At 37.2% G+C, this 144,179-nt stretch overlaps 2 protein-coding genes across 3 annotated transcripts; both read right to left on the bottom strand.

Moving 5' to 3' along the window:
- Positions 1-12,259: 12,259 nt before the first annotated feature.
- SNAPC1 (small nuclear RNA activating complex polypeptide 1) lies at positions 12,260-39,926 on the bottom strand. 2 transcript variants are annotated; one of them, XM_057732783.1, is made up of 10 exons: positions 39,761-39,926; positions 35,188-35,347; positions 34,896-35,036; positions 34,368-34,472; positions 29,491-29,649; positions 27,858-27,926; positions 26,029-26,091; positions 23,209-23,359; positions 15,638-15,736; positions 12,260-12,689 (listed from the first exon to the last, which is right to left on the bottom strand). In XM_057732783.1, exons 1-10 carry the CDS (start codon positions 39,886-39,888, stop codon positions 12,637-12,639), a joined length of 1,128 nt encoding a protein of 375 aa, XP_057588766.1. In that variant the 5' UTR covers positions 39,889-39,926; the 3' UTR covers positions 12,260-12,636. The 2 variants fall into 2 exon arrangements, with proteins under 2 accessions (XP_057588766.1, XP_057588767.1); XM_057732784.1 differs by lacking the exon at positions 34,896-35,036.
- Positions 39,927-50,871: 10,945 nt separating this feature from the next.
- On the bottom strand, positions 50,872-102,262 carry HIF1A (hypoxia inducible factor 1 subunit alpha). Its single transcript, XM_057730897.1, has 15 exons — positions 101,921-102,262; positions 78,344-78,534; positions 72,124-72,269; positions 71,956-72,040; positions 69,065-69,177; positions 68,287-68,489; positions 63,377-63,483; positions 60,809-60,956; positions 58,810-59,030; positions 57,920-58,206; positions 56,350-56,472; positions 55,789-56,213; positions 53,401-53,509; positions 52,710-52,836; positions 50,872-52,190 (listed from the first exon to the last, which is right to left on the bottom strand). Exons 1-15 carry the CDS (start codon positions 101,953-101,955, stop codon positions 52,039-52,041), a joined length of 2,472 nt encoding a protein of 823 aa, XP_057586880.1. The 5' UTR covers positions 101,956-102,262; the 3' UTR covers positions 50,872-52,038.
- Between the last annotated feature and the right edge of the window lie 41,917 nt (positions 102,263-144,179).

Raw genomic sequence — 144,179 nt, 5'->3', positions numbered from 1 at the left:
AACTGGACACAGGGCTCAGCAGGTTGGAAGGATAAATGAAGCTGCAGCAGGAGTGAGGAGGGACTGGGAGAATACAGAGGCCTGGAGCTCCTGAAGACCTAAGTAGGAGGACAGGCTGGGATGGCCTGGGAGAACGTTTGCTCTTGGGGTTGTGTATATATAAGGGGGGTCGGGACAGGGAAAAGACTGGACCAAGTGTTTGTTCATAAAATGCTTTAGCTAAGGTAATTACTAAAGTATGATTACTGCAGGGCTTTTCTGACTTTGCCATAATTGTGACTCATATGTCACCCTCCATGTTACTTGAGTTCATTTCCAGAATAAGAAAGGACAAATACCTCTTATACATATGGCATGGAAATCACCATATAGGCCCTCTGACCCTTGACCTGTGACCACATCCTGTTGAGTTTATCAGCACGCTAGCTATAAACAAGCCTGAGAGCAGGGAGTGAGGAGCGGCTGCAGCCACTTGCTGTGGGTCTGTGTCACAGCAGAGACTATTTTTGGTTGAAATAGCTATTGCTTTGTCTCTTTGTTAGAGTAGGTGAAAATAGAAAAATTATTTGAACTATGATTTGTGCATATCGTCTGTGAGCTTCTGAGCAATTTATCTGACAAGAGAAGAGTTTTTGTTTGTTTTACGTAGAACTTGCCTTTGATTTTCATTTGGACTCTATATCTGTCCTAAGCATCTGAACTCAAATACTTCAGAACATTCAATATAATGTGGATGATGGTAATAGACAGAGACAGCTTTTTCAAAATAGACATTAGGTAATAAATAGATCATGCTGTGACTTAACCCTTGCAAAATCACACAGGGAATGGGCAGATGTAGGACAGGGCTAATCAGGTATAAGTCCGGTGCAGAAAGTAGAGGGAAGGCTTGGGTCCAGGCCCTACAGTTTGGTAATTAAGTTCCCAGCAGTCACTGCAGAGAATCAACGGCTTAAAATTAGAAAATCACAGCATTTATGGTTACCTGTCTCCCCACTGCAGCTGCCTCTTAGCTGGTCCATACATGATGCCAAGTAAATGTTTAAGAAATCGAAGGTGGAATTTAGAAGAGCTGAGGGAGAACAGCCAGTCTCAGGAAAAAGTAAGTGAGAGTGGGGAACCAGGCAGACAAATAGGACAAAGGGATGACTTTGCTGTTCAAAGCTCTTTCTGAATGCAAGATTAATTTCTTTTTCTTGATAGTGACGGAGGACAGCTTTTTTGTTTAAAGTACATTTTAGCAGTCATTTTTTTTGAGTCGAAAATGCACAGTTACAGAAATAATACTAAAAAGCTCCAGCATTGTATATGCATCCTGGGATGCTGTACGCTTGGAGGAGGGGGAGTGCAGGGGCCAGGGAATGCATCCCAATAGTTCCCGATTTTTGCCAAAGGCAAGAGTAAGCCAACCTTCATCAAGTATGGGCCTCAGCACACCTGGCTTAGAATCACCCTGAGAACTTGCTAAAAATGCATATTCTCAGATTCCAACCAGCACTTACTGGATCAGAAACTATAGCAGTGGGACCCTAGAATCTGCATAGTAAATGAGCTCCCCAGGTGTTTCCAACACAACCTAAAATTGGAGAACTTTTGACCCAAATAAGAGTGTTCCTCACAGGGCAATAAAACAGCCCGGAGACTTGGAACTTCAGAGCTGGGAGTTTCTGCTTTGGTCTCCTCTGTCTGACAGTGGAGAGTGGAGGTATTGATAAGCTACTAAATGCTGAGAGATCAGCCGCAAGGAAACAAAGGCAGTGCTGACAAAGGCAGCAGTTGTCCAGTAATTGGCTCTTACTTGGATCTAATTAAAGACCTCCATTTAAAAATGAAAGTCCATTCCTTCTTATCCTTCATGAAGATAAGAACTGGTCACAATTCTCAATAATTAATTCCTCATATCATAATAAAAAGCTCCAAGAGTTATGGGGCCACATAGTTGCTTTCTTTCCTCCAAACTAAGTAACTTTGATTCTTTGTCAAAATACTTGTTTGTTTTAGCTAAAATAACAAGATACAATTTTTCGGAGCTGTATTTTATTTAAGGAATGAGTCTTGGACAAGGAGGGAATTATGGCTGTCAGGAAATAAAATGCTCACTTCACTTTATCTCTGAGTATTTAATATTTTTTTCCATTTGATATGAGAACTGTAAGAGGAAATGTAACAGTTTTAAAACGCTGATCTGCAATAATAATATATCTCAAAGTAGAATAAAATTTATGGTTTTAGTAACTCATTTTTATGTCATTCTCCTTAGTTCTACTTTCTAAACCTTTAAACATCTTGACCTCTTGATCTTATGCTTCCCTTTCACCACACCATCCAGTTTCTCTCCTTCTCATGCAAACTGCTAAAAAGAATGATCCACCCATAGTGCATCACTTTCAGTTTAATCCTCAACCCACTATTTGCCTTCTGTCTTAATGCATTCAGACTGCCATAAACTTGGTGCCTTAAAACACAAGCATTTATTTCTCACAGTTCTGGAGGCTGGGGATTCCAAAATCAAGGCAGTGGCACATTCAGTGTTCAATGAGAACTTGCTTCCTGGCTCACAGAGGGCCATCTTCTCACATGTGTCCTCACATGGAGGAAGGGGCAAGAGAACTCACTGGGGCCTTTTTTATAAGGGCACTAATCTTATTTATGAGAGCTCCACCCTCTTGACCTAATCACCTCCCAAAGGCCCTGCCCACCTCCAAATACCATCATGTTAGGGACTAAGTTTCAACATGTGAATTCTGTGGGGACAGAAACATTCAACATTCAGCCTATAGCACCCCCAATAAAGGAATTGACTTTCTAATTGCCAATTTCAAAGAATAACTTGATCTTTATAGTATTGTGCTGCTGCATATGACGACTAACTTACCACTCCCTCCTTGAAATTCTGTTCCCTCGACTTGTGTGACACTATTTTCCTACACTTCCTCCTCCATTTCATATCATCATCAAAGATTCTTCTCCAAGTTCCTCTTCCAGTCGAATTTTCCTTATATTGGTGCTTCACCCTCAGTTCATTTCTCCATCCTCCTCACTACCTTGGTATCCTATCATCTCTCTAGGTCTCAGCAACCAATTCTTTGTAATATGTGTGCAATCTCCCCTGAGATTCAGGCCCGTGTGTGGTGATTAAAGCGTAGGTTCTGGAGCCAGACCACATGGGTTCCAGTAATGGCTTTATCACTCACCAGCTCTGTGATCTTGGGCAAGTTACTTAACATCTTTGTGCCTTTGTTCCCTCTTCTCTAAAACGATGATAAATTAATAACTCCTGGGACTCCCACTTCCGGCAGTATGACAGATCAGATACTTTCAAAGGCTATTCTAACTCTTCCTGTATAAATTACTCTAAAAATAATTATTCATGCATTCCTGTGCTCACTAGAAAGTAAGGAAAATTTCCAAGGGGAAAATGAAAACGAGGGGCTAAAATCAGAGCAGAGGCAGTAAGTTGTAAACAAGTGGGATGGAGACCAGTGAAGCAGAGTTGACTCCATGACTCTTGCAATCAAGGGCCCAAACTCTGAGCCCAAACTTGAGACTCCAAGGATTTTAGAGGTACCAGAACATTAGTATTCCTGGCTCACGGTAGTGTTCCTGACTTTTTTAAAAAGTATAAAACTTAAACCATTTATTGATCATTCACTTTTCTAAAAAACACAAACATGAAAATAAACATACCTAAGACTCGCCAGCCCTTGCAGAGTAGGAAGAAGCACTGGACAGAGAGCCTACAGATGTTTTTCCTTGTACCTAATGTCTGCACTTCCTCACATGTTCTAGGGTCCCATGTTTTGTCACCTCTTGCAGAAGGAAGGAAACTGAAACTACAAGAATCACGTAGAAGAGAGTCACAACAACTTGAAAGTTTTTGATGCTAATGGCTGGTGCATTCTAGCTTGCAACTCTGCTTCACAATATTAAGAATTGTCAAATATCTACTCCCAGCTAACCTTTAATGTCATTCTTTGAAATTGCATCTCTGGGACTGGTTATGTTCCTTTATTGTAACTGTTGTTTCTCCCCAAGCACAAACCCTAAGAGCCACCAAAAAAACAGCAAACATAAATCCTCTCTAAAGGGAAGCATCCCAAATTAGGCCCACCAGCTTCCATGTGTTAGATTCAAAAAAAATAGAAGCTCCAAATGAAAACTGCCAAATACAGCAAGGATAGAACCACCATGAGTAAGAGTGAGCAGAAACAGCAAATAATAGACTGATCTGTTGAATTTCAGATTTCGAAATTATCAAGTACAGAAGGTAAAATAATTATGTTTAAAATATTTCATGAAATAAAAGATGAACTTAAAACACTGATCAAAGAATGAAAACATATCAAAAACATCTAGACAGATATGAATCTCTCAGAAATGAAAAAACAAAGTGAAAATTTAAAACTCTGGCTAGGACTTAGCTCCCCTTCGTGCCAAGAATCCCGGCCTAAAGAATGCCACGCCTGCCTGGTTTTATTTCATAGTCACCCAGACTGTACAAATCACTAGAGATAACTCTCCTCATTTTATCAAAACTTGATATCAGAAAGTGTGTAAATCCACCAAAGGACAAAGAGATATCTGACAGTACAGCCCCAAGAAGACATTCTACAATTTTCATGTTCTTCTCTGAAGCATTAAGTCCCAATTACGTGGAATGCAGTTTTGTGAATGAATTATACTTGTAAATAGAAGGAATTTTCAGAAAGAAGGCTAATAATTTACTGGTACAATATGTATATGGGTAATTTTGTTGGTAATTCAATATTTTGTCAGGTGTCAATGGTAACACTAAAGAAAACAAGCTGTATCTTTGGTTGATTAATCTTTAATTATACAACAGAATGACTTTCTAGACATATGGTCTCTAAATAAAGGACAGGATATTTCATTTTTAAATGCAATACCATCAGTTTCTGCTGAGAAAATTTATAGGCAACTAGTTGAAGTTTACAGAGAGAATATCTTCAGTTAACCAAGTATAAAATTTGGACAATGTATCAATTATGCTGCAAGATACTAAGAAACTGAGATAATCAGCCATTTAAAACACTTAACAAAGGCAGAAGAGTTAACAAATTTGAGACTTTAGCAAAATAAATTTCATTTAAATCATTTACACTATATGAAGTTCAACAAATTCTGTGGGTTAATAAAAATAGTTAACTGCAGCTAACATAGCCCAATTCATTAAGTACTATGGTGATAAGGTATCTGAAATCAACCTGTAGATAATGTAATTATGTGAAAGTTTTTTGTTGTTATTTATCTTAAATAAGACTTTTTAAAGCCTCATTAAAGTGCTTGTAAGAAAAGACTGGTAGATATAAAAAAATTTTCCTCATAGCATAATCTGTAATTGGCCTGATGATCAAGTTTTGTATCTTGCAACAAAATTAATAAGATAATTTGATTATTCTGTAGAGCTGAGTTAACATTTGGGGAAGATTAATCTCCTTGAAACATTGGGGATTTTTAACATATTTTCAGAAGTGCAACAACTTCTTCCAAGCCATTAGGTTAGTATATCATTAAATTATGATCAAATAGCACTCCGGGGACCTAAATGAGTTAATTAACTCCCAAAGAATGCTAAGTGGAATCTTGGTAACCTAGGAGATGCTTGGCACAAATCCAGTGAAGAAGGTCCAGGAACTTTCAGGTACGTAGGAGGCTATCAGCAGGTTCTTTTCTATGGTAAAAACAGTAGGTGATGCCACCCTTGAAAGGAGAGATCCATGTTTATACAACTTCACCCCTGAGTATACGCTCTTGTCCAGTGGACAAGACAGGTAGGACTCAGGCAGGAAACCCTGAGTCTTACCTGAGGAGTCAGAGATTGGAGGAAGGGCCGTCAGGTTAGAAGTCAAGATGGAAAGTCCCTGAAAGGAGCAGTTACAGGGAGGACAGCCCCAAAATGTGAGTGTAAAATCACTTCAGATCTTAGGCTGCAAGCAGGGCAAGAACTCCACTGATTCCAGGGCAAATAAACCACAGGAGAGCTGAAAGTGCTGACCAGATATTTCAGCAGCTGTCAGCTCAAACTGTTGCTGAGTCCAAGCTCACTCTGCTCGCCGCACGACAGGCCAATGAATCAGAGACGAGGTGTTGAGGCAAGGAATACGACTTTATTCGGAAAGCTGGCAGACCGAGAGGATAGCAGACTAGTGTCTCCAGAAAACCATCTTAACGGGGTCTGGATGCCAGTTTGTTTTACAGAATCAGAAAGGGAGAGGCTGTGAGGAAGTAAAGTGAAAGGGCCATCAGTCTTGCAAAACATCTACAGGACCAGCCTCAGTGAGGGGATATGTTAATTTCTTCTTTTCTGCAACCATTCACACAGGTGGGCAGGGCAGACACTCTGCCTGTGAGCTGAACACAGTCACTTTAGTTTAACATTCAGGCAGAGGGGTAGTGTTCCCTGAGGCAGGCCATCCTGTATGATTATAATAACAAAAGCAGCAAAAAGCAAAGGTTAAAGTCACAGAAATAGATCAAACATGGAGTCCGGTTTATCTCTTCCCTGTTACAAAGGGTCTCATGAGTTCAAAGTTCAAGCCCTGATGGGATAGAGTGATGTGGAGAATACTTTTGGCTTTCCACTGAAACATAAGGGCCACACCTGAGAAATAAGGGCACATACCAGGACTAAGTTATCTGCCCTAAAACTAAGGAAAAAGCCAAAATAGATCCAGCCTAACAAAGCCTACACTCAAACCTCTGCAAGTTCTAGATGCTCTGGCAGTAATTTAACTGCCTCCTAGAACAAAACTCAATACTCTTTAAAGAGAGTTAATAGAATCCCGAGTCTCTACCATGTATCATGATACAATAAAAAAAAATTACTAGACAGGGAAAGGAACAGGGAAGTGTAACCCACAGTCAACAGGAAAAAAAAAATCAGCCAATAGAAACACACACATTGATGACCCCACTGTTGGACCTAGCAAAGATGTCAAAATAACTACCTAAATATATTAAATAATCTGTAGTAAAAGATGGATATAATGGGTAAAATTAAATGGAGGATACTAGGGGAGATATGAAAACCATAAAAAAAGAACCGAGGGGACCCCTAAAATTGATGAGATGCCTACAGAATGAGATTAATAGCAGATTGAATAATGAAAGAAAGGATTTGTGACAAGTCAAAAGGAATCACTCAGTTTGAACCATGGACGGAAAAATTATTGGGGGGTGGGGGAAGACCCAGTGACCTGTGGGACAGTGTCAAGCAGTCTACACGCATGTAACTGGAGTCCTAGAAAGAGAAGAGACCTCTGCAGAGAAACACAGATAATAAAAATCTTAAAAGCAGCCAGAGAAAAAGGGCACATCATATACAAGGGAACAACAGTATGAATGAATGAAAGCTAACCTCATCAGAGAGTGAAGGCTGAAGACAAAAGCACTGGATGGAAAAAAAAAAAAAGCTGTACCACCTAGAATGCTAAACCCAGCAAAAGTATCTTTCAAAAATGAAGGTGAAATAAACATATTTTCAGACAAACCTGAAAGAACTTGTCTCCAACAGTGCTGATGCTACAAGAAATGAATATTAAAAGAAGTTCTTCAGACTGAAGGCAAATGATTCCAAAGGAAAGTATTTGCATGAAGGAAAAGCAGCACACTGGAAAAGTTCCTATATGGGTAACTGTAATACACTTCTTTCTTATTTTTTCCTTTGTTTAAATCAAGAATAAAAATGTATAATGAGGTTTATAACACATAGAAGTAAAATACATAACAATATTACAAAGGATGAAAGGGAGCTTTAAATGGAATTACACGGAGTGAAGGATCCACATCCCCAACTTATGACAGGTAGATTCTCCTAATTCACAGATGCACTGTAATCCCAGAGCAAACCCAGGCAGTCTGGCCCCACAGCGATTTCTCTTAAGCACTGTGCAATGCTGCTGTTTGTCAAGTGAATATGTTGCCACTACTTTGTGCTGCTTCCTGAAATTACAGTATTGACAATGATGTAGGTAGAGCATCAGTATCATTTTCAACAAATCATGATTGCACTAAGGAATCCATGGGGTTCTACAGGCCTGTCTGCCCTGCTCACAGCCTCTTTTAAGGAAAGCTGTCAGAATTGGGTCCTTCCACATAATTTGCTGTGCCCCGTGGCTTGTGACCTATTACACTGGCCACAGTTGATTGTACCAGGGGTCTCTGCCCTAGTTAAGGGCAGTCATCCTTTGGCTGTACATAAGGGAGGCCAGAATGACCTAGAAGGATAATCTCTGCCCAATCAGGGGGCTCTGGTTTGGATTACAACCAACGGAATCAATCCACACCTCTTTCAGGAACAATAAAAGTCACAGAGGGAGAAATGTGCAGGAAGAAGCTAGGAAACACAAGTGAGAGTAGGCACATGACAACCACAGAGCAGTGGACATCCACAGCTCTCAGAGCCGCTGTGCCCACTACAAGACAGAGCCATTTGCCCAGCCATGCCTCTGATGAGGCAGTTGCTCTCCTGTCCTCTGTATTCTTAAAATAAGCCTCCAGCATTTACGATAACGTGACTGTGTCTTTGTTCCTTGCAACCTGAAGGAGCCTGTCCAAATTGTTCTTAAAAAATCCAGACCTGCAGTATACAGCATATGAAACCAAATAATTCAAGCATAAAAAATACCACATAAAAGGGGGTTATGCAGCCTGAGACTTTGGCATTTACTTTCATACAGGAAATTTTTTTAATGTGCAATGAAAATTACTACAGAGTTGTTCAAAAGATAAATGAAAAAGTGAACAGTTAAGCACCCACAGAGACTTCTCGATGCCATTTAAAAAGCAAGCATTCTTCAAACCATAATTTAGTTCGAGTCAAGGGTAGGCTGAGAAGGCATTATGCTTATTTTCCTAGGTTCTTTATGTCAAAGCAAGAGTAATTTTCAACCCATAGAGTTCATTTTTAAAGATAACTCAAATACATTTTCTCTATATATACGTGTGAATCTTTTTGTCGTAACAAACAGGTTACTAGGAGAGGCTATATAGTGTACCTAATTCAACTTGATAAAACCAGATGTTCCTTGTCAGTTGAACCATGAGAGCTTTTTCTCACATCAATCTGAGGGCCTGTGTAAACACAAGCTTTCAGTTGTTACTCCTTAAAAAAAAATCACCTCAAAAATCACATTAACCACTAATAATCACTTTCATTTCCTTGACATTCAAGCACTTTTCAAAAGCTTACACTTTCCAGCTGCAATTATTTTGAAGCTTAGCATTCATATCTTTGCATTTTTAAAGTGATATGCAGTTCTTAATATTTTTGAAAAGTCAGTAAATTCAGCATTATCTTGAAATTACACCTGAGAAAAGGAGTTAAAAAAAAAGGAATAAATTTCTTAAGGATACACAATGCATCCGTGGCAGAATTAGGGTAGAAATTTTTTTACTTTCTAGCTTCTAGGTCAGAAAGTTCCAAGTATTGAAACCATTTGGATAACGTTTTTAAATGCATTTCCCTATCACATCACTGTTCTGGAAATCCCTGTGGAAGACAAATCTTTGCCTAAAAGTTGGCTCAGTCTCTCTCCTCTGGCAGCACAAAATAACTTGCAGATGGTACAACTGTATCTGTTTCAGGGAACAAGCACTTTAACTGGGTGTTAAGGAGATTGGGAATGTTTCCTCACCTTAAATATATCCATTCACAGTTAGGAAACCTTTGAGGCATTAAGAGAAAGGGGTTATAAACCCTGATGGCATCTTAGATGTGCTTATAACCACATAAACTCATAACAGTACCAGGAAATAAAGACAACGTGCTATGATTTCTTATAGAGAACTGTACATTTCCAGGGTAGTTTCCTTCTGAAGAAATAAACTATAATAAATTATTTTATTTTCGAAGTAAAAAATATTCTAATACACATCCATACGAGCTCCATTTTCTTTATGGTTCCACTTCTTTTATTCACTGTTTGGTTTTAGATACCCCAAGTAAACCTGGTATCTAACATTAAAACTACTATAATGACAATTTTCTACTTTGAACAATAATTTCATATGTTAACATTTCTGAAAGTGACAAGGTTTTAAAATGTAGCTTGTTTATGAACACTGCCACAACCCCTTCCCCCCACAAAACATTAATTATTTAATATTAAAATCATGTATTTACAACTTGGTGCTATTCTTTTATTATAATGAAGTTGACAATACAAATAGCTTACTTTAATAGGTAACCAGTATTTGGACACCACATTTTAATTCTGAAAACCCATTGTTAAACACAAATATTTTCCACTTGAACTCTGCCCAGTAAGCTTCAATTTCACATCTAAAGCAAATCTATCAAGTGCTGCACACCCTATCTTCAAAATATATTCATGAAAAACTTGCTATCAGCTAAAGCACTACACTGTCAGATGTAACCATATAGCAACTCACATCGGCTTAGTCCAAATTTGTTACTTTTTATCTATCTTTCTACATTTTCTGCTCTTAAGGTTCCACTGTATTCAACTGACAACAATTATAAAGACTGATACAGTTGAATCTTTCTGCTTTTAAGATTCTGGCTGTATTCCACTGACAACAGTTAAAAGATTGGTAACCAATGTAACCCAGGGTCCCTTGCAAATACTGTTACTAGGAACGTAAACTGGCAGGCTTTTTGGAGTTCATTTTGGCAATAGTTAACAACGTTTTATATATACACAGTATTTGACAAATTCATGTGTAGATTAGGTTTATCCAACAGAAATACCAATGTAAGTGAGCCACGATATACACACAAAGATCAATGCAGCATTGTCTGAAGCAGTGAAAAATGAAGCGAACGTGTGCAGAAGAGGTAATAGAGCACGCCTGAGACTGCTGTCCTAAAAAGGCTTGCTTTGCAAGGTTGGCCCTCAGTTGGAGACTGGGAACTTGGCAGGTAAACAGCTCCCTGCACTGATATAAAGCTTTCCCTGAAGACCCACACCTGGGTCTTCTAAGCCATCTAAGCCATCATCTAAGCCATGAACTGATGTACTACATAACCCAGAGTCGCCCTGCACCTGAGGCTCAAATGGTTTCAAATAAACTTTCCTTACTGTTTAAGCCATTTTGAAGTGGGGTTTTATTGCTTGCAGTCCGTCTGGATTTCCATCTCCGTTGCCTTATATAAAATGACTCTGAAACTACAGGCCAGAGCCCTGTCTCTGTACTGCAGATGCATCACTAACTTTGTGAATGTGGGCAAGGCACTTACCATCCGGAGGTAGTTTCTTCACTGTACAAGTGAAATGATACCTTTTAAAAGTACTGTTGTGAAAAAGGAAGAGGGCAACTCATTGTGCCAGTTGTACAATCTTTATAAATTTTAATGATCATACAAATCCTAGCAAAAAACCTGGTCTACAAGTGGCCAATAACGGATCCATGCCTCCAAGTGCCCCAATGCTGGAATATTTAAACCCCAGAAGCTCTGACCAGTATCCGCATCATGAAAACTGCCTATCTGCTACAAGAACCATCTCAAGTCAGTCAAGGGAAACAATTTTGTTTCACAGCTAATGTGATAGCACAGATTCTGATAAGTGAAAGCTTCATTTAGGCTAGCATTAGTATTTTGATTTTAAAAGATTACACACATTTTCACTCACAGGGCATTTGCAGAATTCCTGAATATACGACACTGGAAAACAACATGGAGTTTAACCAACTTTAAGACAGGCTTAGCCAGCCACATGATGTGGAGACGGTCTGCTACTGGCAGCAATTCAAACACCACAGCTGAGGCAATCTCCATTAAAATCTCTCAAATGAGAAATTAACAGACAGGCATGTTCATGAAGCTACAGAATTTTTTTCTGTGAGTACCAACTTTCTGTACCAGACACATTCTGAAACTTATGTTACCACTCTTACAGGTTTTATGAGAGATAAGTGGTATAAATGTTGTACCTGAACAATGTATTGACTAATCATAGTATATGTATAAATGGACACATACATATATATATCTATACCTACACAAACATACATGTATACATACAGACATGTTAGGCCAAAGGGAGCTTTAAAAAAAAAAGCACAAAAGAATACTTAATTGGTTACAGAAGTAGAAACTGAGCTTCCTAAGTTATCAATCACATAAGTTACTGACCATACAAGTTTCAAATATTAAAAAAATAAAGCAAACAAGGCAAAAACTTTATTGCACTTAACATAATATATAATAGTTAATAAACATCATAAACAAATCCACTACCAAACTATAGATATAAAATAATTAGCCATTTACATATAATACACATTAATATTTCAAGAAAAAATATTTTAAATAGAATAATTAATATTTCCAGAAGTGTACTAAGATAGAATACCACAAAAAGTTGTGGGAAATAGCAATAATTGGCAAATGACAGAATTATTTCTATTACATTCTAAATCCAAATTTTACCTTCATTTATGTGTATTTCACAAAAGAAAATGTTAAAATTAAATTTTAAATACTTCTAATTTTTTTTAACTTTTATTCTAGAACTATATTAAAGTATTGCCATTTCAAAGAAATACCTACAGCTTCCCAGAAGAATGATTTTTAATACTGGCAGTCTTCCTTTTCAATACACAAAATATGAATTTTTTTTTCTTCTGTCAGAACGCTCAAAATTAAGTACTCTACCCCAGACTCTTTGTTCTCTGTTTTCTTCTCTTCTTGGGTGCAGTGAACTCTAAAGACAAAAAATTGAGAAGCCTGTCAGGCCTAAACAGGTGCTAAGTGATTGATAAACACGTACTTAAACTATACAGGCGGGCATAACAACGAGAACTCCCTCACGACAAAGACACAGGGAATCTTAAAGCTGACACACACATGATCTTTCTCCTTCAACGTGATACTGCAGTTGTAAACACTAATGTGGATCCTAATCTCTAAATGCTACTTGATGAGAAGCTGCTCTGAGCTTGTTTCATATAGTGTGCCTTCCCTATAGTTAGCATGGGCCCAGCGTGCCAGCTCTGAAAGGTATCTGCGCCAGCGCTAAGAGAAACTAAGATTAATTAAACCTGAAAATATAACCCAAAACACTAGCACCATACATCACTTTGGCCACCATGGCAGACACCATGACCAACACTCAAGTAAGTATCCATCTAGAAACAGTTGTGTAGGAACTTCCCTGGTGGTGCAGTGGTTAAGAATCCGCCTGCCAATGCAGGGGACATGGGTTCGATCCCTGGTCCGGGAAGATCCTATAAGCCACGGAGCAACTAAGCCCATGTGCCACAACTACTGAGCCTGCGCTCTAGAGCCCACGAGCCATAACTACTGAGCCCACGTGCTGCAGCTGCTGAAGCCTGCACACCTAAAGCCTGTGCTCCACAACAAGAAAGCCACCACAATGAGAAGCCCATGCACTGCAATGAAGAGTAGCCCCTGCTTGCTGCCAACTAGAGAAAGCCTGCACAGCAATGAAGACACAATGCAGCCAAAAAAACAATAAATTTTAGAAGTTCTAAAAAACAACAAAAACAACAACAAAAAGAGTTGTGAACCTAAAAGTTACTGATCATTAAAAACAAAGCAAATAATAGAAGACACAAAAACATGAAAATTATGGAAGATGTAAAAGAAAGGAATATTCCCCACCAATGAAAACTGAACAGAGAGTGACAGGAAAAGGAATGAGAAAAGACAAAGAAAAAATTAAGAAAAAAAAGAAAACAGATTCCTGGAAAGAAGCAGCAGCAGGCCAAGAGAATGATGTCCAGAGTAAAGCAGGTCAGAGGCCTGGAGGAGACTTCTTTAAAAAGGTGACATTGATAAAATGCGTAACATGCCCGAGTGTTTTGAGGGGAGATTTATACATTGAAGAAGAGTCTGGGGATAAATGAGTGATAAGTACATAAAGAAATAAATTAATAAGGCAAAAAATTATTATTAACTCTCTAAGGCAAACAATAAATGTTCAGGTTAAGGGAGAATCATAGTATATATCACATGGCCCTGCTACTAAAAATGTTTTCTAAACCCTGAATACTGACATAACTAAAAAAATAACTATATTGAGAGGATGGGTGATAGGCAGTATTATGTGTTTGGGTTGGGAGGTGAAGAATATATAAAATTATTATATTGTAACATCTTTGTATATTGGCAGATGTAACTAGACATATCATGGTTATCAGTTTGTAATGTACAGAAATATCAAACCACTGTGTTGTGCACCTGGAACTAACATAGTGATGGAGATGAACCACACTTCAAATAAGAAAAGAAAGAACATACTAAGGAGAACTAAACCCTTGCCCTCCTCAACAGATCATTCACAGAACTGAAATAAGAATAAGTGACAATATAAACATGTGACTGGGAAACATGGAGGTCCATACCAAAATAATTATGAAAGAGTTGTCTCCAGGGAATAAGAAATGGGAGTCAGGGTCAGAAGTCCGTGGTTGCTTATAACGAGTATTATAAAATTGTTAATTGTTAAATTATGTGCTTATGTAACTCTGATTTAATAAAAACCAAATTTTTAAAACTCACAAGCTGAAAGACTTTAGAATGGGACTGCCCAGGCAGCCATAAAGGTGTACATGTGTTGTTTACTCGCAATAAGAGCTACCAGACAAAACTAGGAAGCAACCACAGTCTGAAACTCGATAAGATTATACAGGACTGTTTTATGCTGACATAAGCAAATCACAGAAGCACTCAGATTTCTGAAGGAACAAATACTCTCTTTTAATTGTCTTCCTCTTCTATATACTTCCATAGCACGCTGTTTCTCTTTAAGGTACTGGGTTGTTTTTCTCCACACTAAATTGTAAGGTCCTCTGAGGCACAGGCTGATCTGATTCGTTAAAAAAGTTACTTAGGTCCACTATGAAGTCACTCACTGTGCTCAGATCTACACTCACTGTGATCAAAATAGAGTGGTTCTTGTACTATATGTCTATTTATATTCCCATACCTGGCTAAGCACCTGAAACAGAACAGGCACTCAATAAATGTATGCTGAATGAACACAGCGCCAGAATGAAAAACAAAGTCATTAGGCAGATTCTTAACATACCGTATATTCACTGTCATTGGTGGATTACCAATTATCAAGCCTTGCCTGCTACATATAACTTATTCTGTACATTACTGTAATTATTGCTAGAGATAATAGTTATTTAAACTATTGTTTGACAAATACTACAAACAAATTAAGACCGCAGCAACACAAAAAGATATAGTTATTTTAATTCATGCTGTGCAATTTACCATTTAGTTACAATCATCATCTCATAGGTGAAAATTTTACATTTACTAGAATTTGAAATTAAATATTTTTTAACAAAATCTTTTTTTTAAAGTTATATCTAGAAATTCATATTTTGTGAACTTAGCCCTTTGTTAGGAATACATTTCAGACACCCTCACGATCATAGATATTCACTTACTAATAACAGTGTTTTGCCACCCTTCACCTCTGACCTGGCCTGACCCCTGCCTCTCCGTACCCATTCATTTACTGTATTATCATTTGCTTTTAACGGTATGATTAATGCTAAAATTCTCCGAAGTACCAAAGATAAAAGCATCACAGGAACACACGGCCAAGCGTCATGCTCTTCAAGGGTTCTAAACCTTGATGCTCTACAAAAAAATGATAAATTTCAACTGTACCTGTTTCACTAAAACTTTCATTCTCCTCTTCCTCTTCTGTAATTACAGGCATACTCAAACTTAAAGACTTATCTTCCTTATGTACATTCTGCATGTCACCTGGAAATAGTTGAAAAAAATATTTTATATGAAAACAAAGAATGTTAATCTTTGAGAAAAAACTTTACACAAATGACATTATTATAATAACATAAAATTAGATATTTAAAGTAAAAGCTAAAATTGTAGTGGTAAACAGAAACATGCATATTAAAATACCTATCTTTTTAAAAAGTTTTAACAAATTTATAATATATTTATACCTATGTTTTGAAAACAGTCTCTAATTCTTCCTTTAAAGAAAACAGAGGAAAAGGGAAGAAACAAAATTAGCCAAACATAGATATACTGTTCAATCTTTATCTCACACAGCATAGGTTATATCTGCAGGAATCAGGGAATAATCATGTGTTTCTTCAACTTTATTAATTAATCATAAATGTAATTCTAGTTAATAGCCTTTAAAAAAAACACAAAACTGATGTGGATTTAATGACAAATATTCCATATTGGTTGCAGAACACCAGAATGCTGTCCAAGGAACCATCATTAAATAAAACAACCTAAAAATAAGGCATTTCTCACATATACAAGCACAAAACACACACAAAAATTTTACTTTTAAATTATTTACTATTTTAACAAACAGCTGTAAAATCACATTACAGTGAAGGAAAATGTTTACAAACTATGGCAATACAGTTCAGATTGTCTATGAACACAGGTTCTTTTGGGTTTTCTTTTTGGCCACACCACGTGGCATGTGGGATCTTAGTTCCCCAACCAGGGACTGAACCCATCTCCCCAATGTTGGAAGCATAGAATCTTAACCACTGGACCACCAGGGAAGTCCTGAACACAGGTTCTTAACTTGCACTTTTTCACATACGTACAGCCTCCTGATCTTGAAGAGGCCATGTGATAGCCTTCTTTTTGAACGCAGACACACTTTCTTGTATCACCACGTATGCTCTACAAGATGTATTTCTCTTAGTCATAATTTGCCAGTAACTTTCCATTTTCTAAAACATTGGAGGTTTTCTACATCAACTTTCTGTTGCCTGAAGAAATATCCTAATCAAATAATCAAATACCATTGTGATATTAGGTCTCATTGAGCACATAACTTCCTTGTCCTGGTAGCATCCCCCACACCCAGTCACTCTTTAATCCTAATGCCGCCTTATTCTTCTCCATAACACATACCACCTGATATCCTAATATACAGTATACAGTCTGCCTCTTCCCACCAGAAGGTAAGCTTTACAAGGATAGATTCTGGTTTGTTTAGGTTGATGTAACCCCAGAACTTAGAAAAGTGCCTGCCATACAGCATGGCCTCAATAAACTGTAAATAATCAAATATGGATTCAACTATTTTATAACACAGTATTTCACATATGTTAATAAGTACCTGCCAGCACAGGAGGCAAGAAAGCAAATGAGTTTAAGCTTTCTGCTCTGAACATATGTATGCTGGGATCTTAATGAGATGCAGATTTTATGGAATGAACAGATTACTCTAGATGAAGCTGAATAAACTACAGAGTAAGCTTCCATTTTTAACACAATTCAAATTTTAAAAATAATACCAATTTCCCATTAAGTTATTAAAATAGAATTTTACCTTTACTTGGAAGTCCTAAGTATTAAATACAATAATTTTTTACATGATTTTTAAGATGATAATCTTTTAAGAAATCTATTTCCATATCTAATCACAATTTTGGTGGCAGGGGGGCTAGATTTTGAACCTATAAAATTTTGTTGTTCACAAGATTATAATCAGTACTATCTACCAAAAATTACAAATGTTGTTCTTCACAATCTTGTACCATGTCCATCCGTATCGACCACTCAAGACTTTTTAAGATCCACATTTACAACCTAACAGAATGTACTCAACAATGTCAAGGGAAGGATTTCTGAGTTAAAAACTGTCAGCTGTAAAAAAAAAAACTTCATTTAGTCACATGATGATTAACTACATTTTAGACCTATTTCTACATTAAATAAGTAAGTTTAAAAAAGAAAAGCAATATTCTCTAAAAGCACTTAAAAACAAAATACAATGCTTCACCCACTTATCACGCAGCCAGGAACCAAGAAGTGAACACACAAAACTTCAGGATGTGTCCACATATTAAATAAATAAAAGCTTAAGAACTTCAGTCACAGATATGCTCCTCAGGGCCCTTACCCAGAACCTAATTACATTTATTTTACATAAAACTGAAATGAATGGCTAACTCGTTTCTTAAAACCAGTACAGTTAAGAAGCAGCAAAAAGGCAAAAAAATTGCTAGAAGCCTGCACACTGAGAAGAGAGAGATACCCACCACAACAAATGTGACAGAACGACATAACGGACGAAGTTCTGCAGCACAAAGTCGTAAGTACAAAGATCAACTGCCCCACACGCTTAAGATATTTGATAGGATCATTATATTACAAAACCCAGAAAAGTAATATGTTCATGATGATAACCCTGAATCAGAAAGAGAAAACTAAATTATGTTGAGGATACACCATACTAGAAAATAGGAAAACATGAGATACATGTATAAAAATAAATGCACATTGTAGAAGACAACAGAGAAGAATGTAGTATGTTTTAGAAGGATATCAACCAGAATAATTAAACTTTTAAAAAGTAAATTTTGACATTTAAATCATTAACCTCAGTTATCCACAAAACTAATTCCCCAGAGGGTGTCTGGTTGATACTTTTACTCTGTTCAAAGCTAATCACGTGGGATGCAGTTACAAGTAATAAACTGCTGCCCAATCGCAACACACATGATTACAGGACACACAGCTAGAATACAACAATTACGTAACTGCGTGTCTAATTTGAGCTCCAGATCCACACTTCCAACTACCTGAGAGACAGCAAATATGGCAGTTAAAGATTCAAGCTTGGATTCAAACTGACTGCCATTCAAGTCTCAGCTCTATTTATTAGTTAGGTGACCCTGGACGTGTGAAAACAGTTTGGGAGCCCAAGCATTATATAAATAATAGCCGTCATCATCTTCACCATCATGTATCACCATCCCTGTTACTGACGTTCCTCCAGAAGCACACAGGTTATGTTCTAGGAATGGTGTGCAGGTATAGCTGAAGCTTAAGTAATACAAACTTAGGTAAATCCTATCAATATACTTGAGCACCTATTTATGTGCCAGATGGCTATTTGGGGCAGATTCTCCCCTCAAATGAAATCTTCATCCTGTGATCCTTATTCTGTTAAAGTCACCAACTTCCCCCAATTGCTTAGGCATGAAGCGTCCCTGTCTCATCCATCTCCACCAGCCTCTATATTTGGTTATCTGTAGATATCCACTGGCTCCCCTGTTAGTCTGCTTGTCTAATTTCTACTACCACCTGGCCAGATTCTCATTACTCCTAAACAGCCTTTTACTTAGTGTTCCTGTTTTCAGTTTTTTCCTACCTACCTACCATACTACTCCCAGGCTGATTTTCTTCAAAGAAAACTGGTCGCACCACTTGCTTGCTCAGAAGTCTCAGATGACTCCCCTCTGCCTACTAAATGAAGCACGAACTTCTCGGTTCCACATTGAAGGCCTGGTCACAATACAGTCCTCAACATATCTTGCTATGTGAACAGTACCTCTTCCACACATCCTTTACACTCCAGGCAAACATGGACCCCCCACACCTCATACTTCCAACCACCTTGCCTTTTTTCATGCCAATCCCTCTACTTGCCTCAGTCTAAGGAATTACTGTTACATTCGTTTGTTTTCTAATCTTTGGATTTTTCCTGATTACTAAACATATGGTTATCCCATACAATTCAAACATGATAGAAATTTATGGACTTAGAACTTTCTCATGATCCCATCCCTGAGAATTAACCACTGTTATATGTTTCTAGGTTTGTTCAGTGATATACATTGTACTTCTGTCTACATATGTTTTTTGAAGTATAGTTGATTACAATGTTTTGTTAGTTTCTGGTATGTAGCAAAGTGATTCACTGTATATACTGGGTTGCCCAAAACCCCCAAATGAACTTCTTGGCCAACCCTATATGTACATGCACACATATATATACATATATATGTATACATATAATTCTTTCTCATATTCTTTTCCATTACAGTTTACTACAAGATATTGAATATAATTCCCTGTGCTATATTATACAGTAGAACCTTGATGTTTATCTATTTTATATTACTGTATTGTGTCTACACATATATTTATTAACAAATGAATCATACTCTTCTTTAAAAAAACATTTTCACTAGTGTATCAGTATATTTTGGACATATTTTCATATCAGTATATATAGAATGTTCTCCAGCTTTTTAATAACTGCAAAATATTCCTTTATATGGATAATAATTTTATGTACCCAATTTTTCAATGTTATACATTTGAGTTAATAGTCTTTGCCATTTTAAATAATCCTGGAATGAATATCCTGTGTGTTTTTGTCACTTGTAAAGGATAAATTCCTAGCAAATGAATTGCTAAGTTAGAAGGCATGTACATTTAAAATTGATTAAGGGACTCCCGAGGTGGCGCAGTGGTTAAGAATCTGTCTGCCAATGCAGGGGACACAGGTTCAATCCCTGCTCCAGGAAGATCCCACATGCCACAGAGCAACTAAGCCCGTGTGCCACAACTATTGAGCCTGTGTGCCGCAACTACTGAAGCCCACGTGCCTAGAGTGCATGCTCCACAACAAGACAAGCCACCGCAATGAGAAGCCCACGCACCAGGATGAAGAGTAGCCCACGCTTGCCACAGCTAGAGAAAGCCCATGCGCAGCAACGAAGATGCAACACAGCCAATAAATGAATAAATAAATAATTTAAATAAATAAATAAAATTGATTAACATCAACTGACAGATTATTTCAAATTGCTCTCTGAAAAGGACGTGCCAACTTATTCTCCCACTTCAATTCAGATTTTATCTCCTCACACTTTCATCATCAATGGATATTTAGTTATCTTTAATGTTGCCAATACAATAAATTATATAAAAATCATGTTTTAATTTACATTTCTTTCATTATTAATGAAATTAAATATCTCTTTAAATGTATGGTGACTGTATTTTGTTCATGAATTGCCTGTTCATGTCCTAAGACCATTTTCTGAAGGGTGGTGGTTGTCTTCTTGCTAATTTATAATGGCTCTCCTAAAATTAAAAATTTTAGCATTACCTTACATGCTGCAAAAGGTTTCGGCAAGACCTTTTGCATTTTATGGAATATAAGACACCTCTTGGGGCTTCCCTGGTGGCACAGTGCTCAAGAATCTTCCTGCCAATGCAGGGGACATGGGTTCAATCCCTGCTCCAGGAAGATCCCACATGCCGTGGTGCAACTAAGCCCGTGCACCACAACTATTGAGCCTACACTCTAGAGCCTCTGAGCCACAACTATTGAGCCCATGTGCCACAATTACTGAAGCCCACGCACCTAGAGCCAGTGCTCCACAACAAGAGAAGTCACTGCAATGAGAAATCCACGCACTGCAGCCAAGAGTAGCCCCCACTCGCCGCAACTAGAGAAAGCCCATGCACAGAAACAAAGACCCAACTCAGCCAATAAATTAATTAATTAATTAAAAATGTGCAGGTTTCTAAACCTAAGTATCTGTGCTACTTTAGAAAAAACATTCTATTCTACCAGAAGTGAATTTTTTAAGTATAATCAAATGAATCAACCTTTTCCTTATGTCTTCTGTTTTGGTTTGGTTTTGGCTGAATTAACATACAGCTACATTTTTAATGTAGTACAAACCTAGGAGTTTGGATAAATGCATAGTTATGCAAGTACCAGTATAATAAAATATTGAACACAGAACAATTCCATCACGCCAAAAATTTCCCTTGTGCCATTTTGCAGCCAATACCTCCCTGCACCTCCATTTCCTAGCAACCAATGATCTTTTCCATGTCTCTGTGGATTCACCTTTTCCCGAGTGTCTTGTAAATAGAATCATATCATATATAGCCTTTTTTGTGTCTCCCATCTTTCCCTCAGCACAGTGCACTGAGATTCATCCATGCTGTTACATGCATCAGTAGTTCCTATAGTCCTGAGCAGTACTCCACTGTATGGTTATACCACGGTTTGTTACACAATGACAAGCTGAAGATATTTAGGCTGATTGCAATTTTTCACGATTATGAATAAAACTGCTATAAACTTTTGCATAGAAATTTTTGTGTGAATATAAGTTTTCATTTCTCATGGGTAAATACCAAGGAGTAGGACTGCTATGTTATATGGTAGGTATATGTTTACCTTCATTAGAAACTGCCAGTTTTTCAGAGTGACTATACCATTCTGGATTCGCACCAGAAATGTATGAAGGTTCCACTTGGACCTAAAATATTTACTATCTGGCCCTTTACAGAAAGTTTGCTGACTCTCTAGATCTAGAGGATATTTTTTTAAATCAAGACTGGATGCTGGATTTTATCAAATGTCTTCTTTGGTAATCATTAAAATGAATTCACATTTTCCCCTTTAACCTAGTTATATGGCAAATTATATTGATAGATACCTAACTGCACCATCCCTATATCTTAGAATGAATGTATGCAGTCAAGTTGTTCTGTATCTGAGATTCTTTTGATATGTAAAACTTAGAATTTTTTCATTAATACTTTAAGTGAGATTAGTCTAACAGTTCTCTTCACAATATCTGCTAGCTCTGTAAAGAAAACTAAAACAAACTCTTTTTCTAAAGTATTTTTTGATTATCCTTAACAAATGTGGCATCGCCTCCTCTCAATTCTCCATGCACTTCAAGCATTAAGTTATGGAACATATCTGGACTATATTAAAGGTATTTAACTTCAATTTTCCCTCTGCTGTCTCAATATAGGAAAAACACATGTTAAAAGGCTATAACGTACCTTCATACACTGCTACAGTGGCTCTGTGTTTCTTATGTCAGACACTAAATATTTACTGTGTTTCTAATGCTCCTTTTTTGCCCCTTGAGCCTGCTAATCAGATTCCAACTTTATGTATGGTGCTTAAAAATTAAACTTTTTGAATATATAGTCATTTTTTAAAAAAACAAACAAAAAAAAACCCAAATACCAAAGGTAATTTTATAAATTACCTGTTTCAAGAGAAAAACAGGCACAGCTTAGTTAGTGAAACTAATGGAAAATATGGTTTATAGAATGTATTACTTATACTTTATTCTACATGTGTGATTCACACACAAAAATTACTAATAAAGTATGCTCTGGATAATTCTAGATTGATTCTATAACTATCTAACTACATCACTTTTGGACAAGGTATTTAATCTGTGTGGGCCTAAATTCCATCATCTATGAAATGATGAATTTGATGAGTTCCAGGGCCCCTTGCAGTAGTACGATTCCAAGAATCTAAGATAATTTGTGTTTAATATTAATCTCACAAGGTTTTTAAACAAGTATCTAATCCTTTTTAATAAAGAAAACATGGTGAGAGGAAGTTGTAACTAAGACCTGTTTTCCCTTTTTAAGTCTTAAAAAGTTACCTCTGTTTCTGGAAGACATCTTCCTTCCTGCTGGTTTCAATGTTTCTTTGTTTCTTCTTTTCCTAGTTGCTTTGTTTTGTCCTTGACCAGATGCAGAATCAGAGTCAGAAGAGTCAAGTTTGACCTGACGATGCCTTCTTGACTTGGATGCCTAAATAGTTGGAAATCCAATTAACTACAATGAATCACAAAATGAATCCAACTGATAGGTGATTTAAAATAGACAATCAAAGAAGAGGAAAGATTTACAGAAATACTTGTCATAAAGTACTTTACCATGATACTCGCTTGCTTAATACTTGCCATATACTTTTATCTTTACAACAGGAAGAGTTCCCTGCAGCTGTCATCATCATCTACTTAAACTGGGTTAAAATTTCCTTGTTGGGTTAAACTGTTGTAGTTGCATGGCTCTGAAGTAGAGGTATAAAGGACAAGTACATTTTTACCACCTGATAACCAACCTATTCTCCTTTCCTTCTAATAAAATTTTATTTTCCTTAGTTAGCACCATGTATTTCAAGTGGAAATACTTTATGCCTGGCTCTACATATGGCCATGTAGCCTTAATCTAGTCAAAATGAGTTTCACATCCCCAGGGCCACTGTGATTTGTTCAGGGGTGGGCGAGTGATCTGTGTCATAGCTGATACACAACTCAATTTTAGAATTTTGTTTAACTATTAGAAAGGAAAATTCTCCCTTTCCACTGAACTTAAAGCTGGAAACACACAAGGCTGGAGTTGTCATGAATAGCACTTGAAGACAGTGAAAGCAATATCAGAGGTGAGAAACAGAGGGAAACTCCAGGGACTTTTTTAGTTACATCAGTCAATAAATTCCCTTATTTGCTTAAGCAGAGCCCTGACTAACACAGGAGTTTTCAGTTAATGTCAAATATGTGGTGCAGGTATTAACAACAGGTTGAAAGCTACCATGCATTGTATGTTAATTATACCTCAACAATTAAAAAACCCACAACTATGCAATGACACATGCTTATAACAATTTATGGAGATTATAATTTAATTGTTTAAATTAATTGTTTTAATTAAAAAATAAATTTTAAAAGTATTTCATAATGTCTTAAGAAATGCATTAAACAACAATTAGCCTATATAATATGGAAACAGTTCTGGTTTAAAAGAATTTGGAATAATTAATTTATTGTCCTTAATGCTTTCTTTTGACAATATTTTATACTCAATAACACTTAACTAATCTATAGTCACTGTTAATTTTTTCATTTATTCCTTTTTATTTCTACAACCAGAGAATGACAGTAGTTTCCCATAGAATGAAGATTTTTAGAGTCATGAAAAAAAAAAAAAAAAAAAAAAATATGAGATTAAGCACATAAGCTTATCGGTGCTCCTTCCTGAAACCCCACTAAAATGAGAGGAAAGGAATCAAAATGAATAAACTCACAAAATGGAGATAATAAGAAACAACGCAGCTGTGAACGGAGCAACAAAATTTTGGAAGTGGAAAAGTGATGGCTGAGTTAGAATGAAGAAAGCTGACACCTGTATTGAGGAAGTTACTACAAGGAAAGCTGGTCCGGGTGGATCAGGAATTGAGGGTCATCAGAAGTGGGTCTAAAAAAATGAGTAGATATGTGAAAAGTCTACACAGGGGACAGTATCCCATTTCCCAGCCTCAAAGCTAAACAACTGACCTCTTCTTGTAGAAAACAGGTGTGCTCTCGGGAGAGACTAAACCCGAGAAGCTGAAGGCTTGAGGAAACCAGTACAGCTAAGGAAAGGGATAAAGCCTCTCAGTGGAAATGGTGGGGGATGAGGGAAGCCTCCACAAGGAATGGTAAGCCTGTTGGCGGATTCTCTGTGGGCACCCAAAATATTGGCAGCTGGGCTTATTTACCACCTTCCTCCTCCAGACAATGGAATGGAAACCTGCTCTCTGGTAAAAACGACTAGATCCAAGAAAAACATGGAGGCTGAAAAGCTGTATCTCCACATGACCACTCTTAAATACAATCTGAACATCTTCAAATGTTTGAAGAAAGCCACCAAAATGAAAGACAGAGAACAGAATAAACAAAAATAAAAACCCTGGAGAAAAAGGAGAAAACTTCAAAAAACTGTAATCAACATCCTAAAACGGATAAACATTGCATCCAGAAAAAATAAAAAAGGAATACATTTTTTAAGTAAGAAAAGATTTAGAGAATAACAACAAAAATCTTAGTAACGAAAAAATGTCAGCAGAAATAATAAAAAAAATCAATATAATGGTTCAGAAGATAAAGTTTAAAAAATCTCTCTGAAAATAGATAAAAACAGAAAAGATAGGAAAATAAAAGTTCAAGAAAATAAAAAGCGCAAAAATGCAGCAAAGAATTTAATCAAAGAAACAATACAAAAAATCCCTCAGAACTGAAGGCTATCAGATCAAAAGGATGTCCACCATGAGAGCCAAAGACAATGACAGAAAAGAGACCTACACCCAGGTACATCATCATGAAACTCCAGAGTGCCAGGGATAAGAGAAAATCCTAAAACCTTCCACCATCAGGAATACTAGAAGCTGGAAGACAATAAAGAACAATGGCATCAAAATTCCAGGTAAATACCAGAAGAAATAACTAAAAAAAAAAAAAAGGTGAAGATGGTTGCCTCTTGAGATCAGGAGTATAGGGGCAGGAAGTGGTAGAGCAGGAGACTGCTGGATTATATAAGCCATACAGTATTATTAGATTTTTTTTTACTATGCACAGGTGTTACTTTGATGAAAAAATAAAAATATGACTAAAAAAGCATCAAGTAAATTTCTAAATTACCTCATTAAAGAAATAACTTACCTGAACAACAACTGAAAAGGCCTTTGATTTTATTTTTGCTAATGATTCTGCTCTTTCACATCTCTGGAAATAAAAATAAACAAGAAGGGAAAAAATTAGAACATACAAACTTCACTCTGTATGAGACTCTAGGTCCATTAACCTCACTACAAGTAACTCAATTTCCTTTTTATGGCTGAGTAATATTCCATTGTATATATGTGCCACATCTTCTTTAACCATTCATCTGTTGATGGACATTTAGGTTGCTTCCATGTCCTGGCTATTGTAAATAGTGCTGCAATGAACATCATGGTACATATTTCTTTTTGGATTATGGTTTTCGCAGGGTATATGCCCAGCAGTGGGACTGCCAGGTCATATGGTAGTTCTATTGTTAGTTTTTTAAGGAACCTCCATACTGTTCTCCATAGTGGCTGTACCAATTTACATTCCCACCAACAGTGTAGGAGGGCTCCCTTTTCTCCACACCCTCTCCAGCATTTACTGTTTGTAGATTTTGTAATGATGGCCATTCTGATCAGTGTGAAGTGATACCTCATTGTGGTTTTGATTTATATTTCCCTAATAATTAGTGATGTTGAGCATTTTTTCATGTGCTTCTTGGCCATCTGTATGTCTTCTTTGGAGAAATGTTTATTTAGGTCTTCTGCCCATTTTTTGATTGGGTTGTTTGCTTTTTTGATATTGAGCTGCATGAGCTGCTAGAGTCTATCATACAGAGTGAAGTAAGTCAGAAGGAGAAAAACAAATACCGTATGCTAACACACACATATATAAAATCTAGAAAAGTGGTACTGATGAACCTAGTGACAGGGCAGGAATAAAGATGCAGATGTAGAGAACAGACTTGGGGGGGGTGGGGGAAGGATGGGATGTAGTGAGAGTAGCATTGACATATATACACTACCAAATGTAAAATAGATAGCTAGTGGGAAGCTGCTGCATAGCACAGGGAGATTAGCTTCGTGTTTTGAGATGAACTGGAGGGGTGGGATGGGGAGGGTAGGAAGGAGGCTCAAGAGGGAGAGGATATGGGGATATATGTATAAATATAGCTGATCCGCTATGTTGTACAACAGGAACTAACACAACATTTTAAAGCAATCATATTCTAATAAAGATGTATAAAAAAATTAAAAAATAAAAATGAAACACAAACATTAAGCAAAATTATGAACTCCCAGGTATTTATCAGCATTAGATTTGAGATAGAAGGTAGGGTAAAAGAAACTAACATTTATTGGACATATATTAAGTAAAGGCACATAAATACGTACCATTTTCTAATAGATGCCATGATAACATCCCCATGGCTACTGATTGTTTTGATTCAGGATTTAAGGAGGATATGAACGAAAGCCCTGGTGACCAGGCCATTCCCTCCTCATCTGCCTAAGCCTAAAGATGGCTCCCTGCCTCATCCACTAAGATGGATGAAAACTCTGGAGGCAGAAAGCAGTAAATAGTAGCTTGAGCTCCACACTGGCTAAAAGGCTGACAGGAAGGGAGAAAAGACACAGTATTACAAAACTCTTACTCTGCCCCTGTAAGGACTGAGGGCACCTTCCACTACCATCCTTCCCTTTCCCTGCTGAAAACTGTGAACATCCTCACTCCCAATCTATAATTGATGTGGTCTTTTACAAGGTTTCCAGTAAAAACAGGCTAGCCCTTCATAGAACCCATGTTATAGAATTTTCTGAGACATGTATTATAATACTGAACGTGGGACATTATGGTTAATATACAGAACCACAGCCACACATAAAATGAAAAGCAAACCAAACTACTGCCCCAAAAGCAATCATATACTGAATTTTTCTGACCTCTGATTGTTGTGAATTTCCTTCACTCTTTTCTTCTCCATCTTTAACTTTCGATTTTAAGGATGGATTCTGAAAGATCAAAAAAGTTACATTTACACATTTACAATTCAAACCAACTAAAAACTAACTGAAAATCAATTTCAAAACAATGAAAATCATTTACTTTACTGAAAAACTAAAAGAATATTTCACAGTATCAAAACATGGTTCACCACCTGACATTAAGATCATTGTTAGGTTTCAAAAGAGTTACAAAATTCATCAATAAAATACCAAAATCCTCCTAACTAATGAGAGGTAACATGCACTTTATGTGGTAGTGAGAAAACTGGTTTATTCTCCTTACCTTCAGGTTTTCAGCGGTGTTAGTAATGCTCATTAAAGAGAGTTACTAAAAGAGAGTACTATGATAGATGTTCACATTAGGTACCTAGGTCATTTGTGCGACCCATCTGTAGCACTTCAAGTATTCAAACATTCTAAAATGTGCTCTCGTGTGGTTTCCGTAGTGTAGTGGTTATCACGTTCATCTAAAATGTGCTCTCATTAAAATAAATGTCTGCAGAGGAAGCAAATTATTTCCTTTTCCCCAAGGCTATTATTTCCTCATCACTTTCCTTGTTTATCCTCTCTAAAACTGAGTTCTGAGCCATCTTCCTTTATATAATCCAAAAAGTAGCAACAAATCTCTCTGAAAAATAATATATAATGCCTATCTAGCATTTGTGAAAACACTAACACATTATAAAACACAGAGTAAGTAGTCAGAAATTACTTACTTTTTCCTAGAAGTATTTAGTGAAATTAGATGGAGTAGTGGTTTCAAAGGTAAATTTAGCAGGCTGGCCTTCAGGTTTCCAGAATAAAAATCTTCTCTACTGAAAAGGCTAATGTGACATCTGGGCAGTTCTAGCATCAGTATTTGGATCAGAAAACTAAATGGAAGACGTGTTGATGAGATTTGTAAACGGATAAACCAAGGCAGGTAGAGCACGAGGTAAACAGAAAGCACATGCTCTGTCACAGTGGGAGAAGCCACCACTCAAGTGTAGCTGTCCATTGCCACGCAGCAAAGTAGGACCAGTGTTACTGAACCTCTCACTTTTAAGAGAGTTGGATGTCTGGAATTTTAAGTTAAGTCCACAAATATTTAAATGTTGGTAATTAATTCAAATTTTTAAAACATTAGGAGCAATGATATGCAAATTAAAAAAAGAAGTATTTGGCTCAAAGACTGCTAATTGAAACCTCTGGAAAATGCTAAATTATAAAGATTGTAGTACATCCATAGTACACCCAGATTATTTATTCCTCTATAATTATGTATAGTGCACAGTGTGTGTGTCTGTATGTGTGTAATGGATATTATTTAACTATATATTATATAATTACATTTATTAATTATAAGTATTTAATAATATACTATATAATTACATATAAAATCCACTTGTAAGGTTAAATAACATCACATGGCTAATAACTGGCAAAGCCGACACTAGAAAAGTAAAGCACTCCAGAGCTTAGCTTCACAGGAGGTAGCCACTAAGCAAGGCTGCCTCTCAATGTCCTCACCCGTGTCTAGCCAGTCACGTATGATGCAAATGCAAAGGTGACATATCAAACAGTTACAAACCTTTCTGTCTTTCTGCCATTGCTGGTGCTCCAAAACTATGTTCTTGATATTGTCAAAAAAATCATCCTTTATCAAGCTGAGAGCTTTGTCTGGATTGGATTTATCAGCTGAAATTGTATGTTTCATTCTCTGATAATGGTCATGAACATTCAGCATTTCCTAAAAGTGAAAAAATGAGTCCTTTAATTCAGTTTTCGAGGAGAAACTTAAAGGGAAAACCAGAACAAAATAAAATCACCTTCCAAAGTGACAGAGCTGAGAAGGAATAACATACTACAATATATTGAAAATAATATAATTATGCAAACTAGTACAACACTATTAAGAGTCTGCTTTCCAGAAGTATGGAATCACTGAGTTCAACTCAACAAACAATAATTAATACACACTGTATGTAGAAACGATGCGGAAATACTAGTTAACATAGAATTGCATTCCTGGATGTAATAAAAATTATTCGTAGTACCACATACCTTTAAATATTACTCCTGATAACTAAGATCGCCTTTTTATTTCATATTGTCACATGAAGGATACTTACGCAGTTCTTCATGCTCAGCTGGAAATTCCTATCTAATGACTCTCAACCCAATCCTCCAGAGATGTGCTGACGTTCACAAATCTCAAAGCTCTGAGCCTGTCCCCATAAGCTTCCTCATTACTTCAGTGATAAGATTCAAGATTAAATGAAATAGACAGTGATTTATGACACCATTTGTGGCATCATTTATTATTTAGACCTTCCTCCCCCAGAAACCTGGGGCAAGTGGGCAGGTATACAGGGTAAAGAGGAAGATACCACATAGCAGGCAGACTTAAGAATCACGTAAAACCAGCACTGGGACTTGGTTCAAAGAGGAGCAGAGAACGATCCATCACCAATGGTCACTGCAACCTCTGAGTCATCCCCAAGATAGGCTACCCAATGCATTTCTAGGAGATTCTGATGGACTCGATCGACATCTGAGTGGTGAGTGCTCACATATGCAGCATCTTCAATTGGGGAACAGTGTCCAGACATGGGGAGCCCCTAACTTTTTACACGATACAATGTGCTATATTCCCATTATTTTATATGTACCACAATACAGGACAAAGACCACTAGCTGGACCTGGTTTTGAGCCTGAATTCTGTCACTTGCTAGATTGTGACCTTGGGCAAATCCCTCAGTCTGGGAATCACATTTCACATTTGCACAAAATGAAGTAATGACACCTAACACACTATAAAAGTATTAAGTGAGCTCATACCAGTGGAAGTACTCTGTATGATATAAAATACTATAGGGACTTCCCTGGTGACGCAGTGGTTAAGACTCCGCATTCCCAATGTAGGGGGCCCAGGTTCGATCCTTGGTCAGGGAACTAGATTCCACATGCATGCCACAATCAAGAGTTCACATGCCACAACTAAGGAGCCTGCCTGCTGCAACTAAGACCCAGCATAACCAAATACATACATACATACATACATACATAAATATTTTAAAGAACAAAACAAAACAAAAAAATAAAACACTATACAAAATCAACGGACTAAGAAATAGAAGACGGTGTATGAGCTTTGGAGCTTTACACACCTGGGCATTCAAATCCAGTGTCTGCATCTTACTTTATGCAAATTACTCAACCTCTCTGATCCTCAGTTGTCTTGTTTTTATTTTTATTATTTATTTATTTGGCTGTGCCACACAACATGTGTGATCCTAGTTCCTTGACCAGGGTCTGAACTCCCACCCACTGCAGTGGAAGTTCAGAGTCTTAACCACTGCACTGCCAGGGAAGTCCCTCAGTTTCCTTGTTTTTAAAACTGGGGAAATACTAACTCCTCTGCAGGGTTATTACAATGATTAGTGAGATAAAATACAAAAAACATTCGGTATAGTTCCTGGCATATGGTGAATACTCAACATGTAATGCCATTATTATAACTGTAAATATAAATGAAGAAACAGCTTCAAAAGTGAAATGATTTGCTAAAGGTTTTATTTAACTAGCAGAGTTGGAATTAGAAATCAGAGGCCTTAAAAAATTGTAATTATGTACGGTGATGGATATTAAGTAGATTTACTGTGGTGATCACTTGGCAATATATACAAATATCAAATCATTATGTTACATATCTGAAATGAATATAATGCTATATATCAATTATACCTCAATTTTTTAAAAAAATCAGATATTCTGTTTCAATATCCTATTCTCGTTTTATTATACCTTCTTAACTACAAAAGACAACTAATGAGTGGCAGAATCATGACCATAATTCAAGTATGCTGACATGAAGACTTAATAGCATTTGCAGGCAGTAGAAGGAAAATAGAAAAGTATTAAATTTAGGGATTATCCATGAAAATGGGTCATGGGCTATGCCAGCACAGGAGGAATAGAGCCAACACAGGTATTCAAGGAAAAGGCTTCCAAAGCAGATTTGTAGCAAGCTAAAGATGCTAGATAAAGTCAGGATGCCTTCACAGAGACTTCGCCATTCCTAGAAGCTTCCAGGAATAGGCATCTCATAGCCTGGCCTTTCTGACCCTCCAATCACCCTAAAAGAATATGGCTTTGTGCATCACCCAGCTCCGTTCTCTAAAATGTCCCGTACCTGCTTGTGGACATATACAATTTATTTAATTCAACACAATAGTAAAAGAGCTTCAAATGAAAAAAAAAATGTTTAACAAGATATGTTGAAAAAAAATTAACATTTTACCACGAAGTTAGTCGACAATCAAAAATTACAACCAACTGGGTTCAAATATCTTTTTTTTTTCATTTGGAAAGTACTGATAAGAACAATATCTTGCTATTATAAAACATTCTCTGCCTCTCTCTTTATAATTCACATCAGTACTTCTTGGCAAATCCTTTCTGGTATCCCAACATCTTTCATTCTCCACAATGGTTATTCCAAACAGGAGGCCTTCTCTTAAAGTTCAGGCTATCAGGTCTGTCTGCCTTCTGCTTCTCTTCTTCACAACCAATTACCTGAATCCATTTTCACCTCCTTCCCTCAGGTTTCAAAGGAAGAAGTGCCTTCTCCTGCTCAAGGCCAATCTCTTCACCAGGCTCTTGGTCACAGACCCACCACCTCCTCCACAGCAGGGACCGTGCCGCTTCTCTTCTAACACAAGCCCTCCTTCTAACTGCCTCCTTACCCCAAACCTAAATATATACTTGAAGTCTCTCCAAACTCTAAAACTTTTAAATAATTCCCTTCTGCCATAAAGACAAAACACAAATTCCCTCTATTACCCAAAGTTCTTTTTTCACAATTTATTTTCCTACATGATCTTCTCCCACCTCTTTCTTGCTCAGCTGCAAGAGGGCAAAGATCCTAATTCTTTTTATACTTCACTAGATGTCTGCAAATGATATATTTCCAACCTCAGACCCAACTCAGACAAGGCCTTTGCTATCCAACAAACAGGCCTTGCGGCAATATAGAACTTGGCTCCATCACTTCCTAACTTAATGTCTCTGTGCCTCCGTTTTCTCAACTTTAAATCAGGGACAAAAACACCTACTTTAAAAAAAATTAACAAAAAATTAAAAATTGTTTAAAACACCTATTTTGCAGGAATGTTGTTAAGAAGTAAAATAACATACACAAAACATGCACTTTACCATGTCCTTAGATATTTAGTAAACAATTTCCTTCTAACTGAGTAATTCTTAACATTTTGGGGGACATGAATACCTTTGCAAATCTGAGGATAGAGTACCTCACCCTAACCAAGCGTCCATACATATGACACATGGACCTTCTCTAGGCCATCCATGGACCCCAGATTAACAATTCTCCCTCAAAAATAAAGTCAGTATACAGAGCAGACCCAGAGCACTTTCAAAAAATCAATCTGCTACCTGAATTAGAAAATCATAGATATGACCTAACAGCTAAAGCTATTAGAACATGGCAGCATCTAGAACACAAAGAAACATTTGAGCAAATCAAAGATCTGATCCCTCTTTCACTCTTGATATAGGAAAAGACTGAATAGGGTTGGGGGGAAAACTAGTAACATTTACTAAGAGTCTACTATGTGCCATAGGCCACACCCAGCACTCTTCAGGCATAATTTGGTCTCTATTCTTACAGCTGGATGAAATAAGGGTTGCAATCCTAATACTAAAGAGGGGCAAACTAAGGCTGAAAGAAATGAAAAAACATGACCAAGGCCCCCCAGCTGCTCTGGGCATTCTCTATGTACATATGAATCCATTCTTTTGAAAAGGGAATGGATCATTGATTAGAAGGCTACAGCCCTTTAGTGGGGTTTTGTTTTAACCTCAGGATGACTTTTCTACTCAGATAAAACTCTGTATCAGTACTTACCAATGCAAAAGAAGATTTTCTCAATACTGCGTAACTCAAATAATATACCAAAATATATTAGATGGAAAAGCTGTTTTAAGACTGTACCTCTTATCCATTATTCTTGACTTCAAATTTTTGTTTCATCAAAATAGCCTCGCTGTTTTTAATGGTGAGTTTTTACACTAGCATTGTAAAAAGGAACTTAGAAAATGAACACATATTGTTAAAAAGATAATAAAGTCACTAAATTCTTGTTTTATGACCTATCTAAAGCCAAATACAAATGGTGGTTTCAGTATTTGAATCTAAATATCCTTAGTCCAAGATAAGTCTTCGACATCTTTCTGTTTCTCACTGTTTCAACATTTATTCTAGAAATTCTGATATATTTAGGGTGTCGTATTGCTGACATTTTAGAGAAGGTAATAGCATTCTATGATTGGTTAAAAGCCCTAGAAAAATTTTCAGTATCCAGTAGATGAAGGTATAACCTCAGTATATAGTTAACAATAAAACAGTATTTTAAAAATATTCAAGAACATAAAAACAAATTTACCTCTAATACATCAGAAGTGATAAGTTTCATTACACGATCATTTGGATCCTTAAATTCTTCGGTAACTTCAGCTCGCTGAATTTTTTTCTTCATTCTGTATGACAGCTAAATAATAATGAATGTCTTTAAAATAAATGTCTTTTAAAAGATATATATTTTAAGTACTGAAATAAGTAAGCCAGGAATAAAAAAACTGTCTATCAGAAACCTGGATTAAAAAAAGCAGCTCTAAGTATTTATTTATTAAATAATCCATTTCACAAAGGCTGTTAGACTTTTGAAATAATGCGGCTTGCGGGATTTTAGTTCCCTGACCAGGGACTGAACCTGAGCCCTCAGCAGTGAGAGCACGGGGTCCTAACCACTGAACTGCCAGGGAATTTCCAACATTTTTCCTACTTTAAGAAGCCTTTCTTTGAGTATTGGAAACTATATAATAGTCTCTCCACTTTCTGGAGACTTAGGTACTTTATGGACAACGAAGCATAATTTCTCATTTTGAGAAACAATCTATTTTAGATAACATACCAATTTAGGCATTGCCGTAAAGTGAAAGGCTCTGTCTAGTCGTAGCTGCCTAAAAATATAAGCTGCATCAAAATGTTGTGCATTTATCAAATCTTGCTGAAATTTTAAAATTTCATCCCAATCCTTCAGGGCAACTCTGATCTGCAAATAAGAGGAATAAGAAAGTTGTTAGTAAATCTTTTTTCATGAATGTATTATAATTTTGAAACACTGCCATTTCGATTTGTGGGTTGTGAAAATATTGTACCTGTTTCATATTTCTGCTGGAAGAAAACAACTCACCGAATATTACCTTTTGTTTTGGTTGACACAGTTGGGTGTTATACAATCCATACAGCAGATACAAAGCACCAACTCTGATCTGGAAGGTGTATGGAGGCAGAAAATATCGCCACGCCAAAGCCAAAGCTTCTTTTGTAAACGTGTTCTTTTCTAAATTTCTCATTCTACCACTAGAAAACAAAGAGAAAATATATTATGACTGTGAAAAAAATAACAGAAGAGGTATATACTTGTTTAAATAGCAGCTGCTAGAAAGTGGATGGGCATTCCACATCTGATCCTTTCATGATTCATGCACAAAGACCTAATTTTCTGCTGTGCTTCTTACACTGAGGCACTAGGTAAACATGATGCATCTTTCTAAAGCATCAAATTTATTGCTGAATTGGGAGCAAAAGGGGTGGGGTTACAAATTATTACTGGTTAAGAACTTAAAATATTTAATATATTAAAATAACCATGGTAATGTTACAGAATAAAATACAAAAATTATGTGCATTTTGACAACATGGATTGACCTAGAGGCTATTATGCTAAGTGAAATAAGTCAGACAAAGACAAGTTCTGCATGATCTCACATACATGTGGGATCTAAAAAACAAAATAAATGAACAAACAAAACAGAAACAGACATAAATACAGAGAGCAAAGTGGTGGATGCCAGAGGGGAGAAGGGTAGATGGGTGGGAAAAATAGGTGAAGGGGATTAAGAGATACAAACTTCCAGTTATAAAACAAACAAGCCATGGGATATAATGTACAGCATAAGGAATAAAGTCCATAATACTTCAGTAATTTTGTGTGGTGACAGATAGTTACTGGACTTATGCTTGATCATTTGTAATGTATCTGATTGCTGAATCACTGCATTGTACATCTGAAACTAACATAATACAGTAAGTTAACTAAACTTCAATTAAAAAATATATGTACATTTTAAAATATAATAGAGATTTTCCCCAATGCCCTCAGGGAGTCATACTAATCCTAATTTGCCCTTGAGGCACTTAGGTGAAAAAGTCAGAGAACCACAGTACATTGTGACGCACCCCCTCCTCCCAATTCTGCAGGGCAAAGTTCACCAATTTAAAGAGCTGGGATAGGGAGATCAACTCGATGACGGGTGATGACTTAGAGCGCTGCGATAGGAAGGGTGGGAGAGAGTCGGGAGGGAGGGGATATGGGGATATATGTATAAATACAGCTGATTCACTTTGGTGTACCTCAAAAACTGGTACAACAGTGTAAAGCAAATATATTCCAATAAAGAGCTTAAAAAAAAATAAAAAGCAGGGTAAGAAAGCAGACTCCAGCATACTTCCAAAGCCTGAGCTCTTTAAGTAATAAATATACTAAAACAATACAAAATACCTACTACCATACTGGCAGCCAGAGGAATTCCTTAAGAATATCCCCCACTCAAGTGGTCTCCACTTGTTTTCTCATTTTAGCTTCTTCCTCATTAAAATAAGAATTGGAGTAACCCCAGAAAAGTTTTTCTAAACTACCACTTTTCCCAAGAGGATTACAGTGAAAGATCAGGGGTTTCGGAAACAGTAAGACATAGTGGTTTCAATATCTGCTCTACAGATTATGGCATTAAAACCGTATGACTTGAGGAGGCGATTATATGTAATATTTAGAGGAGAAGAAGGACTTGATTACGGTGGTCTGGCAAGAGAATGGTTTTTCCTGCTTTCACATGAAGTTTTGAACCCCATGTATTGCTTATTTGAGTATGCTGGCAAGAACAACTATTGTCTACAGATAAACCCAGCATCAACCATTAATCCAGACCATCTTTCATACTTCTGTTTCATTGGTCGTTTTATTGCTATGGCACTTTTTCATGGAAAGTTTATTGATACTGGTTTCTCTTTACCCTTCTACAAGCGTATGCTAAGTAAAAAACTGACTATTAAGGATTTGGAATCTATTGATACTGAATTTTATAACTCCCTTATCTGGATCAGAGACAACAACATTGAAGAATGTGGCTTAGAAATGTACTTTTCTGTTGACATGGAGATTTTGGGAAAAGTTACTTCACATGACCTGAAGTTGGGAGGTTCCAATATCCTGGTGACAGAGGAGAACAAAGATGAATATATTGGTTTAATGACAGAGTGGCGTTTTTCTTGAGGAGTGCAAGAGCAGACCAAAGCTTTTCTTGATGGTTTTAATGAGGTTGTTCCCCTTCAGTGGCTGCAGTACTTTGATGAAAAAGAATTGGAGGTCATGTTGTGTGGCATGCAGGAGGTTGACTTGGCAGATTGGCAGAGAAACACTGTGTATCGACATTATACCAGAAACAGCAAGCAGATCATTTGGTTTTGGCAGTTTGTGAAAGAGACAGACAATGAAGTAAGGATGCGACTACTGCAGTTTGTCACTGGAACCTGCCGTTTACCTCTGGGAGGATTTGCTGAGCTCATGGGAAGTAATGGGCCTCAAAAATTTTGCATTGAAAAAGTTGGCAAAGACACCTGGTTACCAAGAAGCCACACATGTTTTAATCGCTTGGATCTACCACCATATAAGAGTTATGAACAACTAAAGGAAAAACTTCTTTTTGCAATAGAAGAGACAGAGGGATTTGGACAAGAATGAATGTGGCTCTTGTCTTGGAGGAGTTCTTGCATTTAAATACCCCAGCCAAGAAAAGTTGCACAGATAGTGTATATAAGCTGTTCCTTCTGTACAGTGAATTTTCTGAACCTCTCAAAGTATAAATGTTTTCTGTTCTTCCACAGAAATATGCAAAACAATTCATCCTTTTCTACTTTATTTATTGTCCTCTTGAAGTGACTGACCAGGAAAAAAATCATCCTTAAATTTTGAAGCAAGAGACTTTATTAAAAATAAGTATATATCTATATAAGCATATATGATAGTGGCTCTAGTTTTATAGAGCTCAGAGTGTGTTAAACATGACAGCCATTCATTCAAAAATAATCTGGATTTGCTTTTACCTTGTTTCTATTATCCAAGGGAAGAAGTACAAATTTCTCAAAGTTTTATTCCCCTTATGTAACATCTCTTGAGGGTGTTTAGTTGCATGGCTGTTCAGGAAGGTATTAAGGGCTTAGGCCAAAATCTTACTTTGAATATGTTTAAAAATGCTGCTGGCTTTTCTTCAGATGGGTGCTTGAACCTGTCAGTTTGTTTTAAATAAATACAGTAGTTGAAAAATAAAAAAAAAAAAAAAAATATCTGCTCTACCACCTACTAGTTGCGTGATCATGGAGAAATTACTTAACCTTCTTAAACCTCAATTTCCTCATCTATAAAACAAGGATAATTACTGGCCTCAGAGTTGTTCTATGGATTAAATACAGCTATGAATGCATTACATTTAGTACCATTAAAAAAATCAGTTCCTCTCCTTTCATTAACTGTACAACAAACAGTTCTCCATTCTCCAGCTCCTGCAATGTACAAACTACACAAGCAATTATTTTACATCAAATAAGAGAAAAAAAGAGGACGTTGACATTTTATTCGGCAAAACAGTTTTAATCACAAGAGCTCATTCAGTCAGTCAATTATTTAGGCTTTTCAGTGTTGTTAGTATTAGCTAATGGAATACCAGATTCATCCAGCCACTGTCCTCAGTCTAGTGGAAGCTGAATTTTAAAAAATATAATCATCATAATGAATATTTATTGAGCGCTTCGTGTGCACTTAACATAATCACCGTTAGTGGACTCTGATCAAATTCAGGCAGTTGGGGTCCATCATCTACGCTCTTAACCACTACACCATACCGCCTTCTGAACTACACACAGTAAAATGTGGTTAAGTCAAGAGATAAAATAAGCACAAAGCGCTACAGGAAAAAGAGAGCATGAACACCTTATTTAGTCTAGAAGGGCTAAGGAAGACTTCCCTGAGGAACTGCCACGTGAGCTTAAACCTGAATGAAGAATAAGGCAAAGGGAGCTGCGGGAAAGCTCCTGGCTGAGGAGACGCCTCGAGAGGGCCACGCGCAGACGCGGCAAGAAAGCGAGTGCCTGGAGCGGCCTGGTGGATGAAGCTGCAGCGATGTGCAGAGGCCAGTCACGAAGGGTCTTGCCAGCCACGTTAGGGAATTTGAGCTGTACCCCAAAGGCAACGGAAACCACCGAAGGGTGGGAAACAAGGGTGTGACATGATCAAACTTGCACTTTAGAACTTCGGCGGTTGCGCGAACAATGAATTTAACCATGCAGGATTTTGTCTTTGCTTGTATGTTTGTTTTGCTTTTAAACATGGAGTTCTAAGAAAGCAAGACTAGAGGAGGGCAAATGATGGTGACCTAGGTCCGGGTGAGGCAGTGGAGGTAGAAGGGTTTAGAAGGGCGCCCAGATAGAGATACGTATTCGGGAGGAGGCCGCAAAAGGATGGAACCCAAGCCAACGAACTCCCCCAGGGAAAGCGCGCAGCCAAGCACGAGTGAAGGCCCAGGAGAGATGGAGGCAGTGTTCAGAGGCTGCCACTTTTCTCAGCCCTTCCCAGGTTCGGGGAAGCGAAGGGGAAGGAAGAAACTCGGTCCGCCGCCTCCGAGCGGGAAGACAGGCAGGCAGTGAACAAGAAATACCCACCAGAAGATGGTCCCGAACTTCATATTCCTCCAGAGCTCAGTGAAGTCCTCGAAGCGCACACTGTCCATCTCCTGGAAGCGGCTGAGCAGCGCCTCGCAGTCGGTCTGCAAACCTGCCGGAGCCCCCATGGCTGCAAAGCAGGCAAGCCGCGCGCGGTCCTGCTGCCGGCAGTAGCCGAGGAAACCAGGCCTCGAGCCCCGCCCCCTACGACTTGACGCACACACCGCCCGTGACGTAACATCCGGTCCCTTTAGCTCCGCCTCCAGCCGGGTCCGCCCAAGAGAGCGTGATGTTATTGCGCCTGCGTTGTCGCATTTGCTTTAGCAGCGCATGTCTTAGAGGAGTAAGGTAGACACTTTCAGTTTCAGTAAAGAAGTTTGCATCTCAAGTGGCCCGTGAGCCCAAGAAGGATTTCAGGTCTGCATTAGGCTAGCTTATACAAATCGATATTACCCTTACTGTCCCTCTCCTTTAAAATGATCCTAGAGTGACAGAAGTCAGTTTTTACATGTAAGGAGAAACAGTCTCCAACCTCAGCCCACCCCCATGGGGAAAGAGGACCTAAAGAGGGTTTACTGAGAAGTAGACTGGACTCATTCTTTTATAGCCTGTACCCACATAATATGGTGCTTAATATGTGGCTCTCTCGTTGTAGCCCTAACAGTCTACTGCAACCATTCTTGAGAAGTTCTTGTGAACATCTCCCCACCACCACCACCACCCAGCGCAGTACTTAGCAGAAAGTACTGTATCTGCTTTATATATACTTAATTGATTATTTGGTTGAATTGGTCTTGTGTGTATGCTCCATCTCCTAGCTTCTCTCAGGAGCTAGCTATCAAGTAGTATTTTGTACGTTTCACTATCCCTCTGATTGCAAGTCGTGCTATTTTTATTCTTTAGGACAGATACCCTAAAAGCATAAGGGCTTTCTGTCTGTAGATGAGGTCCAACTCACTTAACTTTCCTGATACTGATCTTTTAAGAAAAAAATTTATGTATTGTGCATTACAGGAAAACTTATGTAACATATCTGAGTAAGAAGCATAGCAGGAATGTGAACACCTGTGAACCTTCTACCTGTATAGGAACCAGAACATGACCAACACTGGTCACATCAATCTCTGAATTCCTCCTCTAACCCATTCCTGCCTCTGTCATTAGTTTGGTAACAACTACAACTACCTTGTTTGGTTCTCATTCTCTTGTAAATATTTTATCACATGTGTATGGATCTCTAAACAGTATCTTTGTTTAGTCGTGGTTGATGTTGAGCTTTATTAAAATGGTACTGCAATTTCTAACATATAGTCTTTGAATTGCTTTTTAAGTTTAATAATGTTTCTAATATTCATTTATGTTATTTCTCACAGCTATAATTCATTTATTTTCACTGCTGCCTAATAGTCCATTGTGTGAATATAGTTTATCCATTATTTCCTCAATGCAAATTTACCTGGGTTCTAGATATTGCTGTTATAAAGTGTTACCATGAACAATTTGTACCTGTCTCCTCTTATTTGTAGGATTGCCAGAAAAAATAAATAAGACCAAATTAAATTTGAATTTCAAACCGTTTCTTGGGTTACTATTTACTTCCAAAAGTCAATTTAGATTTTGATATACTAATACTGTATTCTAGTTACTACAGCTTTTTTCTTTTCTTTTCCAAAATCTTATCTAGGAAGGAAAGCCCTTTCATCTTATTCTTCTTCAGGAGTATCTTGACTGTTCTTAGACCTTTGCTTTTTCATATAAATTTCAAATTCAGCTTGTCAAATTGCTCAAATAGTACCATTGGGATTTTGACTGAATTGCATTACATCCATGTCAGTTTGAGAAGGATAACATTTTCATTATATTAAGTGTCCCTATCCTATAAATGTTTAAGTAATCTTTAGCATCATCAATAAAATTTTATAATTTTTCCTATGTGTGAATCGATTCCCTGTGGACACAGCCACAGTGGGATGAGAGTGGTTTTAGCAGGGCTCTCTTTGACGTCTCTTTCCCTGATCTCTCTGTTAAGCTGTCTGCCTCTTTTGGTATCACACCCAGCTATTAGACTCCACTAATTGCCAGCTGGTTGCCCTACTGCTTTTGACAGTGTCCTGGGGTTAGGGTGGGTTACATTTAGGTTCCTTTGCAGAGACAGCCTTTGAGTCCAGTCTTGAGGTTTGTTCTGATCCCAGAGGGCTCTTCTTAGTTGCCTCCTTCTTGGGCTGAGCTCTGGTAAACAAGCTGGTCTGCACCTTAGCTTCTTGCAGCGTGGAGCTACCAGCCTCCTCTTAATTACTTTCCACCAAAATATTCATTGTTTTCAAGAGCACCTTTAAGTTTGAATTTTCTCACAGTCTTCCAAATAAAGTCAGTTCCTCTGGGGAGAACTTCAGAGTTCTCTGTTCTAGTGGACTTTTCTCTCCCCCTTGGGAAAATCTCTGAGCCACTGCTCAAGCTGGGGTTGGGGACTGTGTCCCATTTTTTCAGAGTGATACTCCTGCTCTATAAGCAGGGCTCTGGAAGGGGGTGGTAGATTCTGCCTCTCAAGCTCCCTCTCCTGGCATGGAAGTCATACGTGAGCTGTGTGAGCTGAGGTGAGGGTGACTGGGGTCCCAGAACTCATGGCCTCTGGAATCTGGGATAGAGCCTCTGTCCTATGAATAGTACCTGAAAAGGAGTTCCTAATCTCTACAATCTCTAGGACATACTTATCTGGAATTTAGCCTTTGGAACATGAAGCTAAGGAGGATGAGAAATGCTGGCAGCCTGGCTCTCCCAGGGAGATCCATAGCCCTTTACTGAGATCTGGGAGAAGAGTGAGCCCCAGCTTCTTGGCCATGCCTGCCCAGAGTGGAGCTTTTGTCATATTGAGCCCGGGGGCGGAGGGCAGTAGATCATGGCTCAAGTGCCACTGACTCTTGCTGTTCTTACCAGAATTTAATAGACTTTCTTGAATAAATGTTTCTTCATCTGCTGTATTCCCTTCAAACAATTTCAAGAAACTTTAAATAGTTGTCTAAAATTTTCACCAGTTATAATTGTTTCACCGGGGAGTAAGTCCATAGGGCTCCTCATACTGCCATTTTCCTGGGGATGCATTTAAAGGCAGAACTCTGGTTTTCAACCATCTAATCTAGAAAAACTCGCCTCAAGAAGATAAAATTTTAGTGTGATAAATATGAAAGAGGTGAGCACAGCGCAACATAGGAACACCTAGGAGACACTGCTAACAAGCCCCTGAGAGGATAAGCTTTCTAAAGTAGAACCGAATTGTGAGAAATGAGGGAAAGAATTTAGGGGCTGAAGGTGAAAATAGGAAGAGTGCTGCTGATGCAGAAAGAAGCAAGTGAAAATGCGCAGAGAGGTAAGAGGCAGGTCAGCAGGTTTTATCACTGCCACACAGGACACAGAGGAAAGCAGCTGTAATATTTGGAAAGATAAGCAGGCGATCCCAAGCTTGGGAACACTTTGTGCCGGGAGGTTCCCACTGTCCCGCCTACCCCCCCCCCCACCCCAACCCCCTGGAATTCTCAGTGTTCCTGTACATTCTGAGCCTTCTGAGTGAAGATGCTTGAATATAAGTCCTAAACATAGAAAACTCTGAAGAGGTTTAGAGATTCATCTCCCCTGGAGCTGTTTGCTTGCATTCCAAGGCAGTAAAGGAAAGACAGAGACCCTCCCTTCCCCCCACCTCACAGAGAAAATTCGTTTACATTCCTTAGATGGGCAAATGTGCCAGCTGCTGTATATAAGCTCCAAGTCTCATAATTTGAGGGTTCCTCTCTTGTAGTACAAACCCTCCTGTACATATGGGTGAATATCTGGCTCTCATTGTGTACCCCACGGGGAATTGGGGCACCAGGGAACCAGCATTAATATGCTCTATGAATAATAAATGGTCTGTTGTCTGGTCTAGAGGTCTGGTGTTTCTGTGTGTGTGTGTGTGTGTGTGTGTGTGTGTGTGTATCAGATACTCACAGTTTTGGACTTAACACCAAATATAAAAGCATTTGAATTATCATCTGAAGACAACAGCTAATAATTTTTTTTAATGTTTTTTGTTAATGAAAGTAATCATATTTCCTATATGGTATTATAAAGATACAGAAATGTAAAAGTTTTATGATACTCCATCTCCCAAGGACGATTACTATTTTACATTCAAAATTTTTAAGTATGGAAATAACACAACCATAGTTTTGTTTTATGAAGATTGGTTTAGCAGCAGTGCAGTGCAGCAGGGATGGGGCAGATAACAGGGGAGGGATAGGAAACCCTGGCAAGAACAGATGAGGCTGTATTAGTGGACATGTAGAGAATGGTGTAAATTAAATACCTAGAAAGAAAAAAAGACTGTGTGTCACTGACTTTGATGATTTGATAACACCAAAGCATTACTGTTAAAATTTTAGGTGTAATAATAGTATTGTGGGTATGTAAAAAAAAAAAGAATATAATTTCTAGAGATACTGAATTATTTACAAATGAAATTATATAATGTTTAGAATTTGCTTCAAAATAATGGAGGTGGGGAGGGGAGGGATGCATGAAGGTATTGATGAAAAAAGCCCTGAGTTGATGATTTCTGAAGCTGGTACTGTGGCTGATGCTTGATGAGGCATCAGATGTCTCAGGAATGACTTACTCTTCTGGCTGCTGGGAGTGCAGCAGCAGGCGGTCCTCAGCTGTCAGTCCTGCTTGGGGATTGTCTCAATGGAAGAAAACCGGCTCATTAAAGGTCATCTCTTCTGGGGGCAGCCCACATTTGGTGACTGATCACTGTAGGGGCCCCGGCCTTCTCTATAACTTGGGACAACTCTCAAGGGTTATCCCAGGTTCATAGCTCCCATGTGGCTGCTGACAGTTTTGTTGGGACTGCATCTCAGCTCAGTTTCTCCCTCTGCCCACTTCTGCTTTTTCCTGTCCGCGTGTCTTCCCTTAGAACACTCCTTGATAAACGTCTTGCAATCTCCATCTCGGAGTCTACTTCCCCAAGAATCCAAAACTGCAAAGACACTTTGGCATCATTATACGATTCTCTTTTGTACATGTTCAAAAGTTTCCATAACAAACATTTAAGAAAAGGACAGCATCAGACTGGATGTGGTGGATAAGGGTAGAGGTGACAAGTTTTATCTAGGGCTCTGATTTTGCAGACCGGGCAGTGCCATTCACCAAGCAGACGATGCAGGAGGAGGAGCCACTTGGAGGGCACATGAGGAGTTAATTTTTCAGAGGCCAAACTTGAGGCGCCTGTGGGGAGCAGACTGGCCTGGACACAGATTATCAAGCTAGAGATAACTCTGAAAGGAAAGCTAATGATGAATTAGAGCATCTTAAATGACCAATACAAACTTCAATTGTGTTTACCCAATTATAGCTGAACATGTGAGAACCTCACAGAATGGGAATTAACCCATAAGGCACCACATTCTAGAATATTTCCATCGCCTACAGGTCTTAGAATAACATTGTCTTAGTCTGTTCGTTCAAGCTGCTAAAACAAAATACCATAAACTGGGTAGTCTATTCCTTATGGTTCTAGCATCTAGAAGTCCAAGACCAGAACATTAGCACGGTCAGCGCTAGTGGTGAGAGCCCTATTCCTGGTTCCAGATTCCTAACTTCTCGTTGTATCCTCACTTGGCCAAAGGGGCGATAGAGCTCTCTGGAGCCTCTTCTACAAGGGCACAAATCCCATTCATGAAGGCTCCACCCTCATGACCTAATCACCTCCCAAAGTCCCCACCTCCTGATACTATCACCTTGGAGGTTAGGTTTCAACATATAAACCTTGAGCAGCTACAAACATTCAAAACATAGCGAACATCTTGGACCACTCAACCCTCAGCAATTGTTCTTTGAATAAATGGATTTCACCAGAAGAGCTAGAAAACGATCCTGTTTTCCCCATTCCATTCCTCTGATCGGTCCTTCTCTGGTCTCTATTAGACAAGATCCTCCCTAACCTTCAATCACGTGTGAGTTGTCTCTGTGCAAGTGGAGTGAAAGGTTTTAGGAACAATCAAAGATGAATCAGATGGGAACCATGCTCTGAAGGAACTAAGAGGTTAGCAGGGGAGATAAGAAATGCATAAATGATCACATAAGGTCGAAAAAAATGAGTAGAAAGTGAAATTCGAAATTGGGGCTAGAGGTGAAGTTCACAGAGATGGCAAATATTTGCAGCTGAATTTCCCTAGAAAGAGGCAAAGCACCTACCTAGGCTGTGGCTGGCTCCCCTCTAATTTATGCTGTTAGTAGCTTACTTCATTTAGGTTTTTTCTATCAGCACGCTGGGGAGTCAGGCAACAGTTTACAACGGCTTACCCCAGAGCTTGTCCAGTACTCCTATCAGAGTACGTCATAAGCAGTTGTGTGTGGAACCATTTAAAAAAAAAACAAACAACAACAACAAAGAACCAGTAATATTATCCAGAAATATATGGAAAGGATCTCTACATAAAACAGTGTTTCTTAATGTTTTAAAATTTCAAAGATCTCTAAAAGATATTTGATTTAACAGCCTCCTCGTCTACTTGTCAGGCTATATATAATATTCCTCAATTTTAAAAAATGCTTCTGTGATAAACATCAAAGCACCCCACTTCCCCAAGCCCCGGGTCTGCTCTCCTCCGTGAAGAATCACCAGTTTACAATGACTTATTAAGCATCAGTAAGACCAAAAGAGTCGTAGCACTCTCCCTAAACAGCATCTCTCTAATTAAACACAAACACAGTGACCGAGGCTACAGTTCAGTTTTTATTAGGAAAAAAATATTTATAACACTTCGGCCACTATTTTTTAATGTTAAAATTAAAAGACAATTTTTAAAGCCTCACTTTTTAGGAAATTTTATTTGAAAAATCATAAACAATGAATTTTCCTGAAGAAAACAATTTAAAATAAAATATAAAATGTAGTCAGCTGTGGATACACAGAGGCGAGATTATTTATTCTAAACAATACCTGGCTCCACACTCTACAACGGACTGCACAATCATAACCTGATTACAGGAGATGAAATTTAAGGCCCCAAGCTTATCCGTTTTCTGTATACTCACCTCCCTTCTCTCTGTCCAACAAGATTATCTTCTCCCGAAGGATTCTCAAGATGCAGGCACACAACAAATTCAAAAAACACGACAAGCGAAAAAACAAACTCAAAACAATAAAAACCCACCTGGGGCAGCCAAAGTTCCATGTACATAATCAGGCATCTCTCAAAGTGCTTTATTTAAAATGAAGCCTTTGAGTGCCTTAAGGGGAATATGTTGAGACGAACACACAACTCCTCTGTTCTTGACAAGGTTAGCAGATGAGGACTAATTTTTTTAAACGGTTACCTAGTTACCCAATCTGCTAGGCGACCCCTCACAGAGCACAGCTCACACTCCGAAGCATCTGCTTGGGAGTTCGGAAGACAGCTCTTCCTACAGCAACAAATTCACGTCTCCTTCCCTCAAATCTCCCCGCACCCCCATTCCCCCAAACCCCAACATCCCAAACGACTAAGTTTCAGGAAGGCGAGCAGCAGAAGCGGACACGTCACGGAAGACAAAAGGCAGCGCAGGACGCCCGCCAGTCCTTCCGCCCGTCCGTCTGTCCGCGAGCACGCGCATCCAGAGGCCGCGCCGGGCGGTGCCTCCACATGCGCTCCCACACGTAGGCGGGGGCCGAGAGCTGCCGCCCCACGCGCGGCTCCTGCCGCCTCGCGCCGGCCCCCCGGCCCCGGCCGCGGGCGGGGCTGGGGCTGCGGTGCTGCGCCCCAGCACGTACTGGGGCGTGGCCTGCAGCGCGGCGGGCGGGGTTTGGGGAAGTTTCTTCAGGCGGCTCACGTTTCACATCCTTATCATGTAGGCACCAGGAAGCCGGGTACAGAAGGGTAGCAGGTCCCTTCCGCATCCGTGCTATTTTCCCTGCTGAGGGTCTGATCACTGCCGCTCTCAGGCACCTGTCTTTCCTCTCCGTCCCGGAATGCAGCCAAGACAAGGGAATAAAAGAAATTAAGTAGTACAAGGAGATCGGGTGTCTGAGCAGCGTCTTGGATAAACCGTCCACTACAGGTAAGAATAAAAATTATGTCCAAACCTGTGAAAGGTGTGAACACAACAGAGCTCCAGAAGGCGTTCACAGGAGGGTAGTGGTAAGGCGTAGCTTTTGTCTTACAGGGAGACTATTTCATTTCAGATCCTACAGATTGAATTAATTCTCGTAAAATGATCTGGGACAACAGGTTCAGCGCTGTTTAAAGGGATGAAATATGAGCAAAGTGGTTAGTAGCAGACTTTAAGAAACACCCGAGTAAAAATTTTTTTCTTTACATTTTTGTTGGTTCCAGCTGGCAACATGTTTGCAAAGGTTTCGTTTAACCAAACCCCGTTGTTTAAAAAAAAAATTGTATTCTTTGCAACTTGTTTTTGACGTTGCTACATTAGAAATTTGAACTTTTAGTAAGTTTGTTTCTGCAAAGCCAGTAACTTTAAGTTCATCTTTTTTGTATTTTAGAGGTTGTTGGGGGAAATCAAAATTTTGGATGGTAGTTGTGAGGTTAATACAAACTTAAAAGGTGTCTAGCATGCCATTAAATGCAACAGCGCTGACAGAACCATACCATATATTCATCTGGCCTTTTATAGTTTATCAGCGTGCTTTTCATATACCACCTCATTTACATGTGAGTTAATGTCTCCATAACCAGACACCCAAATCTCTACTTCCAAGTCAAAACCCACTACATAGCACCAGAACGCCGCTTTTATTCATGTCCATTTATGTCTTGCCATTCATCTCACTGAACATCCCCCTCAGTGTCTTCTATGATTTCATTACCGTCAAGGGACACCCACCCTCAATCGCCATCACCCCCATTACTTTCTGTTTGCCATTTAAACAGTTAATGGGAAAAGGGGTAAGGTTCTGCTGGACTGGCTAGCACCCCACCAGCTTAGACGCTCTAAATCTTAGACCACCACTCCAAGACTGGAATGGAATGGAATAAAATGCAATACAGGTACTAATTCATAGGGTTTTTTTTTTTTTTTGAAGAATGTGAGAGCACACGCAAAATGCTTAGCATGAAGTCTAGCATATAGTACTTAATAGTACTTAAGAGATTCATTTTAACTCCTAACCTAAAAGAAGTTGTACCTAGCAGTGGTTGGCTCTCTGAGGAACTCTTTTCAGTTCCAAAATTAATAGTGAGGCTTAGAACAAATGAACAAAATACACTAAACTCCTTTGGCATACTTTTTTCAGATGTGAAAATAATACTATGATCAGTCACTCACAGCAGCACCAGAGGAGAAAGTACAGGCATGCATAAGCAAGACGTTATAGGACTATAGTTGCTGGGGTAGGGCTATACTTGGATAAAGGCATTGTAAAGACATTTCTGATGGTCTCAAAGAAGCTGGCACGATGCTGGGAAGAAGGGCTGATTCTGCTATTTAAAACAGCTTCAAGCACTCCAGGAGGTCTGTTTGCTGAATGGCCAAGGGGTGGATACTTGTTTTCTTCGTCTTACTGTCCTTTAACATGGCTTTCGCATCTAAATCATTGCTCTCACAAGTCATTTTCCTACTCTCGCTCATTACAGATCTGACCATTATTAACATTTGAAAACGATAAACTTCTAGATTTCAGCTTAAATTAATTTGCTACCAAAATGAGCAGACTTTTTTTTATTTTGACCTGGTAATATTAAGCAACTACTGTATTCTAACATACCACTTCTTCTACGAAATAAGCCAGAAAGAGAAAAGCAAATACCGTATGCTAACTCATATATATGGAATCTAAAAAAATGGTACGGATGAACCCAGACAGGGCAAGAAAAAGGATGCAGATGCCGAGAATGGACTGGAGGACACAGAGTTGGGAGTGGGGAGCAATGGGGAAGCTGGGACAAAGTGAGAGAGTAGCATAGACAGATATACACTACCAACTGTAAAACAGATAGGGGGAAGTTGCTGCATAACAAAGGGAGATCAACTGGATGATGGGTGATGACTTAGAGGGCCAGGACAGGGAAGGTGGGAGGAAGTTGCGGGAAGGAGGAGATATGGCGATATATGTATAAATACAGCTGATTTACTTTGGTGTACCTCAAAAACTGGTACAAGAGTGTAAAGCATTTATATTCCAATAAAGAGCTTAAAAAAAAAAAAGATACCACCTCTAGTACTCTGTAATTAAATGCAGAAGCACTGTGGATCATAGTATTTGCAATGTAATATACAATCTTAGTATTGTAAACTTTTGTTCCCAAATTTTCATGTAATCACATTTTCTTTATTCTAAGATAAAAACAGCCTCCTAAGATCTGTGGCTTAATTTTGTTCAGGATATTTTGTTCTTGTAAATTCAGGATACAGGGCCTAAGGCTCTGGCACTGCCTATTTAATTTGTCCATAAAAATAATTTGCTGTTACTTTTAGGAGCAGGGATTCATTGTTTATCTTTTTGTGCTGTCAGATTTAAATTTTAAGTGAGAATGTACTGATATTACTTTTACAATCATAAAAGAAATACCTCTTTCATTTTAAAAATATAGGGAAAAAATGAATAAAACCATTTAAAAAATTTAAAATACACAGTATCATTAAGACAAAAACAAAGCAAGGTTCTTCTAGTTTCATATGAGTCAAGACCTAAGTTTAAATCTTTGGTCTGCCATTTATTACCTTTAAGGCTTGGACAAATCCTTTATCATGTGAGGTCTATCATCTGTGAGTGACAACAGATTGGAAATCTTCAGAGGAACTTCTAGCCCTTACAACAATTATACAACTATAATGTTCAGGACTTGCTTCGTTCATCCCATTCATATTAAAATATTAAAATTTTGTTTTACTTTAGTAAAGGTTCATAAATTCATAAATGACAAGTTTCTTTTTCTAGAAGTATACTTTTTACAATGGAACATTATGGTTTGTTATTTAACATTGCATTTAGGGACAGAGTATAAATTAAGGTGATGGCAATAAGATAAATGTAGAAATAAGCAAGAGTAATGTAATATTCTTAAAATAAACTGTTCGTAAACAATTTTATGAGTTGGAGGTATTGAAGCAAATATTATTTTAACATAAAAGCTGATCAAAGGGGGCCTGGTCCACAGAAGATGTTTATTTGATGTAACAAAACAATACAGTTAGTGTTAGATCCAACCACAAAAAGCAAAAGGAATGAAAAATTTGTACAATGCACATAGAAAAACAAGATGTTTACTGTGACAACTATATATTTCTAAAATAATGCTTCTAAAATTACTCAATTATTGAAATCTATATGAAAACAGAAGGATGTTAATAGCGACAAAGTGCATAAAACCAAACATCAAATTTTGAGCAAATTAACATACTAGGCAATTTTGCTAACAAAGCATGATTTTTTTCTTGTTCACAATCTGTTCAAAATACCTTTATACCAACAGGGTGGGCAGAACATTTAGGTTTAATATCAATTACACAATATTAGCATAAACTTCCACAACTACAGATAGGGTATTGTTTTCTTTTGAGCTGGCAAAGTGACTACAGAAACATCAGATCATTTCTCTGAATTGAGAATTTTATCCAAATAAATGCCACATACCTTCCAGATATATGCATATCTTTCTATATCATGTAAATGGCTTTACCCATTTAAATAATAAACCATACAAGCATTTAAGAATCATTATTATATGATTAACAATGTCATGTTCCAGGTTTAATAATTTCATAGGCCAAAAAAAATTTCTTCTTAAAAACTAGTTTTATAAATGCAGAATATATTGCATGAGTAACTGCTGGTTTTTTTTTTAAGAAAATATATTGTGCAATTGTGGCTACCATGTACTGCTGGCAAATCATTATTATGTAAAATGTGAAAAAACTGAGTAAAAATTTTTCAAACTCATCACGATGAAAGGTTACTGCCTTCTTAAAAAAAATTACATTGGCATCTTATTAAAAATAATTCAATAAGGGACAAACTCCCTAGCCCGAAATAAATAAATAAAAAGGTGCATTTTAAAAATGAAGCTACTGCAAATGCAATGGCTTAAATACCAAAGAACTGTGAAAATGTGCTGTGTGTGATCTGGCATTAAAGAATATACTAAAAAAGAGCATTAATGTAAATTAAGTAGAAAGGGGATCAAAATTGAACTAACCGAGTTTGTGCAGTATTTGTAGCCAGGCTTCTAAAATTAGATATAGAAAATATAAATAGACTGCTTTAGGTAATGAGCCACCAGTGTCCAAAAAAAGGAATGAGATTATGAAAAAGCTCAGTTAACTTGATCCAAAGCTCTGAGTAATTCTTCACCCTGCAGTAGGTTTCTGCTGCCTTGTATAGGAGCATTAACTTCACAATCATAACTGGTCAGCTGTGGTAATCCACTCTCATCCATTGATTGCCCCAGCAGTCTACATGCTAAATCTGAAAAACAAAGAGATAACTAAGTATTCATTCATCTAATCAATGAAATTATTAAACAGTAACTATGCACTAGGTATTGGGGAAAATAAGGCAAATAAACTCTGGAAGCGTTTTTAGTGTATTAGGTAAAACCACAATCATGTAAACAAGAAAGTACAAACAGGTGTTACTGGTACTATGTCACAGATGTTTAAAGAATACCTTGAAGGCACAAAGGAGTGATAAACCAATTTAGAAAAAGGCATTAAAATGTACAAGTTTCAGCTTCTATTCAATACTGATAGCACATAGACAGATCGAAGATAATTACTAAAAATTCAAAGTTCCATCTTGAAATAGCTATTACTGATCAAATAAAATGCAACCTTACTTTTTAATCCTGCTAAGGAATGAAAATCACTCTGACTTGAAGTAAAGCTCCTAAATGAAAGTTTCATATATATATATATTTTTTTTTTTTAAGTTTCATATATTTTAATTCTCTTTGTGATGTTCAAGGGCAGAAAAAAATAAACTAACCAGATGGTATTAAAATAATTGTCTTTTGCTCCATTCCATTCTGTTCACTAGATTTGCATCCTTTTACGCGTTTCCAAGAAAGTGATGTAGTAGTTGCACGATCATCTGGTTGCTGTAATAATGTTCCCTAAAAACAGTAAAGTAATTTCAATTTTACTCAGTTGAATTTTTTTTAAATCAAAAACTTTTGAAATCAGTGTAAGTTTGCTAACAATATGTAGGCAAGATTCTTAAATACTGTCCTAAGTTATTTTAAATTCTTTTTCTTAATACTACTCTGATGAATTCATTTGCCACTCATTATGACAACTGTGTGTGTAAATGCTTTCCAGTTAATTTGGTCTGAAAATATCGTTATGCATTACACCAGCACTGAGTGTTTTGTGGATATGAAGGGAAAGTAACCTAAAGGGAAGAGAAAGAGACCTGGTGGTAATACGGGGTGTGGAATGAAAGGAGAACTAGACTTACTCAAAACACATCTCTAGTGTTTGGAATTTTTACACCAAGACTATATTCATTAAATGTTTGTATTTTTAAGAAAGAGTGTGTACAAAGTGAAAAAGAAACCAATGTATAACTTCTGAGAATGTAACATTAGTATTTGGAAGATACAAGGAGTTACATATATATCTAACTCAGAAATAGCACATTAGCTAGAATAGAAAAGCAAACATACTGTCATACTTACAATTCCTACTGCTTGAAAAAGTGAACCATCATGTTCTATTTTTCGCTTTCTCTGAGCATTCTGCAAAGCTAGTATCTTTGGATTTAGTTCTTCCTCAGGAACGGTAGTTCTGAAAAAAATTCAATAAAAAATATGGATGTTTTATTTATTTAAAAAATATCCAGTTCGCTTTTTAAAACAAAATATATAATGCCTATCTTCCAATATTAAGGAATATAATGTTACACATAGGAGAACTTTCCTGATTACTAAGGTTTATTACCTTAAAAGCCAAAGCTCATTCGTTAAAACAAAATTTCCTAAAATATGCATTTCCCTACTTATAAAATAGAACTGAACTAAATTGATGTTAGTTAAATACTGGCCTTTCATTCCACCTAATACACAGATATACTTAGGCCTACTGTAATAGATTAATTTCACATTTGTGTAATGCTTTCAGTTTATAGAACATTGCATGTTCATTAGTTCATTTTAGCCTCACTCCAATCCCCACTATAATACAGGTATATAATACACACTTCATATATGAGAAACCTGAGGCCTGTTAGGTAACTTGCTCCGTTGCTAATTAGCTGCATATACGGAAGTCCACTGTAGGTCTCCTGATACCTACTCTCCTTCCCAGTGATCTTCCCACTAAGCCATTTTGCCTTCAGTATTGATCTGGTTATCAGATTTGAACTATCTGCATCTAAAATTAATATTAAATAGTGAAGAACTATTTTATGTGTCAAGTATATCAATTTTGTCATATCTGTTTTGTCTTTTCAAGAAACACCCCCCCCCCCCCAATTAATTACATAATCGCTCCTTGCTCTGTTCCATCCAGTTGAGAATGACATATCGGTAAGTGATGAACTACTCTGCTTTAAAAAATTCTGTAAAGCCTTCAATATATAGACAGACAGGTTTTTTAATTTTTATATAAATCTTATCTTTATTAAGTGTAACTCAGTCTATCATGTAAATATCATCTTAGTAGTAGTATTTTTAATGGTTTATTTTTAATCTTTGCTCTAAAGCTGCAAGTTGTCTGGTTTAACATAGCACTTTGATTTTGCAAATTACCTAGAGAGGTAGTAAAGAAAAAGCCTCCATATAGCTCTGAAAGGTAAATTCATTTCTTAAAGTGTTTAGTGCATACTATATTGGAACTAATATAAAAAAAAAGTTACTAAATTGTCTAGATGTTTGTTGGACTTTGGTTTTGACAAGTACATAGTTATTCAGAAAACTGAATATCCCCTGGTTCTCTGTGGCTGTAACTGTAAATTACAGATCATTGCCAATTCTATTGCTATGTTCATTCTTCTCTCTAACCATTTACTGAAGCAAGTACTGCATGGTAGGTACTGAGTTAAGCATTAGCAACACAGAAATGTCCAAGACACTGTCACTGCCCACAGGAGCTCTAAAGTTGGATGCTGATATAGTAAAAAAGTAATGTTAAATGCTTCTTTGTTGATCTAAAGCCCCAAGATCTTTTCCTGGCTCTGGGAAAAGGCCTTTCCTAGCATTCTACGTCAAAGTAGTGATCCAGGGAAGGAGAAAAAAAGCCGTAAGCTCGGATATGGCAGTGCTTTTTCCTATTGCTATCGATATCTGGCTCAGTCTAGGCACTGTAGAGAAGGAACTCATTTCTCTCCTCTACACACTGCCCCACCGACTTGTTTCCTCTGACTATAGCCTCAAGTTTAAAATATGTCAAATCCTATTACAAATTACATACAAAAATTTTAACTTAAAATTTGGGTGGTGTCCATATGTTTGCGCAAACTGGCTCCATAGAAGCAAAGTCATAAAACATGCTTAGATTCCTGCTGTAGCTCTTAAAAACCTATTTAACTTATGATATAGCTAGTGTTCTATAAATAAAAGGGGGGAAAAAAGCAATAATAATATAACTATACCTAAAAAATGCTTATAAACGCCCATACTGAATACTGAGGACTGAAGACAATCAAGTTCAAGTTGGAATGGAGAAGTGGAAATACCGTTAAGTTGGAAAGGCTTTTTTTTGTGGGTACGCTTAAAAAAGAGCTCCAAGATACGGAGGCAGTAAGGATTGTTAACTAGTCTGATTTAAGCAATTACAAGAAACTGGGCCAATTTTTGTACATTTACAGAACTTAATGGCTGGATTTTATTTTTAGAGGTATTAGAAGACCCTCCTACTCCTACATTTAGATAAGTGATGTGACTATAAAGTAATACACAAGCTAATTTAGAAATGGTTTTCTGAGTGCTTGTTTTAAGTTCAGAATTTGTATGTCAATTTTATGTTCCTTAAAGCATATATATTAGAAAGTTTGCTAGAAATAAATTACCATCATACACATCACCTCAAAAATAATAAACTATAACTTTAATGTTACATATAAATACCTTTGACTCAAAGCGACAGAAAACACATTAGGGCTTCTTGGATGAGATTTTTCTGTCTGTTCTATGACTCCTTTTCCTGCTCTGTTTGGTGAGGCTGTCCGACTTCCAGTATCACTATATGGTGATGTTGTGGCACATGTAGTTTCTTTAGGTACGTGGGGAGGAGATGGAAATGCAATCAATATTTTAATGTCTTCCATACCATCTTTTGTCACTGTTTTTAATTCATCAGTGGTGGCTGTAGTAGTGGTGGTGGTTATAGGAGATTCCTGCATTTGGGTCGGCTGGAATACTGTAATTGTGCTCGCACTCTGAGGACTTGTAGAACTGGTTTCCAATGGTGACAACTGATCGAAGGAACGTAACTGGAAGTCATCATCCATTGGGATATAAGGAGCTAACATCTCCAAGTCTAAATCGGTGTCCTTTAAAACAACAAATACATGAGTTTTTACAATGGTCACACCTTATAAAAGAAAAACAAGTTAAACACAAAGCCACTTGAGAATAAAAATTAATAAACTTTAATAGAAAATATATATAATAAACAAGTTCATCTACCTGAGTGGAAAACGGATTCTTTGCTTCCGTGTCTTCAGCAAATAGTTTCTCTACCAATTCCAACTTGAATTCATTGACCATATCACTATCCACATCAAAACAATATTCACTGGGACTGTTAGGCTGTAAAATGAATTAATATATTTACTTTTCCCTGAAGAAGCTTGCATAAATGTTTTGCTAGTTGTTAGAATTTGCAAACCTGATCTCAGAGAATACACAACAAAGTCTCTCTCTTCTATCAAATTTTATCTAACTAGTGAGAAATTAAATTTTTGAGCTTATAATTTTGTCAATATATCCATTTCTAACTGCAGGTAATATAATATCATTTATAAAATTAAAAGATGCATTTATCTGCTTATTCTAAAGAGTAAAACTCACCTAGTAACTCATCTGCCATATGGTACCTAACTGGCCAATAACCAGATGATATACTCACTGGAACCTAGCTGTATACTGAGAGGCCACATGCTACGGTGATCTACCTAAAAATCTGACAGCTACTCTGGGGGTCGGGGCAAGGTTAGGGCTGGAGACTTGAGTTCTTTACTTGTATTCACCTTCGTGAATGTAGTACTAGTTTAGGTTTCAGCAAGAATTCTAATCAAAAAACTATAGCTATGATTTCTAAGCATAAACTTTTGCTTCCCTCATTTTAACATTTTCGTTAGATTTACTTTTGTTGCATTAAAAACAAAATGACTTGAACATTTTTGTGCTAGGCAAAGTGACCAAACAGAGAACAGGCTATATTCTCTACAAGGCTATGAGATGTCAAATCTCCTACTTTTAGCGTGCCAGTTTGAATCAGTAAATATTTAATGTAAAATAATGCACCACTTTTTAAAGCTTATTTGAGCCTCATTTATTAAGTTAAAATATCCAAATCTGAGCTGCCTTACTCATGAGCATGTTTTTAGACACAGGAAGCTCTAAAATCAAATCATTCTAGATTGAGAAACAGAGCCCTATGTGATACTTTCAGTCTTGGCCCAAGCCTAGACCTTAAAGACTATTTTTATTCTGTTTATAGGAAAACTAATATTAAGACGGAGCTTGAATTAAAAAGTTATTAAGTATTTACTCTGGGTAAGACTTGGTATTTTCACATTATACTTATCCAGAATTTCAAAACAGTGATGGAAATTGTACTACATTGGACAAAGATCTTGGGGTCCTTTCCCTTTTAAGCCTTGCTAATAATAAGCCCTTTGCCACTGGGTAATTCTCCAACTCAAAGGGTAATATGAATGGGCTTGGAGCAATCATAGGCACACAGTATTGTTCTCTGTGGATGTCTAAGTTCAAGACTTTTTTTGTCCTACTGATATAAATACACAGAGAAACAACATGTTTTAACCTTCTGCCTTATGTTAAGGCAGCTCCTTCCCACGTTCCTGTCTTTGAGCCTAAAACACGGACTGAGGTCTAAGGTAGGCATAGCTTTTGTAGTAATTTTAAAAGTGCTAAAATTCACACAAACAAAACTATGACATGGTTCAAGTTTACAAATATATCCCTAAACACTAAAATCTGTAAGTTACTCTTGTTATATCATGACACCTACTTCAGGTGAACTTTGTCTGGTGCTTCCATCAGAAGGACTAGCTGGCTGATCTTGAATCTGGGGCATGGTAAAAGAAAGTTCCAGTGACTCTGGATTTGGTTCTAACTTTAATGCAACTTCCTGATTGAGTGCAGGGTCAGCACTACTTCTAAGTGGCTTTGGAGTTTCAGAGGCAGGTAATGGAGACATTGCCAAATTTATATTCTGTAATTTCTCATTGGATGAGGGGAGCATTACATCATTATACAATGGAACTTCCTCAAGTTGTTGATCATCAGTTTCTGTGTCTGTAGGGGGAAAAAAAAAATCAGTCAATTTAGAGACTATCTAAATTTTTAACATATACAGAAATTCATGTCCCCTTTTACAAAACGCTTATCTAGTTTACTAAAGTAACAGAGATGTTACCAAATTTTACTTAATCCAAAAGTCTGCAGATATTATGGTATAAACATAATCTGAGTTATCTTTCCAATCCACTACTGACAACTTCTATCATCTATACAGCATAACACCCCCTGCAATTCCAACCTTTTCATACCTTTTATTCATTAAAATTTAACCTATTTTGGAATTACAGTTTTCTTTTTGAATGTTTGATATTCTAGAATGACTGCTTATTTATCCTTTAATGCAACTTATGCCTATTGCAATATAACTGCTAACTTGTGGAGAAAATATGACAGTAGGATACAGAATAGCAGAATAGCTGAGAACAATTAAAAGTAGGAAGAAGAAATACCTTCAAAACACATTGAAGCACAATTTCCAACAATGTAACAAAAGCAGGAATGCTGAGAAATTACAGGGACAAAGACCACAATGTCCAAATGATTACCAACAAAAAAATGTTAAAGTTTAGGCAAGTAACAAAATAACTAAAGACCCACCATTGCTGCCAAAATCTAAAGATATGATTGTGTCTCCAGCAGCTGGGGCCAGCAAAGTTAAAGCATCAGGTTCCTTCTTAAGTTTGTCGAAGAGGCTACTTGTATCTTCTGATTCAACTTTGGTGAATAGCTGAGTCATTTTCATGTCTGAAGATTCAACCGGTTTGAGGACACATTCTGTTTGTTGAAGGGAGAAAATCAAGTCGTGCTGAATAATACCACTGTCAAAAAAGAGAGATTAGTAATTCATAAATGAGCATTTGACACAATGTGCGGGGAGAAAGGCCCTCTGGAATGGCCTTGTCTCTCAAAAAAATTCAAAGTTCTGCTTTATGAAAAGGAACATTTTAAGATGCCTTAAAACATCTCTCAAGCCTACCTGGTCACATTCGGAGTTTAAAATACCAATATGAAATAAAGATCTATTAAAATTCACTATACAAGATAATTCAAGTATTTGACTAATTTCAATTAAGAAACTTCAGCTCCCTTTGAGAAGACTGGTGACTATTAAGAAATGTAATAGTCAAGTACATGTAGGACAATAAACAGATCTTTTGTGCCCACATGTAATGAAACTGGCACAGAGGAACTCTTTAACACTAATATATGAAGCATGAATTAAGAATGGTCCTAGAATATAAAGGGATATAGATAAATGATGAAGGTCCTTCTAAGAAGGGCACTGTTTTTTCCCTTGGTGGTAAGAAAATGATCTGGTGATACCACCTACAGGATAGAGTTGAAGAGGGATGATGAACAACAGCTCCATCTTCATGTTTGGCTTAATTTTATTGCTCCTTTAATCAACAAACATTAAGTGTTCACTATGTCAGAGGAACTGAAGATACAAAGTTTAAAATATCTAACCTTTGCCCTCCAGAAGTTTAAAACCCAATGTGAAAGTAGGTGTGCAAACAATTAAAAATAAAAAGTGATAATTGCTAAAATGGAGAAGGTTTGCATCACAGAGGCTAACAGCTGAAACTTGGACTCAAGCAGGATCTGTTAGGCAGACTGGAATAGGGGAAAAGAAGGACATTCCAAGTGGGTGATTCTTATATAATGGGAAAGTCGCAAAAACTCTGGCCGAATTTTAAAACATTAAAGGATGGTGTCAGAAATGGCAAAAATAAAAACAAATGATGAAAGTCTTCCTAAGAGAGATGGCCATAGATTTTAGAAAGAGGACTAAAATCTATGAAACATGGGAGTACAGAAAATAATGACAAGAAATGATGCTATGCAAGCAGGCAAGGGTTTATCTTGGGGGTGATAAAGGGATCTTTAAAACAATTCTAAGGAAAATGAAATGATTAGTTATCCATGCAAGAAAACTCAGCCTGGTGGTAATGTAGAAGATGGACTAGAAGTGGGCAATTGCTTACTGAAATAGATCAAACTAAAGATGAGTTTATGATACCCATAATATTCACAAGCCAATCAACTAAGAGAAGAGTTCATGAATACACATGAGCCATGTGTTACACCATACGGCCTTTTACAGTAATCTCACATAGAATTTCACTTAATCCTCATTTTAACCTTTCGAAGTAAGCATCATCATCTCTCCTAAATGGATGAAATTCAGAGAAATGAGGAGACTTCCCCAATCATGGAGCTAATGAGGGACAGAGCTATGACACAAACCTAAATATGCCAGGGCCAGAATTCTTCTTACAAAAATAACATAGCTGCTTTGAGATTGTTCTAGTCATACAGCTATCAGCATAAAGTAACTAATCCATAGAAGATTTGGTATTTTTTTTCAAGGTCTTTTAAAAAATGAGAGTAAAAAGAATGGGGATGAATAGCTACTGATGGTAGTTAGTGGAATCACTGTAAAATAGCTGGCCTAGAAACTCAGCTCAGAGTACTGAAAACCATAATTAGGTAGAAATGTGAAAATAAAATTCAGTTAATGTTTATAATCTTTCTATAAAAGAAAGAATATTCAAAAACTATTTGCTCCCCCCAAATATTTATTTTCCAAGCTTACCTCACAACATAATTTACACATACAATGCACTGTGGTTGAGAGTTCTTAGTGTTATATATGACAGTTGCTTGAGTTTCAACCCAGACATATCCACCTCTTTTGGCAAGCATCCTGTACTGTCCTGTGGTGACTTGTCCTTTAGTAAACACTAGGAGTGAAAAGGAAAACAAGAGTCATGTAGAGAAAATAGCTTTTAATTTCTAATCAAATTAATGGACCCTGAATGTTGATCACGGTTTTAGAAAAAAGTAGAAATGTTTATTTTAATAGAATCAGTTGTAACTATTTAAACTGACAGAGAAAACATGCCAGGATAGCTGAAAATATGCCTATTTCATTGTTCTAATCCCCCAAATAAACTCCTTTCCTGCCATCCTTCACTTTAAATAAAATGAAAGCCAGGAATGAGGGACAACAGTGACTAAAATTCCTTTAACGACTTACATGTTGAAAGTATCGGAAATCTTAGAGAATGAATAACCCTGATTCCACAGAGAACATTCAAGAAAGTGGCACTGCTATCATTTCCTTAAATTCCTGCTATAGTTTCCAGAGAACCAAAGATCCTTCAAATAGCTGTGCTAGCATATTTGAATCTCAGTTGATATGCTGAAGTCTTCTGGCAATTTAGGCAATCTTAATTATTGATTTGGGAGAAAGTACTAGATAAATAGCAATGATGATATATCATGAGTATTGGAACCCTGACTGCAGACTTAGGCCCATTCTGCAGCTCAAGGCTAATCGTGCTAACTCAGTGACATTCAGGCATCCCCAATCACATTGAGAAGTCATGTTTAAGTACAGATTAAACAGGCAAGTGAGAAGTTCCAAAGTTTTACTTACTGGGTTGGCCAAAAAGTGCCTTCGGTTTTTAAGTAAAAATAAAAGACACATTTTTCATTTTCACCAAGAACTTTATTGAACAACGTATTCACCCTTTTGTTCCACTATCTCCTGCCATTTTTTCAGGTAACTTCATAATTCCATCTTCTCAAACCTTTTTATCTTTCTGAGCAAAGAACTGTTTCCGGTGCCTTTTACAGTCTTCCAGGGAAATGAAATTTTTTCCATTAGGAGAATTTTGTAAAGACCGAAATAAATGGAAATCCGAAGGTGCCATGTCTGGTGAATAAGGCGGATAAATCAGAACTTCCCAGCCAAGCTGTGCAAATTTTTGCCTGGTTGTCAAAGAAACATGCAGTTATCCTGATGGAAGATTATGCATTTTCTGTTGACTAATTCTGGTTGCTTTTCCTCGAGGGCTGCTTTCAGTTGGTTTAACTGGGAGCAGTACTTGTTGGAATAATCGTTTGGTTTTCTGGAAGGAGTTCATAATAAAGGACTCCCTTCCAATCCCACCATGCACACAACATCACTTTCTTTGGATGAAGACTGGCCTTTGGTGTCGTTGGTAGTTGCCCCGCGATCTCGTCCATTCCACATTATTGTACAGTATCCACTTTTCATCCCTGGTCACAATTTGTTTTAAAAATGAAACGTTTTCATTACATTTAAGTACAGAATCGCATGTGGAAATACAGTCAAGAAGGGTTTTTTTTGCTTAACTTATGCGGAACCCAAACATCAAAGCAATGAACATAACCAAGCTGGTGCAAATGATTTTCAATGCTTGATTTGGATATTTTGAGTATGTTGGCTATCTCCCATGTGTTATAACATTGACTGTTCTCAATTAATGTCTCGATTTGATCGCTATCAACTTCAACTGGTCTACCCAACTGTGGAGCATCGTCCAGTGAGAAATCTCCAGCACAAAACTTCGCAAACCACTTCTGACACGTTCAATCAGTCACAGCTCCTTCTCCATACACTGCACAAATCTTTTTTTTTTTTGCATTTTGGTTCTGTTTTTATCTTTCTTGAAATAATAAAGCATAATATGCTGAAATGTTGCTATTTTTCTTCCATCTTCAATATTAAAATGGCTACACAAAAATTCACCGATTTTGGTAAGTTTTTTTAAATTCATGCTGATATGATGACAGCTGTCACATACAATCTAACAAAATTGTTTGGAATGAAGTTAAAGACAACTTAGTGCTACTAGAGTCATCTTACAGAAAATAAACAAATGAACCTTTTGGCCAACCCAATATCATGGGATCCTCAAATAACATCCCTATGACTGACACTGAGAATCATATCTTATGTCAAGGGCACTTGTTTCCTCTAACTATTGCATGATGTTGATCACGTTCACATTCATTGATTCAATGAACAGTCATTTTCTGAGTGCCTTCTTTGTGCTAACTGTTCTGAATACTTAGGTATGAATTCTTAAGATGATGCTATAATATTCTATGATATATATTTTTTTAGTCTTTGTAAAATGCCAGGGTAGTTTTATATATTATTAAATGATTCTGCTGTAACTGGTATTAGTTATAACAAATATGAAAGAAAGATTTAATGACCCAGATCATTTATGAAGAGGTTTATAAAAACGTTTGGTCTAGGAATACTGTTAATTTTACCCAAAAAGTTACATATATAACCAAACAGTAGAAATTGCAAGAGTTAAGTAATTAGAATATCTATACTTACTATCATGATGAGTTTTGGTCAGATGATCAGAGTCCAAAGCATGATAATATTCATAAATTGAGCGGCCCAAAAGTTCTTCTGGCTCATATCCCATCAATTCTGTAATTCTGTTATGTAAAAAAAGTAAGAAAGAATAAAAATGACAGAAACTAATGAAGAAAATTTTGCTTCTCCAGAGTAACTGATATGCATTAATCTTATGGACAAAAGAATTTTCAAAAATAAAGAGCATTCTCCTTTGTTTAGATAAACTTGTATCTCACCTTTAGTAACCCCACAGTTACTAAACGCAGCACCATGCATTTCTTTAAGCCCTAAGGGTTCATCCTGCTATTTAACCCTTTTATCTCCTTGTTTCCTATTTTTATCATATTTTATTGTACATACTTTTGGTAACAAGACAGTTAATTAATATAATAAATAGATATGAAGGACTGCTAAATTAAATGATAAAAGCTTTAAAAGTGGTTAATGACATTGAATTTAAAATATAGACTAAACCCATAATATTATTTTACCATAAAACCAGATTCTTTTTGTGTATGTGTATACAAAATCAGATTCTTTATATAATAGTTTCCCTAGGCAAGGCTTCACACTTTGGGGGATCAATATCTACTACAAAATTTTAATGTGGGAACTAAATAAATTCTTATTATGTTGGTTTGGGAAGATGCTCTTGTACTTAGTTTTTGAAAGTACATAAAATTACAGGAATTCATTTCAGATGAAACAGTGATATCATATTGAAAGCAGACTAGAAAGTAATCCATTTACCCATTCTGGTTCCCTGACAGTTCTTTTAGAACAGAGACTAGATCTTATGACTCTCTCTAACCACAGTTAGAAATGGAACCCATTTCATGAGAAAGAGAAAGCTGTCTTCTTAGCACCATGCTAAACAGAAATATTCTCTCCTGTACTGGGAGCAAGACATGAGTTAAGTTCTTTGATTTCTCAGGCTTTAGAATTCAAAGGACTTTCTGAGGCACAAGCAAAAGTTATATAATATACTGTATCCAAAAAACCAACTTCAGAAAACACACAGGGGAGGCTAAAAGTAATACTATTTGTGTTGTCACATCTTAAGGCAAAATCCGCCATGGTTTATTCCAAAATAAATAAACAGATAAATAGCTGATGTGAAAACAAACAAAAAAACTGAAACCAAACGAAGCCAAAATCTGAATTCTTTACTAAGGGATAGCTCTAAACACATCTACACTAGGTGGCAGCATTACAAAGGAAACTACTGTTAGAAAAAAAATCTCAACAGTCCTATTATGCTTTAGGTCTCATATAGGTTGTATGTTTAAGTAAAATTCTCATGGAATTAATTTTTTTTTCATTATTTAAACCTTTATATTCCCATATGTTCCTGGCATTGTTCTAGATGTGAAAATGCAAAGGCAAAACTTAACAGAATTTTCTGGTGCACTTACCACACTACTTATGAAATTATGTGGCAAGTGCTGTGATGGGAATCTTGCAGGAATCAGAGGCACCACCCCTATCCATGATAAGGAATGGTGGGAGTGAGGGACAGCTTCTTATAGGAGATTTATGAGTTGAGTATAGAAGAGAATCAAAGAAAGAGCAAAACCATTTCAGGAAGAAAGTACATTACAAGCAAAGACAGATGAGAAAATGTTTGACGTTGTACAGGCAACGAAGACTCTGATGTGGTTAGTGGGAGTAAGTGGGAGATGAGGCTGGAGGAATAGGCAGAAGGATCAGATTAATGAGAGTTTTGTACAGTATATCATGTTAAGGAGCTCTGATTTAATCAGAGGTCAATCAGTGCTTCTCAATCTGAGTTGAGGTACGTCTATCACTAAGGGACAAAGGACGTCAAACTATAAACAGCATGTTTTCCTAGAGAGTCAATTTTATTCATATTTGAGGGAGAAAGGTAAAGTTAATTTAACGTTAGAAAATTACATAGCTTTTTGTACCAAAAAGGGGAGAAGTGGTCCAGCAAACTTAATCAAAAAGTGTTTTCAATGGACTAGGAAACCTGTAATCTAAAGCAACTATGCAGTACACGATTCATTTGTTCTAAGTATCATGGGGCAGGAGCTAAACTTCATTTCTACTTTAGTGCCAGTTATTGTGCCACGAATATAGTAGATGCTCAAATGTTTGAATAATTATAGGTGGAAATTAGTACAATAAACAGCCATTTGTGGGATATTTTGGATGTAAGAAGTTTGATATGTTAGATTTTCTCAAAATTGAGCAAAATTTTTTTTTCTGTATCTTGGTTCTTAGGGGTTGTAGCTGTGAGAAGTTCCTAGAAAGAGCTCCAATCAGAAAACAACAATCTCCTGGTCAGACTCAAAACCTTACTTGGTTGGTCTCTAAGCAGGCTGCCTTTACCCCTGTCACGACCATTTTGCTACTTTTCTGATACAACCAGAAGGGGAATGTCACTCCCTTTCTCATTTTCTCATTCTAGCTCCATCACTTTTCTTTCTCCCCAGCCCACCCCTATACTTTATACAGAGTTCAAAAAATAAAAAATAATTCCTAAAAAAAAGATGGGCATTCTCTGTTCTATAATGCATTGACATAAATACTGGCAGTAAACACCACATAATACTTCTTAGCTCTTCTGTCTTCATTTTTCTTAAGGTTAACCCCAGTGATGAAGCAGTCTAGGCACTCAACAAACTCCTTTAATCCCTACAACAGCCTTTTGAAGCATGACCCTTATTTAACAGACAAGGAATGTGAGATTTAGAACAGTTAAGTTCTAACACCCAGGCCACACTGTAAGTACCAGGACTGCAAGCCAGGACTCAATAAGAATTATATGATTCCAAAGCCAGTGCTCTGTCACATTTCCTTGTCCAGTAGGGCCGGGGCCTCTTATCTACTTTATATTAGAGCTAAGGGCTTAAAATCAGTTTTCTCATATAATGTTCAAGTTGAAGATAATACAAATACACGTATTATACTCTAAACAAACTGATGATCAAAGAAAGGCAGTAATGTGTCTAAGATCATCTGGCTACAGGCAGCAAAGTCAGGATTTAGTAGTCTGACTACAGAACCTATGCCTTCAGCCAATATGTTACACAATCCTATAGTAAAAAATGGGAAAAGCAAGCAAATAATTACAAAAACTGAAAAAACGGAATGACAGACTATGTACAAAGGACTGAATTCTTTTTTTTTTCCTTTTTGACCTCGCCACATGGCATATGGGATCTCAGTTCCTAAGCAGGGACTGAATCCGCGCCCCCTGCACTGGAAGCATGGAGTCTTAACCACTGGACCACCAGGGAAGTCCCAGGAACAGTAGTTTATTAAAGAAACAAGGAAAGCTCTACAAGTAAATGCAGTAGGTGGCTCTTGGAAGCTAAGTATGTTTGGAGTTGAGGAAGCCATCATTACACTAAGACAATAAAACAGCATGTGGACTTCTCTGGCTGTAGGGTGTTGGGGGCCACATTAGAAGGGGTTGTACCTTCTTACTGATTAATTTGGAGAAGTCAGCAGGGGCCAGATCATAAATGCCTTTGCTTGCCATGCTAAGAAGCTTAGATTTATTGCATAGTGCTGTTTTTCTTTCAGCTTTTCAAAATGCATACCTTCTTTTGATAAATAAAAATCTCCTGCCCTTCTAATATTTTTTATAAACAAAAGGTTTTTTGTGTGTGAAGATGAAGGGAAGCAACTGAGGCATTTTCACATGACATGATCTGATTTTCACATTAGGAAGTCCACTTCTTGGAAACTTGGATGAGATTAAAAGGGCACAAATTTGTTGGCAGAGATGCACTTAGACTACGGCAACAGTTCAAGCCAAAGGTAATAAGGAGCTGAAGAACTCAATGGCAGGAAAGCAAGAGTAGAAGGAAGGAATGGATCAGGAGATACATGCAGACAGTAGATCTATTAAGATTTAGAATGGACTGGAGAACTCGAGGTATGGGAGGGGGCGGGGGGTGAAGGGGAAACTGAGAAGAAGCGAGAGAGTAGCACAGACATATATATACTACCAACTGTAAAATAGTCAGTGGGAAGTTGTTGTACAACAAAGGGAGTCCAACTCGAGGATGGAAGATGCCTTAGAGGACTGGGGCAGGGAGGGTGGGGGGGACTCGAGGGGGGGGCGTCAAGGAAGGGAAGGAATATGGGGATATGTGTATAAAAACAGTTGATTGAACCTGGTGTACCACCAAAATAATAAAATAAAATAATAAAAAAAAAGAAAAAAAAAAAAAAAGATTTAGAAACCAACTGAGTGTAGACAATGAAAGCAAAAGAAAAGTTAAGGATGACTTCCCAATTTTTGCTGGAGTCATGTGTCTACAGTAGGATATTAATCACGATAGTCATTATAAGAGGAAAAGCTGTTTTTAAAGTTGTTGTTTTGGGGTAAGAGTATTTCAGTCAGGTACAGAAATATTTAGTTTATAATACAAAAGAATATCTATCCAGATAAAAATATCAAATTGGCAATTAAATGGAAATAACTATGAACAGAAATTTGGGAAAGAGCAATAGAAATCATGGGCAAGGAGGAAGCTGCTCAGGAAAAACATGTAGGATGAGGAGAGGACCAAAGATTCTGCTTTCTAGTCCACAACCAGAAGTAATCCGTGCTCAAAGTATGCATTATGTCTCTGAAATATATTTTTTTCTTTAAATAAATTAGAACCCCTAAAGGAAAAGACCTCATCTTAATAATCTCTGGATAGCATTTACTAGAGTAAGTAGGCATGGTACATTAGTAAATGTTCAATAAATGTGGCTGAATTAATCTATAATGTTAATCTTACTAAATTCTAGCATGTATGGTTGTATTCAGCTTAAGTGGAGGGAAGCAGACAGTCTCTACTACAGTCAATAGTTTAAAAAAATGCTATGGGCTAATTAATTATATTTCATATCTCATTTACCTTTCATCACAATAAGAAAATTTCATATCCAGACTGTGACGACTGAGAAAAGTCTTGCTGTCTAAAGGAATTTCAATATTTGACGGATGAGGAATGGGTTCACAAATCAGCACCAAGCACGTCATAGGTGGTTTCTTATACCCACACTGAGATTGGTTACTGTTGGTATCGTATACATGAATATGGCCTGTGCAGTGAAGTACCTGTGTATGAAGTTAAAACAAAGCAGTTTTTAAAAAAATTTACGCTAGTAAAAAACCAAATACAGAAACACTTGAGTCTGCCATGACAAGTAAGCTTTGATAAAATTTACTGTCATTAGTAGATTACTACATTTTTGAAAATCAATAACTGTTTTCCCTACAACACCACTCAAGACCTACTCCTCAGGCACCATAGGATTACTCTTTAAAAAAATTTTCCTTCATATAAATCTGAGCTGATTTTTCATTTATCTCATCACTGTAGCTGTTTGATGGTTACTTCTTGCTCTGATGACTGTTTCAATACAGAGCAAAGAAATGATACAATGAATAGAAAATTAACCTCTATCAAGATTCAAACACTGGGTAGTTGGCAAAGCCAATAGTGTCACAGTGCACACAACTTAAGTTCATGCCTCAAACTGGTGTACTACACTGTTTTGGATATTAAATCTGTAAATGCCAAGGAACAGTAAGTTTTCCCTCACAGTCCTAATGCTGTCTTAACACTAGCAGTGTAAAGATGTATTAATTTATCTATAAATCAAGTGCATTCACAGATCATTTTTACTTACTTTCCATGTTGCAGACTTAATATTCATAGTTCTTCCCCGGCTAGTTAGGGTACACTTCATTCTGAGAAAAAAGCTCCTTTGTGTATTTTGCTCTTTACCCTTTTTCACAAGGCCTAATGAAAACATGAAATAAAGTTAAAAAACATTATTAAATACACAAATTTATTACAGCAAGAGTAGCATAGTGCTATTCAATGAAAAGTCTCAACATGAACACAGTGAGTCACATCTGCTTTGCTCACTCCAACACATCTAAGGGATTCAACACACTTCTAGTTAGTAACCAGTTCACAATAGCAGTGATTCCCTGAGTTGGTGCGATGAGAATCCATATTTGGGATAACACTTAATCATTTCACATTCAAGCCAGTAAAGCTGGTTAAATTACAAAGAAACATAAACATGGTATGCATTTGCCCTATAACTGTGTTATCACTGTACAAAGTAAACACAAAAAAAGAACTTCAGCAAACTCCTCCAAACTTTTACTAGCTGTGTTAGCTCAATTTATAATAAATATTCTGTATATTTATAGAACTTTTAAATTAGAAAATTTTTCAATAGCAAATAACATTTTTATAGGGAGAAAACTTTTTTAAAAAGATCTGGAGATTTTAAGGGTAGTACATTGAAAGAAAAGTGTCATGTGGAAAAGAAACAAGATAATATGTTTAAATTTAAGCTTGCTTAGCTAGAAATGCTGGACTCTTGAGAAAAGAGTTCTAGTTCATACTCACAATTATGGAACATAGGCAAGCTGCAGCAGTCTTGGTGCTGATACAAGGTATTTGGGTTTACTTAAATAGGAATGAATTTGCCCTCCCTAGAAGCATTTGTAAGCAGATTTTAAAAAGATGCCACAAGAACCATAATGGTCTTGGTGATGGTATAGGGGTGTGTGTGGGGAGGGAGTGGTGAGCGCTGTGGTGGCAGCAGAGATCCACATGTAAATTCTCTGGGGTATTTTCAGTCCTTCATAATCTAAACTTGAACTGGACTGATCTTTGGGAACCCAAAGCCTTTGAAGTGGGACACGAAGATAAATTTAAAACTAAGGTAAGTGAAAAGTACTAGCATTTTCCTAGTGAAAAAAACAAAACAAAATTATAAAACAACTGTTTTCAGCCCTGTAAAAATAAACATTTTATAATAATTTAATGAACTCTAAATCCTACTTTTAGAATTAAAATGAAATAGGACATTGCTGTATAACCATACCATAGACTGTTAGTGTATTATCAAAATGTGATGCATTGAAGCAGCCCCGCTTTGCTAAAAGTGAAAATCTGCATTTTTGTTTCCCAAAACAAAATATCAAAAATTCATTAACTACATTAGGAATGACTTTCTTAAATATTCATAATTAAATCACAGATTTATTACAGTAAGAGTACCACATGTGCTTTAAATGTTCATGTACTTTAAAAAACCATTTGGTTAAAAACATACATTTAAACTATAATAAGTAGACTATATCTGATTTAGAATAATGCATTAGCATCATTACCAAATCAAAACAAGACTTCCATATATACATGCATTTACAGTCCAGCCCAAGGGGAAGCACTGAGCTGCCAATACAAACCTCAAAGTGAAAACACTAGGAGTTATATATTAAACTCATCAACAGCCCACTTAGGTCCTTGCTCGGAGTATATTTACTCCTCCTTTATACAGAATTCTAAAAAGTATTCATTTGCTCTCCAAGTTCACAGTAAACACAACATAAAATTAAAAAACAGAAGAGGGCTCCAGGGTGAGAAATGGCAGTAGAATGTAGTGAGAGTTGGTGAACATGAAAAGAGCTCTGAAGCACTAAGGAGCATGGACTTGAGCCAGTCTACCTTAGTTTAACCCTCAACTCTGCTGTTTACTAACCAAGTAATCTTTGGCAAGTTAATGACTCTGTAACTCAGTTTCCTCAGTAAAATAGAAATAGTAACTTCACAGGATTTTTAAAGGAGCTAAAGCACATAAAATGAAGAAAAGAGTGTCCTGGCATAGAGTAATCTCTCAATAAAGGTTAACTATTAGTATAAATCAGATGAGATTAAAAAGAAAACCATAAAAAATGATTAACAAATAACTATAAATGAAGTTGTTTAACGTAGAAGCAAACATACACTTAAATGGGAGAGCTGCAAAGAACACAGAAGACACTGCAGAGCACAAGGACAAATTTTCAGCACGGTAACTTTGAGTCATGAAAGAAAGATCAAATTGTGATCCAAATACTCTGCTTAACAAGGCAGAGGTGTGAAAAGACTTTAATTGTTAAGTTTTTTTGTAATTCACAGGGTTCTTTTCTCCCAAATCTTAGAATGTTTGATTACTTTTAATAATTCATTCCTAAGAATTAGAAGTCCTAGTAGGTCTTTTTTGTTATTGCTAATGTTATTTGTAATTGAACTACATAGTCTCAAATTATTGTGAACAACCTGAGTGGTCAAATAAGCAGTTATGCTCTTCAAAACTTGACCTTTTTCTTTTTCTTGGGCATTTAGAAGCTTGAACCAAAACTGGCACCTCAACTTTAATAACTGCCTAAAATCTTATTATTTATATTATGACTTCCCCTTGCCTTAAAGTTATATTATAAATTAACTTCCTAGGTCCTGATTTTTATTTTGCCATTTTATTTTATCAATTCTTATATCTGTATAATTATTTACAGAATTAGATGGGCGTTTTAAAAAATTTAGGTATTTTTATGAAATTCCTAAAAAATAGAATAACATGGATTTAACAAAGAATAGAGTAACATTTTATTAAGAATGAAATGAGGTTTTGCCTTATGTTGGTACAGTAGCAAAATTTTAAGATTAGTGACAGTATTCAATTAGGTAAAACCATCTGTCACAATAAATCAAACAAAAAACTTTTCTTCTCACCATTTCTGTGTGTGAGCATTTCTCTCATTTCCTCGTGGTCACACGGGTGAGTAAAATCAAACACACTGTGTCCAGTTAGTTCAAACTGTGAAAACATGGAAAACATTAGATCTATAACATAAAATCATAAACACGTACAGAAGGGCTCTTAATATGTGGGTATTTTACCTGAGTTAATCCCATGTATTTGTTCACATTATCAGAAATGTAAATCATATCACCATCATCTGTGAGAACCATAACAAAACCATCCAAGGCTTTCAAATAAAAGCAATTCATCTGTGCCTTCATTTCATCTTCAATATCCAAATCACCTAAAAAAGGTACAAGAAGAAAAAATAATTAGTTAAAAAGTTATACTTAAATGATAGTAATATTCAGATGTTTTTATAAAGTTTTCCCCAGATATTTTAATGTTTTTATTTTTTATTTTTTTAAGCTCTTTATTGGAATATAATTGCTTTATACTCTTGTGCCAGCTTATGAGGTACACCAAAGTGAATCAGCTGTATTTGTACATATGTCCCCATATCCCCTCCCTACTGCAACTTCCCCCCACAGTCCCCATCCCGGCCCTCCAAGGCATCACCCACTATGGAGTTGATCTCCCTTTGTTATACAGCAACTTCCCACTAGCTATCTATTTTACAGCTGGTAGTATATATATGTCTATGCTACTCTCTCACTTCATCCCAGCTTTCCCTTCACCCCCTGCCCCCCCCAACCCTGTGTCTGACAGTCCATTCTCTGCATCTGCATCCTTGTTCTTGGCCTGTCACTGGGTTCATCAGTACCATTTTTTTTTTTTTTTAGATTCCATATATATGAGTTACCATACAATATTTGTTTTTCTCTTTCTGGCTTACTTCACTCTGTATGACAGACTCTAGGTATATCCACCTCATTACATAGAGCTCCATTTCATTCCTTTTTATGGCTGAGGAATATTCCATTGTATATATATGCCACATCTTCTTTATCCATTCATTTGTTGATGGCCATTTAGGTTGCTTCCATGTCCTGGCTATTGTAAATAGTGCTGCAATAAACATTATGGTACTTGTTTCTTTTCGGATTATGGTTTTCTCTGGGTATGTGCTCAGTAGTGGGATTACTGGATCATATGGTAGTTCTATTTTTAGTTTATTAAGGAACCTCCAAACTGTTTTCCATAGTGGCTGTACCAACTAACATTTCCACCAACAGTGCAGGAAAGTTTCCTTTTCTCCACACCCTCTCCAACATTTATTGTTTCTAGATTTTTTGATGATGGCCATTCTGACTGGTGTGAGGTGATACCTCATTGGGGCTTTGGCTTGCATTTCTCTAATGATTAGTGATGTTGAGCATCGTTTCCTGTGTCTGCTGGCCATCTGTATGTCTTCTTTGGAGAAATGTCTATTTAGGTCTTCTGCCCATTTGTGGATTGGGTTATTTGCTTTTTTGGTATTAAGCTGCATGAGCTGCTTGTATATTTGGAGATTAATCCTTTGCCCGTTGCTTTGTTGGCAACTATTTTCTCCCACTCTGAGGGTTGTCTTCTTGTCTTATGATTTCTTTCACTGTGCAAAAGCTTTTAGGTTTCATTAGGTCTCATCTGTTTGTTCTTGATTTTATTTCCATGAGTCTAGGAGGTGGGTCTAAAAGGATCTTGCTTTGATGTATGGCATAGAGTGTTCCGCCTATGTTTTCCTCTAGGAGGTTTATAGTGTCTGGCCTTACGATTAGGCCTTTAATCCATGTTGAGTTTATTTTTGTGTATGGTGTTAGGAAGTGTTCTAATTTCATTCTTTTACATGTAGCTGTCCAACTTAACCAGCACCACTTATTGAAGAGGCTGTCTTTTTTCCATTGTATATTCTTGCCTTCTCTGTCAAAGATAAGGTGCCCATATGTGTGTGGGTTTACCTCTGGGTTCTCTATTCTGTTCCATTGATCTATATCTCTGTTTTTGTGCCAGTACCATACTGTCTTGATCACTGTAGCCTTGTAGTATAGTTCAAAGTCAGGAAGCCTAATTCTACCAACTCTGTCCTTCCTTCTCAAGATTGTTTTGACTATTGGGATCTTTTGCGTTTCCATGCAAATCATAAGATTTCTTGTTCTAATTCTGTGAAAAATGCCGTTGGTAATTTGATAGGGATTGCGTTGACTGTAAATTGCTTTGGGTAGGATAGTCATTTTCACAATATTGATTCTTCCAATCCAAGAACATGGTATGTCCCTCCAACTGTTTGTATCATCTTTGATTTCTTTCATCAGTGTCTTATAGTTTTCTACGTACAGGTCTTTTGTCTCCTTAGGCAGGTTTATTCCTAGGTATTTTATTCTTTTTGTTGCAATGGTAAATGGGAGAGTTTCCTTAATTTCTCTTTCTGCTTTTTCATTGTTAGTATATAGGAATGCAAGAGATTTCTGTGCATTAATTTTGTATCCTGCTACTTTGCTAAATTCATTGATTAGTGCTAGCAGTTTTCTGGTAGAGTCTTTAGAGTTTTCTATGTATAATATCATGTCATCTGCAAAGAGTGACAATTTTACTTCTTCTTTTCCAATTTGGATTACTTTTATTTCTTTTTCTTCTCTGACTGCTGTGGCTAAAGCTTCCAAAACTATGTTGAATAACAATGGTGAGAGTGGACACCCTTGTCTTGTTCCTGTTCTTAGAGGGAATTCTTCCAGGTTTTCCCCATTGAGAACGATGTTGGCTGTTGGTTTCTCATATATGGCTTTTATTATGTTGAGGTAATTTCCTTCTATGCCCATTTTCTGGAGAGTTTTTATCATAAATGGATGTTGAATTTTGTCAAAAACTTTTTCTGCATCTATTGAGATGATCATATGGTTTTCATCCTTCAATTTGTTGATATGATGTATCACATTGATTGACTTGCATATACTGAGGAATCCCTGCATCCCAGGAATAAACCCCACTTGATCATGGTGTATGATCTTTTTAATGTGCTGTTGGATTCTGTTAGCTAGTATTTTGTTGAGGATTTTTGCATCTATATTCATCAGTGATATTGGCCTGTAATTTTCTTTTTTTGTGACATCTTTGCCTGGTTTTGGTATCAGGGTGATGGTGGCCTCGTAGAATGAATTTGGGAGTGCTCCTCCTTCTGCTCTATTTTGGAAGAGTTTGAGAAGGATAGGTGTTAGCTCTTCTCTAAATGTTTCATAGAATTTGCCTGTGAAGCATCTGGCCCTGGGCTTTCATTTGTTGGGAGAATTTTAATCACAGTCTCAATTTCAGTGCTTGTGACTGGTCTGTTCATAGTTTCTATTTCTTCCTGGTTCAGTCTTGGAAGACTGTATTTTTCTAAGAATTTATCCATTTCTTCCAGGTTATCCAATTTATTGGCATATAGTTGCTTATAGTAATCTCTCATGATCTTCTGTATTTCTGTGGTGTCTGCTGTTACTTCTCCTTTTTCATTTCTAATTCTGTTGATTTGCGTCTTCTCCCTTTTTTTCCTGATGAGCCTGGCTAATTGTTTATCAATTTTCTTTATCTTCTCAAAGAACCAGCTTTTAGTTTCATTAATCTTCACTACTGTTTCCTTCCTTTCTTTTTCATTTATTTCTGCTCTGATCTTTATGATTTCTTTCCTTCTGCTCACTTTGGGGTATTTTTGTTCTTCTTTCTCTAATTGTTTTAGGTGTAAGTTTAGATCTATTCGATATTTTTCTTGTTTCTTGAGGTAGGACTGTATTGCTATAAACTTCCCTCTTAGAACTGCTTTTGCTGCATCCCATAGGTTTTGCGTTGTTGTGTTTTCATTGTCATTTGTTTCTAGGTATTTTTTGATTTCCTCTTTGACTTCTTTAGTGATTGATTGGTTGTTTAATAACATATTGTTTAGCCTCCATGTGTTTGTATTTTTTACAGTTTTTTTCAGGTAATTGATATCTAGTCTCATGGCATTGTGGTCAGAGAAGATGCTTGATATGATTTCAATTTTCTTGAATTTACTGAGGCTTGATTTGTGACCCAAGATGTGATCTATCCTGGAGAATGTTCTGTGTGCAATTGAAAAGAACGTGTATTCTGTAGTTTTTGGATGGAATGTCCTATAAATATCAATTAAGTCAAGATGGTCTCATGTGTCATTTAAAGCTTGTGTGTCTTTATTTATTTTCTGTTTGGATGATCTATCCATTGATGTAAGTGGGGTATTAAAGTCTCCTACTATTATTGTGTTACTGTCAATGTCCCCTTTTATGGCTGTTAGCATTCACCTTATGTATTGAGGTGCTCCTATGTTCGGGGCATAGATATTTACAGTTGTGATATGTTCTTCTTGGATGGATCCCTTGATCATTACGTAGTGTTCTTCCTTGTCTCTTTAAAGTCTAATTTGTCTGATATGAGTATTGCTACTCCAGCTTTCTTTTGACTTTCATTTGCATGGAATATCTTTTTCCATCCCTTTACTTTCAGTCTATATGTATCCCTTGGTCTGAAGGGGGTTTCTTGTAGGCAGCATATAGAAGGGTCTTGTTTTTGTATCCATTCAGCCAGTCTGTATCTTTTGGTTTGAGCATTTAATCCATTTACATTTAAGGTGATTATTGACATGTGTGTTCTTATTACCATTTTCTTAATTGTTTTGGGTTTGTTTTGGTAGGTCTTTTCCTTCTCTTGTGTTTCCTACTTAGAAAAGTTCCTTTAGCAATTGTTGTAAGGCTGGTTTGGTGGTGCTGAATTCTCTTCACTTTTGCTTGTCTGTAAAGCTTTTGATTTCTCAGTCAAATCTGAATGAGATTCTTGCTGGGAAGAGTATTCTTGGCTGTAGGTTTTTCTCTTTCAGGACTTTCAGTATATCCTGCCATTCCCTTCTGGCCTGCAGAGTTTCTGCAGAAAGATCAGCTGTTATCCTTACAGGTTTTCCCTTATATGTTATTTGTTGCTTTTCTCTCACTGCTTTTAATATTTTTTCTTTGTGTTTAATTGTCATTAGTTTGATTAATATGTGTCTTGGTGTTTTCTCCTTGGGTTTATTCTGTATGGGACTCTGTGCTTCTTGGACTTGATTAATTATTTCCTTTCCCATGTTGGGGAAGTTTTCCACTATAACCTCTTCAAATATTTTCTCAGACCCTTTCTTTTTGTCTTCTTCTTCTTATGGGATGCCTATGATTAGAATGTTGGTGGGCTTAATGTTGTCACCAAGGTCTCTGAGACTATCTTCCATTCTTTTTATTCTTTTTTCTCTTTCCTGGTCTGTGGCAGTTATTTCCCCCATTCTATCTTCCAACTCACTTATTCATTCTTCTGCCTCAGTTATTCTGCTGTTTATACCATCTAGAGCATTTTTAATTTTGGTTATTTTGCTGTCCATTACTGTCTGTTTGCTCTTTAGTTCTTCTGAGTCCTTATTAACTGTTTCTTGTATTTTCTGTATTTTGTTATTGAGATTTTGTATCATCTTTACTCTGAATTCTTTTTCAGGCAATTTTCCTATTTCCTCTTCATTTAGTTGGTCTTGTGGGTTTTTTCCTGCTCTTTTGCCTGCATGATGTTTCTTTGTTTTCTCATAGCAGTCCAAACTTCAGAGGTTGCTTGTCCTTTACAAAGGAAATTCTGTGAATCTGAAACGTTCCGCAAGGTAGGCTATTGGAACCATTCCAACTTGTGTGTCAACTTAGTCTTCTCTAAGTTGGACTTCGAACAGCGGCTTCACATGCACACTGTAACTCTCCGAGAAACAATTTCACCGTAAACCCTGATGTCGTCTTGTGGACTAATGACTTCAAGGAGATGGGCAGGGACCATCTGAAAATGGTTTCCACCTAATTTATGAGTAACTTATAGTGTTGCCAACAGCTAGCAGTCTCCTTCTCAAGAGGAATGAATGTCCTACCGCTTCCAGGAACGTGGACCCAGTCTTTTATAGACTTGGAAAAAAGAGAAGCCCCCCCCCGCCCCTTCCGCCAACCCCAAGAAGCCTCTAGAAAAGCCAGATATTTTATTTAATCACACAGCATATATTTTTTTCTGTATATTTAAATTTTTTCTCCTGTCATTCTTTTAACACAGAACAGTCAAGGTCAGAGGACAGGAAGACTAAAATTAGATTTGCCAGCTGCTTTTAATGATTATTTAAAGTAAGGAAGCAAGGCAAACCAATGAAAAGAGATGGGTCATGTCATTAAAAGTAAGATAGATATAGCTAGCTAGCTAGGTAGGTAGTTAAGTGCAGCAAGAGAAAAAAAGGGGGAGGGACGCCAATATCTTACAATTCCTGACAAACTTTAAAAGCAGGTAATAAAAAGGATATCATGTTAAGGAAGAAGTGAGAGCATGACCACCTTCTAAAAGTAATTTCCAATTATTTCTGATTTCTAATTTTTAGACCTATCATGTCATCGTAAAACAACTCACCAGCATCCAAAAGTTTTCTCACACGCAAATAGCTGATGGTAAGCCTCATAACAGAAGCCTTATCAAGATGTGAGCTCACATTATGGGGAAGCGGCAACTGATGAGCAAGCTCATAAAAAACTTCAGACTCTTTACTTCGTCGAGATCTGGCTGCATCTCTAGACTTCTCTTTTCGACGCTCAGAACTTATCCTATTTAATAAAAAAGGAGGAGGAGAGAAAAAGGACAGAAAATTTATATATTAGTTTGCCTTTGCTTGAATAAAACTCATTTTACATTTTTCTGCTTACCATGAAAGGATAAGAAGATGCCATGTAACTAAATTATATAGAGATTTGTCCTACTACGTAAAAGTATTTTTAAAAATAACAGCTACACAAATTTTTAGATTACTGAAGACAAAAGAAACTCTTATAAGAAGTCCAAGATGAAGCTTTACACCTACCCAAAGCAAACATTTCCTTGCTGGCACATCAAATTGGAGAGATGTTTTGATTTGGCCAAAATCTTAAAAGTCACCTGTAATCTAAGGCTGCACTTTCATAGCCAAAGTAGTCTCAACTTAGAACTTTTTTAGCCTCTACCCGACCATATGAGCAATAATGACTATAAGCTATAGGAATTTATATTAGCATCTATAATCAGCTACTGTTTTCAGCTTACTTACTCCCTTAACAATCCCTTATCTATCAGTGGCACAAAAGGTACCAAATCAATGCAGGGGTATGGAAGAAAAAAAAAGATGTGGCACTTTACTAAGAATTTAAGAGAACAGGTTAAGAAGGATTAATAAGGGTGTCAATATAATCATATATTTTTCTGGAACTCTTCCAAGAATAAAATCAGTCAAAGATTTTTGTAAGTTATCCAAGCAGAGCCATCTTCCTTTGCTTCACCATGTAGCACTACTCCTCCTGCCACAGCTGAAGGTAAACAAGGGTAACCTGGTTCTGTCCTTAGCTTCTTTAAGTTATTGTTTATTAAAACCTACTATGTGTCAAACACTAGTTCTCTCATAACAACCTGTAAATAGGTTAAGTATTATCCTTATTTAACAGATGAGGAAACTGGGATTCAGTAGGTTAAAAATAGCCATGCTATAAGCAGAGAGGATTTGAACACAGGTGCTTTTTTACTTAAGTCTCTGTTCTTCCACAAGGCTTTATCTTCTTAATGGAGAATGCTGCTTCTACCTCAAATACTCAGCTGCTCTCCTCTGACCCTCAACCTAATCCAATTAAGTTAATTATTTATTAAATGCTGAAAATAGCCATTACCATTGAGAACTTAGCACTATGCTAAGAACCTTGCCAGCGTTATTTCACTTAATCTTCCTTATATTCTATGAATTAAGTACATAATTGTCTCCACCTTAAATCTCTCCTCCCTCCAATGATCTACAAAGCTACAAGGTTCAACCACAGAAGTAACATTCTCAAAAACAAGCAAGGTTCTTCATTCTCAGAGTATGCTCCTGTTATGCTATATAATAAAAAGTAAAATTCCAGCAGCTGTGTTGTGACAACAGTGATGATACAGTTTTAGCACTTGCTTAAGTTTGTGTGCTCATCTGACTTTTATACTTTAATAAAAAATGTGAACATTTACTATTATTAGTAAACTTTGATAGAAAAATTTCAATTCAAGCATCTAGATCAATTTAACTTGAGTATCTTGAGAATTAAGGTGAGCTATTAAAAATTATTACTAGTTATAACTACTGATCTATGTGAATCATTTTCTCAATGCTGTAAGATTTTTAAAAAACACAAAAATATATTAGATGCTAAGGCTAACATGAAAATGCAACAATCTCCTCAGTCTACAACTTCATTTTTCATTTGCATTAGAGCTGCTTCATTGCTCTCATTGACTTTAAGTAAATGTTTTAAATTTGAACTTTAAAATGTACAATAATAAACAATTTAAAAAATCTATTTTATACATACACTGAAGTTCGTGAGGATTGGAAGAGACATCTAGTGTGTCCCCATTGGCCCTAGCATCTCAGATACTGTTTCTCTCACTTCTTTTTCCTTTTGAATTGGCAGGTATGAGGCAGCGATGGCAGTGGGAAACAGATTCCTATCTGGTTCAAGTAAAATCACCAAAAAGAGTGATGATCAGTAATCTCATGATAAACCTGAATATTGGTTCAAATGCCACAATTAGTCCAGGTAATCAGAATTTTATCAGCAACTTTCAGCAGATTTATTAAGCCCTCTTTCAATTACTCAACCAAATCTAAGCTACCAACGAATTACTACCCAACTGAAACACTTGGTGAAAAACTTAAATCCTAATATTACATGCTATATGCTTTTAAAGGGCATCTGATCAAGCTAATCATGGTGATGGACTGTCTCCAAACCTTTAGAAATAGCTGTGTTACTCAGAACTTCGAAGATAATGATTGTCCAAGATATGGCAACTAAGTTTATAAGACAAATCCATTAGAAATGTAAACTTGGATAAAACATTTGAAGGACAATATATTTAAGCTAGTGAAGACTGTGCATGAGCCAGGATTTTGGGAAAAAAAGCCTCAATAAAACAAGTAATATGATACCTCAAGAGTTAACAAACCTAAATTAGACGAAGAAGGTGATGAAAATCAGTATGTCTTCTATTCATAATCAATCTAGACACAAAGCAATAAGGAGACCTGTAATAAAGGTTTAATGAAGAAATTTATCTGGTGTTCTTCACACGTGACTATAGGAGCTCTTAAAACATTTCTTAGCTTAAAGCTAAAATTTCCAAATTCTTAGTAGTTTCAGCATCCAAAATGCCCAGCTCCTTGTCTACTCACAGGAGGGCTCTTTTTATCCAATCATATCCCACAGAATCACAGTACTATTGACCAAGACTTGTTTCTGGTAGAGCATCGAGTCTAGGTCCCACAAAGATGAATCATGTATTGTTTATTTACTTACTACTTAGATGGCACAAATAAAAGTTTTGTAGACCAGAACAGGCAGATGTTTAGCATGCAAATAAGGGCACTGTTTTTCTCTAAATTATCAATTCCATCCATGTTGTTTTTATTAAGTACAGATCAAGTAAAGTTCTGCTACTGATATGTCTGCATAAGGTGCTGTTTCATAGTCTGATAGTCATATTGGAAATCAGTTCAAGAGTACAGTAAAAATTGTCTTGTTAATAGTTTGCTTACCCATTTCCATGACCATTTTAGAATCAAGGTTTAAGTAAACCAGCAATATAGCGCAATCTTTGTGCTGCTAGTTTTCACATACTTATTATTTTATTAATATTTAACATATAGTACCAAACAAGAAGCTAACAGTTATATCTTCACATGATTTTGTATAGGAAATACCTTTAGAGCTGCTGTCTTATTAAGCTTCTTGTGTACAAAGTTCACGAATAAGCAACAGCCATTTTACAGAGAATGCCTATTAATTCTTCAGATTAATAAAAACACAAAACAACTGCGTATATGTTAATTCATCTATCTGTGTTGTCTACTAATTGCACAAGAGAAGCCTGTTGGCATTCCTAATTGTAAATATTTGTGACTTTAAGAACTGAAGTTAGGTCATAATCATTCAAAATGTTAACATGATCAGGCATTTCTAATAGTTAATGTATAAATTAAAACAAAATCTCTCCATCCTATTATTTGCTGCTTTAAAAACTCTTTCTGGCCTTGAAGGTACAAGTTGTTGTTTTGCACTTCTTGTGTAGGTATTTCTATAAGATAGACATTCTGAAATGAAATTCCACAATCTAAAGGATGTGGTATCTAAATTATCCTTTGCAAAACGGTCAGTTTCCATTTTTGTCTCTGCCTGCCCATGAATGTATTTATTTACCATGTGTTCTGTGGTAATATATATTGTGAATCTTTTTTTCTATCATTTTAATTTTTGCCAAGCTGATAGGTGAAATTTATATATCTTACTGCTTTAAAGGCCCTGTACTTCTTAATGTCTCAGGTCACAGGAAATTCCAAAGAAATTTTCACTCTTTAGTTGACATTTTGGCCTGCAGCTTTAAATCTAAACACCTATACATGGTGCGTACTATGCACGCAGTGGTATTCTAAACATTTTTCAACTATTAACTTATTTAAATCATTATATTGTCACCATGTTACAGATAACAGAACCTGGATAAATAGTTCACCCAAGTTTATACAGTTAATAAATGGTAAGCCTATATTCAAACTTAAGCAGTCTGGCTCTAGAAACCATGCTATTAACACTAGACTATGCTGCCGCTTAGAAATTCATTTTAATTACCAAGATAAGTATTTGTAAGTCCAGGCCATTATTATAAAGTTCAAAACTGGTCTCCTGCACATCTCCAAAGACATAAAGGAGAGGTATAGGAGTTGGTTTTGGAATTTAGGACCTGACCCTAAGCTATTCAGAGGAACTCAAGGCTCCTTCCTGGAGTTGGCTTGTAAGTCCAAGATTCTAATTAAAAGGCATCTACAATGGCGATGCTTTCTGCCCAACTACCTCTTCAAAGCAAAGCAACCTTTAATGGGTACTGCCAACCACTAAGGGGAGAGAATCAGTAATCCAATCTACCTCATATACTCCCACTAGACTTTATTTTTAATTTGTACAGAGGAGCATCTCTGTACTTAATTTGAACATCTTAGCTACTACAGTTGGCATTTTTATTATTTGCTTAACATTCAGATCCCCAAAGTAAAACCAATCTGCATACTTCAGGAGATCTGGCCAGGTATAAGCCAAACTGCCAAGAAACCTATTTGCACAAAGTACCATGAGAGAAAAGATGAAGAGAACTCCACCCCTACTTCTAACATTTATTGAACACTTACGATGTGACAGGCACTGTGTATTGCTTTCACATACATATAATGTTTTCATGTATTAGCTCACTTAATTATCATAACTCTTTAGAGGACCAAAACACTAGATGGGAAGTGGCCTTCCTGAACCTCAGAATAACCTTCATTCAAGAACTATTCATTTAATAAATATTTATTGAGCATTTATCAAGTACCATGCTCTGTATAGGTACCAGGAATATATAGTGAGTGATAAGCAGAACAGCCCTCATGGAGCATAGCCAGCCTCCCACTCAGTCTATTGAAATTGTTACCTAATGCGATATTCCCAAATGCTAGCTGGTCTAGCTGCATGGTAATTACTTGGGGACAGTCAACATTTCAAACTGCTGGGCTCTACCTTTGTAAATCTGATTCAATAGATCTGAAGCAGGGTCCCCAAATCTGGGTTTTTTAAAACTCCCAAAATGTACATGATACAGTGAGATTTAGGAAACACTGACTGAACTAATCTTCACTGTCACTTTCACTTAATTTTGCCCTCAAATTACTACCACAATGATACCTCCAAAATAAGAACTCTGGTATTATGTCCTGTTTAAAATCCCATCAAATATACACAGGACAAGTCTAATTATTTTCAGATGAAACCCTCCTTTATCTAGTTTACTGCCCATCTCTTCACCTTCATCATTTCCCACATTTCTTCAGCCACATTGCAGTTACTCAAAAGCATAATGTTTTATTCATTTCTGGCTCACCTCATCCCACTCTCTCTGGTGGTATCTTTTCCAATATGTAACTTGGTAAATTTATGTGAGAAACTTTCAAGATTCAATTCCATCATCACTTTGTCTTTGTTCTGTCTCCCAAAACTGCCTGTCTCCCCTAGATCTGACCACACTGGTTATTTTGCTATATTTATGTTCCTCTACAGTCCTTAAAGCTTCCTGGAGGCAGTAAACTGCCTCATTCATTTTTCTGTTCTTAGTAGGCATGTGCGTAAGTGGCTTTAATATTTGGCCCAAATCTGCTATTTGACTTTGACTTCAATCCACAGAAGGTTAACTGCCCCTTCAACATTCTTTCTCGGGATCACTGAATTTGTGCTTCACCAGCACTACTGTGATCCTACAGATTGCAATCATAATTAAACAGCATAACAATGTCAGTAGTATGAACAAGTCATTCTATTTGGATCTATTGTGATTATCTGGATATGCACTTTCAAATAAAAGTAAGCAGACTTCCTAGGTGGCGCAGTGGTTAAGAATCTGCCTGCCAATGCAGGGGACACGGGTTCGAGCCCTGCTCTGGGAAGATTCCACATGCCGCGGGGACACGGGTTCGAGCCCTGCTCTGGGAAGATTCCACATGCCGCGGAGCAATTAAGCCCGTGCGCCACCACTATTGAGCCTGTGCTCTAGAGCCTGTGAGCCACAACTATTGAGCCCGTGTGCTGCAATTACTGAAGCCCATGTGCCTAGAGCCTGTGCTCCGCAACGAGAAGGCACTACAATGAGGAGCCTGCACAACACAATGAAGAGTAGCCCCAGCTCGCAGCAACTAGAGAAAGCCCATGAGCAGCAACAAAGACTCAACACAGCCAAGAAATTAAAAAAAAAACAAAAAAAACAAAACCTCTCTGAGTCCAAATATAAGTAAGCATACTAGATATAAGTTAGAATGGGAAAATAAAAGCTAAAAAAAAAGAAAGAAAATTCACCAAGCAGTGTAACAGTGAATAGCACCAATACCATCACCAAGGAGAGTAAGTGATCTTCTTTTTATTGTTATTAATTTTTACTGGAATATGCTTGCTTAACAATGTTGTGTTAGTTTCTACAGTACACCACGATGAATCAGCTATACATATATATATATTCTCTCTTTTGTGGACTTCCTTCCTATTTAGGTCACCGTAGTGCATTAAGTAGAGTTCCCTGTGCTACTTGAGTATGTTCTCATTAGTTATCTATTTTATACATAGCATCAACAGTGCATATATGTCAATCCCAATCTCCCAATTCCTCCCTCCCCTCTTCCCCCTTGCTATCCATACATCTGTCCTATGTCTCTATTTGTGCTTTGCAAATAAGAACATCTATACCATTTTTCTAGATTCCACACATATGCATTAATATACATTTGTTGTGAAGTAAGTGATCTTGACAGAGAAGAGATTTACAGCATAGGGAGAGAAATGAAAAACTATAATACCAATTTGCTAAAAAGAAGATCTAAGTTTAAGATTACTTCCCTTATCACTGCAATCTATGTCAGGAAAATGCATGAGTTATAATGTTGTTAACAAATTAAATGAACACCTTTATCACATTTATTTTATGTCTTCTGAGCCCAGCTGGAAACATGAAGTTGATTCATTTTGTTTTTTACAATCTTTTCCAAGAAAGTGTTGTAATTATTATCATTAAGACATGAAAGTTTTCATTAAGTTGATTTCTAATCTTATTGGCTTTTTTACAAGGGGGGATTACCTTTAGACAAGTATTTTGTATTATTAGGGGTATTCTCATCATAAATAGGATTTGCTGTTATATTTTCCATCTGGTAATTGCTGCAAAACCAGAATACTTCAATAGTGTTTAATTTTAAAAAAAATTCCTCTTCATGAAAAAACATCAAAAATTTGACATTTCAAATTAAATATAAATTACATTTTCAGGACGGTTAGCTAGCTATTATTTTTTTTTAAGAACTTTTATTGAGACACAGTTAACAGACAATAAACAGCATATATTTAGAGTGTACAATTTGGTATCCCAATCTCCCAATTCATTCCCCCCCAACCCTCCCTGCTTTCCACACTTGGTGTCCATGTTTGTTCTCTATGCCTGTGTCTCTATTTCTGCCTTGCGTTTCCTCTTTCATGGTTGTTAGCATTTGCCTTATATATTGAGGTGCTCCTATATTGGGTGCATATATATTTATAATTGTTATCTCCTCTTCTTGGATGGATCCCTTGATCTTTATGTAATGTCCTTTCTTGTCTCTTGTAACATTTTTTATTTTAAAGTCTATTTTATCTGATATGAGTATTGCTACTCCAGCTTTCTTTTGATTTTCATTTGCATGGAATATCTTTTTCCATCCCCTCACTTTCCATCTCTATGTGTCCATAGGTCTGAAGTGGGTCTCTTGTAGACAGCATATATATGGGTCTTGTTGTTGTATCCATTCAGCCAGTCTGTGTCTTTTGGTTGGGGCATTTAGTCCATTTACATTCAAGGTAATTATCGAGATGTATGTTCCTATTACCATTTTCTTAATTGTTTTTGTTTTTTGTAGGTCCTTCTCTTCTGTTTCCCACTTAGAGATGTTCCTTTAGCATTTGTTGTAGGGCTGGTTTGGTGGTGCTGAATTCTCTTAGCTGTTGCTTGTCTGTAAAGCTTTTGATTTCTCCATCGAATCTGAATGAGATCCTTGCTGGGTAGAGTATTCTTGGTTGTAGGTTTTTCCCTTTCATCACTTGAAATATATCATGCCACTCCCTTCTGGCTTGCAGAGTTTCTGCTGAGAAATCAGCTGTTAACCTGATGGGAGTTCCCTTGTATGTTATTTGTCATTTTTCCCTTGTTGCTTTTAATAACATTCCTCTGTCTTTAATTTTTGTCAATTTGACTACCATATGTCTTGGCATGTTTCTCCTTGGGTTTATCCTGCCTGGGACTCTCTGCGCTTCCTGGACTTGGGTAGCTATTTCCTTTCCCATGTTAGGGAAGTTTTCAACTATAACCTCTTCCAATATTTTCTCAGGTCCATTCTCTCTCTCTTCTCCTTCTGGGACCCCTATAATGCGAATGTTGGTGCGTTTAACATTGTCCCAAAGGTCTCTTAGGCCGTCTTCAGTTTTTTTCATTCTTTTTTCTTTATTCTTTTCTGCATCAGTGATTATCACCATTCTGTCTTCCAGGTCACTTATTCACCCTTCTGCCTCAGTTAATCTGCTATTGGTTCCTCCTAGGGCATTTTTCATTTCAGTTATTGTGTTGCATATCTCTGTTTGTTTGCTCTTTACTTCTTCTAGGTCTTTGGTAAACTTTTCAATCTTTGCATCCAGTCTTTTTTCAAAGCCCTGGATCATCTTCATCATCATTATTCTGAATTCTTTTTCTGGAAGAGTGCCTATCTCCTCTTCATTTAGTTGTTTTTCTGGGGTTTTATCTTGTCCCTTCATCTGGGACAAAGTCCTCTGCTCTTTATTTTCTCTATCTTTCTGTGGCTGTGGTTTTCAGTTCCACAAGATGAAATACTGCAGATACTGCTTGATACTGCTGTCTGCCCTCTTGTGGACGAAGGTATCTAGGAGGCTTATGGGTGCTTCCCGATGGGAGGGACTCTAGTTAGCTATTATTTATAATAATTTTCTCCAGAAAAAATGTCTCTCAATAAATTTTAAAAAATGAACCTTTAGGATACTCATGTTAGAGAATGTATTCATTTAGTCTACAAATGGTTCTTGATCATCTCCTATGAGACAGATGCTGTTCTCAGCATGGGACACAGTACAATAAACAAAACAGACCAAGTTCCTACCCCTATGGAGCTTATATTCTAGGACAAATATATCTTTGTTTCTTGTTATTCAATAGTAGTTACTAGGGTCAATCCCCAACTGACAAAACATTAGCCATAGAAATAATCTTCCCATAAAACTAAGCAGCATCAGAAGACAAGGCAAAATCTACAAAAATTAATCTGTATAAGATTAATTTATAAGATGTTACAATACAGTGTATGCAAAAAGAGCAGGCTTTATAACAAAATTTGAGTATGAATCTATTTCTTTCTATGTAACAGATATGTATGTATATAAATAAATGCATAACTTATGAATGCACAGATAAAACCAGAAAGATACAATGATATAAATTGTCAGCAAAATTTACAAATGTTAACAATAGCAGTTTCAAGATGGCAAGATCACAGATTATTTTGTTAAGAAAAATTCACCACTGAACTAACACTAACACTACTGGTGCACCTGTACTTGTCAAAAAAAATCTGAAAGAAGTAGTCATCTAACTTTTAAACTTGTTTTCCAAAAAGACTAACTGAAAACAAGTTAATTTTTTTCTTCATTTTGAAATAAAGCAAGAATGATCATAATTTTTTCAAGGAATGGAAAATAAAACTGAGTAAGCAATATAATTCAATATTTTCAGTTTCTCATTCTAACTTAATTTCCGGATTTTGAAAATTCATCATTTCATGAAAGACAGATGAAACAGTTTGTTTCTAACACAAAACAGAATACATTTACTATAAGTAAAATAAGAATACATATACTTGTATTAGTTTTGAAAGCAACTTAAACATTTCTTGGTTTAGATGACCATTATTTTACTAACTTACTAACTTAAGATCCCTTAAATGTCCACAATTAGAGAAAGATGGATTATTCCCCTTCCAATAACCTTACAAAAATGCTTAGTCTTAACACTTGATTTTCCAATGTTACAGTAAAATAAATAGGGGAAAAAAGAGTCACTATTTTAAAGTAGAGGGTACATTCTGAAAATGAAATCTGTATCACATTTGAGATAGCATTACTATGTAAGTGTTCTATTTATGCACTAATTAAATTTATTAATTAGCTAATAGATTTACATCTGTTCACATGATTGTGTACTGAAGTTCTATTTGGGAAAAGAATATGTTTTTGTTTTTAGATTATTCTTAACTAGTGATTTAAAATGCAACTTTCTTGGTTCAGAATTCATATTGAGCCTCTCAAAATAATCTTTGATCCCTACAATATATAAAGTACTAGATAAGTTAAACAAAAAATGTGAAGCTATTACTCTAAGTCAGAGCTTCTCAAATTTTAGCTTCCCTCACAGAGTTTCCAATTTGAAGGGCTGGATGGGGCCTGAGAATCTGTAATGCTAATATATTAGCAGGTAAGACCAAAGATGCTGGTCTGGAGAATACCTTGAGCCCCTCTGCTCTACAGAAGTACTTTGTTATGTGTCCTTCAAAAATGCCCAGAGAAGTAAAAGATTGTTTACTAACACTCAAAAATTTTTTACTAAATACCTTCTCTTTAAAAATCTGCCCAAATGCTTTACAAACACAAGAAACATATCCAGACTCCAAGACATTAACATTGCCAAATACTTAGACTTTGGTAACTATAAAATACAATATGGACTTAGACTAGATTAACCACTGGTTGACTTGTGGTATGCATCACAATCACCAATAGAACTTTTCCCCCCAGATAGTTGTGCCTAGATCCCAATCCTGGAAATTCAAATTGTAGGCTTGGCATGTTGGTATAAAATACAATCTTCCATGTACAACACGATTAATAAATTGGCACTGTTGAATGTTATATGCAAGTTGTTAAGAGTGTACATCCTAACAGTTCTCATCACAAGAGAAACCTATTTTCTTTTTTTAAAATTTTGTATGCATGTGAAATGATTAATGTTCAGTAAACTTATTGTAGTAATCATTACATGATGTATCTAAGTCAAATCATTATGCTGTCCGCCTTAAACTTATACAGTGCTTTATGTGAATTATATCTCAATAAAACTGGAAGAAAAAATAAAGTCCAATTAAAAAATAATAAAAAATAAAAGACAATCTTTCAGATGATTCTGATGAGCACTCCTGGCTCTTCAAGGTTTGTATTTTATCTATGGGTGCTTGTGAAGTTTACAGATTCCTGAGTGCCATCCTATGGGGAGTGAATTTGGTAAATATATGGTAAATAAATTCACCAAATTAGAATCTCTGGGGATGGGTACCTGGGAATCCTTATATTAATTAAACACCCTGGTGATTCTTTTTTTTTTTTTTTTAATTTTATTTATTATTTTTTGGGGGGTACACCAAGTTCAATCAACTGTTTTTATACACATATCCCCGTATTCCCTCCCTTCCTTGACTCCCCCCCCCCGAGTCCCCCCCATCCTCCCCACCCCAGTCCTCTAAGGCATCTTCCATCCTCAAGTTGGACTCCCTTTGTTATACAACAACTTCCCACTGACTGACTATTTTACAGTTGGTAGTATATATATGTCTGTGCTACTCTCTCGCTTCATCTCAGCTTCCCCTTCACCCCCCGCCCCCTCCCAAACCTCGAGTTCTCCAGTCCATTCTCTGTATCTGCGTCCTTGTTCTTGTCACTGAGTTCATCAGTACCATTTTTAGATTCCGTATATGTGAGTTAGCATACAATATTTGTCTTTCTCTTTCTGACTTACTTCACTCTGTATGACAGACTGTAGTTCTATCCACCTCATTACATATAGCTCCATCTCATCCCTTTTTATAGCTGAGTAATATTCCATTGTATATATATGCCACATCTTCTGTATCCATTCATTTGTTGATGGGCATTTAGGTTGCTTCCAGGTCCTGGCTATTATAAATAGTGCAGCAATAAACATGATGGTACAAGTTTCTTTTGGGATTATGGTTTTCTTTGGGTATATGCCCAGGAGTGGGATTACTGGATCATATGGTAGTTCTATTTGTAGTTTTTTAAGGAACCTCCAAATTGTTTTCCATAGTGGCTGTACCAACTTACATTCCCACCAACAGTGCAAGAGAGTTCCCTTTTCTCCACACCCTCTACAACATTTGTTGTTTCCAGATTTTGTGATGATGGCCATTCTGATTGGTGTGAGGTGATACCTCATTGTGGCTTTGGCTTGCATTTCTCTGATGATTAGTGATGCTGAGCATCTTTTCATGTGTTTGTTGGCCATCTGTATGTCTTCTTTGGAGAAATGTCTATTTATGTCTTCTGCCCATTTGTGGATTGGGTTATTTGCTTTCTTGGTATTAAGCTGCATGAGCTGCTTGTATATTTTAGAGATTAATCCTTTGTCCATTGTTTCATAGGCAATTATTTTTTCCCATTCTGAGGGTTGCCTTTTAGTCTTGTTTATGGTTTCTTTCACTGTGCAAAAGCATTTAAGTTTCATGAGGTCCCATTTGTTTATTCTTGATTTTATTTCCATCATTCTAGGAGGTGGGTCAAAAAGGATCTTGCTTTGATGGATGTCATAGAGTGTTCTTCCTATGTTTTCCTCTAGGAGTTTTATAGTGTCTGGCCTTACATGTAGGTCTTTAATCCATTTGGAGTTTATTTTTGTGTATGGTGTTAGGAAGTGTTCTAATTTCATTCTTTTACATGTTGCTGTCCAATTTTCCCAGCACCACTTATTGAAGAGGCTGTCTTTTTTCTATTGTATATTCGTGCCTCCTTTGTCAAAGATAAGGTGTCCACATGTGTTTGGACACCCTGGTGATTCTTAAGCCACAGAAGTTTGAGAATCATCAGCAGGTCTTATAGCAGAAGTTTAATAGGTTAGCCAGCAAACTTGAAAAATGAGAAAAAGTTATTTGTAGCTACAACTATATACACATACCATAACAACTATATTTGTCAGGCATAACACTGAATTGAGTGGGTTGGACAACAGCATGTAGAACAAAGTACAACTGCTGGGAATAAGAAGCTAGAAGTACAACTCAATGACAGACCAGTAATAAAGCGTGTGCTTAATAAAAACCAGTAACTTTTCCTCAAAAAGATCAGAGCATAATTAGGCTTTAAAGATGACCAAATGAAAAATGTGACAATGGTGCGATGTTCTTCCAATTCTCTGAAATAATTTTTTATAAATGACCTTTTAAATTCTTTATGAATGCTACAAACATCAAAGGATTGAGACTTACTGTCCATGAATAACAACTGTGTATTAATGGCTTTCCCGAAATCACATCACCTACTCCACCACTCTTTTCCCTTTGCATTACCTCCCTCTCAGCGTGTAAATGCCTTTCTGTTTCCCTTATCATATGATTTCTGATAGTAATAGAGAACTGAGACTGGAAATCAAGGTCAGGGACATTAAACTTCATGCATGTGTATGTTTAGAAAAATGTATCCTTAATTATTTGCTTAAATATAACAAGATACATAAATTATAATAATCAAGTTCTTTCTTATATAGCAGGGAAAAAAATCACATGTATCAGAATGAAGATATACACACAAAAATCATACCCTGAAGATTTTTTCCTATTTAGTTCTAAACCCCAACCATGATGAAGTTTCTGGAAATGATGACAAGAGAAGCTCTTCTGTAGCAAACGTCTTGGTTCTCCACCTATACTAATCCATCCTATCCAATGCTACCAAATAAATTTTCAACTAACCCTCTGATCCTGTTTCTTTGTCTATAAAAAGATGATAAGTATTACTTTTACTAAGTGGCAGCTCTCAGATCCCACCTAGGAATGATGCCTATGTATCTAATATGGCCTATGCCTTTCCACAAATCAGATGCTTAACATATAATTTTTAAATTAAAAGATTAAAGAAATTTAAGAATGTTTTTACTTAGGAATAGAAGGAAGAGACATGATAACTACCTTCAGATATTTGAAAAGGATGTCGCACAGAAGGCAGAGTTGGTAATTTATGCAATTCCAGAGAGTAATAAGTGGGAGTTACAACGTGACAGGGCTTGCTCAATAGAGTTAAAGCAATACTGAAGGTAAAACTATGAGAATTTTAAAATTGTATTCTCATTTCGGTGGCAATGTAAGAAAAAGAAAAGAAAAAAAAGCATGTTCTGGATCATCTAGAAGATCTCTATATAGGTCTCTATTCTTGTTACAAACTTCCTGTGTTTGAGGTTGCATTTGTTTATGATCAAATTGGTACCAACTGATCACTAAAAGGAACAGGGTTACATTTTTAAATGTGGTATACTCAGGCTGAGGTCACTGGGTACATCTCAAAGGTTCACAAGATTACTTTGCTCCAAAAGAGATCTAAACATTAGTCAGGGATGAGAAATACTGGAATAAAGAACTTTTTAACATTTAAAGCTGCAAAAATGAATAGGTGGTTTTGTGAGAGTGCTTTTTGTGTGTGTCTAAGAAAATTCTCACAGCAGACTGGCAAATTTGTAAACATAATTATCAAAGATATTCCTGTGATGGTTGATATTAAACTAATAAAACTTAAACCCTAAACTCAATTATTTTGCAAGAACCTCAAACTTAAAATCACACTGTACTAAAAAATAAAAGACAGAATGCATAATGGATGAATCAATTAACACCCAAAACTGAATATTCAACTATGGCCTAAGCCATCAACAATTCATTGCTCTGCCTGACAAATCAGATGCACAAATATCAGCTAAATAAATGAATGTGCAATAATCTGTTATAGGCCATGGTGGTTAGGTGCTAGAGTAGTCATCTAGGGTTGAAAATTTTTTTTGAACCATTGAAATAAATCAACTTCTTCATATTTTCTAAGAAAATATCCCTTCCTCCACTCACAATGAAGGCTCCATTGATTTGACACATAACTCATTTAAACATTTTAGCTATGGTAACTGCAAAGGTAGGTAATTTCCAACTCTTCTCTGCAAACAGACTATATAGACATTTAGTGAAGTTTTGACACCAAAAGAGCGTGGAAAAGTAGCCTTTCTTAATTTCCTATCCTCTAACAGCCAAATAAATATCCTTGAGAATATTTTTCTTCGTTTACTATCTTCACCGTAGAAAAATGATTATTTTAGAATAACATATATATACAAAAAACAAAACAAAGTATCTTCATTTAATTTTCAAAGGCCAGACATTCATAGAAAAATATCAATATAGAGGAAAAGCAACATTAACCATTCTACCACTATCATATGTTCACTGATAGTTTGGCTCAAAAGGACATCAGCCTTCGTCAGACTGTCCTTCAAGCCTTCTAAATAATGTTGTGAGACTTCAAGGGAGTGAAACGCTTCTGAAAACAATTTAATAAACATAATAATAATATGAATATAATTATGGTTTCCAGTTTATTAAGCCCTTACTTTGTGCCAAGAACTGTTATGAGTGTTCCACATGGGTTAATATCTCTTTTGTCCTCACAATAATCCTAAAAGGCAATTATTCTTATCCTGATTTACAGATAAACAAAGTGAAGCCCAGAGAGGTAATGCAACTTGTGCAAGATTACACAGCTTAAGTGGCAAAGTAAGCAGCCAGCCAGCCTCTAGAGTCAAAGCTCTTGGCCATTAGTCAGTCATTACTACATCTTTCTTAAAGAAATGAAGTGAAAACCCTAGCCCAGAGATGAGGTGTTAAGCTTCTCGAAAGGCATAGCAAGAACAGTTGTAGACCATCTAGGCTTGATAGAAAACTCCGTAGAATATGAATTCAGGTGATTTGCAACAAAACCTATAGCCTATTCATTAGCATACCAGCATTGATCAAGAGTCCTGTATAAGGAGATAATTAATAGTCTACATCAATACAATCAAGTAATCTACAAAAAGACATCTGACTCATGTCATCAGGGAACCCCACTGACATAGTTAAAAATGAATAGTCCAAGCAGGGCAAACTGGCATTCATCCAGGACATTGATATGTGGATACTAGAAGACAGAGGGAGTTTTTTTTTTTTTTTTTTCTTTTTCTTTTTATCATCACAAACTGTATGGATGCAGGCATGGGCCATATTTCATATCATATTAATAGCCTGTCAGTGGCAGAATGGGGCCAACATGCAAATCGAGCAAAATATAAACTAAGTAATATTCAAGAGAAAGCCTGAGATTACATTTTAAGGACATCACTTAAGACTCTGGGTCTAACTGTCCCTTAAACCAAAGCTAGATTGTGTGAGCTAGTAACAACCTCCCCACCCAACCCCCTCAAACTAGTTTGAGCTGTGTTTCATCACTTGCAATAAAAATAATCCTAACACACTTACAAACTGCCAGTGTTTCATATTAAAAACAAACTTTAATGACGATTAAGTACAAGGAAAGGGCACTCTCAAATACTGCTGGAGAAAATAAATTGGCCTAAACTTTCTGGAAGTTTAGAGTAGACTTAAGAAATGTTTGCTAAAGATGAAACAAGGGTAAAGATATTTTCCACATTTACCTACTGATTTTCTGCAGCCATACACATATGCCTATTGGTAAACTTTTTACTTGGTGTTCTGAATATATAGAACTGGCAGGCACTCACTTTTAACGAACCCTGAAATAGGGTACTAAGTTATTTTCAAGGCCAGTACATGTTACACATCATTATACTTATTAACAAAATGTGTTTTCTAACCTGGTTTTAATAGACACTATAAATATTTTTAAGTGACAAAAAATTAAAATTCAAGATTCAAGAAAGTTCTAAAGTAGCACAAGAGATGCCCCAGCATGAGAAAAATTCTTATGAAAAGTGCGACACAGAAGAGCAATAATGACTTCCAAAAAATCCTTTTAAAAATCTTAAAATCCTTCTCTGCTTTCTTTGTTCATTCAGTTACTTTGTTTCACTTATTCATTCAGATACTTATTAGGAGGTCACTGTATGCCAGTAATCTTTTACATCACAAGTTCCGAATTAAGTCTATTTGTGATCTTGCTCACTGAAACATGTTTCAACTTTGTTAACTGAAAAAAAGGAGACAGGGTCACTTTAAAGAAATTCGCTTAGTATCTGAATTCACAAGAAAAGATCTACATATAAGAACAGAAATATATTCCAACTCAAAGACTTTAACGTTCTACCTTTAAACCTTCAGTGTATTTTTACCATAGTAATATTCAGTTGGAAAAAGAAATTCTCACAAACTATTAGGAAAAGTGGAGAAGCACAGGGAACTGTCACTAATGAGTGAAAACTGCAATATTAACTAGTAGACACTTGAAATATATTGTCTTTCAAAACAACTAGTATTACTTCAGTATAACTACAAGAACTACAGTAAGTATGTCCCATTTACAAAACAATAAATTTTAAAAATCATACTTGGAAATAATCTTTATGTTTAATATTATAACCAAGTGAAATTTTTAAATGAAGACACTCATAAAAGGTGAGATCACCAGAAGTAAAAGTTAACATCTTGGGAATAGTTTTTTTTTTTTAATAAAAATGTCATTTTAATTACTGTTTTAAGTCCTTTAAAACAAAGCTACTAACGAAATGGGACTTTATCGACAATAGAACAGGTAGAGACCATTTTGAACAGTAAGTATTTTTGTAAAAAAGAACTGGCACATGAAATCTTTCTAAGTCACTAGAAAAATTAATTCTCATTTTAGAGTTGCTTAATCTCACTTCTGATAAAGCTTCCAGTGACTATTCTCTGTTGTTAGTTTTAAGTTGGTTAATTACCCACAAACAAACCTTTAAAAACACAACCACTTCAACATATCCATTATGATGGCTACTACCATAAAAACAGAAAATAAGTGTTGGGAAGGATGTGGAGAAATAGGAACTCCTGTGCACTGTTGGTGGAAATGTAAAAATGGTACAGCCACCACAGAAAACAGCATGGGCAGCTCCTTAAAAAATTAAAAACAAGAGTTACCATATGATCCAGCAATCCACTTCTGGGTATACTGAAATACATACTTCAAAATAACTGAAAGCAAGATCTTGAAGAGATACCCATATTGATCGAATCATTATTCACAACAGTCAACAAGCAGAAGCAGTTGATAAAAGAAATTTTCACATATTGAAGTATGGGGAAATTATTCTGGCTTATACATGAGTTAACTTAAATTTTATGCTAACTAGAACAGACTGTTTGTGGCCTACCAAATATACACTACACATCTGCTTTAATTATTAAAGAAAAGGGCACACTGACCAGAAGTAAAGAATGTCCATGTTAAAAATAAAGATTAAATGCCTCCCTTTCTGGGACGCCAAAACTGGTACTCCTTCAATGATAAGACTTCCTTCCCAGATGCCAAGGCCAAACTGACTTGCTGTGTACATGCTGATCTGTTTTGGGGGGTTTTTGGGGGGTTTTTTTGGAAACCTTGAAGGAATGTATCCCTGACTTGTTTGATGTTCTTTGTTCTGACAAGACATAACACTGTGCTGAAACCATGCTTCACCAGAGCAGTTTCTCAGCATACTCTGGGAGGCTGTCTTCTGGGCTATAGTCCTCAATTTGGTTCAAATAAAACCCTTTCCTATTTCTATTATAGATTGTTTATTAATTATTTTTGTAGACACAACCTAAGTGTCCACTGAAAAAAGATGAATGGATAAATAAAATGTGGTATACATTATTCAACCTTAAAAAGGAAAAAAATTTTCACACATGCTACAACATGGGCGAATCTTGAGGACATTATACTAAGAGAAATAAATCAATCACAGAAAGACAAAAATTGTATAGTTCTACTTATATAGTATTCAAACTCATAGAAACAGAGTAGAATGATAATTAAAAGAGGTAGGAAGAGGGGGAAATTGGGGGTAGCTGTTTAATAGTTACAGAGTTTCAATTTTACAAGGTGAAAACGTTCTGGAGATTGGTTACACAACAATGTGAATACACTTAACACTACTGAACTGTACATTTAGAAATAGTTAAGAGGGGAAATTTTATGTTGTTTTTTAAAACCACAACTTAAAAAACCCCACAATCACTTCAAAAGCTGGGGGGGGGGAAGTCATGAGGTAATCACTTAGAGTTTGTTTTTATAGATTTAGATTTCATATATTATTCTTTTCTAAAAGGGTCATGTCTGGCAAACAGATATGGGTTTATTATTCTTTACTACAGAAAATATGAGTTTTAATATAAAACTCAATGCACATATAAAATGGTTAATTTTTGATGCTCCAAGAGACAGGGATACAATTATCTTTAAAATTCCAAAGCCTATAGTAAGTTTAAAAATTATCATTATACCTTTACCAAAAATACTGAGCAACAAGAAGACTGGCTTACCTTAGTTTCAAATTCTTTTCTAACCCTCTAGTTAAGCACAAAACATACACAACACATCCACCACAAATAGCAGAAGACTGGGTAAAATCCACCAACTGAATAATTAGTCCCAATGTTTAAAATAAAAAAAAAAGGAAGGAAGAAAATAGGAAGGAAGGAAGGAAGGAAAAAAGAGCATTCTTTTTATGAATTAAAATCAATTTAATAGAAAACTAATCCAATAACACATTTAAGATAATTTTCTCCTACTTGAGAAACAGATCTATGTTAAAAATCTCAGACAAGAATATAGTACTTTAAATATCTAACTTTTTTTAAATTATATTTTAAGAGGACATATCTATAAATAAGCACAGTACTCTAACCCAAATCTTTAACATCCATGCATGGTAAGTTTTTTATTTCACCACCAAACATAATAACCTATTACCAGTTTTTCTGAAAAAATCAGTCAAGAGACTAATCCACCTCAGCCTCCTACACACCATTCTTAACATACAACAATAGAATATAACCACAAAATCTCTACCTTGAGCCCAAACACCATTAGAGCTGCAAAGACAATGGAAGTCACTAGGTAGAAAGACTAGATGTTATCCAAACTGCACAAAATGCATTGCAGTGGACCACAGGAATGAACTACCACACTTAACCTAAAACAAAATGATAGTTCAGTAAACACATAAACATGGAAGAGTGCACTAATATAAATTTTATACAAATTGAGATACAAAAATCAGACAAACAATACAGGCTTGAAGTCTTGCTTTGAGATAAAAGCCAATGAATGATCTTACCTCTGGAGAAATTCATAAGTAAAGGACAGTTCTTCTACTATGTAGGTTCATATGTTTTACCACAAATATTTTATCAACTCATCATATCATATCGAGCAATAATTAATATTTATAAAATTGTCTACTCCAAACTGTGGCATCAAAAGGAAAAAAAAAAGTTTTAAGTTACTGCCATTCCTAAGACTGCAGTGCCTTGCAAATACCCTGATAAAATGAACTATCTGACTAGTATATGTGTTTATGACTCTAGACTCTAAAGTCCAGAGCAAATTTTTAGTAGCCTATTTGGGGAAGAAACAAGGGGATAAGGAAATGTGAAAAAGGGGGCCTAGGGTAACCAGTAGATCAGATGCTCAAGAATAACTGATGCTAGATGCCAACATAATCCAGGGATGTACTGTTTTAACTGAAAAGAATCCTCTTTAAAGTTCTGGATCCAATGATAGTCTTTTCATTTTTAGGAGATATAGGAAAGAAAGTGGGGAGTGGAGGAACTAATACAAATAAATATTTGGAAAGACTTGCAAAAAAGAGTTTTTAAGTGTTGTCGAAGTTTAAACTAAAACTTTAACAGGAACACCTATTTTCAAGTATATAATGTTACCAAGACTCCTAAACCAAGCACTAGGCATAATCTCATTTAATCTTCACAATAACCACTAAAATGGCTATTATTATCATAATTTCAAAAGAAGGAAATAGGCTCAGAAGCATTCAGTAACTTGCCCAAAGCTCACAAAGCTAACAAGTGAAACGGCTGGACTCAGAGGTGTCAGGTTCAAATCCTAAACTCTTAACCACCAGACAACCTCTTCAAAGAAGAGGAAATCAAAGTAAAATTGTCACAAGAAAAAAGTTTACTAGTTAATGAGAGCTTCTTGATTTTTAAGGACCAAGTTAAAGAAGGAAGTTAAGGAATGTTCATTCTCAGAGATTTACTTTAATGATCCAATAACTATGTCTGAAGGAGTCTGGCCTGAAACCTGAAAGGAAACAGTGAACCTCTTGACATTCCACTGAAATCTAAAAATCAGTATTAATGTGCTATTAAGTCCAATCCCTACTATGAAGGAATCAATATGAAACTCCCTATGTTAAATCTATTATAACCATACCCAACCTCCGTTCAGATTTCTTCCAATCCTTCAGCTTTTGCATTTCCTAGCCCTCCTTCAAAAAAGACAGATTTGTCTCCCCCACCTGCACTCTACAGGTTCATTTAAAATGGAAAAATTCTAAGGAGAAAAATCTGTTCCCCTCAATCTTTCAGTTACCTTGTCAAAAAGTTCCAAAACTAGTAGTTAGAAAAGATTAAAAAAGACATGTTTAACAAACAGCATCTAAAAGTTGTTGAGTTGCCACCATTTATTGTGTTTAACTTACTTTTTCAGTTATAAGAACCTCTGTATTATGAAACACTAAATATGATCCGAGTTTGCTAAATTTTCAATTAAGAATATTTTGAAAATAACAAATGGGGGTGAGGAAAATCTAAGAACTAGTTTAGACTTGGAGATGAAGTACAGTGGCTAATTCATTTATATTAAAGCTGCTTATGCTCTTCTCAACTGACGAACTGCAACGCAGAAATGACTACAATATTGCATACATAAAGGGAGTGATTGGTGCATAACTTCAGGCACGATATTAAATATGATTCAGCATATAAGGACAGAATATTGGCAATGCATAGAGGTGATGTGCCTTAGGTTTACAATATAGGAGCCTCATCATTTCATCAAAAACCTTGTAATCATTTCTGCAAAATTAATTGCAATTAATTCCTGGCAACTCTTGGAATTAAGTCTAGACCTGTTTACTCACTTTTTGAATTTTATATGCACTTTCTCTGCTGTATACAAACTGAGAACTTAGCTTTCTATTAGATAAAGACCAAAAAGGAATCCACAAAAGAGCAAGAACATAAACAAGTTTATCTTCTGCTGATACTGATTAGGGCAGTTAATCTCTCCCAGAAGAGTGGAAGGACTTAACAGTTAAAGCCAGGCTACTAACCAGAACTCTTATCATAAATCTTCAATTCCTTAAAATAATTTCCCCAAAGGTTAAAATAGCAGAGTGGACCAAAAAGAGGTGGGGGGGGGGTCACTTAATTCCACTGGTTGGACTCATAATTCTTAATCCTATAATGTACCACTTAAGACTCAAGCTTCAAGGTGTTTTAAAAACTTGCATTAAATTCTAACAGGATGATTATTTACTTCAGGTGTATTTTAACATACTTCAATTTCAGGAAAATAAGACAGGTCTGCCTAAAAACTTTGCAACATTTTAGTGCTGCATTTCATTTGCTCTGATCATACACTTTTTTTTCACTCTCATTAGAAGTGTTTACCTGAATTTAGCCAGCCGTTACGTTTTTACTAAATTATTTCCAAGAATGAATGACGCATATAACTCACTTATAACGTCTGCGGTCTCTTGACAGGTGATAGAAACACAAATATCCAATTCTGATGTTCTCAATAATACGTGGCTATTTCTCTAAATTCCCGTTACTTCTACTCTCGCTCTGGGCAAGTTTTTCGAGGCGATTAAAACAAAACCAAACCAAACCTGCACGTGCAAACTAAAAAGTTAGCATCGCGGCAAATCCCAAATGCACAAAGGCAGAGACACCCGCCTGGCCGGACAACCGCAGGACCAGATCGCATCCAACTACGCGAGCCCCTGGGTCGGAAACCCAGGGCCCCGAGCCCACAGGGAAGCCAGGACCTGCATGCAGGGGCCGCCCCGGGGCCGAGTTTTCAATGGAACCTGAGAGGATGGGGGCGGGAAGGAGCGGAAGCTCGGGTGCAAGCGTCGGCGACCAAGCTCATTTCTCTTCCCGGGGTTTTCAGGCTCGAGGAAGTCCACCCGGAGCGGGGCACCGGGCAGGCTGGGGGTTTGAGGCGGGCAGGGAGGGCGCTGCGAGGCCCGGGCGGCCGGGAGGGGACGCGAGCAGGGCCCGGCCCCCAGCCCCCGGCCCCTGAAAGCACTTTCGACGCGTCTCCCACCCCCCACGACAAGATGGCGACGTGGACAGCGGGGGAGCCTGGCCGGCGAGGCTGGGGGAGAGAAAGGGGAGGGGAGGGAGGCAGAAACAAAAAGGCGGCCCCCCCGTAACGCGGAGGCCGGGCCACGAGCCGCCGCCGGCGGGCGGGCGAGGGCGCCGGCGGAGAACGCGGCTGGAGGGGGGAGTGGGCTTACTTTTTCTTGTCGTTCGCGCCGCCGGCGCCCTCCATGACGAATCGGTCTCCGCGATGCCTTCACGGCCCGCGGCCCCCAGGCTCGCTCCGGCCTAAGCCCTGGCTCCCTCCACACGCGGGGAGGGGAGGAAAGGCACGTCCAGAGAGGTGGGGGGCGCGAGGCGGGAAACCCCTCGTGAGACCAGAGGCGGGAGAGCAGACGGCAATCGCAGGGGTCCAGGTCCGGCTCCGAAGAGCCTCCCCTGGGGCAGCTTGTCGGGGCCCGGCCCGACGCACTGGGCGAAGCGGCGGCGAGGGCGATCCTCGCGTCCCCTCAGACGAGGCGGCTCTGTGCTCTGAGGAGCTGAAGCAGCGGCAGGGGGCGGGCAAGGGCGGAGGCGCGCTCGGGGGCGCGCGCGCGGGAGGAGTGTCGGGGGGCGCGCCCGCCCGCGGAGCCCGGGGCGCGCTCACGCAAGCCCGCCTCACCTGAGGGGGAGGCGGGTTCCTTGAGAGCCAATGGCGAGCGACGCAGGCGGCCAGTCCCCACCCCAGCCCACGTCCGTCTCAGCCAATCAGGAGGCTGTCAGCTGAGGCACAGCTGGGAAGCGCTGCCGCGCTCACGTGCTCGTCTATGTGCCGCTGCGGAGGAAAGAGAAAGGAGGTGGGGTGCGGCCAGTCTGGGTCTGGGGACTCTGCGCCTTCTCTTAGGAAAAGCAGTGCCTAGCTTTGGGAGGCGCTGCTGAGAAGGGATTTAGGTTTTTGGGTCCCAAGCTTGCATCACACTTCCTGCTCTCTGTGCAGCAAGTCTCCCGCTCTCTTTTTCTTCCGCAGCTGTGCCGTGTCGGGTTGCCACCCACTCTGCCAGGTCCCAGTTTAAAAAAGCAGACTTTTCGCGTCGTGGCAGCAAACCCTTGGTCCCTTTGCTCAGAAGTGTTACAGGGGGTCTTTTTTGCCAGGTTAACCAACCACGGGCCATGTCACCGACCGCACCTTTTGCAATAAAACACTGGGGTACTCTCTTTGTCCACTAAGTTTCTCTGTGATGAAGTTTGATTACTGAGTAAATACGAATAAAAATATAAAATAAACAAACTCCTCTTGCTGTAAACCTCTCAAGGGAAGTAGTTAAGGTAGCAGGAACTCCTAAAATCTGAAATAATTTTGAGCACTGCAAATAGGTATAAGTGACTAATAAAACGCATAAACCTGAATTTCAGAAAAAAAGAGTATGGGAAATGGCTTTAGGTTCACGTTTATTTTTTCTTGTTGCTTTTCAAAGAGTGGGAAATAGATGGATTTAGGAAAAGGGGAAGACGACCCTTAGTTTGAGATTTACAACCTTGAATTGAGTTCACTGTGTAGGCAGGAAAGAGGAAGGAGACTTCAAAACTGGCACCAAGACCTGAGCAGGGGACTTGTACCAGAGTTAACTCGATATGGTTGCAGCCAGTATTGCCTGTTTGCTAACATGACTTTGCAAGCTCCTGGATAAGACTTAATCACTTTTTGGCTTTTGAAGCATACATTTCAAGGCTGTCAGTCTTTTAAATGAAAAAGAATTGTGTTTTGAGCCCAACAAAGGAGAATTGTACACGTCTCCAATTGACGCTAGATTATTTTACTTCTCACCTTTGCCTTAATTGTTATATTGTTACAATCTAGCTTTGGGTTATAAATTAATGTGGATATCTGTAGTAGATTTCAATTATATTGTCATGTAAAAACAATGGTCTACATAACAGCATTAAACTCTGATAAGACAAAAATCAATTCACGTAGCACCTCTTTTTAACTAGTCAGGAGATCCATAGAGATATGGTTAAAGATTGATCTTAATGCTACCTTTTTCCCCCAGATCTACAATGCTACCTTTTTCCCCCAGATCTACAATGCTGAATATGTCTTCTTGAAAAGTAGCATGGGAGATGCCTGAAAAACGGAAGGACCAAAAATAATTATTCACTTTTTTTAATTGTGGAAAGAATAACTCTGTAAATTAAAAAGCTTTTAATTTAACATTCTGAAAACTCAGTGTTAAGAACACTGATGCCAGAGTCAAGTGAGCTTGAGTACAGGCTCTGACACTTACCAACAAGTCATTTAACCTCTCCGTGCCTCAGTTTACTCATTTATGTCTATGCCACAGAATTAGGGCAAATGAGATGATACATGTAAAATATTTAGAATAATACCTGGCACATAGTGAACTATCAATAAATGTTAGCCATTAGTATTGTTGGTGGCCTTGTTTTCATTATTCTTGTCATTACTATTACCCCCGAATTTGTGCCTCTGCTAGTGGTAATCATGTGAGCTTCTACCACAGTTCAGCCAGTTTTAAATATCCAAAAATGCCAATTATGTTAATATAAATTCACATATATTCTCTATTTTCAACTGTGTAACTGCCCACAGTGTATATGAGCATGATTGCAGAGATCTTCCATCATTTCCTTTCTCATTATACTGGTAAGAAATTCTCTGTGGCCAGTGATTATAGCTAAAGTGTATAGTGTTTATTACAACAACAAAAAAGTGAGGCTTTTGTAATACAAAATCTGTCATTTTTAAAAGTTTAAAGCAGAATAATAATCCAATCAGCAAAAGATATTTTTGAATAGTCATTACATTTGCCTCAAAGTTCAATTTTCCTTTCAAAAAATGTAAAAAATAAGGTATTTTATGTGTGCATGTATGTATATCTATGTATATATGTGTATATGCACATATATGAACAGGGAAAGCAGTAATGTTCAACTGGTTTCCACAAAATTACAAAGGACCTAAATAGTATTCCCTAAATTCAATCAATCCTGTTTAATAACAGAATTCAAAAAAGCAAACTTTTCTATGGGATAAAATTTTAAATTATCTTCTTTATAAACATCCATTAATAAATGCATTTAAGTTACTATAATGTGAATAAACCTTAACAAACAATCTTATTTAATTACTTTCTAATCTTCTTAAGTGTCCAAATTTCACTGCAAGTCATTTTGCAGAACTTTCTAAGTCCGCTGAAGGATTACTTGCGAATGACTCAGTTGACCCTTAACCCATATTTACAGTGGGAAGTTAGGCAGTGACTCAGGAGGAGGCAAGGTAAAACTTGAAGTCTAGATTAGTCTAATTAACATAGAGCATTGAGCCTTTTAAAGAGTGAAGCACATGAGATTCAGATAATTTAGAATGTATCAAACTGTATAAGAAGGCCTAGTGATCAGTAAGTGACTCTTGGCTTATTATTATTATCCTTAGTTCTCCTCCTCTCCTCCACCTTGATCTATTCTAAGATCAACAAAAATAGCATACCATTTGGAAGGAAGTGCTTAGCAGATAATAGACATTAAAAGTATTTTTTTTTCTTTCAAGGATCAAAACAGAAAATAAATGTGTATATTTGTCTGAATTTTTGGAGAGTAGGAATAGACTGAAATTTTAACACTAGTGCTTTTCAATTATGATAGACATTTTAAGCATAAATTTACAAAGGAATGCCAAAGGATTTTCAGTTTCTGGTCCAACAATTAAAGAGCTTGGAAGCATCCATCCACACAATAAGAAAAAACAGGTTAAACTGAAAACCAACAACTTTTCTTAGATCCACCAGGGAAATGAGGTCGCAGGGAAAACTGCTGCCCTGAAACCTGGAGAGGCAGATAGGAAGGTATAGAGAATCACAGCTTACCAGAGGATCACAGTTCAGCAGGAGCGGACACCAGAAGCTGAAGTCAACATCACAGTTGGAGCCAATATCAGTAGGAACACCTTAAAATGCAAGTGAGGAGCTGCTGAAGCTCTGTGTGGACCAGCTTTAGAGTTAAAAACTACAGAGGGGGCTCAGCCTGAAAGGGACCCCATAACTTTCTTGAGTTTCAACTCCAGGAGCCTAAGAGATCATCACTGTGAAGATCTGAGGAAAATCTCTTGCTTTTTTGCATGGCTAGAGACAAAATAACTCTATTGAAATACTTTCGGAGCACTGTGTTCTTCTTACCAAGATCTGTCCTCAAGGGAAACTATTTTACCAGAGCCTAACCTCCTTAGGCAAGGGGAACACTCAACTCCAGCCGCTTCTAGCCCGCAACACGAGAGAAGGGAAATACTCAACTCAGGCTCACAGAGAGGCTGAGCCCTAATCTTAGGACTATAGAGCGCCTTCCCTCTTCCCACACCTTACCGTACCACCACATCACTAGGGCTCCTGGGTAGTAACGGGATTACAGCTAAAAGAACTGCAAGCCTCAGACCCTATTTAAAGAGTCACTAGGGAGATCTGAAAACAATAAGAGAAACAAAAACAAGGACACTAGAGGAAATTTTAGCTTCAGACACCACAGCTATAGCAAAAAATAGCATAGCCTATCTCCTAGCCAGACAAACATAAAATTTCATAGTAAAGGCCTATCTACCTAAATTCCTTTTAGCTGATATATCCTGGCTGGTTTTCCACAAGAAAATTATGATATGCTAACAGACAAAAAACAAACAACCCCCCCCCCCCCGCCATAATCTGAAGAGAGAAACCAAACATTAGAACCAGACTCAGGACAGAGATTTTGTAATTATCAGACCAGGAATCGAAAATAACTATGATTTATATGCTACAGGCACAATAAAGAAATGTCCAGGTGCAATAAAGAAATGATGAGTTTTCATGATGAAAAAGAACAACATGAAAGAACAGATGAATAAAGTAAGCAGAGAGCAGAGATATGGGAACTCTAAGGAGAATCAAAAGAAAATTCTATAAATTGAAAACAATGTAACAGAAATAAAGAATGCTTTTGATGGGCTCATCAGTAGACTGGACATAGCTGAGGAAAGAATGAATGAGCTTGAGGATATGTCAAAACAAACTTCTAAAACTGAAATGCAAAGAAAACAAATTAGTAAAAAAGATGGAACAGAATATCTAAGATCTGTGGGAAAAGCACAATAGGTGTAAACTAACTGTAGTGGGAATAATGGAAAAGGAAGAAAGAGAAAGGAGCAAAGAGATATTTGAAGAAATAATGACTGAAAGTTTTCCAAAATTAATGACAGACACCAAATCACAGATCCAGGAAGCTTAGAGACTACCAAGTAGGATAAATATCAAAAAGTCTGTTCAAACTGCAGAAAATCAAAGACAAAGAGAAAATCTTGAAAGACGTCATGGGGCAGAAGGCAGTAGTGAAAATACCTTATCTATGTTATACCTTATTATACCTTTCACAAAAATTAACTCAAGATGGATCCTAGACCTGGATGTAAAATGCAAAACGGTAAAATTTCTTGATGATAACATAGGAGAAAATCTACAAGACCTTCACTTCAGTACCAAAAGCATGATCCATGAAAGAAAAGTAGCTAAATTGGACTCCATTAAGTTAAACACTTATACTCTGCAAAAGACATTGCTAGGAGAATGAAAAGTCAAGCCACATATGGGAGAAAATATTTGCAAAACACCTATCTCACAGAGGACTTCTATCCAAAATATACAAAGAACTCTTACAAATCAACAATAAGAAAGTAGACAGCTCAATTAAAAACTGGATAAAAGTTCTGAACAGATACCTCACCAAAGAATATATACAGATGGCAAACAAGCCTATAAAAAGATGCTCAACATCTTATATCATTAGGGAGTTGCACATTAAATAGCAATGACATACCATGACACACTTAAAATGGCTAAGATCCAGAACACCAACACCACCAAATGCTGTCGAGCTCATGGGGCACTAGGAACTCTCATTCATTGCAGGTAGGAATGCTATTACAAAGCAAATGTAGTCTTACCATACAATCCAGCAATCATGCTCCTAGATATTTACCCAAATGAGTTGAAAACTTATGTTCACACTAAAACCTGCCCATGAATATTTATAGCAACTTTATTCATAATTGGCCAGAATTGGAAGCAACTAAAACTTGCCAATAAATAAATGGATATACAAACTATGGCACATCCAGACAATGGAATATTATTCAGTGCTAAAAAGAAATGAGCTATCAAACCACTGAAATACATTAAATGCATGTTTAAGGAAGACCTTACATGCGTATTGCTAAGTGAAAAGAAGCCAATCTGGAACAGCTTCATACTGTGTGATTCTAGCTATATGACATTCTGGAAAAGGCAAAACTATGGAGGCAGAAAAAACATCAGTGGCTGCCAGGGATTGGGGGAGGAGAGGAGGGATGCATAGGTACAGCTCAGGGGATTTTAGGGCAGGGAAACTATTCTGTATGATACTCTAATGGTGGATGCATGACATTATACATTAGGCAAAACTCACAGAAATCTACAACACAAAGTATAAACCCTAATGTAAACTGTGGACTTTAGTTAATAATAATAATAATGTATCAATATCAGTTCATCAATTATAACAAATGTACCACACCAATACAAGATGTCCATGATAGAGGAAACTGGGTTTGTAGGTGGAGGAAGAGGGAGTATATGGGAACTCTTTGTACTTTCTGTTTAATTTTTCTGTAAACGCAAAACTACTATAAGAAATAAAGTTGATTAACTACAAGAGAAAAAGGGAATACTCTTCCAAAGTCACGTTTTCATGTATTCCTGAATAAAGCAAAAGGTTTAAATTTGTAGGAATGAACCTTGATGAAGCATGCCTTTGAATAGAAAGGAAAGTGATATCTGGATATTTTTCTAACATCAAAGTCTGTTGAAAGATTCTGAAAAGCCCAGCTTCATAAGGTTTTTCATTTCTAGAAAGGAAAGACGTAAGAGAAAAGAGAACAGTGTTTGAAAATTAATGGTACTACTACCTCCTAATCCAAGTATTTACAGGATTTCAACTTTTTTCATCTGTAACTAAATTGGTACATTAATAAACCAAAGAAAGATGTTTATTAAAAATCTGCCTTGCCCACTTCCTAGCCCCCATCCTAGAACACACCAATATGTTAGCATACTTAAAATGTATCATTGGTTCATTCATTGATTCACTATATACTGTAGCCATTCTATTATGGGCTAGACATACACTTTTTGCTTAATATGCAGGTTTGTGTGCCATTATAGAGTGTAGAGAGCTTTTTATGGACAGGAACTTTTATCTCGGCAGCCCCAGAATATAGGATGGTAACCAGCACACAAGAACAATCATCTCTTGAACAGCAGCCATTTTCTAAGCACTGTGCTAAGGATTTTTAGATGCACTCTTTCATTTAAGCACTAGGACAACCCTATGAGATAGAAATTGTGGTGGTCCTATTATGGTTCAATAAGTTTATGGTCAAAGCTAAGAATACAAAGTCACAAAGCTAGGAGTCAGTGGAACCATGCCACTCCTTTATGCTATTCAAACTGTGATACCTGTGTGGCAAAAAATGCTCAAAGCTGTGGAAGGCAGGGGTGGGGAGAACAAAAACATAGTGTCAATTTTAGAATGTGGAAAGTTGAGTAATGTAACTATGTGAGCGTTTGTAGGTATGTTATACATTTGGCTAGAAAAAAAATCAAATGCAGCAAATAAGCAAATATAAAACAGTTCTCCTGACTTCTCTTGCCTCTTCTTTCTCTGTAGAGGGACCTGCTGTTACCAATTATTTGTGTCTACCCAGAGATATTCAATTAATATACCAAAAAGTCTGTCTCATGTCCTTTCCTTTTTGTACAAATGGTAGACTAGTATATACTTTGTCTGCCTGTTGAATTTACTTCATGTGATAATATTGTTTGTAGGTTATTTTTTATCACTTTGCATACATCTAATAATTTCAACATTCATAATAAACAGATGTACAATGAAGTAGAATGCAAAATCACAAGAATTTTAAAGTAAAATTAATGTAAAAAATTCACATCTATGAAAAAGACACTTTAAATTTGATTATAAATAAAATTGGGTTTCTCTAGGTTAGCAGAGACCTTCAACTGCTAGAAAGACAAAATCTTATACTACAGCTTGCTTTGGGAAAACCCTACCATGTCAATTTCTGTTTGTGAAATCTATCAACCTTAAATGAACTACAAATAGAGAAAATTGCTTTCTATCTACACTCACTATTCTACCTACACTCAGCAGTTTAAAAAAATTTTTTTTTCTTTCCTTTGTCCTTACTACCTCTACTGCAACTACTCTGAGTTTGCATATCATACATTCTATGTTTTCACCTGCAAGGACATGAAACCTCTTCATTGTAAATAGCTAGCAATTTCAAAATCTGGTTCACACCAGCTTAGCTCCATCTGATTTTATGGAAATGAAGGGTGAAAAGTACACTATGAATCAAAGAATTCTAAAGGAGGAGTTTTAAGAATTCACTTGCTAGATTTTGAGCATTTATAGTTGTGATATAAATTAATATTATATAATTATTCCTTATTTGGGGCCAAAATTCAGATTTGCTCACATATCTCTAGATGAGAAAATCTTCAAGTTTTATATACAGTCTGCTGAAATTCTGCCAAAACCCTGTTAAACGATAGCTCTTGCTAGACTGCAACCTTCCAGAATTTCTGTGCATCTCCATCCAACTTTGTTTCAATGCTACAAGGAAAGCTTTTTTTTATTCATATAGTAATTCAGGCAGTCAGATGATTGAAGGTAGGTGAGAGAATCCCAAAATAAGTCTTATGACAGAAGTGCTTAGTTTTATAAACTGTGCAAAATGTCATCCTCTCCAAAACAACTGTGGTTTCTATCAGGAAGAAAACACTACCAGAACGTTAAAAATTCCAATGAACATGCCGTTTAAAAGGTATTTTTCTTCTAGATGATAATTTACACTACAAGTTGTATCTTTCTTTTTTTAATTCAGGGATTTTAGAATAGTCATTTTAAATGAAAAACTGTGATAGAAAAATTAAAGCAGAAAGAAAAGAAGGATCTTACATTGCCTAATATTTATTCTAGCTTGGTTTTCTTTCCAAGTGCGCTAAGCCACTGGCAATTTATATTTTCCAAATTTTGGGTGGATAATGTTTTCCCTTTGATTTTTTGTGGGTAACGCAGAAACATTAGCTGTTTGGCTCCTATATTGGAAAACTTATAAAGGTTCTTCGGTTAAGTGTGTCAGAACTTGCCTATGAAGAACCAGAGGCAGTCTCAAGAAGTTGGTTAATTTTATACATGGACTTGCAAAGACAGGTTAGCTACTCTCTTGTGCGAGTGTGAATTACAAGGCAATATCAAGACAAAGCTTCACAGCATTGTCTTACTATCAGGGCTCAGGATATTGAATGTGTACTACGTGCCAAGGTTTGGGGTAGATCTTCAGAATGACATTGTCTCTCATTACTTCAGCCAACACCTCTGGTCCCAACCCTCACTTCCATTTCCGTTTCCTGTCCACTCTTCCGGAACTGCGAGGGACAAAAGGAAAACAATCCGATTAGTTGTTAAAAGTTTTTGTATTTGGACAGATAAGCATCTGGATCCATGACCTGACTGTTCCCTCCACATTCCCCACGTGACCAAGCAGCAGAACATCTGTGATCCTTGCTTTACGGATGTCCTCCAAGCCCTTTTCAAATCCTGATAGCAATGTCTGTGGCAACTAGCTTCAGGGACAAGAGTTTATCTCTAAGTCTTGTGGTTACGGATACTTCCTTGATACTTTCTGTTGGAGCAAAGATAATCCCAGAGCTTGGCTATCCTAAGACCTGCAGGAGGACGTAGCTGAGAAGATTATGTGGTGGGAAAACAGGAGTCCATCCTAAAAACTATCATTTTGGTGTCATGGTGGATACACAAGTATATCCATATTTCAAATCATATCAAACTCAAATAAAATGGATTTATATTATTGTTTGTAAATTATACCTCAGTAAAGTTGTTTAAAATTTACACTATCATAAAGAGAGTCACCACCTGTCCACTGTTCCACTCTTCTAATTTCTGACCCTTTACTTGATATCATTCCCACCAGGCTATATTTCCACTATCAATTGGTTGATCACCAGAATGCTGTTTACACTTTAGCCTTTGATTGTTCATCTCTGTTCTGTCTATGGCCCATTGGCTCCTGGATCTCAGCTCCATTTCTCGGAGCTTTACACACCTTGTTCTCACTATTCCAACCAGAAGAATGTATGTAACAGCTAACTGTCAGCTGGTGCAAAGGAGAAGCAGCCAGAGGATAAAAGAGCTGAATGAATTCTGTTTCAAAATGTGGAGGGAAAATAAAATAGCCAGACACAGATGTTAAAAGCTAGCTCTTTTCTCCTTCCTGCTCAACCAAGTGCCGCTGCATGTTTAGGAAATGAATGGCACCAAGGGTATAAGCAAAATACATGTGTCGTTCAGTATAAGGCAAATACGAGACATACAGGTAGTTCTTATATTGCATGCGGGCTTCCATAGACATATTCTTAAAAGGCTTAAGGCCTTGGAAATGACCTCTAGGAAGATTGAAACTTGAATATTACTCCAATGTAGAAAAGCAATGCTTCAACAGAGGCTTCCAACTAAAGAAATATACTGCCAAAAAGAGTATCAGCTGTGTGTCTTATAAGCTTGAGAGAACAGGTTACTTTTAACATATGTATCACTTTTATGCCTAGTATTTCAGTAGAATATAAACTCTGGCAGTGGTTTTCTGTCTTGTTAAATGCTAAATCTTCAGTGCCTTGAATAGTGCCTGGAACAGAAAAGGAAGTCAATAAACACCACTGGGCTCTAGTGAGCACTAGTGTGAAAAGCTCTAGGAATAAGGAGTGGTGTGAATAAATATCATATAGCTTACTTGGAGGTCTGGGGAATAAGCATGGGGGACAAGGAAGACAATATCTGGAGAGCACTCTTCTTTGATGTGATGAAATGAGTACTACATATGCATCAGTATCTTGGGTTCCTGACCTTTTATCCCATCTGCTAACTAGATGACCTGCCCTTTTTTGGGATTCAATTTCCTCATCTGAAAAATGAGGAGTCTGAGCTATAGAATCTCCAAGTCCCTTCCAGCTCTAAAATTTTATGACAAAGCTTATCTAGAATAATTCATCTCACAGCTTCAAAGGAATAAAACTGAGAAACACAGAGTGAATGTCATAACTTAGTAGGTGGACAATTAAAGTCAAAGACCAAAATTATAATTAATAAGAATAAGAATCCTTCATCTTTGACTAGTACATTTAATATTTTCAAAGCAATTTCACATCCATCATCCTATTTGATAGTTAAAGCCACCTTATGAAATTATTTAATTTAATTCACTAAGAAATAGGTTCATGGCATGAGATCACACAGAAAATTAGTGACAAAGATAAGATTATAATCCAAATTTCCAGAATCCTAGTTTTAGTTATATATATATATGTATACACACACACACATACATAAAACATTGTCCAGAAAGAACTTTTACATTTCCTTTAAGAAGGTAATAGGGCATCCTAGCTGGGCCAAAACTGAAATTCAAATACAGCTATGGGCAGAGATAAGCAACTTCCTTTCTACCTGCATCTATTTGTGTCTATTCTGTTTGATTTGATTTAAACAGATGCTGATAAACCTTTTGGGAAAATAATTTGCATGTATTAATATTGGATTTCAGGCATATATACGCACCTATAGATTATGAAGCAATGGGAACAAATTACTATAAAAGGACACCTGAATCTCAAATACAATTTACCCTATAGGGAGAAAGGTCTGGTGTGGGTTGGATTTAGCAATATAAGCTAAGGGATTAAAGAGAGCTTTTCTAGAGTTTTAAAAAACACTTTAGAGTTTAAGAATGTTGCCATGAGACCCTCAAACAGCATAATACAGAGGAGAGAAAGTTGTTTCCCTTCTCACTTTGCAGCTTACTGCTGCTGTACTATTACACTCAGCAAAGGTTGAGGGCACCAGTAGCTGGAGTGTTGGCAAGGATCTGGTGCAGAACATCAACACGGTAGCTTTAAGCAACAGCATTTAAGCAGATCTCCAGCTGGCATTTAACCACAGCAGAGCTCCAGCATGGCAGAGGCCAGCGATAGTAAGGAAAGTGAATGAGCTGAACTAATTAGTTAATGCATGTGAGATGTTCTTTTGGGATTCTCAGAAATACTTTGGAGAACTGGAGTTCCTATCTAAATAGGTGGAGACTTTTACTAACAAAATGTCATGGGGGGTTACAAAACAATGGATTTTTTTTTTTGGATTTTGGATTTTGGTGCTTAAGCCATGCTGTTCTAGCTTGCTTTCTGGTTAGAAGTTTGACTTCTTAAACTATCTGAAAAACTCTTCAGCTTATTCTCAGTGAGTACTCCATTGATTTCAATCACCTCCTGCATAACTTGAAGTCATTTTCTCATTCAACCAATTAAAAATATTTCCAATCAGCTCGATGATGGGTGATGACTTAGAGGGCCAGGATAGGGAGGGTGGGAGGGAGTCATGAGAGGGAGGGGATATGGGGATATATATATACAGTTGATTCACTTTGATGTACCTCAAAAACTGGCACAAGATTGTAAAGCAATTATATTCCAATAAAGAATTAAAAAAAACAATATTAATTCTTCCAATTCATGAAAAAAAAAAAGGCATTGGGTTCATGGTTTACCCATAACCCTCCAGTTATGCTCTTCCTAACCTATTACTTTACATTTGGGAAGAATGATTTTTTTCTGATTCTGAAAATGCTAAAATAAACGTATTCTTCTTGAATCTAAAAAAAAAGAAAAAAATTTCCAGTTTTGGGAATTACCTGGAAGTCCAGTGGTTAGGGATCTGTGCTTCCACTGCAAGGGGTACAGGTTCCATCCCTGGTAGGGGACCTACAATCACAAAAGCCACACGGCATGGCCAAAAAATTCAAAAAAATAAAATATTTCCAGTTTTTCAGTAAAGGTTGCTAAACTAGCATATTTATCACACTTTCACTTACGGTTGAAATGAGACTTCATTAAGTTTCCGAAAAATTCAAACCATAGTACATAAGCTGTCTTTTTGTGTTTGCTGATCTCTTTTCCTAAATTTGTCTCCTTTGCTTTCTGAAAATGAATTATATAAAAAAAGCTGTATAAATCTTGTTAGTTTATTTGGGAAAGTCATCTGACTTCTGTTTGTAGAAGCCTCACATGCTGTTCCTTATCAACATTACCTTTTTTGAAAAGGTAATCATATTTGCTATGATTTTATTGATGGTTTGAACTATTATAGTGAGATAAAGAACTGCACTAACATTTGTTTCAACTAGTTGATGTTGATGCACAATGCAGTTTATTGCAAGAACTTCAGGACATATTTCCTTTAGGTGGGCTCTAAACCTTTACGTCTTCCAACCCTGCAATTTGCTCCATCAGAAGCACAGGGCACCTACTTCTCTCTTTTGATGAAACTGGTGTTTCATCAAACCAAAATTTTATAGCAGCAAAAATACATAGTATAGTTAGTTTCTAAAAACTTTACAAACATCACTTCTTACAATTTAAAATAATCGTAGAGACACCAAATAGTTGCCATTAGAAGGGCCTTATTATAGGAAACTGTGTTTCATCAACCTAAATAAAAACTTTTGTTGTTTTTGATGTAGCAATTAATTGATGTAGTTAATTAATTAACATTAATTTCAATGTTAATTGGCAACTCATTGATACATCTTTGAATTGAATCATTGCTCAATGGCAGTTCTTAAATATTGCACTTTTCTGCATCACTATTGAAATTGCAGACCCTACATTTATATAGTCTCAACAAGTGTATGAGAACTACCAGGTTTTTCAATGATTTCTGCAATTTTATAAGACCCAATCATTCCATTGTTATTTATTTGTGTATTCTTTATTTTTCTTTACATTTTTAAATTGAGTTTGGAAAGATAGCACAAAAAAAGCTTATATTTTCAATGTATCATGTTCAACCAGAAGTTCACATTTTAATTTTTTTATTGAGGTAGAATTGGTATATAACACTATATAAGTTTCAGTTATACCACATTATGATGCCACATCTGTGCTCATTACAAAGTGATCATTACCAAATATGGGTTCTTCTTAATTAAGAAAGTATCTGTTACATAACTCAAAATTCTCTTCTAAAATTTTAAAGTATTGTATACATTTACCTGCTTTTTTTTTTAAGAACTTTTATTGAGATACAGTTAACAGACAATAAACAGCATATATTTAGAGTGTACAATTTGGTATCCCAATCTCCCAATTCATTCCCCCCCAACCCTCCCCGCTTTCCACACTTGGTGTCCATGTGTTTGTTCTCTACATCTGTGTCTCTTTCTCTGCCTTGCATTTCCTCTTTCATGGTTGTTAGCATTTGCCTTATGTATTGAGGTGCTCCTATACTGGGTGCATATATATTTATAATTGTTATCTCCTCTTCTTGGATGGATCCCTTGATCTTTATGTAATGTCCTTTCTTGTCTCTTGTAACATTTCTTATTTTAAAGTCTATTTTATCTGATATGAGTATCGCTACTCCAGCTTTCTTTTGATTTTCATTTGCATGGAATATCTTTTTCCATCCCCTCACTTTCAGTCTGTATGTGTCCCTAGGTCTGAAGTGGGTCTCTTGTAGACAGCATGTATATGGGTCTTGTTTTTGTATCCATTCAGCCAGCCTGTGTCTTTTGGTTGGGGCATTTAGTCCATTTACATTCAAGGTAATTATCGAGATGTATGTTCCTATTACCATTTTCTTAATTGCTTTGTTTTTGTTTTTTGTAGGTCCTTTTCTTCTCTTCTGTTTCCCACTTAGAGAAGTTCCTTTAGCATTTGTTGTAGGGCTGGTTTGGTGGTGCTGAATTCTCTTAGCTGTTGCTTGTCTGTAAAGCTTTTGATTTCTCCATGGAATCTGAATGAGATCCTTGCTGGGTAGAGTATTCTTGGTTGTAGGTTCTTCCCTTTCATCACTTGAAATATATCATGCCACTCCCTTCTGGCTTGCAGAGTTTCTGCTGAGAAATCAGCTGTTAACCTGATGGGAGTTCCCTTGTATGTTATTTGTTGTCTTTCCCTTGTTGCTTTTAATAACTTTTCTCTGTCTTTAATTTTTTTCAATTTGACTACTATATGTCTTGGCATGTTTCTCCTTGGGTTTATCCTGCCTGGGACTCTCTGCGCTTCCTGGACTTGGGTAGCTATTTCCTTTCCCATGTTAGGGAAGTTTTCAACTATAATCTCTTCCAATATTTTCTCAGGTCCTTTCTCTCTCTCTTCTCCTTCTGGGACCCCTATAATGCGAATGTTGGTGCGTTTAACATTGTCCCAGAAGTATCTTAGGCTGTCTTCAGCTCTTTTCATTCTTTTTTCTTTATTCTTTTCTGCATCAGTGATTATCACTATTCTGTCTTCCAGGTCACTTACTCGCCCTTCTGCCTCAGTTAATCTGCTATTGGTTCCTTCTAGTGTATTTTTCATTTCAGTTATTGTGTTGCATATCTCTGTTTGTTTGCTCTTTACTTCTTCTAGGTCTTTGGTAAACTTTTCAATCTTTGCATCCAGTCTTTTTTCAAAGTCCTGGATGGTGACATCATTATTCTGAATTCTTTTTCTGGAAGGGTGTCTATCTCCTCTTCATTTAGTTGTTTTTCTGGGGTTTTATCTTGTCCCTTCATCTGGGACAAAGTCCTCTGCTTTTTCTTTTTCTCTATCTTTCTGTGGCTGTGGTTTTCAGTTCCACAAGATGAAATACTGCTGATACTGCTTGATACTGCTGTCTGCCCTCTTGTGAAGGAAGCTATCTAGAAGGCTCGTGTGTGCTTCCTGATGGGAGGGCTACCTGCTTTATTAAGATGTTTTCTTTTCCAGTGATCCCAAATCTCAATGGTTTCATAGCCTCAGCAGCAGAAGAACTATCACAATATATGACATAGCGACTTCTTGAGTTGAATGGGTTTTAATAAAACTATAGGCCGATATTCAGTAAGATATTGTTGACTGTCTTTTCTTTTTAGCACTTGACATAATTAATGATGGGTTGAAGGACTTTTGTAGAATTAAATAATAAAATGTAAACTATTTTTACTTAATTCTCAAAGTCCAAGTCACATACATAAACACAGGATCAAACATAGACAACATCCACAAAGTAGTCAATGGCAACCCACTGGTTCGTGCAGTCCAGTCTCACTGTATGACTTTAAGATAGAGCAGTCCATCACGACAAAACCTGCCAATCACAGCCATTGTTCACCATAGTTTTGTAACACCCACATTACATACCTTTTGTGTATTTTCCATGAAATCAGTGTCAATGCTGCTCATGTGATACCCAAGAAAATTCAGTAAGTGAAATGAAACATTAAGGAATAATGATTTTGGTCAGGTAGAATTGAGCTTTGGAGAACCACGGACTGTTGTAATATCTAAGAGTTTTTTCCCATCCAATAATCAATTTTTGCCCTTGTTCAAAGTGCGTATATACTAGAGGTATTTATGGTGGGAAATGAGATCATCTGTAGTTCATAGGAAGTCTCAAAAGGAAAATCATAACGTATACCTCTGGTGTTCTGGCACAAGGCCATGCCTTCTGCTGCAAAGAACTAAGTATAAACCATTCAAAAACCACTTGGTGGGCTGTTGGGTCACAATAGAGACAGAGTTTATGACCATGAGACATCATGTAGCCCTTCAGCTAGTGCTGCCCATCATGCCTTACCTAGGGACCCACTTTACAACAAAGGAGTGTAGCAGTGGAACATGGTCATGGGGTCCATTGGTCCTATCTTGCTGTATCCTCCAGAGCCCATCAGCCTGATAGAGCAGTGAAACAGCTTGGTGTACTTGGTGTACCCCCCCAAAAATAATAAATTAATAAATAAAATTTAAAAAAAAAACAACCCACCAGACAACTTGGATATATTAAGAAATAAAAATAAAATTTATTTGAGCTAAAAAAAAAAAAAGATGCATCTAAGGCTCCAACTCCATCTTGGAGATGATACTCTGTGAGGTCGGCACCATCTCCCAGGATGTTGTGTACATCCTAAATAACAAAGATTATATGTATTACTAATTGGTAAGCTACAAGAGTTTGGGAACCAAGGAATGGAATGGGACTGTCCCTTTATATCATCATCCCAGAGAGCCATTTGAGAATCTGTACATCTCATCCCTGCTTCAGACACTGTGGGCCTGGAGGCCCTGTTATTAGAGCACATAATAAGAGTCCCTTTTCATTTTAAGATTCAACATTCACTTACTCTCCTGGCAAGAATAATTGCCCCTAGTCATCAGGGGAGCTAGGTTACTGCTCCATAGTAGGGGGAGGAAAGATGATGTTTGGCATGCAGGTGATCCACTGGAGCCACTCTTGGTTTTCTCATGCTCTCTTGTTAAGAGTAAACCATACCATCAGCAGCCACCACCTGAGGAGGCAATGGTAACTAGAGCCTCAGATTCCTCAGGCTGCCTGGATCACAGAGGTGCTACATGAGGGTGGATAGCAGAGGAGGATGATAAGTATCAGTTATGGCCCTAAGATCATATGCAGCTTTGGTAGCTGTACTTCATCCCACTAACCTCTCTAAGATGCCCACAAAATATGAGGTTTTCTAACCAAACTCTTGAAGAAGCTACTCCGGGATGGCACAAACTTGTAAGAAACAAATGTACCGCTCTGTGTGATGGTGGGCTCCAATGGGCTCCGTGGGCTCCACCCAGATCCCCTCTTCAGGACTGGCTCATCCAACCCACACTGCTGGGAATATCAACTGACAGCTTGCAGCTGTGTCTCTCACAGGGCATTGCCCTCAGCCACAGAGAACTGCCTTGCCATGTGCTGTATCCTCTCCTTTGGAGCAGTCTGTAGCCAAAGCCTGGTTGATGTATGGGTACAAAGGCACATCCCAACTGCCTTAGTTTGAGACAACTCTGAAAGATCATCCCAGCTCCAGGGCTCACTGTTGAATTAACTGAAGTCTCAGTTGCAATGCACTGTGGACTGGCTTCTCCCTCTGCTCAGTTCCATTTTCCTCTCTTCTTTGTAGGTGTACTTCCTTAAGAGGTCTCCCCAATAAGTTTCCTGCATGCAACTTTTGGTTTCAAAGTATGTTTCCAGAAAACCCAATCTCATACAACTATCTGGGCATGCAACCCAAAATTTCCCAGCAAATTAACCCTAGCAGTTATCCCCAGCTGCAACCAGGTGGTCAAAATTGTTGGGTTCAGAGAAACTAGAGGTTCTTGAACAAGAATTCACTCAACTTCCTGCACCCCCTTCACAAAATTACCTGCATCTATTCTCATCCTTTTCTCTTTTTCACTTGGGAAGAGATATCTCTCCTGCTGTGAGTAGCTAATTTCTGCTCTTGTGTTTGGATTTCATCACGTGTCCTTTCTTCAGGGATCTGGAACACCCTTTATCTCCTCTCTCACTTGTATTGGGTTGGCCAAAAATTTCACTTGGGATTTTCTATAAGATGTTGCAGAAAAACCTGAATGAACTTCTTGGTTGACCCAATATCTTCAACCTCTACCCTGAATCTTTCCCCTCAGAGTACAAACAAGCTGAAATGCCTCCCGTCTCATAAAGAAACTCTTGGACTTCCCTGGTGGCACAGTGGTTAAGAATCCACCTGCCAATGCAGGGGACATGGGTTTGATCCCTGGTCTGGGAAGATCCCACATGCTGGGGAGCAACTAAGCCCGCGCATCACAACTACAGAGCCTGTGTGCTGCAACTACTGAAGCCTGTGCGCCTAGAGTGCTGCTCTGCAACAAGAGAAGCCACCACAATGAGAAGCCTGCACACCACAGCAAAGAGGAGCCCTTGCTTGCCACAACTAGGAAAAGCCCGCAAGCAGCAACGAAGACAACACAGCCAAAAAAACAAAAAAAGACTCTTGCCATAGTCTCCTCTACTTGGCACCTGATATTGCTTTCCCTTCACAACCAAGTTTTCTTACGAAAGTACTTTACAGTCATTGTCTCCCCTTTGTACTTCCTGATCACTGCTTATTCCCATTGTCTTCTACTCCTATCACTCTAAGAAACTGCCTTTATCTAGGTTTCAAATTGCTTAGTTCAATAAATCACTTAGAATTCTTATCTCACTTTACAGATCTGCAGAATTTTTTTTCTTTAAGAACTTTTATTGAGATACAATTGACATACAATAAACATATCTGCGGAATTTGATTGTTAATTACTTCCTCCTTGAAACATTTCCCTTGATTTCTAGGATACCACCCTTTGCTGGTTTTCCATCTGCCTCTTGAGTTGTAGCTTCTTTATTTATTGATTTTATTTTTATTCTGTTCTATTCTATTTTTCTTATTTTCTTCAGCCTCTTCTCATTTTCTCTCAATGCTTTTTGATGAAAACTTCAAATTAGAGAAAGGTTGGAAGCATTGTGCAGTAAATACCCATATACCTATCCCTTTCTCACTTTCTTTCTCACACTCACAGCGATTCCTATCTCGTATGTCCACTTTAGACCATTTCTGAGTTCAGATCCATCTGGTCCAAATGGACATTTCTACCTTGATGGCCCAGAGGCGTTTCAAACCCAACATGGTGAAATTTAACTCTTCATTTTAGATTCACCCTTTATTTTTCCTTTTTCTTTATCAGTCAAGTCACCAAGTCCTGTTAATTCTATTTCTTTAATATCTCTTAACTCTGTCCAAGTTCAAGCTCTAACCATTTCTTGTCTCAACTGCTCTTCCTACAGCCAGCCTTGCTGTCTCCAATTCACTCTCCACACAGCTGCCAGAGTGCTGTTTCTAAATGCAAGTGTGGTCATCTCAATTTCTTGTTTAACGTCTTGCAGGAACTTCAGTTTAAGCTCTTAACACTTTAGCAAGGTCTTTCATGATCCTTGTTAGCCTCACCTTTCACTTTCTTTCCTCTCAAGCTTTACGAACTGGGCTATATAAAGCTACCTAAAGTTCTGGAGTGTGCCTTTGTGTTCATACCATGTTAACTTTTCTCACGTTTTCCCTCACTTTTTCACCTGCCTGTTTTCCTTCCAACTTCCAACAACTTTTCCAAGTTGTCCTTCAAAATTCAGTTTAGATACTACCTTCTCTGGGAAAACTTCCCCAGCATTCCCTTCCCACCAGTCTATCACCTCCTTATGGGGCACCTTCCCAGAGCACCTTGTGCTGATTAGTTAATTAGTTGGTTCTTTTAATAAAGATTGGAAGGCCTACAATATAGTGTTCACTGTGTTAAGCCATAGAAATAAAACAGTGAATAAAACAGAGCTCCTGCTCTCAAAGAATTTAATACAATTTGAGAATTTAGATCAGTAAAGGGATAGTCATGATAAAGTGTGGTTAGCTAATGGAAGAAGTATGCACAAGGCACTAGGGATTCTTAAAAGGGACACGTCTGGACTTGGAGAATGAGGGGTGCCTGCTTGGAGGAAGATTCATCTAAGATATGAATGAAGAATAGGAATGAAGGGAAGGGAATGGGTAAAGGAGGGAGTGGCTGGGGTAGAGGAAGGAGAGAGGGAATGTGGATTTCAGGGCGCTGGCTAGCGAGAGCCTGGATCATTCATGGTAGGGAGTGTCCCCAGTGCTCGGCCCAGTGCCTGACAGAGAGCAGGCAACACAGTGAACCTTTATTGCTTGAGTGAATGCATGCAGGCATGAATGAATGAAGACATGGAGCTGAAAACAGAAGGGGTCAAATTAGGACCTCACATGAAAAGGAATTTAGATTTTATTCTGAGGACGCTTCATTGGGACTCCACAGAAGAAAGGCTTTAAGCAAGAGGTTGACATAATCAGATATATACTGTAAAGATTAGTCTGGGTGAAATGAAATGGAAGGAGAGCGAGAGGCAAGTCTAGCAGCAGGAGATCAGTTAGGAGACTGGTGTGGTCATTGCTGTTAGATGGTGGTGACTGAAAGAAGGATATGCAGTTGGGATGGAGAAGAATGACTCTTTTGAGAGATGAAGGGGACAGAGGTCAACAGACAGCGATTGTCAGAATGAGGATGAGAAAGCAATCAAGGATGATATCCAAGTTGTTGGCTTGGACATTGTTGGCAGCCACGAAGGCAGGAAAACACAGGAGGATAAAGAGGTTCTGGGGATGAAAAGTGAGGGGGATGAAAAGTGAGGGATATGGAAAATTTCATTTTGAAGCTTTGAGTGAGTTGGAGGCATGTGTTGTTGGTCCTGGGCCTATTTGCCCACAGATCATTTTCCTTGCTCTTTCCCTGCTCTGCTGTGTGTCACCAGGAGCTAACTTGCTGGCTATGATCCCCAGGCTCTCATGTTAGCTGGTTTCTGGCTTGGTTTGGGCATGGGAGGCCCTGGCAAGGGATTAGAGAACAAGAGGAGGGGAAAAGCCAGGATAGATATTGTTTCTCTTCCCTTTCAGCCTCCAGTGTGTCTCCAGCCATGGCTGCGTGTACCTTGTGGCCTCAGCTCCCTCCAGACAGGCTTGCTCCACTTTCCTCCAATAAGCCCACACCGTGTGTTCTAGTGATGCATCACATCACCTCCTCTGTCCCTCCAGTCCAGGGATGCAGTGGCTTCCTGTTGTTGCCAGGCTCAGGGTTCCCTCAGAGTCTCCTATTTGGCCACTCGGCTCTTTGCTCCAGCATAGCATTAAAGTTTCTGTTTTAAGGACTCAGAGTGGGTTCTTGTTTTTCTGAGGAAGATCCAAGTGGAGATACGCAAAAAACAGCTGAGTATATAGAAGAAAGATATGGGCCCAGAGTCACTAACACACAGAAAACAGGAGTTTTTTATCATAGCACTTACTTCCCTGGAGGGCAATTGTTTACTTAGCTGCCTGTGTGCTGCACCGGCCTGAGAGATCCTTAAGTGTAGAAAGACCAGCTTATCTCTGTCCATATGCCCAGGGCCAACTCAACACCTGGTACAGAATAGACACTCTGTAATGTAGGTTTATTGAATGAAGAAATGAATGCATAACCCCTACACACTATTGTTAAGTGATATTAATTGGATCCATTTTTGCAGTAAAACTGAACCTAATCAAACTGAGGAGCACCCAATCTGAATTAATAAGAAATCTGAAACACTGGATATTTGTTAGCATAGGAAGTTTTGTTGCCCTCAGGATCATCATGATACAAGTGAATGAATGGCAGTAAGTTGCCCCAGTTGTTAAAGTCATTTATTGAATAGATAAGAATAATTAGAAATCATTGCAGTTGTGCATACAACTATGTGTATAAAGGGTATTGCTAAATAAACGAAAGACTGCAGTTTGCTTAAATGTGTTAAACATTTCTCCAAATCCTCTAATCTTGGGTACACAATTGATTTCCCAGGAAATGATCTGCAGAGGTAACCTCAGTCAGGGTTCACATTTCCAACTCTGAGCCATGGCTGAATAAATCGGAAGTTACAAACAGGGCATCACAAAAGTGTAAATGTTGATGTGGTATTAGTGGTTTTGACAGTAAGAGCAAAGAAATGCTATTAAGATAGGACATTTCATAGTTCAGTAAAATAAAAGCCAATTATATTGATTTAAATCATATCTTGCTCAATTGACAGGTTCTATGACTATATCTTCTTACACACGCAAACACACACACAAAGGGGAAATTAGTTGTTTGGGACCTTTGAGAGTTTTTATTTCATTATTTTAAAACATGCAAATGAGGGTATCAAAGCAGCCACTTGAATGGCATAAGACTAGTGAAATTAAGGAACACTAATTCTCAGAGTTTAGTCAAATTTTCAAGTAAAGACGGGGAATTTTGACAGCAGTACATAATTCAAAAAGACAGATTGTTTTCATAGTAGAAAGGCTCCCATTTAAAGTTATTGATGCTTATATATGATAATTTCTTTTAAGAGCAAGGACTCTTTTATTCAGAGGAGAGTCAAGTCTGTCTTTGAGAGCTATGGTTTGTGGGTTTCCCTTCTGTCACCAGTGGGAGGGACCACGCTGGGCTCTAGGGGCCGTGTGCTTTGCATGCTGCAGGATCTGTGGCTTTGAGGGAAGGAATGAAGCCAGCGACAGCTTCAGTTTGTCCTCTGTTTTCTGGTGGTGGAGAACCCATCAGAAATGTTTCCTCCTGCTTTCTACATCAAAAATGGAAGCAGCAGTGAGAAGCTAGGGAAAGTGAGTCCTTGATATCATACTTTGAGTATGAAACTTGTATTTTAGAGTCATTTTAATTTTGTAAAAAAAGCAACAACATGGATTTATTGCAAGAATAAAACATAAAAATAAGAAAAAAAAAAGAGAAATTAAGCCATGCCTAGTTCACTATGTAGGGGTAATCTCTTCTTACAATTTGGAAGAAATTCTTCTAAAATCACAACCATACAGTTGCTGTAGCCTGAGGATCTGTGTCCTCTAACATTCATCTGTGGAAGCCTAATCCCTGGTGTGATGATATTTGGAGTTGGGGCCTTTGGGTCATGAAGGTGGAGCCCTTAAGAGCCCTTGTAACGCTGTTATAAAAGAGACCCCAGATTGCTCCCTTGCCCCTGCTCCCCGCGAGGGCACGGCAGGAAGACAGCCATCTATGAATCAGGAAGCAGTCTCTCACTAGACTCTGTATCTGCCAGCACCTTGATTTTGGACTTCCCAGCCTTCAGAATTGTGAGAAATAAATGTTGTTTATAAGCCACCCAGTCTGTGGTATTCTGTCACAGCTGCCTAAGACACAATTATGTATATTTAAAAGTGTCTTCATATCATAATACTGCTCTGTAGTCCACTTTTTCCATGCAAAAATATGTCACGAACAATATTCCATGCTGGTACCTGGTTGCACTTTTGATGGTTGTACGGTATCTCATTTCATAAATTCATCATAATTTATTTAACCAATAGCCCGCTGAGAGATATTTGGCTAACCTCCAATTTTGCACTATTGCATACCTAAGATGAGCCACCAGTAAGGAATTTTTAAGGTGACTCTTGAAGCACCTGTAATTAGATATTTTGGGGTAGATTGTGAGAAAGATGGAGTAGGAATAAAAAGGGGCTTGCGGGAGGGGGAAGGGAGGTGTTTATGAATCAATATTGTTCTTGATATGTAAAGGACATCAGTTAACAAGAGTTGGGTGGAGGGGGATAGTGTGAGGAGAGAGAAAGTAAGAGATAGTAAAATGACAGTATGGAGAAAGACAGACACACAGAGAGTCAGACAACAGATTGAGAGACAGACGGATGGACAAAGTTCCACTAGAACAAGCAGAAAGGATCAAATAATTATGAAGGCTGCTAAAAGAAATTTTGTGATGATTGCAAAAAGGAGAGTGGCATTTACACCATTCAAGTAATCATACATTATTGAGAGAATGCAAAGGGGGACAAATTGCTGAAAACTTGAGGGGAAATTTATTTGATTATCAGAGTAGATATGAAGTAACCTTTGAAAAACTAAAAATAGTAGCAGATGCAAACTATTATGTATAGAATAGATAAACAACATGGCCCTACTGTATAGCACAGGGAACTATATTCAGTATCTTGTGATAAACGATAATGGAAAAGAATATAAAACAGAATGTATATATATATGTATAACTAATTTTATAATTTTGCTGTGCAGCAGAAATTAACAAAACATTGTAAAGCAACTATACTTCAAAAAAATAAAATAAAAACTCTGAAACAAAGAAAAATAATAATTAAAAATTCTCATTGTATTTCACTTACTTCACTAACCCACATACACAAGCACAGGACAAGATGAAGACTGGCATTTAAAAAAAAAGCTTTCTTTGATGCTTGTTTCTTTTAACTCTGACATTTTTAGTTATGTTTTCTCTTATGGTGATTAACTGGGGTTAAAATATTTTGCATCATTTCTTTGCATCACAGCCCCAGAAAGAATGAAAGAGGAAGGTTAGCTTCCCTTTTCTCCTACTGTGGTGCTTGCTTCCTGTTTTAGAAAAATTAAAATAAGCTGTGAAGAGTCACTTTCCCTTGAAAATCATTCCGTTATGTTTTAGGGTAAGGTGGGGTGTGAATTTGTGGGGGCTGGAGGATGGCCTCTATTGTGAAACTTTCTACGACACTGACAGAGAACTATGAAAAAGCCCTTGTATAATGAACATCACTTGTATACATACTACAGTGCATTCAAAGTTTAAAAACACAACCTATATAGAGAGAATAATCCTGACATTTCATGGGAAGCTGTGAGACACACATGAAATTATTTACATGAAAGTGTTTGGCAAACTCTAAAAGTTTGTACAAGGACAAGATCTTTTAAATTATTGGAGCTTCAATATACTCTGGCATCTGCAGGATCTTCTCAAAAACAGAAATTTCTGCTCCTTTCCCCCGCCCAGGGGTTGGAATGAGGGAATAGATCCACAAATAGCCTTGCTCTTCGTTCTCCCCCGGTATGATCGTTGCACGGACAGAAACAGTAGGAAATGCCTATTTGTCAAATCTGTAAGAAGTGGTCAGGTTTCCATTCTTTAAACTGGAAAAAAAAAAATCTACTCAAGACTGGCTCATATTAATTACATTCTGCGTGGAACCTGTCCTGTGTCACTGACACACCCCAAGCAAAGGGAAAGGGTGGTCATTGCTTCCTAATGCACCTAAGGGCACTTTAATTAAAATATTGAGGCTACATGCCCACAAGTATAGCGTGACTCAGCAAGGTTAGTCACACCATCCCACCTCTGGAGCATTGGAACATGTCTAGTCACATGACCTTGGAGCACAGGGGCCACCAAACCAGACCAATTTAGCGGAACTGCTCACACAAGTCAGTCTTGTTACTGAACGACGGAGGAGTCAGGCAGAACAAGGGCAGCAGACCTCTGTGGGTCCCTGGCACAACAGTTCTCTATCATGTTACCCTGTGTCTGGTTAAGCATGTGCCAACCATCTCTACTGACAGGGTGGAGTCAAATCTCCTCAAAGATTCTGATTTGTATCTTCCATTTGTAGAGAACTTTTGTTATGTTCATATTTGTGGCTTTTCTTTGTTCCATTAAGGGTTGAGGCATTGCACACATGAATGAGCCCGAAGTATTTTAAGTGAAAAAAAGCTCCAAATCTCACCTTCAACCAGCTACACCCCACCTCATCATTTTTTCATAGTATCCACACATAATTTAGTTTTTTCTGAGCATCTTGTTTTTCTGAAAGTGTAAGCACTTCACGTATAATTTGTTTGCTGTGTCATTCTGAAATCTTTAATGCATATGGTTCAGACATCCTGTTTGCTTTTTTGTTTGATCAATGCAATGCCAATTTATTTACTGCAAAAAATCTACTTCTTTATTCTTCTGGAAAAAGAGAAAGTTAAATGCAATACATGTTTAAGGTGCTCTGGTGTTTCCGTCTAATATAGAGGCTGCTGCTGAAATACTTTAACACAAAGCCAGGGAATTCCACAATTCTGTTTACTTTTTGGTTTTATTTTTATGTTTTTTTTTTTTTTTAAATAATGTGTACTGTTTAACTGCTACAGTACAGGTTAGAAAGACTTTTTTTTATTTTTTAAAGTAATCTTTTTATTTTAGAACGGTTTTAGATTTACAGAGTTATTGTGAAGATAGTGCAGTGAGTTCTCGTATACTCATACTCAGTTTCCCCTATGAACATCTTACATAACTGTATTATATGATAACTGTATAACTGTTACAATTGATGACCGAATATTTATACATTAATATTAACTAAAGTCTGTAATTTATTCAGATTTCCTCAGTTTTTTTTTTTCCTGTTCCAGGATCCCATCCAGGGTACCACACTGCATTTAGTTGTCAGTCTCCTTAGGCTCCTCTTGGTTGTGAACAGAAAAATATTCCTGTGCAGAAATAATTTAAATAGAAAGACATTTTTAATGTCAATGATACAGTTTCTTCACTCTGGAGTTTTAAAATTGGCCAGTTCTACAAGTGAAGAAAACTAACACATGTGGTCAATTGTACTTTTTATGGCTCAGCTTTGTGTTTCAGAGATGTTAGGGACTTCAATTAAAAAGAAACAAACATATCTGCAACTCCTCCAGCAATTTTGGTATATAATTTTGTTTGCTAGTTTTGTATAAGAGCTTCATAATCGGCATGAGATTACTCATGCAGGGTCTAGTTTGGGATGTAGGAAGGATGCCACTTGGTAATTTTTTTTTTCTTTTGCTTCTTGGAATTTTTGAATTCTGCTAAAAAATGACAAATACCTGCTCCCTGGGGCTTTAGGTATTTGTCAGACTCTACATTTATATTTCTGTCCTTTTTTTTTTTTTTTTTTTTTTTTTCCGGTAATCTTGATGGATGTTTAGGAAGGCCCTCTGCAAAAATTCACACTACCATGTAGCAGACATTTGCTTCTTTCTACTAGCAGCACATCCTCTGACATGTTTAGGCCTCTGACTATAGCCACTATGGTAGATAATATCTAAAACTCCATATTTACCTTGTTTTCTGGCCCCTTGGAAAATTGAAAAGCTGAGTTGAAACTCACTTTTGAAAAGCCATGAAAGAATTCAAGCAGACAAAAAGAAACTGTACAGGATAAGAAGCTGAGTTGAAAACTGAGAAAAAGCTGAATTGACACTCACACAGACTTTCAAATGCTAGATGGTTTCAAATTCAATATCTTTTCCTTTGAACTTGCTGTTAGGAAATAATTTGAGTAACAAGTCTAATCATCACCATATCCTGATAACCCATCAGGCAGATAAATTACTTCCTGTAAGTTACAACGTTTCATCTCCACCCACTGGCAGGCAGTTTGCTATATTACCCAGTTGTCTTCTAAGTAAATCGGGCCTCTGAAAATAGTTACAAGGAATCCAAAGTAAAATATACTCACAGGTATTTACCTAAGTACAAAGATATATAGTATTTAAAAATAAGTAAACACAGCCTTTTCACCCTCTAAATATGTGAATTACTGAAGTTTTCTATGGCATCTTGATTCTAAAAGGAGCCCCAGAAAGCAATTTAATCCATTCCCAGACATCTGAACAGACTAGCTAGCATTATCTTAGTCTTCCACAAATGTGGCCTGTAGCCCTTACACTTTTGCTTTATATGTGGCTTGTTTTTTTCTCTCTCAGTTGAGTATACTCACTTCAGGGTATTGAGTCAATGTCTGGTCCCATCTAAAGGAGTGGAAAAGAGAAAAATGTGCCAGGACAAACTTAATGGGAGCAATCACTGTATTTTAATTTGGAAGTTGTTCTCAGACCACGAAATATACAAGTAGAGAAAGACATGCATATTATTACGAAATGCTATGTGTGGCCCTAAAAATACTTTCTGATGATTCCAGCCTGCCTGTTTCTCGCTTTCTACCTGATTAGAATGGAGCTTTTACAACTCCCTTCTGACAGCTTTGCATTGATTCCATTTAAGGAGTGTCCTGACATTCAATCCATGTCACAATGACCCAGATGGTATGTGTGTTTTAGAAATGGAAATATATAGCAGATTTGTTTCTTCTTTGGTCCAATGAGTTGGGCAGTATTATGGCTACAACATGACTGTGTGTGCTTCTTATCTCGTATAGTTTCTTTTCGTCTGCTTGAATTCTTTCATGGCTTTTCAATATCCAAATGTAATTTAGTACTTCCCGACAACTATACTTTTTAAAAAAACATATCTTTTGTGCTTGTTATTTTCTGTATTTTCATTGCTTGGTCATTCAGAAACTCTGTTAACCAGGTATTCTATTTATTTAGGATATCCAGTTTATTCACTCTGATAATATTTGTCGTTGTTGTCATAAAAAACACTGCATTTTTACCCTAAAGGGAATATATCTAATCTATTTCTCTTATTTCAGGGTTAAAAAACTGAGCCCAGAGAAACCAAGTGAGCTCTTCAAGGTCAATAGACACTGGGGTAGTTGACTGAGCTGAGACTAGCATCTAGAGCCTTCTGATTTCTAGCCCAGGGCTTTTTTCAGGGCAAGAAGGGGAGGAATTTTTTCTATCACTATATGTGTTTTGTCAGATAGATTTCAAAAATCCTATAGATAATTTAAATGAGCGACTAGTTTCTCCTCTGATTATTAAGATTATATTAATAAGCTTAAAAGTGAGACAGGCTAGGGAACTCCCTGGTGGTCCTGTGGTTAGGACTCGGCTCTTTCACTGCCAGGGTCCTGGTTCGATCCCGCAAGCCACACTAGCCTTTCTCGCTTTTAAGCTCATAAGTTTTCTGTATTTCTTTGTCAATGCCTGTTGAATTGGACTCACCAGGCAAACATTTCCCAACCATCTTAGCTTATCATTTGTTTGTTCTCAGTGGCATTCCAGGGAGGAAACTGAAATTTAAAGAGTTAAAAGAAATTTTAACTTCAGTTGCTAATGTCTAATTAGGACACTAAAAATCAGGAGTTCCCATTGGATTTCATTTAAAAGTTTGATTCTTAGTCTGAATTCTAGTAGTTTTATTACCAAAGAAAAGCTTCTTCATTCTATCTGTTGGTAAACAAAAAAATCTAATCTCTGTTGGTATTGGAGATTAATCTAAATGGAAAAAGAGAAACCATAAAACTCCTAGAAGAAAACATAGGTGGAATACACTTTGACATAAGTTGTAGCTTTTTTTTTTTTTTTTTTTTTTTTTTTGGTCTTCTAAAGCAAAGGAAACAAAAGCAAAAATAAATGAATGGAACCCAATTAAACTTAAAAACTTTTGCACAGCAAAGAAAACCAACAACAAAACACAAAAACAACCTACTGAATGGGAGAAAGTATTTGCAATGGGAGAAAGATATGATTGATAAGGTGTTAATATCCAAAATATATAAACAGCTCATACAACTCAATATCAAAAAAACAACCAGTTTAAAAGATAGGCAGTTGACCTGAATAGACATTTTTTCCAAAGAAGATATACAGATGGCCAACAGACACATGAAAAGATGCTCAACATTGCTAATCAACAGGGAAATGCAAATGAAAACTGTATGAGATATCCCCTGACACCAATCAGAATGGCTATCATCAAAAAGTCTACAAATAACAAGTGTTGGTGAGGATGTAGAGAAAAGGGAATCCTAGTACACTGTTGGTGGGAATGTGAATTGATGCAGCCACTACAGAAACCAGTGTGGAGGTTCCTCAAAAAACTAAAAATAGAACTACCATGTGACCCAGCAATTCTACTCCTGAGTATTTATCCAAAAAAACTAAAACACTAATTCAAAAAGATACGTGCACCCCAACGTTCATAGCATTATTTACAAATGCCAAGATATGGAAGCAACCTAAGTGTCCACCAACAGATGAATGGATAAGGAAGGTGCCATACATATATATATGACAATGGAATGTCACAGCCATAAAAATGAAATTTTACCATTTGCAACAACATGGACGGTGTTGGGAGGGTCTTACGCTAAGTGAAATAAGTCCGACAGAAAAGCAAGGTGAAGGGGCAAGATACAAGAGGTACAAACTACTATGTATAAGATAAATAAGCTACAAGGATATATCATACAGAACAGGGAATATAACCAATATTTTGTAATAAGTATAAAATGGAATATAACCTTTAAAAATTGTGAATCACTGTGTTGTACACCTGAAAATTATATGATATTGTACATGAACTATACCTCAATAAAATTTTTTTAAAAATAAAAAAAAAAGATTATATCAATAGTTCTTTAATGATTTAAAACGTAGTGCAAGCAGGGCTTTCTTCTCTGTGAAAGTGGGTACATCATTTCCCAACTCTCTATTTTAGGAGCCACTAAAAATGAGCAAAATAGTTACACTTAAATGGATATGGTGTTGTACCATTTAACTTGCTGGTAATCAGCCTGGACCTGTACTTGGAACCGCTCCATTTGCGTTTTATTTACTCCTTCCAGAGAGTGCCAAGAGTACAAAGCAACTCCCACTCACCAGAAAGAATTTTAGAAAAAAAATTCAAGTATACAGTACCAAGGCATTCAAACAGCATCAGCAAGTAGGTAGAACACAGCCTTCTAAGCCATCATTCCCCCAAAGTATCTTTTTCTTTGTGAAAGTACTTCATTTAAAAAAGACTTTCATCTAAATTAGTATCTAAAAACGAACTAGCACATAAATCCAGAAACAACTAGGGAGAACAGTCAGTAAAATCATCTAGATAATACAAATGGGAAATCACTTTCAGAAACAGAGCCTTGGTGGATTTGAATCCATCTTTAGGGAGTTCAAGTGCAGGTGGGATGGGCTAGAACCACGTTTCCCAAACTTCAGTCATTTGCCAGTCACCTTTATGATTTTTGCCATTTTTGACTCTACATCCCTTGTACATTTATGTCATGTTTTTCCTGAAGTTGAGTTAATTGAAAACTTAAATGTTTATTTAAAAAGAAAATTTTATCACATAAATGGGAAACCAGATCACTTGCCATAATAGATAATAAATGTGAAAGTAAATAAAATAAAATCCAACAATGTTATTATATTTTAGTTTAATAGTGTCACCTGAGAAGGCTGTGATCCCCTAATCTGTCATCTTTTTCTTAAAAGTTAGAGTAACACATTTTGCATCAGAGGAGTATTAAGTACAAACTTGCATCAAACTGAGACCTTTTTCTTGAGGTAATCAGGAGGACTGAAAGAAACTTAGAAAAGGGAAAATCTGCTACTGCAACCTATCTCCCCCAGGATTATTCCATGCTGTGTTCCTGGTGGCCTCCGAGCTGTTCTGCCAATGCACAGACCCCACGTCTGCCTCAGCACCTTCACGTTTGCTTCCCCTGGAAGCATCCAATCACCCTTCCCCTGGATGGATTTCCCCCAGAGCCTTACAGAGCTCTCTCTCTCTCACTGGCTTCTGCTCAAATCTGCTTTATCAGAGAGGTCTTGCCTGACTGACTACAGTCAGTAAAATACAGGCATACCTTGTTTTATTGCACTTTGCTTTATTGGGCTTTGCAGATATTACTTTTGTTTTTTCTTACAAATTGAAGATGGCAGCCCGGCATCGAGCAAGTCTATCGGTACCATTTTCCCAACAGCACTTGCTCACTTCATGTCTCTGTGTCACATTTTGTTAATTCTCAAAATATTCTAAACTTTTTCATTATTATTATATTTATTATGGTGATCTGTGATCAGCGATCTTCAATGTTATTATTGTAATGGTTTGGGGGCACCACGAATTGTGCCTATACAAGATGGTGAATTTAGTTGTTGAAATGACAACAAAAGATTTAGAATATAACACAAACTTAGTTGATAAAGTAGAAGCAGGATTTGAGAGGATTGACTCCAATTTTGAAAGAAATTCTACCATGGGTAAAATGTTATTGAATAGCACTGCACGCTACTGAGAAATCATTTGTGAAAAGAAGAGTCAATAGATGGAAAAAACTTCATTGCTGTCTCATTTATTTATTTATACATTTACTTATTTATTTATTTATTGGCTGCGTTGGGTCTTCGTTGCTGCGCACAGGCTTTCTCTAGTTGCGGTGAGCAGGGGCTACTCTTCATTGTGGTGCGCAGGCTCCTCATTGCTGTGGCTTCTCTTGTTGCGGAGCATGGGCTCTAGGTGCATGGGCTTCAGTAGTTGTGGCACATGGGCTTAGTTGCTCCGTGGCATGTGGGATCTTCCTGGAACAGGGCTCGAACCCATGTCCCCTGCATTGGCAGGCAGAGTCTTAACCACTGTGCCACCTAGGAAGTCCCAATTGCTGTCTTATTTTAAGAAATTGCCACAGCCATCCCAACCTTCAGCAACCACCACCCTGATCAGTCAGCAGTCATCAACATGGAGGCAAGACCCTCCACCAGCAAAGAGATTAGGACTTGCAGAAGACTCAGTTGATTGTTAGCACTTTTTAGCAACAAATTATTTCTTACTTAAGGCATTTACATTGTTGTTTTTAGATATAATGTTATTGCAAACTTAATAGACTATAGTATAGTGTAAACATAACTCTTATATGCACTGAGAAACCAAAAAATTCTTGTGACTTGCATTATTAAGGTAGTCACCTTATTGCGGTGGTCTAGAACTGAACCTGCAATATCTCCGAGGTATGTTTGTATCAATAGCTCCCCATCCATCCATTCATTCAGTCAATCAGTCACTCAGTCTGGCTTAACATCCATTGCAGTCTAACTATCTTGCTTCCTTCTTTATCTGACTCTGTTCCTCTCTGAACAGCTGGGTTCTCTGTGATATACAACCAATCCCCAAAATGTAATTTATTCTCATATTGTTAGCTAAATAATATTGTTTGGTATGCACAGTAGAATTAATTTTTTGTAAAAAAAAGATGTGCATATGCAAAAAAAACAACAACAACAGAAGAATCTGTAAAACATACTAACCACTTAACCTCCTGGTTACAGAAGTCATGGTGATTTTTCACTTCCTTTGTCAAACTTTAATTTGTTGACTGATTTTATGCCCAGTAAAACCAGTCAGTGATTACAAAATCTGTTTTTTGGAATCAGACCAAACAATAGTGCTAGTTTCATGTGCAAAAATGAATGGTGTTTAACACAAATCCTCAGCACACTAAAGTAGGGAACCAATAAGAATGAGGGCACAGAATCAAGCCTTGCTTAAGTGAGTAAATTTAGTGAGAGAAATTCTCATCTACAAAGCTACAGTTTTAATCCTTAACTCCAGGCAGTCATTTCATAAATGGTTTCCTTTTGTCATATAAGGTGACTGTGGGTCACATGGGTGATGTTAGAAAAACAAATCAGAGCTTCTGTCTCACTATTGGTAGATCAGACATCTTTCTCTCCCAGGAAGAAAGACCATATTCTATAATGCCAATAAGCTTATCAAGCCTTCAGGAATTAACACTTCCCCCACCCCCAATTCTGCTGAGAGCATTATAGGACAGGCTAGCGCTCCAAACAAAATTAAGATCTGTTAAAGTAATAATTCCAGTTTCCCATTAAGAATTTATTTTGCGGGGCTTCCTAGGTGGTGCAGCAGTTAAGAATCCACCTGCCAATGCAGGGGACATGGGTTCGAACCCTGTTCCAGGAAGATCCCACATGCCACGGAGCAACTAAGCTCATATGCCAGAACTACTGAGCCTGCCCTCTAGAGCCTGTGAGCCACAACTATTGAGCCCGTGTGTCACAACTACTGAAGCCCATGCACCTAGAGCCCGTGCTCCACAGCAAGAGAAGCCACAGCAATGAGGAGCCTGCGCACCACAATGAAGAGTAGCCCCTGCTCACCGCAGCTAGAGAAAGCCCGTGTGCAGCAATAAAGACCCAACGCAGCCAATAAATAAATAAATAAATTCAAAAATAAAAAAGAATTTATTTTGCACTTGTGAAATTGAACTATAGCCTTGTGTTTATTTTTAAAACAAGAAAATATTAGTGAAGCAAATCTGTCTTCCTCATTTATTGTATTTTGGAGTAAGGTTTATTTACACTCAGTGAAATGATCGCTTTTCTGGTAATTTCTCCTTTTCCCAGCAAAGAAACCTTAATCTTCTTTCTGAAAATGATTCTATTTGGGCAGCAAATCCTACATTGAAAATTGTTCCAGATCTCAAGTTACGTAACCTGAACAGATGGCAGTCGCACGGCTTTGACATGTCAGGCTGCAATCCTAGGATGTGCTGAAGAACAAGCTCTGGAGCTTTCCTGTGGACAAGCAGGAAGAACCCGTGAGCAAGCAGACATGTGTGACTGCGGGATCAGGTTAAGAACTGCACTCTGCAGTGGTTAAGAATCCGCCTGCCAATGCAGGGGACACCAGCTTGATCCCTGTTCCAGGAAGATCCCACATGCCACGGAGCAACTAAGCCCGTGTGCTGCAACTATTGAGCCTGCGCTTTAGAGCCCGTGAGCCACAACTCTTGAGCCCATGTGCTGCAACTGCTGAAGCCCACGCGCCTAGAGCCCGTGCTCTGCAACAAGAGAAGCCACAGCAATGAGGAGCCCACGCACCACAATGAAGAGTAGCCCCCACTCACCGCAACTAAAGAAAGCCCACGCACAGCAAAAAAGACCCAACACAGCCAATAAAATAAATAAATAAATAAATAAATTTATTAAAAAAAAAAAAGAACTGCGCTCTGGCTCAGCTTCCCATGTTCATGACTCAGAAGCAAATTCCACAGGATCCTGAAAGAGGTACCAATAGTCCTAGAGAAACTAGTGGTAAATTTGGTTGAATCATAAAAATAAACAAATCCCTCCTGTGGGAGAAAACAATCTCTCAGGGAATGCTATACCGGAAGAGTGATTTAGTTTATGGTAAGAGTTGCAATGTCACAGGCAGTTTGGCATTGAATGGATGTGTTTTAATTGTGCCTTGGGGCTTGGAGCACAAAGGGACAAAACAGATAAAAATGCCTGTCTTCACAGAGCTTGCAATTTACTGAGGGTGATGGACAATGTATCTATCCATTAACAAATGAACAAACAAACATACACATATGAGGGTGATGAGTGCCAAGGAGGGGAAAAAATAATGCAGAGAAGAGGGATAAGAAGAGGTGTATATGAATTTTTAAACAGGATGGCACAGAAGCCCTCTTTTAAAAAAGATGACATTTGAGTGAAGACCCGAAGAAAATAAAAATGCAAATCATGCTTACATTCGGGGAAGAGCATTCTAGAGAGAGGAAACAGCTGGTGCAAATGCCCAGAGTCAAGGGTGATAGCTGGACTGAATAAAGAATTACAAAAACTCCAGGGTGGCTGAAACAGAGTACACCAGAGGAGAGGTGTGTGCGATGAGGTTTGAGAGAGAATGTGAGGTCAGATTACACAGAGTTGTATAGATCATAGTTTGGAATGCATCTTTTATTCTGAGTGAGGTGGAAACCATTAGTAGGTGTGGAGCAGACAAAGGACATGATTTGAATTATTTTTTATCAGGATCCTTTGTGTAGGAAATCAACTGTAGCGCAGTAAGTGCAGAGGCAAGGGGTGGGGGGAGTGAGGGGCAAAAGGGAAGCATCTAGGAGGCTGTTGAGAGAGAATGAAGTAAGAAATAATGATGATTTGAACCAGAATGACAGCAGTGGAGGTGGTGAGAAGGGGGCAAATTCTGGCTGTATTTTTAAGGTAACACCAACAGTTCTGGTTTGTGAATTAGGTGTATTGTGTAAGGAAAAGAGAAGCGTCTAGGATCATTCCAAGATTTGGGGACTGTGCAATTGGAAGGTTGGAGTAGAGCTGAGAAGCTTAGTGAAAAGGGGAAGAATGAGGCAGAGCAGATTTGGGGAATATCAGGAGTTCAGTTTGAGACGTCTATTAGACATCCACACAGAGATGCTGAGTAAGTGGGATGTGCCAAGGAGAGATTTGGGTGAAAGATATATAAATTTGGGAGTCATAAAGATATACATAGTATTTAAACTCATAGCTTGATGAATTTACCTAGAGAGTGAGAGTGAGTGTAGAACCAAGTGAATACGGGGAGTCATCATGTGTATGGAATGCTGATGAGTAAAATGAGGCAGGTCGGCAATGGGATTAACCATATACAAGTCATCATGAATCTTCACAAGAGGAGCTCTCAAGAGTCTAGGGCACAAGCCTTGTTGCAGCGGGTCCAAGAGAGATTGGAGACGTTGAAGAAAAACAATTCTTTCAAAAACATTTGCTTTGCCTTAAAGAGGAGAGGAATGAAGTGGTAGCTGGATAGGGAGGTGGGATCAAGAGAGGATTAGAAAAATCTTTTTATTAAAGCATATGGTACATGATAAAATACATATTACCTAAGTGTACAGCTCTATCATTATCACAGCCAAACACCCTGAGCAGCCCATCACCATTCGCAAGTCCCCAGGAAGCCCCATGACTTTCTCTCCCAGTCACTGTCCCCACCCCACTCAAGGGCAACATCTATCCTGACGTCTAAAGCCGCAGATTCATTCTGCCTGCTTTTGTACTTCACATAAATGGAATCACACCAGTCATACTCTTTTGTATTTAGCTGTAGTTATGCTTTAATCATTCTTATTGCTATATAATAATTCATTGTGTGATCTATTCTACTGTTGCTGGCCAGCTGGGTACTTTCCAGTTTTACACATGGTGCTGTTATGTACATTCTAGCATATGTCTTTTACTGAATACGTGTGTACACATCTTATTGGTTATATTTCTATGAATGGAATTGCTAGGGCAGAAAGTTCACATGTTCAGGTTTAATTTTCCAAATGATTGTACTGATGTACTCTCTCACCAGCGCTGTAAGAGAAACTTTATCAATCATAGGAGTGATTTTATCTCCATCTGTTGCTCCTTTGTCTTATATCTCAATCTGTTGAGAATTGAAATAGCAAAGAGGAACGGTATTTACTGGGCGCCCTCAAAACCTTAAGGATAAGACTCTACTGCCCACAGTGTTGCCGTGAGAACTGACCAACAGTGAAGTGCCTGCTACCATGTCTGGCACAGGATGTATATCCAGTACGTGTTAGTTGTTGCTCTTATTTTGTAGTCCTCCTCTCAGACCTCCCTCAGGCAAAGGTAGGGTAAAACAGTGAAAACTGCACATACCTTCTCTCCAACTCACACTTACCCATCCAATCTTGCTTTACACGGTTGGGAAAGGATGAAGACTCAGGATTCTTCACGGGACCATATTGTAGGGCCAAGAATAATACAGAGGCTCAAACACTCTTTTCCATAATTTCTGCTGCCTCCTTCCATCAAACTAGGCATTTCACCAGGTTGTCGGAGGGGCCGAGGTACAGTAATGTCCTGGCTGTGTTAGGTTTCTTTGTAAATAAATCATCTAAAAAACCATCTCTAGGAAAAGGATACTCTTGTCAGGCACTGAACATATAATGGAAGCAATTCTGAGGATGGCTAGTTACATAAGTAGATGTAGTGCCTTGCCCTTTGCAGCTATCTGAAAATAATTATTGTTTGTTTAGCCAATAAATTAAATATACGTCTGCATTTAAAGAATCCCTTTCTAATATCTCTATCCATCTGTAAGAAGTAGTTATGACTAATATCATTACATCCGAGGAGAGAAATTGATTTTCTTTTACTAGATTGTGTCTGATTACAACTTTTATCCTCACATTGAAATATTATTTATGAAGTTGGTGAGAAGCAATACCTTTTCGGTGATATAGTTTTCTAGGTAAAATCAAAATCTGCCCTTTAAAAAAAACATTGCATATTTTAGAGCAGTTTTATATTTACCTAAAAATCACAAAGCTAGCACAGAGAGTCTCGTATACCCAGTTTCTCCTATTATTATCATCTTATTTAGTATGGTACATTTGTTATAATTAATGGCTCAATGTTGATATATAATTATTAACTAAAGGCCTTAATTTACGCATATTTCCTTGATATTTACCTAATGTCTTTTTTCTATTCTAGGATCTCATCCAGGATACCACATTGCATTTACTTGCTGGGTCTTCCCAGGCTTCTTTTGGTTGTGACAATTTCTCAGAGTTAATTTGTTTTTGAAGAGTATTGGTCAAGTATTTTGTAGAATGTGCCTTCATTTGGGTTCATCTGATGTTTTTCTAATGATTAGACTGGATTATTGATTTTTGAGTAAGACCACAAAAAATCATTTTCATCACATCAAAGCAAGGGTCCATTCTACCAACATGACCTATTATAGCTGATGTTGACCTTGATCACTTGCCTTATTCGATGAGTTTGTTATGTTTCTCCAGTGTAAAGTTAAGCCCCTTCCCTACTGTACTCTTTGTAAGGAAGCTATTAGGCACAGCTGGCGCTAAAGAGGTGGGAAGATAGGTTCCACCTCTTTGTGGGTGTGGTATCTACATAAATTATTCGGAATTCTTCTGCATGGAAGATTTGTCTCTTTTCCTCCATTTATTTATTTACTCAATTATTTACTTATATTAGTATGGACTCATAGGTGTTTATTTTTATACTTTGGGTTATAGTCCAAGACTCAAATTGTTCCAGGTTTGGCCATTGGGAGCTCTTTCAGTTGGCTCTTGTATCCCTTTGGCATCTCTTTATCATTGTGTGTGTGTGTGTGTGTGTGTGTGTGTGTCCGTGTGTCTGTGTGTCTGTGTGTGTTAATATTTCCTAACTTTCTGAAACTACAAGTTGCTCCAAGACCATCTTGTATATTTCCTGACCTAGTCCTAGGATCAGCCACTTCTCCAAGGAGCCCTGGTTCCTTTTCTTGGTGTGTGGTATTAGAAACCAAGATCTGGGCACTAGAAATGCTCCTTGCTATTGGGATGTCATTACTTCTACGCTCTCTCAGCTGACAAAACAAGGAGATATATTTGTGTATACTAACCCTTGTATATACACATAAGTATTTCTGTATGTAATCATATGGATCTATGTTAAACTAAACATGAGTTCATTACTGATAGTTGGAAATCTAATTCATTACCCCATTGGCCATTCTAGCCTACTCATTGCTTATCTGTGAACTCCTGCTCTAGCAGTGAGAAATGTGGCTTTCCCACTACCCACCACACATTTACTTAACTGTTTATTTCCAGGGCACATATATAACAGTATCAGAATTATTAACCTGAAACCCCATGAGAAACAACTTTATCCAACTAGAATACAGTTGGATATACATTTTCTTTTACCTTTAGTCTCCAGACTCCGCCCATTTCCAGAATTACTTAAGTGAGCACTTATCTCTCCATCTCCTTCAGTGAAGTGGTTTCACAAATTTTTAATATAGATTGTTCTGTCACTTCCTGAATGCCTTCCTATCCCTCCATTTCCTAAATCAGCTTTTAAGTTTGCATACATTAAGATTCAGCGTTTGTGCTGTGAAGATCTTTGGGTTTTGACACATGCATAGTGTCACGTATATATAATTACAGTATCGTGTAGAATAGTTTCACCACTCCAAGAAACTTCCTGTGCTTAATCTACCTTCGTCCTCTCTCCTTGAGCCCTTGGAAATCACTGATCTTTCTTTTCTATCTCTATAGTTTTGCCTTTTCCACAGCATCAGAAAATTGGAATCATAGAGAGTATAACCTTTTTAGACTGGCTCTTTTCACTCAGCACTATACACTTAAAATTCATCTATGCATTTTGTGACTTGATAGCTCATTTTGTGTTATCTCTGAATACTATTGCATTGCATGGATGTACCACAGTTTGTTTATCCGTTCACCTATTGAAGGGCATTTTTGTTGCTTCCAGTTTTTGATGATTATGAATAAATTTGCTGAAAATATTCTTGTGCAGGTTTTTCCTTGGACATAAACTCTCAAATCAGTTGAGTGAATACCTAGGAGTGCAATTGCCAAATTATATGGTAAGACTATGTTTAGCTTAGCTGCCCTTTTTAAATAACATGTGCCACTGCTCAGAATCAAGTGGTGACTACCCCTAAAATCACCCACAGCTATCACCATCAGCTACCTATTCCTTCCACACCCATTCCAATTTTTAGCACATGAATATGGTTACTGAGGTTCTCTCCTATGTCAGAATAATCATTCTTTATATTTTTTCAAAGTCCTTTTACGTACATGATTACACTAGCAATGTAGTAACCAACCTGTTCAAGGGAGAGTGCTGGCTTTGCCCCTAACCTACAACCTGACTCTGGGAAAATATCTGAATCCTTTCTCCTGTAATAGGGGATACTAGTAGTGCCTATCTAGTGAGAATTTAATGAGTGTTTCGAGCGGTGTCCTTCTTTGACCAAGTTATGCTGCTGTTTGAAGGCTCAGCCAAGATTAGATGCAAATCTGTTGATTCCTATTCCCATGCTTCTTCCACTAGAGATAAGTTAATACCACCCCAACTTCATTTTCCTGCTACCTAGCCAGTATGTGGACCTCACTGACACCAAAGCCATTGATCTGACCTAGTCAATTTAGAAAAGCCTCTGGTCATTTTTGTGTATGTGCATGGAAGCCAAGGGATCTGTTTTTAGTTAAATGGGATGATCCAATAGCCATCGACAGAAATAGTCTTTTCTCATCTTTCAGTGGAGGAAAAAGAACATTTTAAGGTATAGGCTCTCAGATCAATGAATGGACTAAGCACTAAAGTCGTTTAATGATCCATGAATTAAACTGCATGAACATGAATTAGTGCATTAAAACTCTATGAACAAACCAAAAAAAAATGTCTAAAAGAACACCTCTATGGACATAAAACAGATCCGTTCAGAAACAAGTTTGGGCAGTTCACATCTCATACATAGTGTTTTCAGAGTAAGGTTTAATTATTTTAAGAGGTTTTAGAACTCTGTATCCCAGCCAGAGAATGCTTATCTGTTTTATGCTAGTTTTTACCTGCAGAGTTTTTGTCTCTGTGACATCATTTATTTGCTCCTGTATTTTAAAATGCATTGCACAATGGTGGGAACTGAGCTAAGAAGCTTAATCATACCCCAGCAATCCCTGAACATGCTGGCTGTTACTGAGAAAATGTGAAGAAGAATGTTATTTCAAGATACACTAGGGTTTCTTCTATATGGCCAGGTTGTCTTTCTATGATTATTTGTTTGCTTATGTAAACAGTGAATATGAAAAATTCCTCTAGGACTGACAGGCAGAGATTAATATTGTGTTAGCAAAATAAGTAAACACAAAAATATCCACAAGTGCTTTCATACACACATGCACACACACACACATCTTTGCTGCAATCTGTTTGGCTTGGACTAGATGTATATGTGGGACGTGATTGGAAATATCAGAGTATCACGAAATTTCCAAAACACTTGCAATGATTGATATCAGTTAAAAATGCTTGAATTATCCAATTGATCAGTGTCACAGTGTAGTTTGGAAACCATTTATAGATAAAACTACATTTTACACACAAAAGAAAAATTTAAATATGCAGGTATCTTTATACAGATATAAATATTTCAGCTAAATGTTAATTACATCATAGTGTCATTAACAAGGAAGAATAATGGTCAAATCATCCAGTGTTCTGTTTGTAATTGTAATGTGAAGGATAGCTTTCTGTTGGGTGGGCCAAATGTTTGTCCCTGGAATATTGGTGCCAGAACTTATAAGTGTTTACTGACCTGTATACTCCTATCAGGAAAAGCAGGAAGTATAGAATTTTTTGTTCATTACTTCGCTTAGTTTATTCATTCTACAAATATCCAGCACTCACTAAGTACCTGGCATTGGACTTGGCACCAGGGAACAGACAATCCAACAGTGTTTGGGGAACTGAAACTGTTATAGAGCAAGTGCTTTGATTGACTAAATGTTTTAATTCAAAGTTGAAGACTCAGGCAAATTAAAATAACCAAAAGGTTTTGACAGTTTTACCCATGCACACCTAATATACCCACGCCAACCTTTCACTCCATCTTCCTTGGCATCCTTGCTTGCTTTCTAACCATGGCCTATTGGCTACAACTCCAACAGATATATTGGCTATAATCAACAAACTTAATGGCTTATAAATGCAAGCAATCTTCATTTGTTCACTTCAACTACTTGAAGTACAATGAGTCAAAGAAACGTGTCATTTCATACCAAAAAGTGAGGTATAAGGTTTAAAATGTTTACTTAAAGACATT

Source organism: Hippopotamus amphibius, chromosome 4, assembly GCF_030028045.1.
Source record: "Hippopotamus amphibius kiboko isolate mHipAmp2 chromosome 4, mHipAmp2.hap2, whole genome shotgun sequence".
Lineage (NCBI taxonomy): Eukaryota > Metazoa > Chordata > Mammalia > Artiodactyla > Hippopotamidae > Hippopotamus > Hippopotamus amphibius.
The sequence above is the reverse complement of the archived record's forward strand: the minus strand, read 5'-3'. Positions and strand labels throughout refer to the sequence as shown.

What these genes read in the sequence shown, in the direction of transcription:
- SNAPC1 (XM_057732783.1), bottom strand. Translation starts at nt 39,888, where the DNA reads ATGGGGGCTCCGGCAGGTTTGCAGACCGACTGCGAGGCGCTGCTCAGC. An exon ending in TGTGTCAACCAAAACAAAAG is followed by an intron (nt 35,037 to 35,187) that starts GTAATATTCGGT and finishes TCTTATTTGCAG; the next exon opens with ATCAGAGTTGCCCTGAAGGA. An exon ending in AATGGCAGAAAGACAGAAAG is followed by an intron (nt 27,927 to 29,490) that starts GTTTGTAACTGT and finishes TTGATCTTTCAG; the next exon opens with AATCCATCCTTAAAATCGAA.
- HIF1A (XM_057730897.1), bottom strand. Translation starts at nt 101,955, where the DNA reads ATGGAGGGCGCCGGCGGCGCGAACGACAAGAAAAA. An exon ending in AATACATGGGATTAACTCAG is followed by an intron (nt 72,041 to 72,123) that starts GTAAAATACCCA and finishes ATGTTTTCACAG; the next exon opens with TTTGAACTAACTGGACACAG. An exon ending in TTTTCTTATTGTGATGAAAG is followed by an intron (nt 63,484 to 68,286) that starts GTAAATGAGATA and finishes TTTACATAACAG; the next exon opens with AATTACAGAATTGATGGGAT.